This window comes from Astatotilapia calliptera, chromosome 6 (assembly GCF_900246225.1).
Source record: "Astatotilapia calliptera chromosome 6, fAstCal1.2, whole genome shotgun sequence".
NCBI classification, from domain to species: Eukaryota; Metazoa; Chordata; class Actinopteri; order Cichliformes; family Cichlidae; genus Astatotilapia; species Astatotilapia calliptera.
Window position 1 is genome coordinate 12,146,184 of NC_039307.1, and position 128,333 is coordinate 12,274,516.

The window sequence follows — 128,333 nt, forward strand, 5'->3', positions numbered from 1 at the left end:
TGGTCACATCACTCAGAGAATAAGCTGTGGCACTGAAAGTGAGAGGTCATTAGTTTTAGTGGTAAATCTTTCTCGTTTCTTATTCTTGCCATGAGCTAGATTTGTGTTTGTTTGTTTCAATTCTTGTAATAGAAGTAATAGCCACACATTTTTGAATAAAAATGTCCAAATCAAGGATGCTGAGCAGACAGCAATGCAACACAAAGTCAGAACATATGCAAGGTTTTCATGGAACTACAAAGCAATCAAGCTGAGGCTTAGAGGAGCCTCCAGAGAAGACAGTCCACTGTTTTCTCTGAGACAATAAGTGTACAATTTAGTTTTTGGTCTTTCTGTTTTTTTGTCTGACTTTATTGTTAGTAACATTCAGGCGGCAGCTCTGAAGACAAGAAATGCATAGTACAATTACAAGATTCATAGTTTAGTCAATTCACAGATCAGAAAGAAAGAAATGAGACAGCAGAAACCAAACCTTTTACTTTTACAGACCTGCTGTTTTTTCACAATGTTGCCACTTACAAGCTCGGTAATGATCCAACAACAACAGCAACTTAACCGATGGTACAAGCAAGGACAGAAACCTCACCATCTGAAATGATGTTCATACAATAGCTTTTTTAGTGTAGGCTGATATTAGGGAAAACTCTCTTCTTACTATACCAAACTATTAACTATATATAAGTAACCATATAAACTTTCCTTAAAAGGCATTTATGGAAGTCCAGCTATAAACATGTTACTGTCGTAGCCTTCTTCCATTTTTGCAGATTTCATATTAAAGCACTGCATGATATCAGCTAAAGATATTACAAGAACCAACAATTAAAATATGTTCTGATGCCGAAAATATGAAAACATGTCATTGTATCTGTGAGCACCATGTGTACCAACGCAAAAGTGGAACTGAAAGGACCAACACATGTCGACAAGTGTTCTAGTCTATTGCTACATGCTGAGGAAGAAGAAAAAGACTGCTCACAACTATAGGAAAAACTACGTGTGGAAGATGGTGACAAGTGCAGCTGCTGCAAAAGATCTTCCCCAACTTGTTAAACATCTGGCACCACCATGCACCTGATTTAAAACACTTTTTAAAAATAAAATAGGTTCAACTACAAATGATAATGTTGTTTTAGTATCAAATGGTACAGAGAGTTGTGCCATTCTACTATATTAGTAGTAACTACTAATGTGACTACTGACCGATGGTACTGTGGCATCCCTAATATCAGCTCACTCTGAGTATCAGCAGTGTTGAGATCATTTATTGTAGACTGTACATTTATTCTTTTGACATTATGAACCACATTAGCCTCAATTAGATATTGTGATAACGAGTATGGAAGACAGGAGAACATGCGACTGGAGATTTTAAACTGGTACATAAGTATCTTCTCCAAATTCAGCCCCAGGTGTAACTATCATAATTACATAGTAACTACCATATTTACTTGGGCATAAAATTAGTAGCTATTTATTAAAACATCTCTCTATACTACAAGGCAACATTATTATAACGAATATAGGACTACAGATTTTTTTCTGTCTGTCCTTGGGCATCAAAAGCTGGGACACCTAAATGTAAAGAATGAATGATGTATTAAAAAAAGATTTAATAGGAAGAAATCTAATTCTCAAAAAGCAACATTTTGAATGACAGTAAAAACTTTTGCACATAAATATTATTTTATGGAATAATTTTAGGGCATTTTTGACTTAACTTAAAAAAAGAATAGTAGCAGAACAGGAAATGTGCTGAATTTTGTCATATGAATCAGAAAGCCATCGCTATATCCATTTTCATGTATATTGATGCAGTGAGAAGGTGAGCCATAATTTAGCAGAGTGAGATTGCCTCTCATTGGCTGAAGTATATTAAAAAGCAGGATTCAAATCTGGGAACTTTCTATAGCCTCCAGAAGCTGAGAGGTGGGCTGCTTGGCTTTGCTGTCACGCCTTTGTGATTTTAAGAAAAATATTTTTCATGCAGAAAGAAAATAGATTATAGAACCCTGTTTGAGAATATGGTGAGAGATGATTTTGAATAAGATATTATTCACTCACTCCTCACATGGCTTCCACACTTAACAATACACAACCTTTTCCTCTCTGCACATTTGCATAATGATATACAGACGCTAGATGATGTTGCATAAATTTTAAAAGCTCCTCTTTTGCTACAGTGTATTAATCCCAGACCAGTTCAGGATGGCACGATGATTGAGTAAAAACTATTTTACTGCTTTTTTGACAATGTGTCTCTGTCATCTCTTTCAGTTTTCAGAGCTACACCGAAACACTTTGTTTTCAGCTCATGAATGTTTTATTCACCCGTGGTCAGCTTCACTCAGGGGGAAATGTTGACTGAATTATTACGTGCACAAAAGCTGATCATCAGAACAGTTTTTTTTCTGGATCAACCTTGCGAAATTCACGACTTCATGTTCTCACTAAAATGAAGCAGTAATGAGTTACGTGGTAACACTGCGGAAGCCATCTGTTTTCAACAGATGACACCATGGCGCTGCAGTCAATATTCAGATTTTACCTGAGGTCAGATGATTTTCAATTTATTTGCAAAGCATCAGTAAATCAGTGAAAAAAAAACAGTTCCACTGTTTGCATAACACCCTTTTGATAACACGTTCTGTGTTTGGTGAATGGATTGATGAAGCAATACTAACTATTTAGCAAAACATAGTGAACATTATGACCGATGTGCAACATTGATGAAAGATTCTCTCTCATAAAGGCTGTAAAACTCAACTTTGCAGTCCTTGACGTCTTCGTCACTTTGCAATTTTGAAACCTTTCTAAACACAGCTGAATAGTTTTACTCTATTTTGATTTAATATAGTCAGCCAAAAGCTTGCATAATATTTCTTTATTGCAAATTTATTCTTAGGCATCAAAGTTTCCCATTCCTGTATAATCAAGGACCGCATTACTATGGGTGACATTTCATGATTCCTATTTATGAACCCAAAGAGATTTATAAAGACTGCAGCTTCACACAGTGTTATAAGGCATCTTTCAGCTCACAGCTGTGTTTTACAGCCCACAACTTTGCTGTTTACTTGCTGCCTCCAAGAGGCCAAAAGTTTTGCAAATGCTGCTTTAAATTATATAAAGCACTCTGAAAGTTTTCCACCTGTTTTAGGCACATATTTAAACAGTTTTAATTAACCTTCAATCAGGATCTGCGTCCATCATTGAAAGCTTTGATGACTGAATGCTGTTTAGTGTGCAAATATATAACTGAAGCCCACACAAAAAAAGAAAAAACACACATCAGCCACTTCAGGCTTTTGTGATGTGTCTTCTCAGAGGATGATGGTTTATGTTGGTAGTTGTAATTTATAACCATTAGTGAAATGATTTTCCTCAACACCAGATTTATCATTGTTAGGAAGATTTATCCCACCATCATGCCGAGAACAGATGAGCTGGACTCGAAGAGAAATGCTCCTCGCTGTCATCTGGCGTTGCTACACTATAGTATATATGAACATGCATCATGCATGTGGGCGGCACAAAATCTAGTCAGGGACCTGAGAACCCAGACTCTCTGTACACTGTGTATTAAATGCAGCCAAAGTTTGTGTTTGATTGTATTATATCATAAAGGCGTTTCTCAGTACCTGGTTTCCCCCAAACATGGTGGAGGCAATTGTGACCAAAAAGTTCAATTTGTGTTTCATCAGATGAGAAGTCTTCGCTTGTTATGTTCTGAGAGTCTTGAGCTGCCTATTGGCAAATTCCCAGCAGGCTGTCATGTTCCTTTTAGTGAGGAATAGCTCGTGTCTGGCCATTCTGCCATGAAGGCCTGATTTGTGGAGTGCTTCAGTAGTGGCTATCCTTCTGTAAGTATCTCCATATGCGAACTTTGGATCTCAGTCATCGTGACTTGTCTGACCACATCTTTGGAAAACTTTCAGTTTTGTGCCTTGACACACTCCTGTCACTGATGTACAGAGAAATCTCTTAGCTTCAGAGTTTCGTCGTGATGCATCCTCAATCATCCAGGTGTTCATCTGGACACAGCATCGAAAACACTACGTCCAGGCTTCAGAGCTTAGGTTGTACAAAGCATACGCCATTGACAGTGCGGCCTTCTGCTGACAGGTTCATGTTTTTCCTTCATTCAGATTAATTCAGTAGTCACAGGTGGCCTCCATTTAAGGACCACTGATAAAAGTGGGAGCTGTAGCACAAGTGATCATGCGGAAAAAGTGAATCGAGTTGAAATTAAAATGAGTCTGAAAGAGACCTAAAAATCCAAATGTTCTGTAAACATGAGCTTGTCCTGAGGCATGACAATAATTATTTGTCCTTGAGGGAGCACGCGCCTGTGAGCTCTTAGTCAAGTGCCATTAATGCAATGTATTTGCATCCTATTGTACTGTCGTGCTGTCAAGTCCTCATGAAGTTGTACTGTTGGGGCCTTTCTGAGATGTTCTGAGTTTACTGCTATTTATATTCAATACTTTATGATAATCTTAAATGCAATTTAGTAAGTTTTCAGAAACGCAGTTTGACTCTAACCCCAGAGCAGTCTATTCTCATTTTTGGAGCAAAAATATTACAGTTCTTTCAAAGTCCCTGTAATACACTGGACTAGGACAAAAGCCAGGCGGCTCACCTTGATTGATACATATATCGTACATACACACATTATGTATAGATTTCATTTCATTTTGTTTGACTATTGAAAAAGGTTTTACTCCGGTTGGTACAGTTGTTGTTTGGTTAGATCTTAGTTGAACTGCAGCGTGTGGCAATTAAACAACATATTTTAGGAATTAGCAGTGGTTCATGGTCAAAGTAGCCATTCATTTTACCTGAATCCTTGAGTCTCTTCCTTCCCCATTATGTACTTCCATCTATTTTCTTAGCACGTGAATTTCACCTTCCTCTGTCTCATCCTTGCTTCTCCACAGCTGGTGCTAGCAGCAGCCTCCTGTGACTGTGATTATTAGTTGCTGCTGGCAGAAGTCGCAAAAGTACAGAGATTCTGTACTTAAGTAGAAGTACAGATACTTTGTTACAAAATGCTCCAGTAAAAGTATGGATTCAACTTCTTTACTCAAGTAAAAGCAAAAAAGTACCGTACTCTAAGCAAGAAAGTTAAAAGTAGCTCCTTTAAGGACAATTCTACCATCTATTTTTACACAAAAGTAACTGGACCTTTTGCTATACAAATAATACAATAATTCTAGTACATGAGAATAAAAATGAAAGCACTCATCTTCTATCCGCTATTTAGGACACAAGCAGTACAAGAGAACTAAATATATGTGTTTATTTTTTCTCTTGCCTACATTGTAGAATGTGACTTTGTATAAAGTTGGTATAACAATTAAATTCCATCAATGAACCATCATCAGCTTAAATGTAAATGGTGAGCCCCCAGCAAAGGTAGGAAGAGGGACTGGTCGCATTAATTAGTTTGACTGGGCGATCCAGTGTCAGCAATGAAAATGAGCAAATGGGCTGTTTACAGTGCTTGTAAGACTGGTGCACAGCAGCCCTTTAAGTGGAGCACATCTGTGCTTTGACAGGTATCTCACCTCTGTCAGAGAACAGTAGATGTTAAAAACCAGTCAAAAATAGAATCCATGCCATCAAAGATGACACAAATCTACAAATACAAAAAAAGACCATAAGTGGTTGAAATAAAGCCATCTACTTATTAAAATATGTGATAAAATGACAGCAGAACATTTTGTCTCTCTGATTTTGATGTCTAGAAGCAATGAGTGCTCCACCACAGCACGGTGGAGGTCAGCAGTGCAAAAAGAGATCAAAATCACGAGTTCATCAAGCTCCAGTCTGCTCTAAAGACTCTGTTTCTGAGTCGTTTCCTGCCAGAGCCACTAGTAGAAACCCCCCCCCAAAAAAACTGTCCCCCACTAGTAGAAGAGGGGGATATCATTTTTTATATTATCTTACTTGTCATCTTAGACAGTCAGCCTTGGCTGTGACTAGTTCCATGCACTTGTTCAAACCTGTTTTCGAGGGCCACTCGGTAGAAGATGGTTAAACTAAAGTGAAAGTGTCCTCAGATGGAAAGCAGCTGAAATGACATGTAAATTGAACTGATGGGCTGCTTAAATTCACAGTACAAGATGAAAAAGGATTTACTGAACTATGAATAATGCTAAGCTGTTCTAAGAAGTTCAAGTATAAAAATATTAGAAATAAGCGTAGTAGTTCCACTAATTTACATTTTTGTGTTTTGTGTCCCACTTTGTCTTTTTCAAAAATTTGATGAAATCAAATATTTTCAGAATTCTAAAGGAAATAATGTGAATGATAATGTGAAGTTGAGTTCACCATAGGTGGTTTATAATAATGATAAAAAAAAACCCTAAAATGTAAATTAAAAAAAAACATACTACAATATGTATGAGGCAGAAAGGTTTTTTTTCTACATTTTATTCTAAGCACAGATCTTGTGGCGTTCTTGGTTGTGCTCCCACTAATATGGGTTTTGTACATCTGGCTTCACTTCACTGGCTCCTGTAAAATCATAGATTAAAATCCTTTACTTAACACTTCCTGTTTGACGAGGGAATAATATATCTCAGAATTCTCATAGCTATGTAATATCACAACAGTTCAGGCTTACTGTTCCCAGACCTGTGTGAGGCAGAGCCTTCAGCTGTCAGACGCCTCTCCTGTGGAACTTCCCATCATGCCCTGAGCACCTCTCCTCTACTCTTTTTCACTTCTTACCGTTTTTCTGTGTATTTCATGCAGCCCCTGCTTCATGTCATTAAATGTGTGTCTCTCTCTAACATGCTTCATCTTGTGTGGTTGAGCTTGGGATGAGTCTGGTCATGTTGGAGATTTCTTAATGGAACGTAAAAAGTTCCTGGAAATTACTGTTGTTGCAATTTGATGCTATATGAATAAAATGAATGACTTGAGTCGCCGATTTTCTTCTGGCTCCTCCTTATCTGTTATGTCCTGTGGAGATCCATATGGGCCTTTTAAAAATACCAGGAGGTAAGTAACTAGGAAGCAATAACAAGAAACCAGCAGGAAGGCAGCAGTGATTTTAAGCGTTTCTAATCTCTTTTAATCCTCTCTTGTCATTTCCTCTGAAGGCATATTAATGACAGTGATATGTCACACAGCATGCTCACATATTCTGAATAATCCCCATTTATTAGTTCATCAAGCTAAATGTATTGCCATTGCTTGACTTTGATAAAGGTTATCTAAAATATATTTTATTCTTAGATTTTATCACAACCTTCTATTCCTATGCTGCTCACCTATTTTAGCGAACCATCTATTTGCCATACTGATGTTTTAAATGTTAGCGCTAATGTTCTACTTTATGTTTGAAGTTTTGACATGAGCTGTCCTTAACAGAGTTCTGCACAAAGATCATATTAATCTCAGCTGTAAAGTACTGATTAAGCTGCAATGCATAAAATGTATTAATATAAAAAAACGAAAGTATTAGAGCCCCAAATATGTACGTTTTCAAAATGTATTTCTAAGCTTGTCCTTGCCTGCTGTGATGAATGCAAGGTTTTCTAAGCCTCACTTCTAAAACACTTTGAAATAGTACAAAGAGCGTTTGAATGGAGTTAATCAGGCTCTTGTTGCATCAGATCTCTAAATTTAATTGGCCGTTGACAGCGAATCTCAGTACACAGCTTGGTGAGTGACTTTAAAAACAGTAATGAATGGACTAATGGTGAGATCTTCATTGAGTTCCTCACAACCTGAATTTATAAGCATCCTGTGCCTGGATAAGAAAGATTAAAATTAGGATAATTAAATGCATAATACTACCAGACTAAGGTTAGAAATGGTTCATGCAACTTGTGTGACCACATCAAAAATAAAAAGTAATGATTCCACATCTTGCCTGCCACACTCAAAGGCAGCGCAGACTGAAAAGCCACCCATAGTATAAAGCGGGAGAAGCAATTTTGCAAAAATATTATACGCATTTTAGAAAGAGCTCCTGTGTTGTGTATTCATAGTGTTTATTTATTATGTCAACATGAAAGGTGACAGACACAGACAAAGGAGCAGAATTAATGCTCCTGTTCTATGCATGTCTATAGGATTTATTTAGTAAATGTTAAGTCTGCTTTACCCCTGCAGCAATGGTTAAATAACATGCTATGATGTGTGCATCTTGGCTCCTGGTAGCTCCTATTTTTTTATTCTGCCCACTTTCCAACACTTTTATTCTTTGTGTCTCTGCAGCAACTTGCAACATATGCTGTGAATCTGGATCAAAGTGGCATACCAACCAGCAAACCGCCACTGCAATCCTTATAGCCGTATCCACCTACTCAGATATAATACTGAATCCAACGTTGGAATTCTTTCTTTTTGCTCTCTCTTTTGATACAACTTAGAGGGGAACATGTGACCTCTTTGCTATTTTTAGCTTCCATTCACATGTTAAAATAACATCCTGCTCTGGGAATAATAGTGAGAACTTGTGCATGTATGATATGCTGATATATCATAATCATAATGTTCCTTCTCTCATGCACTGGATTTGTCATCATTTTCAGAGCTGCAGTGGTAACATATAAAACATATAACCACCTGGACAGAACATTTTGTGACAGCACAAATGTGTATCAAAGGTTTGTGATATTAGGCTGCAAGTCATTCTTGGTGTTCACACAGAGACAAAACTTTAGACAAAAAGTCATTCAGAAAACTGCTATTACCTCATTATCTTTATGAAAATAAATTATTCTGTAAAGATAACAATGACAACACAACATGACAAGATAACAGAATGTCTACCACTGAATCATTTTGATGTAAAAAGCTAGTGCTGTTAAGATATTTGTGCTCTTTTTGATACAGATGTCAAAATGTGAACTTTTAAAAGAAACCCTAACTGCTTAGCGAGCTTATATAGACACAGTACACACTGTGTATCTATATATAGACTTGCAGATTCTAGGTTAGACCCTCTTTTGCCTTCAGAATTTCCTTAATTCTTTCTGGCATAAATTGAACAAGGATATAATTGGTGGTATAATTGAGTCCATATTGACAAGACTGCACCCTGCATCTGCTGCAGATTTGTCTGCATCACATTCATGATGTGAATGTGAACATTTACTATAGTGAACTCAAGTTCAGGAAAGCAGTTTGAGATTATTTGGTTTGTTTGCTTTGTGTTGCAACACATCACTGAAGATGAGAACACTGTGGTCACAAAGGGATGGACATGGGCAGCAATAATACTCAGGTAGGCTGTGGTGTTTAATAGATGCTCAGTTGGTACTAAGGGACTCAAAGTGTGTCAAGAAAGTTTCCCCTACATCATTACAATACCAGCAGCATGAACCATCGATACAAGCCAGGATCGGTCTATGCTCTCATGTTGTTTTGATGTGTACACAAAATTCTGACCCTGAATCTTGCAGTAGAAATCGAGACTTATCAGACTGGGCAACATTTTTCTATCATCCAGTTTAAGTGAGCCTATGTGAACTGTAGTTTCAGTTTCCTGTTCTTATCTGATAAAAGTGGCACTCATGTGGTCTTCTGCTGCTACAGTCACCTGCTTCAAGGTTCAACATGCTGTGAATTCAGAGATGCTCTTATGTATACCTTGATAATAATTCATTATTATCAGGATGTCCAAAAAACTCACTGAAAAGCCTTCAGCTAATCCAAAATGCTGCAGCAAGAGTACTGACAGGGACTAGAAAGAGAGAGCAGATTTCTCCTGTTTTGGCTTCCCTTCATTGGCTTCCTGTTAAATCCAGAATAGAATTCAAAATCCTGCTCCTCATGTACAAGGTCTTAAATAATCAGGCCCCATCTTATCTTAATGACCTTGTAGTACCATATCACCCTATTAGAGCACTTCGCTCTCGCTCTGCAGGCCTACTTGTTGTTCCTAGAGTATTTAAAAGTATAATGGGAGGGAGAGCCTTCAGTTTTCAGGCCCCTCTTCTGTGGAACAAGATTCCAGTTTGGATTTGGGAGACAGACACTATCTCTACTTTTAAGATTAGGCTTAAAACTTTACTTTTTGCTAAAGCATATAGTCAGGGCTGGATCAGGTGACCCTGAATCCTCCCTTAGTTGTGCTGCAATAGACGTAGGCTGCCGGGGGATTCCCATGATGCATGGAGTTTTTCCTTTCCAGTCACCTTTCTCACCCGTGTTAATAGACCTCGCTGCATTGAATCATATCTGTTATTAATCTCTGTCTTTTCCACAGCATGTCTTTATCCTGTCTTCCTTCTTTCACCCCAACCGGTCGCAGCAGATGGCCCCGCCCCTCCCTGAGTCTGGTCCTGCCGGAGGTTTCTTCCTGTTAAAAGGGAGTTTTTCCTTCCCACTGTCACCAAAGTGCTTGCTCATAGGAGGTCATTTGATTCTTGGGTTTATCTCTGTATCTATTATTGTATGATCTACTGTGCAATATGAAGCACCTTGATTTGGCGCTATATAAGTAAAATTGAATTGAATTAAATCTAATTGGTTGTAAACATGGTTATTTTAGATACCGCTGCTTTGCTATTAGCTTGAAGCAGTCTGACCATGCTCCTCTGACCTCTGCTTTCAGTAAAGCATTTTTATACAGAGAACTGCTGCTCAATGGATATTTTCTCATTTCCAGGCTATTCTCTGTAAAGCCTAGAGATAGATAGTTTTCTTAAACTGGCATCAGACCAAACTGGTACTAACAGCCACTTTATGTTCATAGTCACTTAAGTCACCTTTTGTCTGATGCTTGATTTGAGCTTCAACATGCTGTCTTGACCATTTAGATGCCTAAATAGATTGAATTACTGCCATGTGGCTTTCTAGCTGCCACTGAGATTGGATATATCCTGCAGTGACAAATTACACAGGTGTACCTAACACACTGGGTGGTGAGTGCAGCTTCCTTAACTGCAGAAAGAAAGAGAGAGACCATGACTTCTAAAAACGAAATGTTTAAAAGTTCTGTCCAGAGACAGAAGATGTTCAGCAAAATCCTACAACTATCTTGAAGATGTCTCACCTGTAGTTAAGCGTGAAGCAGTGGAAGGCTGTTTAGTAAGACTGTGGAGTGCTTACCAGTTTGGTAAGTGTCAAAGCTACACATACTTATGTGCAAGACATATACATACACACACATCCTTTGTTATTACAAAATAGGCTCTGAAAAATGTCTTTATGCTTGAGCTTCAATATGCAAGTATGAGGTGCTATAGAGTCAGTCAACCACGGCATCTCATGTCTCCCAGAAGAGGCACAGTTGTAGTGCCTCTTCAGATAATTGGCTGTAAATATGGCATATTGCTGAGATTTTCTTTACCACATCAGTGAGTGCATGCTTACATATATGAGTTCATGCCAAACTTAACATTTTTGTTAATCTCTGGATGCCAAAGCTGAGATCTGCTGAAAAAGAATCCGATCTGAGCAGTTTATCTCAGATGCTTCAATAATAAAATCCTGTCAGGTGCTGAAAACAAATGCATTGCCCAGGCTGTCTCTCCTGCATTTTGTGCTTCCCGTTTAAATGGAATTCAGGTGAGACTGTTCCCTTGCTCACTCTCTCTGCCTAGCTCACACTCAGAAAATTAAATTTGGAGAAATAAAGAATGGCATTAACACTCTGATGGATCAAAGTTAGTCTCAAAGTGTATTTACAAAGAGGTAACTGGAGACTGTTACTGCGCGACTCTGCCTTGAGGAGCCCTTTCATAAGGCTCTAGCTACAATAATGGGAGATGGTTTCCATGACAATGATGCACTTTTGAGGGGTAAATGAGCAGGAGCTTGAATATGAACTTTCAAATACCCCAACCCTCCCACCACCCCTCCCACCTGTAGGCAATGAGCTCCTCTTGATTGCTTTTGTCGCTGTGTGAGGTGGAAAAGAAATGTTTAATTTGCAATCATGATGACATACTGTACCATTAGATGAATCTGTGCACAGAGACACATTTTCAAGATTGCTTTTCATTTGCGTTTACCTTGTATCTCATCACAGTGACTGAGCATATCAGTTTTCTATTCCCATCTTAATCCTCTAATAACATAAAACCAAAGTAGTAATAGTGCAAAACAAAACAATCACACCAATCAATAATTGCATTAATACTTGACTCTATAATGTATGAAGAAAAAATTCAGCCTCATTTTAAGATCTTTGAGCTAATTGTTTTGGCATTCAGTTCAAATATTTATTTATCTGGTTCAGTATCACTGTTCTCTGTAAACTAATACATAGGTCTAGTCAAGGTTATGACTGTACCCAAGCATGAAACTTAGCACCTGCCCACTATCTCCAATCAAAATAGGAAAAAAGGAAGAAAAGTGACTCATCATCAGGCTTAGAAAACAGTTAATGATCCATCCTGTATCCTTTTTTTCAGAGTAGAGATGGAAATGAGCAAGCGGCTGTAAAACAAACCTCTGTAAGCTGTCATTGTTCCCAACATCTACAATATTTTTTAATAAAGAATAAGCGCAATTTAAAAGTTCTAGAGTCACCACTTTACTGGAGTTCTACTATGGGAAAAATGCTTATTAATTAATTAACTAATTTATTGATTGATTTTTGGTGCTTTTATGATGTGAATGCTGCTATATTTGCCACCATTTGCCAAAGACAAATTTCCCACGCAGGATAATAAAGTTTATTCTTATCTTATCTCACCTTGCAATATTTAGTGGGCCAGGAGCAATATTTCTGTTGGTGACCAAAACACATAAAAGAGTGAACAATGAATGTGGATTTGGCAGATGGACAGATACTATCGTGCTTGGGCTCAGATTGGACAAAAAAAGAAGGCAAAAATGAAAGTAAGTGGCTCAGTAGAGAGGTCTCACAACATGAACACGACCAGGAACTGCCAGATGAGAGAAAAGGTGTTAGAGGTGAGTAAAAAATTTGTGATGTAATTTTGAGACCTTACTTGTTAGTTTCTCAGGAGATTTGGAGGGTCAACGATGGCAAACAGCTGGATGGCTCAGGTATGAGTACCTGGCAGCGTTTGTAAAACTCCTCAGGAGAATGGGGATCCAAGATAACAGATTTGTCAAGCAGGCTTTGGACAGCAAACTGGGAAACAGATGGAGAAACAGGGTTACAAGACAAAACGCAGAAGATCTCGCATGTTTCAAAGAGGGCCTGATTATCACCGCACTGGTGATAACATTGACGGAGGAAAGCTGCCCTTAAATATCATGAGCTTGATGAGTTAACTCTGAGCATGTGCGGAAGGATAACCCTTACAGAGAAGCTCCACCCACAGGCGGCCCACAACTCCACCTGAGACTTTGAGAGATGCTGACTTGAGATTAATGTTAATGTTACTCTGTGGCCTCTAAATGAACAAAATAGGAACTTTGCTAAGAGCCATAGCAAAGAGTCGCGGTTAAACAAACTTACCAAGTTAACTTTAGCTACTATGCAGCATCCCCTTTAACAACTTCCTTGCTATTCAACACTTCTTACTTCTGATTCCAGCAAGAAGTGTACTTAGCTACCCATGACTTGCTAACACAATCTCTGGAGAAAGCACGAAGGCCTCTTGAGGACTTAGAGAAATGAAAAACAGGAAAAATGGGTTACTGTTTTTCAGGAAAGCTATCTACCTGGAGGAAGGTGAGTGAAGCAAGACAATGAAAAAGAATTGAAAAGAAACAGTATGAAAAGAGGAGCAAAAGAAAGATGAGCAAGAGAAAAGCATCTTCACTGCATGAAGTAGAATTTCTATACTTCGTGACAAGTGCAGGCAAGATGAATTGTTGTAACCCACGTGTGTAACTGGATAATGGGATTGCCCTGCTTGTACATCAGAAAAGAAAAGCTGCCTGAAGAATAAAAATCTGTACACAAAGGGAAAAGACACACAGAGTCCGAATGTGTGGGAAGAAAAATGAAGAAAAATCCCATGGGCTAATAGTCACAGCATTAGCTGACTGCCATCCACCTTGGCTGACCACAAAAGTCTCTCCACGGGAACTATCATTAAACCCTCCCAACAGGTGTCTGGGTGAGTGATTTTAACTAGAGTAAACAGAACAAGATTAATGGTGCGAAATAACACACAAGGGCCAGAAAGACAGCGATGCAACAGTGACCGTGTCAATGAAACGATTATTAATGTTTGGTAAGGTGCAGACATTGTCTTTGTCACTCTCATGCTTCTCATTGTGTGTTTTCCTGCTGCAATGTTTGGTGCCCTGGATAAACTAAGTATGTGTGTTCATGTGATCAAATGATTAGGAATATATTGTAAATGATTTCCAAAACACGGTGTGTAAACACCTCATTCAAACATGTATTACTCTATAAGTTTTGTCTTGGCATATTAAAGCAGCAGATGAAGTGAATGAGATAATAGTTTTTATAGCAGAGCTAATCAAAATACTTTATCATTGTTCCCTTTGTTGAATCTCTAGATTCAGCTGTTCAGCCCAGGCTGGTATGGACAAATCAATAGCAAATTTAGGATGTCAGCGCTGAGCCGGTAGCTTATTACATGAGCCAGTGTTATTTACTAGCTTTGGGCTGCCTACTCCTCCTTGGCCCTCCCTCCCTCTCTCTCACCTCTTCTCTTCTTCTTCCTCTGCATGTTCCAGGTAGTAGTACAAATAGTCCACCACACAGTAAAACCCACTCCCACTCAATGTCACCAGGAGATGATTCAGAGAGAAACCAACCTGTTACATGCCATTTCCATCACAAAGTTTTAATATTAGTCCTACAGCCCCAAACACAAGGCCTATAGCTACTTGTAGCTGCATTCTCTCTAGTTGCCACAAGGGGGCGCCTCCTCAGGTATCAAAAAGAAGTCGCTGCATAAAGTCTATGGAAAAAAGTTCCCAGCTTGCTTGATTTTTGACCTCTGTGAACATTTTCTGATGAGTTTATGATCTTAGTCACTGGTTTCAGATCTTAGTTAATACAACATGATGTTCTTTTTTGTAAATTATGGCCCCCATAAGAGTCAAAGCACACGATAAAGCAGGGTTTGGAATAGGACTGGCTAATGGCCCTTAGCTTCTCAGTCAGATCCACACCTTGCTCATTGGTTTCATAAAGCTACATGATTATGGCCAAAACAGTTAGCTTGTAGCATCACAAAGGGAAACCAGCGGATCATGGTTGCTATGTCCACCATTTACATTTATTAGATCACCACCACATATAATGTCTATGCCACAGATGCTATTTAAATATAATCATCGCTGCTATCCAAGTATTTAAAATTCACAGTTCTAAAATATTTGTGTGTTCTTGTTTTTATGACAGATTTTATAACAAGTCTAAGATTTGTTATTAGACCATCTGCCCATAGATATATAAGCACTACATGTCAGTAGGTGTGAGAGTTCAGTAGGAGGTCATACACTGTGAACCAGGACATACTGTATATGAGCACATGATGCTACAGTGTGGCCATATGCAGCTCAGATTACCTCTCTTTAGACTCTGATCCATTAGCTCATATTGTGCTCTCGGTATGCATTCACAAAAGATATGTAGTAATGCGGGATCTTACTAGGGTCTATGACCTCAGTCTTTAGACTGGGAATATACAGTACTTTCTGTCTTAGTATCTCTTTATTTTTCAAATAGCCCTTTAGTGCAGAAGAGATAAAAATAAATGATTTGGTAGTAGAAAATGAGACGCAGTTGTTAAAATCACCAATGTCACAAATAAAGGCTCCACAGCACAGTAGATCAACAAAAATACGTTTTTAAAATGAGTCACAGGAAAGAAGAGTACAGCCAGGATTTAGTATTGTCCTTAGAGAAGCAGTTGTCTGAATTCAGTAGGACTGCAAGCCAAGCATCTCTTTTTCTGCTCTCTTTCTTTGCTGAGTTAAAAACTATTATATCCAAATTTATTTCATGGCAATGTACTTTTTAAAATTTACTAAACTTTATGTACTAAACTTCGATATAGCTTTCTATATGTGCACTATGACCTGTTAGTCTTGCATCAAGGAGCACAGGTTCATTGGTCATTGTTAACCAAACATGGACACGCCCATGCACATGGGCAGTGGCTCGTAGTCGAGTGAGTTTCCAGAAACACTGGTTAACTGTGCCAATGAGATGGCAGTAGTTTAAATGATGGATGCAAGTGTGCAATAAAGACATCCTTTGTTGGGATGAATGAAATAGATGGTTTTCACTTTGGTATGTTTTAACTGATGTCTGTTTTTGGATATCACTGGTCAAGCACTGATTGCTATGTCTGTCCCGACTAAATATAGATAGTGATATAAGCTTATAGTATGATATAACACATTAAACTTCACCACAGTACATAAAGAAACTATGATTACCTTCGCCTTAATGAGCTGTAACAACAAACGGCTGCTTTCCCAAGCATCAGTAATATGAATCCAATACTGTAACCTCACAGTGCACTGACAGGAGTGCTTTTGTAACATAGTCAGCATTGTTTTTGAGGTTTTATACACATTTTTAAGATGCATCCCATTTGATTTAAAAAAGCACCTAATTTTTACTCTGCTTTGTAGCATCAGCTGAATGTTGAGAATAACTAGGAAGTAGTTTGTGTTTTCTGTGATTGTTTTCATTTATTATGCCTTTTACTTTGAGTGCAGTCCAGTAATTCAATTAAAAATGCTTAATAACTTAAAAGAAAACTCACAGATAAGAGACCAGAGTAGATCAATGGCAAATTGCAGTCCTAAGGTCTGTTTTATAATACACATATTCAGAAATAAAATGAGTCATCAATTGTTAAAAAAATCGAGAAAGCATGCATGTTTCTTTTGGTTTGGTTACCGAGGCAGCTTGGCCTGCTGTGCACCGATCATCCAAATGTTACTGAACGAGGAGGTGGCTGTGATTCTGCCTCTTCAGTGTTTACACACAGCTGTTTAACCAGGGAACTTTAGCCCACAGAATGGCTTGCCGGCAACATGGCAAAGGTAGGATTATGCCTCTGCCAAATGAGGCAGAACAGGCTAATTCTATTTGAGCTTACTTGAGTCAACTTTACGGCCCAATTAGCCCCATGTAGGAGGGTGATGGTGACAGGAAACAACAATGTTCCCTTTTTGCCAGCACAAAATAAGAGATATTAAATAATTCCTTCTTGTTTATTGTACTGGCTGGCTTTAACTTGGCATGGTGGAAAATTGGTCACTGGCCATATTGGTTTATGCTCATTAAAGAGGAAATAATACCTTAATTTCCCACTGGTTGTTTTGATTTTAGAGTGTCTCTAGAGCAGCTGATTTATTTCATGGTGCCTGTTCACTGTCTCTGTTTGTTTTAATGTCCGGTATTTTTGTCCCATGTATGTTTTTGTCAGACCCTGTTGTCTTTTTTTCTGGTTTTTTTTTCTTTTTGCAGCCTTTCAGCAGTTTAGTCTCTCAGTAATATTACATTTGGTGGTTACATATAAATTCAGATTAAATAAATAAATACATTTGACGACTGAAATTGCTCCAAAAGGCATACAAGCATGGTTATAAGGACAAGGTGAATTCTTGCAGACAATCCACAGCTGCAGCCATATATGTTGGCATCAAAGTCCAACTTTATTGCAGTTGTTGTTAAGGAGTGATTTGGCTATAGAGGCCAAACTGTTGCGAGTAAGCTGATAAATGTGGCTATTTATTTTGTAAATTTTGTAGATAAGCCAGTTCCTTGAAACCTGCTCACAGGCAGCTGCCTATACCAATAAGTACAGAGTTCTCTTCTTCTCTGTTATGTTCTAAAACACAAACTGAATCTGTGATAGGTAACGTTTGGTTTTTGGTTGAAATGGCATATTTCAAACAATAATCTATTCCAGAATATGAGTTAACAGTTAGACATCTACAGCAACAAACATTTCAACAAGATGATAATTGCTAATTACCTGCTTATTCTGTGACATCAAGGTAAATTAATTCTTCAATCAAAACAACAGCTGGTGTCAAATTTACAAATAGCAATAGTTTAAAGTCTGTTTCTAAAAGTTTGGTGTAAAGCTTAAGCTAAAACAGAAATAACATTAACATAAAATAACTAAAACAGCTTAAAAACTACTTTGAGATGGAATTGGAAATTTAAGTTAAAAGGAAAAGTATGGTAGATGACGAGGAATTTGTTTTTATGATTTGAAGTTTTTCATTTTTTATTTTTCAGATCAAATAACTATAGACTGAGAAATTATTTTAATTCGCTTTTCGAATCATTGTATCAGACTGTTTGATTCCTTCGAGTGTAGCAGTGGCTGCAAAAGTCGGGGATTTGCCATACCATTTATTTCGCAGGCATTTCTCAGAGCCAAAAGACCATTTTAGCAGCCAGTTGGAGGGTGTGGGTGACACACTGCTGGCCAGGAAGTCCTGCATCACTCATGATCCTTTTTTTGGTGTTGTCTTGGAAGGCAGTGTGAACAGAACTTTTTGTGCCGGCAATCATCTGAAGCATATCATCACTTGCATTGCTTGGCTAGTGAACAATCCCACCCGACTGCTTTCCAAATAAAATGGCTCAGCAGAGCAAAATTCTCTTTGTTTCACTGCCCAGTTAAACTGATGGGACATGAGGTGACACTGCTAGTCCAAATATCTGTGATGATGCTAAGGGCCCAATTTTCAGGCAGTAGACTGTTGGTGTTTTGTTTTGGTTGTATGAATTAACTAACACAGTGATGACTATTCATTTATACTTGGACTCATATTCTCTGAGAAGGCAGTGAATAATTTCGAAATTAACAGCTTGACCTGAGGTGTATAGTAAAGATTTATTGTGAGAATAAATATTTAATTGAAAGGGTGAAAAAATACCACTGAAAAAAGAAAAACTAAAAGATATTTATGACATATTTAGACGTGAAACTGACATACTGATTTGTAAATGTTTAAGGAACAATCATCTTAGAGCCTCCTCAAGTATATTGTTTTTCATCTCAATATACTTGAGGAGGTAAAAGGCAACAGTGAAAGGATTGTGAAAAGCATACTGTCATGTGGAGAGAGTGCAGAGAGAGTTAATTGAGTATCACATTTCTGTTGTTACTATCTTTAGTAATTTCAGTCTTTATACAAAGAATGAAAAAAAAAGTACACATAATTGGATATCATTTCTATAGATAGCCTACTCCCCGCCAGGCTTTTAATCTGTTATAGAATAATGACTCACAAGTATATAAAATTATCTGCTGTCCAACTGATTCTTTGTGTAGAGATGGTCACAGATTTCTAATTTAATGCCATGTCTTTTAAAAGTCACATAAAGATAATTACAATTGTCTAACCCTTTAAATCGGGAAATAAACTCAGCTATTAATACAAGGAATTTTACCTTGCATCATCCATTGAAACAGCTTCTTTTCACTTAAAAAGGAAAATCAAATTAAAGGGTCATATTTGAGATTATTTGGGACACTCAGTAGGTGACACTAATCATTGTGTATGAAGCATGAGTCTTCATAAATGTGGATCTTAACAGCAAATGAAAGGCTCCCAGAGAAACACGACCACAAGCTGGTAAATCAAGCTTATTGTCATGTACACCGCAAAACACAAGTGGTTACACAGAGCAATGAAATCCTTACTTTGCAGGTTCCCTTCACACAACTAAATAACAACCAACTAAAATAAAGAAGAATAAATTTAAGCCTGAGCATAGAAAATAATAAATAAAGTAAAACAGTGCTTTGTAGCACTTGTAGCTTATGTAGCTTATGTGTGGGTGTAGTCAGGATCTAAAGTGCAAGTAGCTGCAAAACTGTCACAGTGGTAATAAATATAGATGATGCAATATTAAAATGTTATGTTATGGTATATATATTTACAAAATTGCACAAATGTACAAAATAATTTTACCGTAAGTTATTTTAAGTATTACCAAAGTAAGTTTATGCAGTCCACAATATTGAACCATCCATGATGCATGAACATAATGCATAATAAAAAAAATATGAAAAGCCAAGGTTAAGCCACTGTGTAATAGAGCATGTACCCCTAAAGTGTAGCATATTTACATATTTACAGTATAAATTACTTAAATATAATTAGTATATAATTATTTCCTCTAGCTGACCAATGATTTATAATCTAATGGAGTTTTTGTCTCGAGCAAGATTAAAAACCTCTGCAAGTTTGCACATGGTCTGGAGTTGTGACTGTTGTGCATTTGCTGTACATTGGAGTAGTAATTAAGGTAATCTCCTGCAAGTTTCAAGCCGCTGCACAGCGATTTTCACTGCATATCAAGCTAAATGAAATGAAAACAGATCCCTGAAAAGAAATCAATTTGGTATCTACAGTCTGCTCTGGGAAATGTTAGGCAATAATGCAAAATGTGTAAGTTATATTGAAATAGATGTAATTAGGCAAAATCACCACAATAATGAAACAGATTTTTCTGTGAGCTAGATATAAGAAGAGTAATCAGTGAACGCATTTCAATGACTGTGAAGTCTGTTGGATAGAATATAAAACATTTTAAGAGAATATGAGCCATTTACTCTCAGCACGGTTTGGTAAACAGGCATTATTCTTGGAATAAAAAGCCTCATATAATTTCTGCTAATGACACAAGTAAAAATTAGAAGAGGGTAAAGTGTCATGGATAAATAATGGATCAATACATATTATAAAGATTCAGTGTCACAAAATATTACAGTACAATATGAATGCAGTATAGTCCTGTTTGCTGTTAAATCTGAATCCATCTCCCAGTTTATTTTATAGAGGGAAAAAAAATCAATGCTCAAATAGAAAAAAAGGAAGATACAGAAAATTGTATTTACCATCCTGCTTTCTCTGCACTGATACTCCCAGCCCCTACTGTTCACCCTAAGCATTTATGTTTGGAAACTGGGCAGGGCGGGACAGTAAGGAAAATAGTTTTTCTGTAAAAAATAAGTGGTTTACCACATGAATGATAATCATGGTGCTGTTGGTTGCTTGGTTACCATCTCTTGAAATCAGAGGTTGTCGAGGGACAGGAAAGGGTTCTTTGATCCTCTTGGGGTTTGTGTGTTCCAGTGTCTTGAATAGCACGTCAGATAAGGACAGTCATTTTTAGGTTGAGAATTTATTGTACATTTAAAACAAATATTATTTGTATCTATATTATTTAAATATATTAAAATAACATATATTGTTATTTGCTTCAAGTGTTGACTGATAGCTCTGTCTGATCCCATTTCCAGGTAGGAGTAGAGAAAAACAAACATATCACTGAAGTTCTCTGCAAAAATTTCAAACACACTTAACCGATGATTTCACTGTGTGGGAGAAGTTTAAATGGATGTTATGTAGGTCGGTGCGGCAGTTTGGGGCCTGAATAAACACCTAGCAACAACCTCATCATTTAACTAGTCATTAATATTTACATTCCTTCAAAGGCCCAATATGTTCTCTTTTCTAGATGACTGATTACAATTAAATAAAGTTCATTAAGCTTTAATGAAATGCAAGCCTCTGTATATTGCTCTTGCCTCTATAACACAAGAGCAATGTGAGAAATCATGAACCAGCTGTAAAGGGTAAAATCAATCACTGTTTTTCATTTAAATGCCAGGCAAAGAAGCATAAAACCATAGTGAGCGTGTTGATTACACAGCCTTAGACTAACCAGCTTTCCAGAGAAAGAAATAGACCAACCATGGTTCATTTCTCAACACCAATCAAACTTTTCAAGGACTGCAGATTTTCAGTTTCTGTGTTTTGCCCTTGAAGACGCTTCCACCGATTAAGCGTAACAAACCCCTGATGTACGGGCTTCAAGGACAGCCATATAGACATATACACTTTAAGGAGTTTAGTTTGACGGTCTACTGACTGAAAATCCTGCTGTCAGAGCCTAACACTATACATAAATCTTTAAATGTCTAAAGATGCTGTGACGGGCCTGGGGATGAATATGGGGGCAGGAGTTCAAAAAGTTGTACTGTTTTAAGACAAAAAGACATTCTGGTTTCAGTGTGGCATTAGAGCATGCCGGAAAACGCATTTGTAGGACATGTGACAACTGAAGGCAAATGCATTTATAACAACTATGAAGAGCTACACTGAAGTGACGCAGTATGCTGACAGTGTTTTCTGTCTAAAGTCATCAGTGTTGGGACTATTATTAAGTAACGCGTTACAGTAACTACGTTGTTATTGTGGTATCAAGCACGGTAACTAGTTATTATGCCAAAATCAGGAACGCGTTAATCAATACTGGGATTTAGATAGGCTTGTTATTCGTTACTTCGTGTGGTGGCTATCACGGAGCTTCCACAGATTCAGTAACATTAGCAAGTGGTGGAGGCCAGCAGGTGGATGAGGGAAAGGGGAGGCAGGAGGAGAGCCCGAGGCGGCCGCCGGTCCGAGCGTCAGGTGAACTGAACTTCAGGTAAGAAGTTATGACCTGCAGTCTATCTGGGTCAGATATAAACCAAGTTTAGGTGGAGTTTATTTTCGTTATGCTGACTTTTTACAGTCAGTTACAATAACTCGTACTGCGTACTAGCTAGCATGACGGAGTTTCTATACAGCTGGGTGGGTGCTATGATGTTACTGATAGTGAACTTTATTTTGTTCATAAGGTTAATTATTAGAGTGTCCAACCGTCCCCTAACAAACGGAATCGTCTCGTATTCAGAGAAAATATTACGTGTTTCGTATTGAGGTGAAAAGGAACAGTTTGTCCCGTGCTTCAGCTAGAATGAAAAAGACACAAAGCTGGAGTTATTCTGTGTCTTTGCTGCACAGCTGCCTCTTCTTCTCTCATTCTCTCCCCCTCTCCCTCCTGTTTCTACTTCAATCATGAAACTGATCAATGATCAGCTGATTGGCTTTTCTCTCTTGTTTGTTTATCTCTCACTTCGTGCCAGAAGAAACCAGCGGATGTCGCGCTAAACAACAGCAGCACATTTAAGTTTGATCAGCTGTTGTTAGAATTTATTTAATATTACTTTCTAGTATCAGCTGATGTTTGCTGGAGCCACAGCTGTAAAGCTGCTGGTCATGATGTCGGTTTGTATAGCTGGTGAGAGGGAAACATGAAGATGAAACCAGGAGATGTCCTTACTGGATCATCAGAGCTGTGATGGAGAAACAGGTTTACCTTTTAGGTGAGTTGAAGGGAAGTTATGAACTGTTTCTGAGAGACAAATAACACCAGGATCCTTTTTTATGTAGCTGACAGCTGCTAACTGTGGGTGGATCTAGCAAAGTTTTGCCAGGGGGCCAGGTAGGGCATTAACAGGGAAAGGGGGAACAAAGAATACTTTTCTTTCTTATTCTCATTTAAAATGTCTAGCTTTTAAAAAATAATTATCTGAGTCTTACAACAAACGATTGATAGATTGATACATATATACCATCAAGACAGTGTACATCACTGTCACAACAGCGTTTGTTTTCATTCAAAGGCTTTATGATTTTTCCTATAATGGTGGGCTGGTCTCTAGTCAAAACGCCCGGGCCGATTTTCTGTCCCAGTCCAGCCCTGTATGCAGCTCATCTGCAGTCTGGTGTAACCTACATCTTCCTATTCAGAAGGCAGAATTTCTGAGTTCTGAGTACAATCAAAAGCTGTGACGTAGGCTAGAATCATGGCAGCAGTCAATGACGGTCCAGGCGTGGGATTTCTCTCGTGGAAATATGCACATTATTTTTTCCTATCTGTTGGTAGGTGGCACAGTGCACTTGTGGCAAGTAAGCAAGCTAGAAGACTGGCAATCTTGCTGGGTATCCAGTTATGGAAGCAACACGTTAACAAGAGAATTCTGAGTAAAACCAAAGTTACTTTCCCTAGTAACTAGTTACTTTGAAAGTAACGAGTAACTTGAAGTAACTGAGTTACTTTTGATGGAAGTAACTAGTAATGTAACTAAGTTACTAATTAAAAATAACATGGTGTTCTGCCTTTTTGTTCGCATGAAAAGTTATAAAATAGCAATCTCTGTACACTGGGACAGGATCTGGTTAAGGTTTGCATCTCACAAGATGTGGAAACTTAAATTACTTTGTACAGCCTTTTAAATTCAGACACTTTGCAGGGGTGGAGCAATGGAGGGTTGAATGTCGAAGGTTTTGTGAGCCTAAAGAAAGATTTCTTCGAGAGGTGAGAACATTATCAGACCTCTTCCACCGTAACGTTGTTAGATATTACACGTTTTGGCTGGAGGATACTGAATACGAGTGGGACCTTAGAGATGACAGTTAGCTTGTTATGCTAATAAAAACTGGAAAGTTGGAAATTATTTCTGTCTGGTCAACCCTTTAAGTTCATCAACACTTACACAGGGAATGATATAGGGTTGCAGTGAATACACCCCTGGGTATGGGACCTTTTCTGAAGGTGTCCTGGCAGTTTGCTAAGAAACTTTATATAACTTTCCCTGTAACTTACATATATATTTGTGGCCATTCTTTTTTAATTTTGGCTTCAGCAAAAGCAGATGGGCCTGAAGAGATGAACACATAATATCTGTTGCCAAATTTAAAATTCATATCAATTTAATGCTTATCTGAGCTCAGTAAAGCCTTAGCTTAGAAAAGAAAATATTAAATAAAATTTTAATTTAAAGGTTTATGTAATTCTGTGTAAATATCACCAAAACAACCAAAGCTCAGGGTATGGCTATCAGTCTGCCACTACACTTGTAACCTTTGCAGCCAGTATGTGTTAGGCAGTGTTTTTTTCTAACTCGAAACCAGTTTGGCAACGATGAAATAAAACTGACTGGTGCATGCCAGAATCCACTTATCGTGGTACCTGATTGTTGCAAAGTTTTATTGCAATTCAAACTACTTTCATGGTAAGTGCTATTCTTCCACAATTCTCTTTTAGAAATTGAGCTTAGCCTTCAGTGGAAGCAGTCATCTATAGAGTGTACCTGAAAATGAGCAGATTTTTTGTAGCTTCACCCTGTTCCTTGCCTCCATTATATCACTTGAAACACCTTGACAGCAAACAATTCAAAGGCTCTGGTGGCCCTGAGAAGAAAACAGTCTCTGCGGTCCTCTGTCACCTCCGACCGTCTTTTGCCTATGTCTATAAACAAACACAAGGCTGCTGACAAAATTAGTGGTCGCATTCTTTTCTGCTTTCCCTGAACAGAAACTCCGTTTCACCATCTGTGGCTGGATTTTGAGTGCAGGTGGGTGATTTCCCTGTAAATGTTAGTCAGTTGGCTGTAGACCTTCAGCGTTCTGCCAGGTCTCAGTGTAGAGGATTTGGCTGAGTTATAACTTGCATATGTATGCTGCTTTGTGAGGCTGGACACCATCTGCAGAGTGTCAGCTGTCCCTCCGTGTGTGTGTGTGTGTGTGTGTGTGTGTGTGTGTGTGTGTGTGTGTGTGTGTGTGTGTATGTGTGTGTGTACACACAGCAATAAGACTCTGTAAAGGGGCTGGATTTTCATGGGTTGGAAAATGGTATTTAAATCCTAAATGAATGTAATTGTTATTGTCATTTTAAGTAGAGATTTGGTTTTTTACTACACATAGAGGCAATTTTATAGAGGCAAATTAATTTACAAATTTTATTCAGTCTCTTGAAAAATATTTCTGGCTGCATGAGGGTTTTTCTTCTTTTTCTTCTCATCACAAATCATGATGATCACACCTGGTGAGAGAACACACATCTTGTGCTCAGTGCTTTTCAGTTTAATGTCGAGAAGTACAATTAAACCTATCATACTGAGGATTCCCAAAGAACGCGAAGTGAATTTTAGAGGCGGCATGGATGCATGTCAGTGAAGAGACATAATTATATGCAAATACACCCTTGGAATGTTTGTCTAAACTAAAAAGGTTTCTTCATGAGCAAAAATACATGTGAATCCTGTGTTTCAAAAATATACAGAAAATGGAATTAAAAAGAAAAAAAAAAAACTAAACAAAATGGAGGAAAATAAATTGAGGTGGGTTAATCCAGAGGCAAACTGAGTTGAAGTGTCCTTTGCTACCTAGTTTACAACTAGTGTACAGCTGGGATGAATTAACCAGGCGTGAGGAGTCAAAATAGTGTGAGTGATGTGAAGCCAGGGTTTTCTTTTCTTACTTTAAATATGCTTTGATGCTGACAAAAGAAGGACAATGTAACATCAAAACATTTGACTGCAAAGAAATGAGGGGTGCAAAGATTTGAGGTACCCCTCATTTCTTTATTTTGGAGTTAAGACTTTCTTGTAATGTATTAAAAGTGCACCACACTTTCTCAAGTTTCTGAAGTTCAAAGTTTCTTTGCACATTGGCCTATCAGTCATCAACAAATTATTCATTGCTCATTTGTTTGATGGAATCTATGAAAAATGCCAAAGACAACACAATCTGGGATCATCTTGATAGAGAACAGAACAAAAGACAACCAACGTCCAAAGAAGAGCTTTGCAATGCCCTCCAAGAAGCCTGGACAACTTAAATAAACTACAGGAATGGCTCCCTTAGACCAGGGGTTGGCAACCCTAGGCACGCGTGCCATAGCTGGACTGGCCATCGGGCATACTGGGCATTTGCCCAGTGGTCCAGTGACTTTTTTTTTCTTTGTAACGGTATAAACAATGAAAGGTGGTGGATTGGCCAGATGCTGGCCGGTGTGTAAAAATAACTCAGTTGTTTGGTGGTGGCTATGGCGGAGCTTCCACAGATTCAGTAACATTAGCAAGTGGTGGAGGCCAGCAGGTGGATGAGGGAAAGGGGAGGCAGGAGGAGAGCCCCGAGGCGGCCGCCGGTCCGAGTGTCAGGTGAACTGAACTTCAGGTAAGAAGTTATAACCTGCAGTCTATCTGGGTCAGATATAAACCAAGTTTAGGTGGAGTTTATTTTCGTTATGCTGACTTTTTACAGTCAGTTACAATAACTCGTACTGCGTACTAGCTAGCATGACGGGGTTTCTATACAGCTGGTTGGTTGCTGTGATGTTACTGATAGTGAACTTTATGTAATTCATAAGGTTAATTATTAGAGTTGCCAACCGTCCCCTAAAAAGACGGAATCGTCCCGCATTCAGAGAAAATATTACGTGTTTTGTGTTGAGGTGAAAAGGAACAGTTTGTCCCGTACTTCAGCTAGAATGGAAAGAGACACAAAGCTGGAGTTATTCTATCGTTACGCTGCAGCTGCCTCTTCTTCTCTCATTCTTTCCCCCTCCCTCTCCTGTTTCTACTTCAATCATGAAACGGATCAATGATCAGCTGATTGGCTTTTCTCTCTTGTTTGTTTATCGCCCAATTTGTGCCAGAAAGAGGAAACCAGCAGATGTCGCGCTAAACAACAGCAGCAAGTTTAAGCTTGATCAGCTGTTGTTAGAATTTATTTAATAATAATTTCTAGTATCAGCTGATGTTTGCTGGAGCCACAGCTGTAAAGCTGCTGGTCATGATATCAGTTTGTATATCTGGTGAGAGGGAAACATGAAAATGGGACGAGGAGATGTCCTTACTGAATCATCAGAGCTGAACAGGTGATGGAGAAACAGGTTTACCAGAGATCACATTAACATGTGTGTCTCTGTATTAACAGACATGCCATATTGGCCCAGTTTATTTTTCTTATCATTGTTGTGAGGAGATCATAAATAGCATTTGCATGTTCTGTTGTACAGTTCATTTGCTGTTATGGAGTTCTTGTTATGGATAAAAAGTGTCTTTTTTTTGTTTCAAAATAGCTGATAACTATTCGCTAATAGCTGCCAACATCTGCGAACAAATATAATTCTATAAAGTTGTTCTATATAGTGTATAACTGTTAATATAGAGCGTTATTAAATTTATTGCTAATGCAATCATGTGGCACACTGACTTCTGAGGAAATTTTAAATGGCACTCGTCATCAGAAAGGTTGCCTACCCCTGCCTTAGACAGTTCAGGTTGTGTTGAAGAACAAAGCTGGTCATACCGAATCTTGAACTTGAAGCTTGTTAGAATTGTAAAGACACTGTTTTTGCCGAATATACTTCATGATATTTGGCAATCGTCTAAAGGTGTTGTGTGTCGGCTGTGTGCGGACAGGAATAGGACCCAAGGTGCAGACTCCAGAGACAAACTTAAACCAAAACAGCTTTAATGCTGAACTCAAACATAACATAACTGGAAAAAAATCAAAATAAACTAACACCGGTGGATTGACAAAACACACAGCAAAATAAATGGTAGATCGCGACACAGACACAGAGAAACTGGTGTGACCACCATTTGCCTCATGCAGTGCAACACATCGTCGCATGGAGTCTATCAGATTGTCAATTGTGGCCTGTGGAATGTTGGTCCACTCCACTTCAATGGCTGTGCGAGGTTGTTGGATATTCGTGGGAACTGGTACACGCTGTCGTATACGCCGGTCAAGCACATCCCGAACATGCTCAATGGGTGACATGTCCGGTGAGTATGCTGGCCATGCAAGAACTGGGACATTCTCAGCTGCCATCTGCCCTGAACAATGTGAACCATGATTCATCCGTGAAGCGCACACCTCTCCAACGTGCCAGACGCCATCGAATGTGAGCATTTGCCCACACAAGTCTGTTACGGCGACGAGCTGGAGTCAGGTCAAGACCCCGATGAGGACGACGGGCATGCAGTTGAGCGTCCCTGAGACGGTTTCTGACAGTTTGTGCAGAAATTGTTTGGTTGTGCAAACCAATTGTTCCAGCAGCTGTCTGGGTGGCTGGTCTCAGACGATCTTGGAGGTGAACCTGCTGTATGTGGAGGTCCTGGGCTGGTGTGGTTACACGAGGTCTGCGGTTGTGAGGCCGGTTGGATGTGCTGCCATATTCTCTGAAACGCCTGTGGAGACGGCTTATGGTTGAGAAATGAACATTCAATGCACGGGCGACAGATCTGGTTGACATTCCTGCTGTCAGCATGCCAATTGCACGCTCCCTCATTGCTTGTGGCATCTGTGGCATTTTGCTGTGAGACAAAACTGCACATTCCAGGGTGGCCTTTTGTTGTGGGCAGTCTGAGGTACACCTGTGCACTACTCATGATGTCAGATCAGCATCCTGATGTGGCACACCTGTGAGGTGGGATGGATTATCTCAATATAGCAGATGTGCCCACTACCACACATTTGGACTGATTTGTGACCACTGTTTGGGAGGGATGGTTATATTGTGTATCTGGAATGAATTTTAGGTCTCTACGTCCATCCCATGGGGAATGGGAGCAGTAACAAAGGTGTTGCGTTTATATTTTTGTTGAGTGTAGTTTCTCTGTCACTGCTTATGGGTTTGGTTCAGATATCATGTTCTCTTCCATTTTAAATTTCAATATTACATTTTGATGACGCCATCTGAGCAATAGTAAAGACGTACCTGAAGCTACTGATGATGAGAAATGACTTCTGGTGCTTGTCATAAAACAAAGCATTTGAAAGCTTTAATCACAGCATGGGCGACTGCAAGGGTTCAGATGAAGGATGCTCTAACAAATGAAAAATAGAAAACATTCTGGGTACATGACTGTGATTAGTGATTCTATGCTACACAGCATAGATGTTTTCTATCTTGACTCCTCATTGCTTTTACATTCTTAAACATTAAAATAAATGAAAAAATTTGGATATAGATACATCAGAAAATGGAAGCAAGTTGACAGACAGCTGATTTATTCACTGCTCTTTTTTGTGCACTATAACATGTAACTTACATCCACAAAAAATTACATATGCACGATATATTATGATGTAATCATGTTGTCTAACAACAGACTCAAACCACAGGCAAAATAATACCGCAGTATGGGCGTGCACTAGCAAAATAATTGTACAGGATGTAATAAACCCAAATATGAACTACAATACTGAATTGCTGTTTAAATCATTGCATTAATATGAGTTACTTCTGATAACTGAAAAGAAAAAACATGTTGATAATACATTTGCTTTACTTTGATTCATAAATAAAGTCTTGTATTACAAGATTTCATTTTTCTTTACCCCTATTTAGCATCCCCTCTTTTTTCAACAACAGTCTGTAAACACCTGGGATCTGAGGAGGCCAGCTGCTGCACTTTTGGGAGAAGAACTGTTCTCAGATATAGGAGTCTAGCTGCTTAATATTCCTGGGCCTTCTTTATTGCATTTTCCATTTAATTATGTGCCAAATGTTTTCAGCTAGTGAAAGATTTGAACTGCAGGCAGACTAGTTCAGTTCCCAGTCTCTTCTACTATGAATCCATTCTGTTTTAATAGATGCAGTATGCATTTATCAGTGTCTTCAGGAAGATACTGATAAACTAAAAGACCTTCCCTGAAAGCTATATGGAGCAAATGTTGCTTTAAAAATGTTTTCTCAGATGTACTATTGCCATAAAATTCAAAGTGAGCCAATATTTTTCATAGAACAGTAAAATATCTGAATTTAAGCATTTCAACAATTTAAACATTTTAAATATTTAACCCTATTTTCTGTGTTTTATTTTGAATAAAGTATTGGTTTATGAGATTTTTACATCATTGTATTTTGGCTTTTATTTACATTTTACTCAGCATCCCGGCTTTTTTGGGACTGGGGATTGTTTGTTTTTGTTAGAATAGAATAGAATAGAATAGAATAGAATTCAACTTTATTGTCATTGCACATGCACAGGTACAGGGCAACGAAATGCAGTTTGCATCCATCCAGAAGTGCTTTAGTTATATAGATATATTACAATATATATTAGCAATAATATAGATATGTGAGTATATTACAGAAATGGGTCTATTATGGTATGTTATAATGTACACGGTATGAAGTATGTTGTGAATATTCTATAACTATAAGTATGTACAGGCTGTAGTGAGTACAAGCTATGTACAGGATATGAACAGGATATAAATATGAAAAACTATACAGAATATGAAATAAATAAATAAATAAATAAATAAATAAGGTAGGTATAGGTATATTGTGCATAGTGTGACATACTTTTTAGGGATATAGTGATGGTTCATGCAGACTAAAGCACACATGAAATGAACAAAAGTAAACAAACAACACCATTGTTGATGTCACAAACAAACGGTTAAGGAGAAAGGCAGTAAACGCACAACTTCTGCGAACCAGTGTCACTGCTCACCTCCTTTACACACATCACATAATGGCCGTAAACAATGTGTCAGATCAGTGCAGAACATCTGAACAAAGCTGGTTGAGAGCAGAAACAATGCATGTAATGGAGGCCAGCCATTCTTAACCTCAGCTACCCATTACACTCACTGAGCTATTTCTGTAGCTGTAGGTATGGGGACAAACACATACACACAAAAACAGAACTTAAAACAGATATGACTGGATTAACGGGGGGATAATGGCAGGTGTTGATGGGCTGGTTCCATTATTTCTTCCATCAACGGCTGCTTGGTGTTTGTATAACAGTCACAGTAATAGCAGGTGTTTTTACTTAAACCAGAGGCCTTTGGGGTACAGTTTAGTCGGCTGAGATAAAATCCTGATGTGTTTGTGATACTCATTAAAATAACAGCAAAAAGCAAAAAACAATTGTGGTTATTAGGTGCAGAATATCACTTTACAAGCTTTGAAAAACAAACAGCGTTTGTTAAAAAATTCTACAAATGGCAGATGCTTCATATTTCAGTTTTCCGACACAGTTTTCCTCAAACTTTTGCAAAACATGCTGCAGTGATTGATTCTTCAATAAATTCTAATGAGCATAATGATCAGATTAAAAAAAAATATTACGTACATAATATCATGAAAATAGTATTTCCCCCCTCAATGATTTCTTTTCTTTTATGGGTTATTTGTCACATTTAATGTTTAAAATCATTTCATTTATTAAGAAATTAGAAAGGGGGCAAACACGTTCTCTGGCACCTTTCAAAACAAAGAATCATTTTTTACATTATCTACATTTCTCATCTCCACGTTATTTCAACTATTGTGTAAGACTGAAAAAAATTACATTAGAGGAGCAGGAAAATATTTTGTTTTCAAATTTATGCCTGAAGATGTTCGAAGCTAATGGCATCAAGTGATGATCAGAGAATCTTAAACTTCACAGAAATACACCCCCCCCCCCCAAACCCCCACAAAAACAAACAAACAAAAAAACAAAAAAAAAAAGACAAAAAAAAAACAAACAAAGACTGCAACAACAGCTTTACTTTAGGGGTGCAACATTAAAACTGAAACCGTAGTCATTCTTTACTTCATTTTTGTCTTATTGATCAGACTTTGATGGGAATAACCAAATTATTTCTCAAAGAATTTTGATTCAAAAGATCTTGGTGAGCATTTTGCTTAGAAATACAACCTTTTTTGTGAACCCACATCTATTCAGTGATAGACACACTGTAAAAAGCTCTGATAATGAAGTAAATAATAATGAAATTGTTTGACTTTGATAGAAAATGTTTTGTTCTGTTACGGTAAGAAGCTGATTCCAGCTAACGGCTGAAGGCATGTGCAAACGTTTTATTCTTCACAGTTTCTTTTCTCGTCAGACACAAGAAATGTTATTTTCTTCACGTAGGCAGAAAACTGCATTCAGAAAGTCTCTTTGTGAGACATTTAGCAATCTTGTACAATCTTACATGTACAATACACATGTAAGTATTTGAATTTAAAACATAATCTCACTTCATTCTCCGTGAGGCTAAATTTGGTTTACCATGGTAATTTCACAGAGGTTCAAAGATACCACACATGCATAAAATGCTTGATGTAACTATCTAGCAAAACAGTTGAAATTTTATTAAATCTGAACATGCATCTTAACAATGTCACTTTCAGGCCTGACATAAAAGGAATACAGCACTAACGCAGTACTTCTTCATAGCCACATGTTGAGGGCAGACTGGAATCTACACTGACTCTCTGTCGCCTCTTGAAGTACAAACAAGACAGGACTGAGTGAACTAGTTTGCATGCACACTTTTAAGTTCTCACTCCAGGTGAAGAGGAAGATGTCTGTGACTTAATGTCAAATCTGCCCTTTACCTCTAATAAACTAGAAGTGCTCTCGCTCTGTGTGTGTGTGTGTGTGTGTGTGTCTGTGTGTACGTTATTTGCTTTTCTTGATGACCTTTCATTGAATCTGTGTTGACATTAAATACTGTTAAAGTTAAACAATCAGTCATGACTGTTATTACTTTTTCTGACACTGATGTATAGAAATATTTTTCGATATTACTCTAACAGAGATATTAGTATAGCGCTAGATAAGAGTAGGTAAGAGTTTCTATGATATAAAATGAATGTGTTCACTTTTATGACACGTTAATTTTTTCACAGTCTGTTTCAAATAGGTCATCTGACAAATAGGCTCTGTTATTATTACCTATGACATATAACAGCTGTATTGTGGAAATTAGATCGAATGATAAATGTAAGGATGAAATATTTAAACACTAGTTAAAGATATTATTTGTTATATTGATCAAGCATCGATCTATCCAGTTTCTTAACTGCTTTTCTAATTTAGGGAGAGGACTGGAGCCTATTCCAGTTGTCATGGGATAAAGGGGGAGTACAGCTTAGAGTGCCACCAGTCTAGCACAGGGCTAAATATCATCAGAATGATTGACACGTGAATCAACCTAATAACTGCCTAATCAAATGAATTCATTAATTAATGGTTGAAAAAATATTCCCAGACTACTTTCAAAATTGAGCCACATAGTGTGAGGGGTGGGGTTAACATTTCCTTAACTGTGCTGGTTATTCCAAACAGGATGTTACCTATGATCTGTGTGATCTGTCTGAGTGGGAAGACTTAAATATTAAATACAGGTCATTCAAATGTACCTGGCTGATCATTTCTACCTTTCAATATTTTGGACTTCATGAAAAAAAAACAATACTTATTACCTGGTATAAAAAAGTTTTGTGAATTTTTTATTTATTCACAAACCTGGTAATTTGATCTTGCATGGCATTTAACTATCTTCTCACCTGCAAAACTACTGCAGAGACCGTTTTATATTATTATTATTACTATCATTAAAATGTTAAAAGTTGCACTTTTAAAGTTACTGTTAATCTTTCACTGGCGGACTGACTTTGTACATGGTGTAACAGGTTTAAATAGATGCTATCATGAGTATGTTTGTATTGTTAAAATAGAAACCTCATGAACAAACAAGAACAATCATGCTCAAGTACACTCTTCCAATGCAAATATAAAGAGAAACCCAGTTCTGAACATACATGCACGCATAATGAAGGTTGTTATGCAGCACTGACGCAGTGATGGAACTTGGATGACGGATGTTGAAGCGGATCTTCCACCTCCAGTTTGCGATACTACTGTTCATAGAGTGAATGTACATAGAGCAACAGAAGCTCCGCACCGTGTGAACTACAGTGACCGCACAGGTTAAAGACAAGCTGCAGAGAAAAGCATGCAGGATCACAATGTATGTACACTGTTTAACTAACAGGACCATGTAAGGGACAGTCGAAAGTGAGTACCACAACAAATGCTGAGCTGAGCTTCCTTTAAAACTGCTTTGAAATTGAGTTTAAAGTGAGCTCCCTTTATATGATTTTTGGCAGACCAGATTAGAAATTGAAGCCCTTCGGGGTTTTGGGAAAGATACTCACTTTCAGCAGGTTGAAGTGAGTGAGTCGACCTTTTAAATAAACCAGGACTAAAGGTACCAAGGTATTAGCTATTTTTGAGGGGGGAAAATTTTGCTTTTGTGATGACTGAAGTTTAAAAATAATAACCCAAAAGAATTAATAATTAATAGCTCAAGTTTATTTCTGTCTATGTGTAATGATAATGCAGTTTGTTTAATTTAAATCAATTTTATATATTTAAATATATAGCTATATATACAGTTATATACAGCTCCAAGTTGCAGTAGCGGTTACCTCAATGTGCTTTACATTGTAAGGTAAAGATCCTACAATAATAGAGTAATCCCCTTTGATTAAACACTTCGGGAGCTTAGGAAGAAACCCCGGCAGAACCAGGCTCAGGCAGGGGCAGCCATCTCCCACGACCAGTTGAGATGATAAAGATGCACATATTACTTTGCAATTGGTACTAGAATACCTGTTGCTATATTTTGCTAAAAATGTATTTTTGCTAGAATCCATGCACCCAACTAAGCCCTGCTGATCTGTCTGTTACTTTTGTTTTATATGCATAAATTATGTTAGTCACATTTTGTGGATAAGCCTTCCGATCCCACAATTGTGGGTATCTGTATGAAGTTCTATGGATGAAAAATCCTACAAACACTGGTAAAAACACAACTTAAGCTACTATAGGAGTTTCTCAAATGTAGATTAAATCCATTAATCTCACTAATAAAACTTTACAAGCAGGGCTCTCTTCACTGGTGTGATTGCAGGAGGCAGGGTGGAGGGGTGTAATGTAATTCATCTTATTACTTCAAAGAAGAATTACTATCATCTATTGCTCATAATGGTCTAATGATAAAGTTTTAGTACTGTTTACTCTTCAATATAAATAATTAATCATTGTAATTCTAATGATTGATTATTATTTCAGTGTTTTTGTGCACCTTCTGGCACTTAGTGCCCTGAAGACGGTGCGTAATGTGTATGTAGTGCTGGGTATGTTGTTGAATGTGAGTACGCCTTTACAATTAGTGCCAAAAAAGGACTCTACTACAGTTACCTACAGTCATATGAAAAAGAAGGTACACCCTATTTGATTTCAAGGTTTTAGGTGAGAGCAGCTTCAAACTGCTCTCGTGTATCTTGCCGGCTTCTAAAGTTTTTTCTGGATTCACTAAATCTTGAGTAGTTTTGAAATTGTAATTTCTGCTTGGCACTCTTTTCAACTTTAACGGTGCAATCATTGCTGACCAACACACCCTGAAGCTTCCTTACTTGGTTCAATTCCTTACAAGGCTAGCCTGGCTTGCCTTGTTTTTTAGCCTGTCTGTTTGCAGCCCTCAGTCCATGGCTGTCTGTGCTCAACCAGCATACTCACAGTTACAAGAGGATATCCAGTGACTGAAGCTCTACCTTAGGAAGAAGAATGAGCTTATAATACAGTTTGCATCTGTGACCACCACACAAGTGTAGCACCTGGCTTCTTTACACGTTACCTGCTGTGGCAACATTGGCAGCTGCTCCACCACTCAGTGCTCGGTCCCAGCAGCTTGCTGTGATTCCCCACTCCCCTGGTCTGGTTCAATAACCTCTGGAGGAGAGCTCGTCATCTCAGCTGATCTCCTGGGTCTGGCTGATGAGATGTGGCCCATCCTCATGGTGAAGCCAAAGTCCAAAGTCTGCTCCACGTCCTGTACCTCAGAGCCGTAGGCCCTGGAAAGGGCAGCAAGGGTCGTACTAGACACCCACTCCGTCTACACCCAGAGGCTAAACAGCTGATGAACACATTTTTAAAACTGAAAAATGTGAACACACCATGATCTCCCGTGCAGGACCACCTGAGTGACCACTTAAGTTCTAATGGACTATCTGCTCCACAGCGGGATGATGCTTCTGCCTCCATGGCTGCTGGAGACACCGGTGACCATTTAAGCACTGAAGATGGGATTGCTGCCCAATCTGTAGCTTGCCTCCACCAGTGTGTGAATGTGAGAGTGAATGAATAGTGGAATTGTAAAGCGCTTTGAGGGTCTCAAAAAGCACTATATAAAATGCAATCCATTATTATTATTATTATAACAGGGATGCTGCTCCAATTTCATTCCTCAAACTGACCCTTCTTGTGATACCCCAGTCACTGTACCTATCCAGGGACCTGTGTGAAGGATATTACTATTCAGCTGTTGAAAACCCACCATAAACCCTTGGCAATAGTTATCCATGTCAGCACTAATGACTGAAAACATGGTCAGTCAGAGACCCTCAAACAAGACTATTTACCTTGTGGACAGTCTGCTGGACACCGGAAAGCAATACCACTGGTTCAGCCTTGCAGAAAACAAGACTTTCAGTTTTAAAGTTGGCCACCTCATCTTTACCAATTTCAGTGATTATAAGGCATAAACGGAAAAAATCTTATATTGTCCATATTTGTACACCCAAACTCAGTGATCTAATTACTGTGCGACAAAGCCTCTTCCTCTCGAGCCCGTCTCTCCTGCAATTATTGTGCTTTTTAACAATATAGCTTTATCTAATAAACCATTCATACTTAACAATTTTGTCACAGCTCAGAATTTTGATATTTTCTTTGTCATTCAGACTTTGCTTAAACCAGACGACTGTCGTCCTCTTCATAGAACTTTGCCCAAGTTCTTGAATTCCCCGAGGTGCTCAGGCCATGGTGGGGGAATAGCAGTGGTTTATAAGTTTTATCTAATTTGTGTCCCATTTGATGCTTGTTCTTTTGACTCCTTTGACTTAGTATCTTTCAATTATAGCATCACTGATCAAATCCACCACCAAAGAAGAGAAGGCAGAAAAGCTAAATGTAGACAGAAAAAGACTAATTTATCTCCATGTTCACTCCAATATCCATATGAAGGAGTTACTAGTCATACTCAACCAACTCATAAAAGATGTGAGAACATTTTTTTTAGAAGTTTGATTAACAATAACAAACATAGTCCGAAGTTTTTATTTGACACCATCAGCAAACTTCTTAATTCTCCTTAGTCTGATATCACTCCCATGCCTTCCAATGAGTTTGAATTTTTTTAGATTTCTTTACTGGAAAGATCAACAGTATCAGGTCACAGCTCAAGTCTGTACCTCTTCCATCAGTATCAAACAGATATTTCAGAATTCATATTAATCAAAGTATGTCCTCATCTGCACCGTTCATATATGGAGTGCCCTGGGTTAAATCCTTGGACCAGTTATGTTTTCCTTATGTATGTTACCCCTGGGCCAAAGAATTAATATCTTTTAATGGAATCTCTTATCCCTGTTATGCAGATGACAGAGTTCTATTTTCCTGTTAGCTCCAACAACCTGAGCAGCTCCTGCTTCAATGTTTTTCTGCCATTACAAATTGGATGTATTCTAATTTCCTCCATCTCCATTCCGAAAAAATCGAGGTTCTAGTGTTCAGCCCATTCAGTTTCTCTAAGGAAGTATAGCCCCTTTTCCATTGGTACCCACTCAGATCGATTCACAGTGGTCTTTAATGGTTTTCTGGCTTTTCCATTAGGTCATAGTACCTGGTACCAGGTACAAAAATAGTACCTGCTAAGCTGGGGTTCCAAAGCGATCGACCAGGTACTAAAATGTGGCATCGTCAGACTCCATGCCACTGATTGGCTAGTCATTGGTGTCACTTGATGAGTCATTAGAGCTTCTCATTCAAGAAGATCAAAGTTGCCATTTTAGAAACTGGCCATTGGGGGAAATGGCTACAAAAAACAATACTGTGGTCCCTGAGTCTGATGAAAGCCACAGACCGAGCCGCAGGTACGTCATCGCCTCGATGTCTGCCTTTGTTCTGGCGTTCGTGTCACATACTAATTATAAAGCCTCAGATGAACAAGCAAAAGTTGTGACATCTGCTTGATGACATATGATGCCACATCAGCTTTTACTCAACAGAAAAATACCTAAAATGCAGATGCAGTGTTTAAGCATACCCTTACTTGCTTCAGTACAAAGGGTGAGTCGCAGCTAGGTGCAGTTATTAAAATGCATATGATTACTTTATAAGCAGCAAATGCGGCCATCACTATAACAAGAGATGTTTTGGCAATTTGTTGGGGTGGAGCATTCAGGTGTGTGCTCACACAACGCCAAGGAGCAAAGTCATCAGCAATGATCTTAGCGAAGCCATTTCAAAACAATATTGAATGATGTTCATCATTCTACAATGTAAAAGAGTGGAAAAATTTCAAAAACATTCTGGTGGAAAAGTTGATGTTAAATGTCAAATTTCATGACACTACAGTTAGAATAAGACTTAAACGTGGCTTGTTTGCAATGGTTGCCATGAAAAAGCCTTGTCTTCCTTAAAAGGAATGTAATTGATTACTTCAAACTATTTCTGCTAAAGCTGCTTCTGTAAGTTTTTGAATCATGGGCTGGACTTGATTTTCAGGCTCTTCTTCTGTGTTTTTGCTTTAGTTTTGTCAAATAGATAATGACAAAGTGTGATTTGTCATGTTCTGTAGTTCATCCAAGGTGGTATTTACCTAGAACTGGGTAAGGACCAGATTATTTTACTACATTCTGATATGTTTAACCGCAGAATTGAAACAGGGTTTATTTCTTTTCGCATGTGACTTTATTTGATGGTTAAATATCAGTGCATGTGTCAAACAAATGTCACAAAGTTAAAAAATTCTAATGTTTAGGTCAGTAAAGGTAAAAAAAAAAAACTTTGAAGCATACATCATGTGCTGTTTTGTGTTCATGTCAGTACTGATTTTTTTTTTCATTCCCATGGTTACTACACTTACACAATCACAACTTGTGCTACACAAGTGTGAGTGTCAGTAACTACACATATATCATTCTTTTTGCACCTATAGATGATTATAACACTGCTCAAACTTAAAACCACACAAATCAGGTCTCTATCCTTGCTTGTGACTACTGAAGGTGGAGACATGTCCATCTGAGACAAGGTCGTACCAGCAGCCCATAAACAGGTTTAATCAAATTCTGGTTGTGAAGGAGTGTTTAGCCTCACAAACTCCACATGATCTGTTCCCACACTGTGGCTTTCAAATGCTGGTATGAAATTCTTTATGCGAGGGAAATCTCACTGAATGGTTTTATAGTCAGTGGCAGATTAGACTGAAATGAAATGCTTTAAGTCTCATCTGAAAGGCCCTTAATTAGAGAATTTGTACTAAATATTATGCTTATTCACAAAATAACAAACTTAGCCTTTAAGAAAAGAGCTAGTTTCATGATGTCATAAAAACTGAATAGAGTAGCTGTAAGGTGGTTCGGGTTTTTTTTGTTTATTTGAGTGGAAGCGAGCCAGAGATGAATGATATCTCATAATTAAATGCAGAGTGTGTAAACATATAGTGAGTGAAAAAGGGGACTGAAGAAAAAACATTCAATGCATCATGGACATGGACAGGAATTAGTAAGAGTTTAGCAACTGTCCTGGATGCGGTTTTCCACTTTACCATTTATCTGGTCCATTTGTGCAATAAAAATAAAAGTCCATATCCATGCTCAAGACTGTGTCACTATTTTCCTCCTGGGACATGCGAACTGAAATCAGCTAAGAGTAGAGAGGGTGTCTGCCTCCCAAAACCTGAACTGGAAGCCACAGAAGAAGGACCTGAAAGCTGAATGCTCTGGCTCCCTTGCTACTTTAAAATATTCTAGCAACCACAATAAAGTTTAACTTTTGCTTACCTGACTAAAGACTCCATTCCTCCACATAAAGCCTCTCCATTTCAAGTTTGAATGTACTTATTGGTTTGGGTTCACCCCGTTACAGAATTACAGATATTTTTAAGTGGGTGGAAGCAAAAGTACCTAAAGAGAAAATATAAACTCCACACAGAAAAATCCCAGAATGGATTTGAATCTAGACCATCTCTCTGTGAGCCAACAGTGCTAGCAACCACACCCACTGTAGAGCCCATATAGGCAGACAGGTAGGTGCAGGAACCAGATCAAACTCAGAAAACAGTGAGAAGATGCAGCACATGAATGAAAGAACAGTTTATTCCCCTTATTTACTGATTTTTTTGTTAGGCAAGATAAATCCATCTTAGCTGTGAGTAATTATAAATGGCTAATTACAAATGAGTTTATTGGAGTGTGGCCTTATTGTCCCAATAAACAATAATAGCATACAATTTTTTTGAATGCATCTGAAATTTTTTTTTAAAAAAAAAGGGTTATATAGGGTCATCGGTTTAAACTCATGCAATAACATCTATTTAATAAAAAAATGTGCATGATGCTAATTATCATAAAATTAATTAATCAAGAATTGTGAATAAAAATAAAACATAAATAAAAAAGGTGAATACACTATATATTAAAATACCCATAAATCACAAACATGATGAAATTCTATGACCCTTTCCAACAAATAAGTGAGCGCATGCAGTGAACAATCCAATATTTCTACTAATATAATCTGGAAGACAGATACCCATGAAATGGGAATCCCAGTATTGTATTGTGTTTATACACTACAAACTGTGCTATCAGTTTGTAGTGAACAAACACAGAACAGAACTCTGTCTCTGTCACCACCCCATAGGAGGAAGTGCCATTGCCAAACTTTGAAGCTCAAGGGAACAGATAATGGCCAATGGACAAATGAACTGGAACAGCCATCAGTATTTATATTCCTTTCAGAAAACCTGGCTTTCAATTCCAGATTAGTTTTGATTATATATGCTGATTGACATGGATATATCAGCAAATAGACAATATTTTTGATCCCACAAGAAGTTCTTGCTGTAGGCATGACATGCGAAGGAATTCATAAAGTCTATATATCTTCACGAGTTCATGCCTAATACAAGCATGAAAGGCAAAAAAATGTTTTTAAAATAAAAGAAAGGTTTATCAAAAATAATCTGGCATTTTGTGGTGCATTTTTTTTTTAAATCATTTGTTTTAAAATTGAAAGACAGCACCGGAGATGTAAAAGTAGATGTGTTCTGATGACTGCTGATACAAAATCAAGGGTGAGATTGTCATATTTTTTTCCACACACACCTTTTGTAATAGGTGAAAGCTATTTATTTAAAGTTAATAAGCAATAAAACAACAGACATATCAACAACATGAGAAACATGCAACCCTTAGACAACCCTTAGTAGAGTAAAGCAATGCTAAGCTGTGCCGCTGCAGTGACATAATTTGTATTACTACAATATAGTTTCTTATTAGTATGCAAAGCTAGTTTCTTTAGACCAAATACCTCCTCTCAGTTTACATGTTCACTTTGGAAGAGAGACCTCAAAACAGATATGTACTAAGATTAACACCCTCTGTTAACAGACATTGCCAGTGGCTGAATTTAATTCTACACTCTGGGAAAAGCTTTTTTAATCCTGTTTAACTTTGTGCTAAAAGTCACCCTCTGTGAGAAGTCAATGAGCTCAGATGGGGTACACATGTGGGGAGATTTTCCTGGATAATGGTAAAAAAGAAGAACAATATGTTTACTCCTGGGGACTCTTTGGACAATTCTGTGTCAGCCAGTGAGATCAATTCTATTTACTGCAGCAAATCTCAAACAGATTTACAGCATGGTTTCCTCTATTTGTGCCCTCTTCAGCTATGGCTTTCATCCCTTACATCGAATTACTCGTTCTGCAAATAACTTACACATTAAATATCTGTTTCACAGGAACCTGTCAAAGGCTTTATGTCATGCAAACTGAATAACATGACTTTTCTTTCTTTATGATGCCAGATTATTGTATTTGGAAAGGTTGTAGCATATGCCTGGGATCTTGTTTGTGTATATGTATGTATATATATATATATATATATATATATATATATATATATATATATATATATATATATATATATGTGTGTGTGTGTGTGTGTGTGTGTGTGTAAGCATATTCATGACCATATGTTTTGCCTGTATTGTTGAGCCTGTTTAAACAAGCTTGTGTCACAGACCCGCTCAGCAAAGTCATAAAACGCGTTATCACAAATTAACTTCTGCTTTTTCTCTCACTTTGAAAAACTGTTTCATAACATTTAGTGGACTAGCACTCGAGGGCACTTACTCACAATTATAGTGTATTTTAAAATATTATAGCGTGCCCTTACCTTCTCATTATATTAAGTTAAGTTGACATAAAGAAAACCCCATTGCATGCATGGATGAGGCAGATAGAGTCCATGGGCAACCACAAACTCACTGAGGAACACTGGGTTTGTGATTTCAATGTAAAAGAACAAACTAAACAAGTGAATTTGTTGTTGTTGTTAACATGTCTGCATATTTTACACTGCAAATTTTAAATGTTTTCTCTAATATGAACTTAAGAAAAATTTGGATTGAAAACATCAAATAAAAGAATTTAACAGAACTGTAAAACCCTTATATCATACCTATCCAATGATGATGACATGAAACCCCGACTTACAATAATTTAAAGTTATAGTTAAACAACTGCGGGGAATGTGTGTATTTGCTTTCTTGGTGAGTGTTAAGTGATTTTTTACAATGCAGCCCTGAGCTTGTCTTACTCGTCTCAGCTATGTGAGAATGTTAGCGTCTCACTTAGCTGGGATCAGACATTAAAACATCTTTACTCAGCCAGCTCCCTATTATCAAGTCAGGGTAATGTGTCATGTGAGAATTGCCATCCCTTGCCTATCCAAATGTAGTATTTCCAATAGTGAGGACACATCTGAAGCAGACATGTCAGAAAAAGCAACTGGAGAATGTCCTGACCTGATTGTCCAACACTGTCCTAAGCTTTACTTGTTTCCAACACACAGCAGATGTTTTAGCTTAAAAACAGTAGTTTGATTATTTAAAAAAAAAATTTAAAAAAGAAAAATGCTGAAAATTTGCTTTGCTTGACATGGAGGCAGTATTGAGACTTAATTCAAAAAGCAAAATAAAAGACATGTATAAAGAAAATCCCTTTACTTTTGGTTCGAAACAGTAGGCATCTCCCTCTTCAGCACCTCTGCAATCGCCTTAGACTGTCAGGACCCTGGGTCTCCTGACCCAGCGTGTTTAGTTCTTTGTGATTCTTGTATTTTGTACTCGTGTGATTTATTCTATGGTTTCTAGTTTTGATCCCGTGCCCTTCATGTTTCTCTGTGCCCCCTCTATTCTGTGTACGTCTGTGTCTTTGCATGTTTGAGCTTCTTGTTTTCTGTCACTCTGTATTGTGAATCATGTTCTCATGGTTGGTCTTTTGTTACTCCCTCGAGTCTAGTTTCTTGTGTTCCAAGCTTAGTATTTCCCTCTGTGTGTTTTGGTTCTTAGAGTCCTCTGAGAACCAAAATACGCAGAGGTTTATGACATCTAAAAAACTCAGACATGGTTTATGTCTGTGTTTCTTAGTTGCTGTCTCCACCGTGTCAAGTCCGCGTCTCTGTTTTATACTTCCTGTTTTACTTTGAAGGTCCGTGTCTTATGTGAATGTGTCCTGCTTTGCTTCCTTGTCTCGTCAGTTCTGATTTCTCCCAGCTGTGCCCTCCTTCTGTGTCTCATTCCCCTCGTTACTTCCCAGTGTATTTAAACCCTGTGTTTCTCTGAGTCAGTGTTGTGTTGTCCCTCATTCTGTGTGGAGTGCCCTGTGTCTCTAGGTTGCTTTTTGTGTAACTTTCCCCTTCCAGCAAATAAAGCTGAGTTCTTTCCTCGTGCCTGCATTTTGGGTCCAACTCCTGCCTGCCGCACAGCAATTTATGACATAGACAACCACCAGATTCAAACCCAGATCCTTCTTGCTGTGAGGCAACATTGCTAATCACACCATGCCTTTCCAGCATCAGGGAACAATACGTTTTGATTGTTCAGAGGCTTTTCCATTCAAGTAAGCTCAAAATGCAACACACAATGGAGCATAATCATGTGAGGAAATGTAATTTGCATACAGTATGGCATAAACATGTTTTTAAATTTGAAGGAATTCCTTTCCAGTAATACTTATCTGGGTACTTGTCTATGTAGCTGAGATGGACAAGTGTCGCTGTAAAATATCAATGACACTTTGAATTAAAATACAAAAACTTATGTTTGTATTTTTGAAAGAGTAGCTAGGTTGACGTAGATATCTACTTTAAACTAAATTTTAGGGTGTATACCATTTTGGTTACAATGCCCATTCAATTTCATGGTAACCTGCAAAGATGGCTTTTCACCTTCCACTTTTCAAATAAATGTAGATGTAAAGATGAGTGCTAATCAGAAATTACACACAGGTTGAATGAATGCCTTGTGCTTTTTGGGGGGGGGGGAAATATATTGTGTATGTCAGTAAAATCTCCTTTACTATTAAATAAAATGTATATTGCTGCTCGTACAGTTAGCAAATAAACACATGAGGAGGCAGCTAGAAGATTAATGACAAAGAAAGAAAGAAAGAGGAGCAGAGCTAGAGAAGTATGTAGAGGAGGAATTGCCTCTCTCATTTGCGTAAAGAGGATAATTGGTGGCTGACCCTCTGATGTCCATCAACCTCTACTGAATAGTGAGGTGAGAATGACTAACAATGTTCTGCTGCATCACAAGCTATAAAGCACACTGCAGTTCACACTCACACACCCACAAATTCTCATAGACACACATTAAAACCTATAACCTCGCACACAGAGTCTTATTTGTATGTGTAGTACCCACTCACTGGAGTCATCACTCACTAATGCCTGTAATTAGGGCTCTTTGATCAGGCTGGATGAGTACTCAATAAGTACACTGAGTAAGTAATACAAGAGGTTTTGTAGCCATTTGCCGTGTGTGGGGGATGAACGAGATTTCATACATTTATTTACTGATCTATTTTCTTTCTTTTTGGTACATGCTGTGAAAAAAAGGTTAACCTGTAAGAACTTGTAAATTAATGTGCTTCTCTGCAATCAATTTTAATATGCAGTGACTTGATCATCTGGGAGTGTTTGATAATGTGAGGTGATTTTCTAAAGGCATGGAGATGTTACTGCCATATAATTAAATACTATCTGTTTGCATATGAGTCAGAGGGAAAACGTGGCACATTTTGAGTTTAAAAACAAAAACAGCCATCATAGTGCAGCATGTGCTCGTTCTCCCGGATAACTCATCCAACAGGAAGCAATATTATACCAAGGACATGTTTGTATGTGCACTGTGGGTGTTGGCATCAAACAGCAAGAGCTTCTCTGTACACATCATACAGATGACATATAGGCCTGATCAAATATTCTCCAGTGGAAGAAAATGATGCTATAAGGATGCTGTAATTCCAAAGTAAACCAAAAGCTAAACCCAGTGGTTGGCTCTTCTCGGTGTTAACTTGTTTGTCTCATTGAGACAGATAAAATCCTAACAGAGAAAAGGGACTGGCTGCCCTATAAGTCAGCACCAGATCACCAATTTGTATCTGGACATTTGTGATGAAGTATCAGTTGCAGATGGAACTGCTTAACGACACATAACGACATCCTGATTTGAAAGACAAGATAATAAGCCAATTTGTCTAAAAGTCTCGTGTTAGACGTGTTTGAATCAAATGTATGTGTTTTTTTCCACAAATATAATCATTTATCATAATGTTAAAATTTGCCAGCTTTACTTGATATGCTTGAAAAAGATTCCCATCAGCCTCAGCTGTGCTTTGAATTTAGTGCTGATCAGCAATTATTAGCAGGATAACACAGCTACAATAGTGGCAAAGGTAAACATAACCTTCTGTGCCAAATGTCATTATGCTACCAGTCGGGCTGGGAACCGGTTCACTGATGTTAGACTGGCTACTGCTGGAGGGTAGAGCGAACAGCATGAAGCACAGGCAGACACAGCTGCAAATGATTGTCAGAAGTATTACATGTGCTCCTATAGTGCCTCAGTGCATTTTCACAGCTTGGTCAGTTCCTGTCGACATCTTTATTTGGTTTGGTCATATTTTTTGACAGCCAGCCCAAGCGACTGTCACTGCAGGATGAATAGTAGAGTTAAACACGTTGAACATCAAATATTTACCGTTAATGTATTTGTGATTTCAATGTGTTTAGCTTTTTTATTTTTCCATTTCATTTGGGCGTTTTCATTTGCCACTGCTGAGAGTTTTAAGGCAGCAGGGTTTGAAATTGCTTCTACTTTCCAGTGACTTTGTGACTGATGGTCAATCAGGCACAAAATTAACAAATCTGCATACAGCACCTCCTACGTTAACATTTAGGCTCAAGTGAATCTGGCCAATAAATAAATAAATAAATTAAACAAAATAAATGTAATTTCTTATCACAACAGGTACTTTACAGTGAGCCTCCTGCACATTTCTCAGCCTAGGTCGCAGCATGCTTAGAGAATCATTAGACTGATAATTGGGCAGACTTGCAGGGCTATTTTTGCTGCTAATGCTTCCATAGCAGGTTGTCAACTCTTAAATCACAAAGGACAGATGGCTAATTTTTCACACTGGGGTTAGGTAGCTACCTCTGAACAACATAGTGTTGATTATTAGACGATGACTCACAATTCCCTGAGGTGAAATAAGTGTGATGATCCTCTACTAATAAAAATAAATTCTGTTATTATTGACGTTCATTGTGTAGACAGGTATGACTATGAGAGGACATGGAGGAATTATACTGTACCTCAAGAAAAGTAGAAAAGACATATAAAGATACACTCTTTTTATGTGCGAGATACAAACTCATCAGCGCTGGATATTGTGTTCGTGTCACTTTACCTATTTATCTAGAGTACCAGTCATATCTTATATTATGCGTCACAGATAACCTTGACAAAAGGACTAAAGAGTTTATTGATGTACTTGTCAACAAATGCAACTTCTCATGTGAAGCACTGGTAGCGTATATAAAACTGTATGACTGATAATACACCACAGGTGTCGTATACAATGATACTGCACCACACAACCTTTAGAAAAACAATTCTCAAAAACTGCCAGAATTTCAGGCCACATCTAGAGTTGATTTGTAGTTTTTAGATGCATCTCATAAAATATTTGAATGTACAATATTTATGATATAAAACACTGAATGAATAAGACATACTCAAATATGAATGCAGAGTATACTGTAGAAATAAGGCTCTCGGTAAACACACGCAACATTAGGCTGTTGTTCCCTGGGAACATTTATTAAAGCCTTATATAATAATTATTAACAAGGTAATTGAGGTTTACGACACAGATTACTCAAGCGCATACACTACAGCACATTCAGTTGGAAAAGACAAATGAAAGCAGTATCATCTGAGATGATGAGGGATGCTGCCTCCATCTGCTGAAGAATGACTAGTACTGCAGTTTTCTACGTGAGACGTTAAGCACAACAAGTTATCTGAATAATAAATAATTTTCTGAAGGTTCTGATCGATTTTAAAATCTGTTCCCCAGATTCCCCCTGATTTAAACAAGAAAATGAACATGTATGTGACAAATTTGCCCCTCATGATATACACTACTTTCATTTCTGCTCTTTTGCACTCAGTTTAGATGCATCCTGACTTCTTTAGAAGATGCTTGATGGAGAACAGTGCAAACAGCCTCATTTTAAAAATACATTTTCCTACATTACCCCCAAATGACTAATTTTGTGCTAATATACATTGATTATTGATTATTGTTTGATTTGCATTGTATATGTAAAAACTCTACACTCACTTTCTTGAAGCTGTTTTCATTGTTAGAATCTTATGTCATCAGTTGTGGTAATTCATGATTAACTACATTGAAAATGCATTGGAAAAGGAAATATTACTGAAATAAAATTCCTGTTCATCATAACATAAAATGGTTAAGCTATAACCCAAAAGCTATACTTTAATTTTGTGTAATATTAAGATGGCTATTTTATTGTATAATGATTTCATTAATGCAAATCACCTGTTGCACATTCTGAATTTGTTCAATGTATTTGTGTAAGTTTTGCATTAACTGTTTAGGAATTACAACAATTTGTATACCGTTTCAGAGGTTCAAAAGCAGTTGGATAATTGACTAATAAACTGTTTTATGACTATGTGAGATTGGTTCCCTCAATGTCTAATAAAACATGTGACAGATAAAAGATCTGGAGTTGATTCCTAATGTCATTCTTTCATTTGGTATCTGTTTACAGGAACGCTCAATATGAAGTTCAAAGAGACGCTGATGCAATTGCACCAGCAGAAGCACATTATCACAGAGCTTCACTGTTGATACAGGAAGGCTCTTTCACTGATCAGTATCAAAATTTATTAGGTCAGATCCTCTGATATGTAGCTTCATATAGATTATCTGTATGTGTGTTTATAAACAGTTTTCAGTCAGAAGATAAATATAGAGCAGTCTGTGATAAACGTTTTATGATCTTTATCTTTATCAGTTTTCAATGGCAGTTACTTAGAGAAAAAACTCTAACCCTCTGAACATTCAAGTGATGCAGGTTTATCAATCTGACATAACTTTTATTCTTGGGATTACATGGAAATGCAAAGAAAGGATCTTTGACACCAAAGCAAATATATACTTAACTGATCATACTGTTGAATGCAAAGATTATCGTTAAGCTGACAACAGAGCCCAGACACATTTCCTTTCTTCAATTGTTTGCCTGATTTTTCAGTTTGGTTTACCCATGTTTTGAACAAACTAAATGAAAAGGAAATTAAAATGTAAAGGAAATAAAAAGAAAACACATTTATGTAAGATGTTGAAAACGGCAATCTGTTCTGCAGTTCAGATTTTGATGCACACAAAGGTCATCTTCACCATGACATCCTTTTGTTCTTCATAAAACCATATTTTACATGTTGTTTCACACTAATATGGTGACACTAATTTTTCGTGCGTACCCAGTTAATTCCTTTAAAGTCTTTACTTAGGTGTAATCAAACAGCAGGAATGTGCAAATGCAAATGGTAAAAATGGTAAATGGCCTGTATTTGTATAGCGCTTTACTAGTCCCTAAGGACCCCAAAGCGCTTTACACAACCAGTCATCCACCCATTCACACACACACACTGGTGATGGCAAGCTACATTGTAGCCACTGCCACCCTGGGGCGCACTGACAGAGGCGAGGCTGCCGGACACTGGCACTACCGGGCCCTCTGAACACCACCAGTAGGCAACGGGTGAAGTGTCTTGCCCAAGGACACAACGACCGAGACTGTCGGAGCCGGGGCTCGAACCGGCAACCTTCCGATTACAAGGCAAACTCTCAACTCTTGAGCCACGATATTATATTAACATTTTCCACACAAGCATTTAAGTGCAAATAATTTTATTGACATAATGACAAAGACAGAAGACAAACCAAATCTGAAAACTGTTATTTGAAGGTCTCCTTTATGTAGTGTTGACTGCGTATCTGTAGTTCTCACTCTAATATATAGATTTTTTTTATTTACATTTTCTACCTACAATCCAAAGGTAAGGTCTGTGAATTGCAGATGACAACTCTGCTGGATGTCATGTTAATGTAACTTTAAAATGACATGATGATCCAGTGATCATCTCATGATGATGACTGAATCATTCAGGTCAAATATGGATTTCTGCTGAGGGACAGGATTTGTAATTATCTGTAATTATCTTTCTCAAGATGCTCAAGATGTTTACTCTATTCTCTTGCTCTTCATGGCCAGAGACTCCATGACAGTGAAGAAATTATGTGGTGTTTCTGTTTCCTCCAGTTCAGAGTTGGCACAGAAATCAGGAGGCAAGTAGTCCATAGGGTTTGAGGTGCCAATTACCCAGTTGAAGGTGCTGAAATTAAAAAAATACAAGTTTACTTGTATGACTAGGTTACCAACATCAAATTCAAAATTTACAGATGGAAAGCAGAGAATAGAACACCGTAACACTTCAGTGTCTTAACTTTTGCATGGTTCAGGGTCAAAAATCCAAAACAGGTTCTCATACATATGATTCTGTTTTCTACTGTATAATATAATAATATGATATGTGTTTGCATTATATTGTTAGACATACTGTAATAAAAAGAAATTCCCTCTCAAATCTAAAATGGTTGCTGAAGTTGTTTTTAATATCATTAGCACAGTTTTTGTTCCATTTTGTCTGTTTTAGTTTTATATTACTGCGACAAAGTGGGTGGAGCATTTGCACACTTTAACACTCACCATTTGTCTTATGCGTGTTAATTTTACACACAACATTATATTGTTTTGTCTGCTTGTGCTTATTTGCTGTGGTTTGCCAATCCTAAGGTAACATTGCTTCACTTTGTGTGTGTGTTAAATTTGTGGTTAACATCAAAACAGTTGATCAAGTTAAAGGAAATACACACACATACATTTTCAAGTTTCTTTTATAATGTTCAATTTTTAAAAAAATTTTTTCCCCAGGATCCATGCAGGTCAAGTATCTTGTTACTTTTATAGTGCTGGTGATGTCATGGTTGACATCACTGGGCCAAACCAAGTTGGGAAGGGGGGGGGGGGGGGGTCTTTCTGTAGGAAGGCTTGTTTTAAATGGATTTGTTAAGAATATTTGAATTATTATTGAATTTTTAATTATTTATTTATAGGGAACCATTTAGCCATGAAATTGAGCTAGTGATAAATTACTGAGTGTTATGTGTTTCTCAGATGTTCATGTTGCTTTGTAGTTTTACTGGCTTACCAGCTATTGGTATATCTGGACTAACTGGCTGTGTAGGCTTCAGATGGGGAGAGGTGTGCTGTGTGTGTTGTGTGCCTGTCATGTTGGTTAGTATATATTAATTTATGGAATTTCATTTATGTCTAAGTTTCATATGTCATGTAGAATACTGTAAATCTTATCTAATCTACCCTTTTCTCATAACTCAACTTTTTTTGCTGAGTCTGTCTACATACCTTCCCTTTACATTCGAGACAGACTCTCTTACAGTTACCTGACAGTGAGCCACCCAGATTGTGGAGTATAGCTTGTGAAGGACACAGGGATGCAGCCGATCTCAGTAAAGACAGTTGAATAAAAGCCTGAAAACATACAGTATAAGTTATATGTAAACAGGCTACCTGAGTGGCATAAATGAAAAAAAAGTGTTATTTTACATTTACTAAATTCACTACTATTTCTTTTTATTTTGTCATAAATAGGAATTTACACTTCTTGTCACTATGCTCGACATGCATGCACAGGCAAAGGTAATTTGGTCATTTAGTAGTACATTGGCTTAACCTAATAACTAGTAGGATAGAAAGGTTTATTGTAACATACTGCCAATCCTTTACTACAATGTCTACTTGAAATTACCAATCAGTGTGTACATTTACACAAAAATAAATTAAAATTTGTCTTCCAAAATAATGAAAATAGCACATAGCACTAGTGGTAGTATTCATGGCCTTTCAGCCTTAGAATTAGTACAGAACACATTTATTTTTGCTTCTTCTTACCATTTTCTGAAAGACTGCCATACCAGGTGTTGGTTAGCACACCCATTCCCCAAGAGGAGGAGGAGCCCATGAACACCTGACCCATCAGTTTAGCATCAGGGGGAACTTGCATGGGAATGAAGGAGGAATCCAGCTTCATCTTCTTGCAAGAGAGTGTTTTCCAGTTGGACTCGTAATAGACCCCCTGAAAGGATGAACAAAGAGAGTGAATGCTCTTTGCCTGTTCACATCTTGGCTTGTATGCTGCCACTGTAGTATTGTAGCCAGCACGGTCTTATAATATGTTTGCATAAATATCAGTGTGTTTTTGTCATTTTATACTTTCATTTTATTTTTTCAAATGTCACACTACGTTTATTTATTTTTTTATTCTAAAGATTGGAATTCTGTTTATGTGTTAGGTAAGACAGAAGAAATGAGTAATTTGAATGATATTTAGATACTTTTTGAAGTGGGAGGGATCATTATGAAGGAAAAAAAACACAAAACATCAACAGTGTAATGAGGCTTTACTACCTCTCTAAAAAGCATCAGCTGGTCCAGAGCAAAGTCCTGATTGTCACCAATTCCGAAGTTTTTAACTCGCATCCTCTGTCCCAAAGCATCATAGGTTATTATTCCCGTTGAGGAGATGAGTCCATCGCCAGTCATCTGAAAAGGAGAGATAAAAGCCAGTTTTATGAATGACCTAAACATTACTTAATGGTCATTAAATTATATTTAATCTGCTATGTCTTTAGTTCAAAAGTTTGTATGATGTCTGACTGCACTACTGAGAAAAGCACAGAGAACTGTCTAATTGATTCACAGCAAGAAACTGGATATCATGTGTCCATCCAAGCAAAAAAAATCTTTGTCTCAATGAAATGAAGTGTTTCTAGTTGTGAGAACTCATCTGAAGCAAATGATATCATCTTGTGAGGCTTGTGAGCATGTGAGCAAGTGAATGTCTCAAACATATATTCCTGAACTTGTCTCTAGTTAATGTCTAAAACCCAGGTACTAATGTTAAAACATATTTCAGTACAAGTTGAAGTACTTCAACTTCAGCTTATTGATCAGCTGACCTGGTCTTTGTGGATCTACACAGCTGAATTCAACAATACATCAGCAGTTATTTCATAAGTTGTCCTGGCTGGTTTCCATCCTTTATACTGACAGTAAGCTGTTTATGCTGTCTTCATATTATACTGTATACAGCCACAATCAGCTTAATTTCAAATTCATTTCAAAACTTCTGAGTATTTTCATGAAACCTTTAAATAATGCATTCAGATTGTTTTGCAGCATGTTTCACAATATGTAAAAATATAATGCCACACGTACAGACCCAATATTTGATTTACAAAAGTGAGGACTTACATGTAAACTTTGCATTTCCAGTTTATCCAATACCACTGCAATATAGTGTCAACATGAATATAGCTAGCAACACTCTGTGTGACAAACTGCACACACACTCATGTGTTTGGCTAGATGCTGAAGTGCGGGTTAGGCAAACCAAGTGTGCGACAAACCAAAGGTAACAAGCTTTTTTTGAAAATGCGTGAACTAGAAAGTACAGATATTTTTTAAAAATGTAGGGAATAAAAATAAAAAGTTGTCAGAAAAATAAATACTAAAGAAAAGTACAGACACCTGAAAATTCTAGTTAAGTACAGTAATGAAGTATTTAGACTTCATTACTTTCCATCTCTGTTAAAACCTAATCCGTACATATTAAGGCACAAAAAACTGCTCTGTTGCTGCATAATCATACTATTATGTAAGGACATATTACATCCAACAGAAAAGGGTTTAGTTGGCATAAAATGCAAGAGAAGTTTGCTTAACACTGATCAGAGCAATAGAGATATATAGTAAGTTCCTAAAGATTATCTGTGGAGCACATCAGTGAACTCACCACAGTGAGCCCTCCACTCAGCAGCTCTGGAACGACTGTGGAACAGAAAGTCAAAGTCAAGCTTCATTTGTTATAACAATCTAAAATTAAATGCATAAATATACTCATTGGAGAACCTTAGCTTACTATACAAATTAATCTTGGCAGCCTAGTTTGACTATACCTGGTTTTTAAGATAGATTAAAAAATATGTCTGTGTCTCTGAGTAAAAATAACTTTTCTAACATTATGAATTGAGTTTTTTCATATTTCTGTTTCAGGCACATTTAGCAGGTCTCTTAACACAGATATAGACATCAGTTTGAGTATCTTGTTCATCTAAGTCCATACTCACCACAGGGTTTTGGGTATTGGGCGACACCCACTGCCAGCAAGAGGCTCAGGCAGGACAGCACACTAATGAAGTTCATGGTGAGAAAGTTGCAGAGTCGCCGGACCAGGAGAATCTGTGAGCGCTCTGGTTCAGGAAACACTTCCATATAAATCTGCTAACAGGAGGCAGTGCCCACATCATGTGACGTCCTTGTGCGTTTTCTGGACTATCTACTTCACTAAATAATTAACAGTTGTACTTTACAGTTTACAAGACATGGCTGTTTTTAATGTTGAAGCCTAAAGCTCATGACTTAAACTGAAAATAAAATGCAAGTAGGCTATTCTAATATGCCTTATATTTTATCTTAAATTTACATATCTTTTGCAAAAAAAAAAGGGGTGTATAGAATGTCATTAAAGTATTAAAGAAAAGGTCCTTAATCTGAAAGATAAAAATTAATAATAATAAAAATGAACATTAATAGTATAGCCCTTTTTGAAGGTTATTGCAAACAATTAATCCTTAACCTATAATTATTTTGCATTGCATGTGTTGCAAGTCTTCTTACGGTTTGTGCTATTCAAACCTGAAGATTTAGTGCCTTTCTCAAAAACAAATTTACCTGTAAATCATTAGTTAATGGGCTAAATGGCTCCAATCTTTTAACTGCAGATGTAAATATTCCCATGTTATTCTAAATAACTCCACCTGCTTATTTCTCAGCCTTGATGACAAAAGCATATCTGAATGTCACACTGTGGCGAGTTCTTCAGGATCCTTTGGTTATGCACTTCTACCGGGGGAACTAAAAATTAAACAACTGACTCACTTAAAAGCATCAGTTAGTACAGACCAAAGGTCTCACCGGCTTTAAAAACTAACGTTTTTAACTTGCATACTCTAAAAGCATGATAGGTTATCAATCCTGCTGAGGTGATCTGCCCACTGACATTCTAGGTTTTGAATACCACAAGTGGCAACAATGATTAATACATCAACATTAACCAAAATACAAAAAGTAATGCTTACTTTATGTGTTGAGTATTTGTATAAAAACAAATATGATCGCCACCACTTTTCAGTAGCCCAACTGTAGCTGATTAATAATGTCATTATTTCAAATATTCCTCTAATGTTCAGAAATTCTAACGGTCACCTTCTTATTATTCTTCCCTACATAACAAAATCCACAATGACACTTTAATAAATATATTTTTTACTTGTCATTATTATTTATTTTTACCTGTGAGTGAGTGTGATAAATGACCCCCTTTATTCAGGGCATTACAGTTCACACAAGGCCAATTTCCAGTGGAAAGAGATTTGGGAAAAAAATAAAAATGTATATCAGCATATGCATGTTCATCATATATATAAATCTGTCTTTACACAATTGACTCTCAAATTAGCAGAATGCATAGTGGTAAATAAAGAAGGATTATCAAATACTTTACCAAGAGAAATGGGTGAAAAAGCAGAAGCTATTAAATACATTGTGTGCGTTACTGTCAGTGCTAAATTTCATATAAATAACAAGTAGCATTAATATAACAGCATGATTAAATGATCTTAAAATGCCTGTTGAAAAATAAATGAGGAAGATGTCTGGGGAATCTGCTTAAAAATTATGTTCACAAACAGTGAGATCTGTAAAAAGTCTTAAAAGTAATTTTTAAAAATATGATCTATCTATCTATATATATATATATATATATATATCTATATACCTATATCTATATATATACCTATATCTATATATATACCTATATCTATATCTCTATATATATCTATATCTATATCTCTATATAGATATCTCTATATAGATATATATATATATATATATATCTATAGATATATATATATATATATATATCTATATATATATATATCTATTAGGGGTGCAACGATATTCGTATCGATATTGAACCGTTCGATACAGTGCTTTCGGTTCGGTACGCATATGTATCGAACAATACAATTTTTTTCAATTTTTTTTTTTTTTTTTGTGTCCCGTTTGGATCTATAGCCATCAGAATTGTTGTCTTGAGGCCAAGAAAGATGCCAAGAGGATTTATTTTAAGTGGATCATCATATTGGTCCATTTGATTGACCTTTATTATAATTATGAATTTATTTTATTTTCAGTTGCAAACGGGACAGACATGACTGTGGGATAGGACAGGGGGAAAGAATGAAAGAAAGAGGGGGAGAGAAAGAAAGAAAACCAAAGGGGAGAAAAAAAAAGAACAATACAAAATTTGTAATTTATTTTATCAACTTTCCTTCTGACCATGCTGTCTGTGTTGAGTGCTCAGTGAATCTGCGTTCGACTACTCCGCCTAGGCTGCACTCTCGAGCCTAGGCGGAGTAGTCGAACGCAGATTCACTGAGCACTCAACACAGACAGCATCGTCAGAAGGAAGAGCGCAGGGCAAGCTAGCGAGACAGAAGTGGACCTCCCCACCCTCATTCAGATCTGGCGTTTGGAATTATTTTGGTTTTCATGTGACGTATGACCCTGAAGGTAAGCGAGTCATGGACTAAAGTAAAACAGTATGTTGGATGTGCCATGCAATGCTCAATTACATGGGTGGGAGCTAGTGTGTTAGCGCAGTTAGCTCGTTAACGTGTTGGCCGTCTAGCCCCTCTGTATAGGGTAGCTCGTTAACGGAGATTTGCCGTGTTGTGGCGTTAAGGTTATTTCAACGAGATTAACCTGAAAGCACTAGTGGGAACACAACGAATATGACTGCACATTTACACCGACATCATCCTAGTGCAAAGACAAAAACAACAAGCATGCATGCTACAAACTTTAGCCGAGTCATTTAGACAGCTGTTAGCACAGGATTCTCCTTATGGAGACCTGATATGTTTAATATGCTGCTGAGAATATAGCCCAGAAGAAGCGGATAGTATAGCTTTTATTTTGGAAAGAGACATTTCTCTGTAATAAACTCTCTTTTCCAAAGATGAGTGATTCCTCAATCAGATACAGGGCTCGCAATATCGCTAGCCCGACGTCCCGGGGCTATCTCTGCCCTGCCTGTCGGGCTATTGTAGGAAGGAAAAATATATGTCAATGCTTTTGCATTCTTTCAGAAATGTAGCTGGGAAATTATGTCATTGGGTGAGCCACTGTCAATATGTGACATATTGAAATCGTGTTTGAATTTGCGCTTGTTTTTTTGCTTTCACTTTGCAATCGTGCGAACTGTGTATAGAGAGCGACAGCACTGATCTGTGAGTGATGATAATTTGTGCACCAATTCCTCTGACATCGTCTTATTAATTGTTAGCTTACTATGCAAACATGACAAGTGAAATCTCCCGCAGCTTAAACATGTGAGAGGTTGATCGCGCAGAGAATCGCTGAGCTTATGTGAGTGCGGCAGGATATATATTTCACTACGATGACCTGGATGACTGAGAACCTTCACAGACAGATATATATTTTAGTTCTGCTGAGCCTAATAAGACAGGTCAGGGTGAAGAAGTGACAGCCAAAGAAAAGCTTACCACAAAACGGAGAAGTTATGACAAATCAGACTATAAGGCAAAAAGAAAGTGCAGCTTTATGGTTTCATGGACAAAAGAATTTCTGTGGCTGCAATATGACGAGCTAAAAAACAACACGCACAAGGGTTAGGGTTAAATTTAAAAACTGTACTTTTGTGTTAAAATATATATTTATAATTTTAATAAATGACAAATTAAAAAGGCATGAACATTTTTTTTTGTATCGAAAAAATATCGAACCGTGACACCAAAGTATCGAACCGAACCGGACCGTGAATTTTGTGTATCGTTGCACCCCTAATATATATCTATATATCTATATAGGTTCAGGCCTATGCATATATATATATCTATATCTATATATATAGCAGTTGTCAGCCACCTCCTGTACATGGATGACATCAAGCTGTATGCCAAGAGTGAACGAGACATCGATTCACTGATCCACACTACCAGGCTATACAGCAATGACATTGGAATGTCGTTCGGACTGGAGAAGTGTAGTCGGATGGTATCAAAGAGAGGGAAGGTAGTCAGAACTGAGGGGATTGAACTACCAGAAGGCAACATTGCAGAGATAGAGGACAGTTACAAGTACCTGGGGATCCCGCAGGCAAATGCATAGGCCTGACAACTGCTCCGTTCCGTAGTCGGTATCCGTAGCCAGTCTTGTTAATGATCTCACTGAGGGGGTTCAGGCCTATGCAGAACAGCAGTGGGGACAGAGCATCTCCTTGGTAGATCCCGCACTTGATGGTGACTTGTGCTATGGGCTTGGAGTTGGCCTCTAGTGTTGTACGCCACATCCCCATTGAGTTCCTGATGAAGGCTCTTAGGGTCCCATTGATCTTGTACAATTCTAGGCATTCCAGTATCCAGCTGTGGGGCATTGAGTCATAGGCCTTCTTGTAATCAATCCAGGCAGTGCACAGGTTGGTCAGTCTGGTCTTGCAGTCTCGGCTGATTGTTCTGTCTACCAGTAGCTGGTGTTTTGCGCCTCTGGTATTCTTGCCAATTCCTTTCTGTGTCCCGCTCATGTATTGACCCATGTGCCTGTTCATCTTAGCCGATATGATGCCTGACAGGAGCTTCCATGTAGTACTGAGGCAGGTTATTGGTCGGTAGTTGGAGGGGACCGGTCCCTTCTTGGGGTCCTTGGGGATCAGGACCGTCCGGCCTTCGGTTAGCCATTCCGGGTGTCTCTCGTTAACTAGCAGCTGGTTCATTTGTGCTGCCAGACGCTCGTGGAGTGCAGTCAGCCTCTTTAGCCAGTAGGCGTGAACCATGTCAGGCCCTGGTGCTGTCCAACTCTTCATACTGGAGACCCTTTCTTGGATATCTGCCACTGTGATGGTTACTGGACCCTGTTCAGGGAGGTCGCTGTGGTCTGCCCTCAGATCCTCTAGCCACTGAGCATTGCCGTTATGGGTTGCGTCCTTCTCTTCCAGTATGCTCTTCCAGTATTGCGCCGTCTCCAGCCTTGGTGGTGCTGTTCTCTTATTGTTCCCTTGCCACTGAGAGTACACCTTTGCTGGTTCTGTGGAGAACAGCTGGTTTATTCTCCTGCCTTCTATCTCTCTGGTGTACCTCCTCAAGCGGCTGGCCAAGGCTGTGAGTCTTTGCTTGGCAGTTTCCAAGGCCTCAGGTATGGACAGCTTGCTGTATTTCTTAGACACCTTCTTTGTCGCACCTTTCTGCAACTCCGTTAGTTGGCTAACCTCCCTCCGTGCTACTTTGATCTTGCCTCCTTCTCCATGGAGGGTACTGCCCCTTGTCGCTGTTCAACTTGTAGCCAAGCATCTCACTGATCACTGCTGCCGTATTGTAGATCAGCTTGTTAGTGTCGGTAATCGTGGTTGTAGGTATTGCCCGTAGTGCTGCATTAACATCATCTAGCAGACCTTCTGAGGGTACTTCACGTAATCTTGGTAACCGGCTACGGGGGATCCAGGTTTCAAGCTTGGCCATGATCCTATTTTTCAGGTCAGTTCCTCTCGCACTCAACGATCCTTCTCCTATCGCACTTGGGGCTATGTACCCAATCTCGGGTGGGGGTGATGATATCTCCCCCCTGACCTGGCGTCCTGACTCCTCCTTGCCGTAGCATTTGTGTTGTACCTCGTCAATCTCTAGCTGTGAGAGCAGTCCCTTCTTTCGAATGTATATATATATCTATATATCGATATAGATATATAGATATATATCTATATCTATATATAGATATATATAGATATATACAGATATAGATATATATAGATATATATCAGTCACACGTTAAAGAGGACAGGTCAAAATCTAAATTTAAGCTACTCTTGTCTGGGTTTTTTTTTTTTATACTTTTATTATTTATTTTGATATATGGTATAATTGTAGAAAGATTTACTGAGTGTACATATTAAATAAAAGGGAAACCTTCATACAGATAAACGCCCACTACATGACCATTCAGAATATGGGTCAAATGGAAACAGCTGCCACTGACTACTGATAGTGATTAGAAAAAGTTGGAAGGTGCTCCATCTTTATCTTAGGACTGATAGTCGTTTACACCACATAAAAAGGGGCATAATTTACAGGAGGTCACTGTGGATCAAATGTTTTACTTGGTTAATATTAAATGCAAACCAAAGTATTTATTTTATCAACACGCTGGCAGTTTGGTTGTTGATTCAGCACTTTGTTCCAATTTTACTCTCTACAGTTACCAGGGTAACAAACACAAATCACTCAAGCACAAGCCAGCAAGTTTGAGGTAGTTTTACTTTACTTGTTTTTCTACTTCTGCACCACTACAACAGAAGGAAATACTGTACTTGTACTTCCTACATTTATTTCACGACTGCAGTTAAATAAAAGTTAGATAAGAATAATTTAATCTCCCCCACAGATTATAGAAGTAAAACAATAACAATTAAGTGAGTAATGAATAATTAAACTTAGGAATACATGGCTATTATTTTAATAGCCCTTTCTAGATGCAAACTGGCTGCTTTTTTGTTTTTTGTTTTATTAAGCAAACAATTAAGAAATTATTCAAGAAAATATGCATAAATTTGATCCATGGTTAAAATCATTTAAAAGTTACGGCTAGATACAAGATTTCTCAAAATTGCATCCACCTGAACTACTGGAACAGTAATAAGTTATTGTATAAGTAAATAAATATAAATATTTCTAAATATTTAATGATAACTGTCTTTAGACTGTTTAGATACATTTTTGCAACAATACACTTTTAAATTTATGAACATTTTCAGAATTTAGTTTTTATTTGTACCATGGCACTTGTACAAAGTGGTGAATATCCTTAGATTGTACTAAGCTAAGAAGCTATAACTGGTAGTATTTTAAGTAGATTCAATGAGTTTAGAGCTTCATGGACTTATCAACAGGTTTGTTAACTTTCCTTAGTTCTCAACACAGAAAAGCCAAAAAACAACACTGATTGTCATCAGTAGCTTCATGCTGTTATTATTGCTCGCTCCCTACTCTTGACTCGTACATATCAAGTTTGTCGAATTTTTAACAAAACAAGCAAACGAAAAAAAAGTGAACTGCAGGGAAGAAACTTACCTGCATGTGTTCTCGAGCAAGACTGCCTTCAACTAATCTTGACTTGTGACTTTGTTCATGTCACTTAACGTTAAGTTAAAGTAATTCTTTCAGCATATGTTGGAAAAATATGGTTGTTTAAAGTTATTATAAGAAAAAAAGTATTATAATACGAAAGCTCCACATTACAAACTATAATAAATGGACTTTTATTTGTCCTTTTTTGTTTGATTAACTTTTTTATTATTATTTAGTCACTTTAAAAAAAAAAACTTTTAAAGAAAAAACAATAGGATACTACAGATCTGCCAGTTTTCCGCATGAAATGCTCCTCTACCTGATGAAGCAAGCAAACATTTTTGCTGCAAATAAACTTCTGGTGTAGACCAAAATCAGTATCCTTTTAAAATAAGCTGAAAATCACAGCTAGTAGACAGATGTGAGACAAGTAAATCTCATAAAAACAGTTTGATAGACAAAAACAATACAGGTTACACATAATTGGATGCATATTATATTTATTTTTCAATATGCATATTAAATATTAACCTTTTTTTATACCTTAGATTCCCTTGGCATCTCAAGTTTCAGGGCAATCATTAAAACAACCATCTTTAAAGAAAAGGAATAAACTCAAACATTTCAGTGCAAAGTGCTCAAGCCAAGTTCATTAAAACAACATACGATCCTGTCTCCGAGTTTAAAAATGAATTAGTTGACATGTATAAATAAAAGAAAACGAAAACAAGTCTGGCAGCTGTCCATAATAACTGAACTGATGTTACAAGAACAAACCCCTTTTTTTTCCAGTGTAAGTTCCCTTGGTTTGCAGCAAAGCATCAACTTACAAATTCTCACTTCATATACATATATTAATATGAACATTTTGTGTATTTTAATATAATCTTGTTACAGTTTCTACAAGAGGTCCATATGAATTAAATATTATATTAGGTGAACTTCTGTGATTTAGAGGTTTAGGATTACTCGGGATTTCTGCGTATTATCCACATACAATCTGTTGATATTGTCAGGGTTTTATAGATAATGTTGGCTCGTTTTGGAGATTATCATTACTCCAAAATTTGCAATGCACTCACACGTACACCTTGTTATCACCAGAGGACACTATTGGCATAAATGTCAAGTCATACGCAGGAACCCTGAGTACTGTGCGTGTGACCTTGCCTAAGCATAGGCAGACGCAAACTTGTTTGTTGTTTAGTTTCAGTCAAATGATCGCTCCACAGTCATGCTCATTCTGAGTGTGTTGAACTCTGGTAGAAAAGGCATCGTCTTTATCTGGCATCATCTCAAAAAAAACAACTCAAACGGCAGATTTTTAGCACACAGACAAAATGTCGTCCACTCACATTCATCCCTAACTTTCACCGCACACTCCATATTCCTCCCCATCCACCCAGCTTTATCTCAATAATGTATTTTTGAAACCTGTCCACTGCATTAATTCACAAATATTTCTGCTCATTCAACCACTCCACTTTGGTGATAACAATTTGCCATTCTTCCTGTAGCATTCCCTAACTGACTTTCTACATGGTATCTAGGATAAGCTTAACATAATTACATTATTAGTAATTACAGCTCTGTCTATGCTCCCTACTTTTCCTTTTAGTGCCCAGTTACCATTTCAACAATTCACAGCTTTACACATCAGTACCAGTCACTCCAACACACAGGTAACCCACACACACTCATCTGAACAAGCACACATCAGAACTGAGGACTATGTATGTCAAATCATCAATGACACAGTGCAGATAAGGTGTGCTGACATTAAAGATGTACATAAAGATTTAGAGAAACAGAAGGAACATGCAGGTGATTCCAGTTGCTGAAATGGAAGTTTAGAGTCTCAGTTTTTGTTATGGTTGGAATTACAGTAAAGTTGACGTGTCTGAAGAGACAGATTCTGGGTGGGGTAAATTTTCAAAGCCTGTTCTTAAACCGCATAATCAGGAGAAAGTCACTTGATGCAAAGAAGATTCAGCAGTTTAGACAATAAGTGGCTATGCTCCAGAAAGAAAACTTTGAGTTTTTAGTAGATGCAAGGGCTGAGTGTGATGCCCACATCTAACACTGAAAATTTATGGACCCTTAGTCTTATCCTCCTACTCCTTCGTGGCCGACTGTCAGCAGTCTGAGACTTCAGAGGTGTTGGAGTCACTGGCAAGTTTCCGACGTTGCCTCACAGATTTCTCCTCATCCTGTAGAGAAGACAGTGTTTTAACCATTTGGTGTAACTTAAATCTAATGCCAAGAGATCCTCCGTTTCTCGCCTGACAAAATCTCATCTTGGACACAAGATATCAAACATAAAATGTCTTAGGAAGGTTTACAGGACCTTGGTACTAGCATGTTTGACATAATAAAGCGTATGGTGACTGTATGTTTCATTGTATTATTTGTAATGTGGAGTGTAATAAACATTGAAGCATTTTAAGGGTCTGAAGATTTGCTGGAGAGCTTTTCATCTAAAGAGGTGAGTTATTATTGTTTCATTGGAGCAAAGACTGGTTGCTGGAGCTCAGAGAATTAAAACTGTAGTGTTACCGTCTGAAAAACTCCATTCTGTCCCCACTCCCCAGGAGAGTGGTCTTCAGGGTACTCTGCTTCATCCTCCTCTTCCTCCCCTTCTTCCTCTCTTACTGTGTCCATTCCATCTTCCTCATATTCTGTCAGACAGTCCGACTCCTCCGCTGATCAGAAAGATTTAGAGGAGATATTATAGAAAGAAATTATTGAGACTGACCCATCCATTTAAGGTGGCACTCATAAAATATCAGGAACATCCCCTATTATATTCAAGAAAAGAGACAAGGATACAATTCCTTATTTATCAGACTTATTGAATTGTACGTTGTCACAAAGGAGAATGCTGTAAGCTCTGTCTTTACTATTCTACATCAGAAGGAAAATATATTCCAACAAAACATCAAGAGCAACTCTTTCTAGACAATAATGAATTAGTAATTATTTACCTTCTGCAGCAAGGTAGCTTTGGACTGGCTCTATCCTCGATACAATCTCTGCAAGATCAGTGAAGTCAGCTCCTGGACACGTGTAGGACTAATGGACAACATGTTATTATTAGTATTACATATAGAACTTGCAGGTTCACCTTTAAAGACACGAGTTACAGCAGCCATGTAAGATAGGATTAATAGTTTAAGTGTGCGTATGTGCCCTTCTCACATCTGTTCTCTTGCTGTCATTGTAGTCGGCTGAACGATGGTCTTTCAGCATGTTCTCGATGATGTCACCCCGAGCCCAGCCAGTGAACACTAACTTGCCGTGCTGAAAGCCCACATCCTGCAATACACAGTAGTTCAAATGAAAGCTGTAAGTGTTTAGAAACAGACCAACTGATTTAAATTCAGACTGAAACACTGATGGATCCTGTGGTGTATTTAGAGTAATAATAAACATTTATATTTGCACTATGGGATGTTAAACCAACAGTTGACTAATTAAAGCTGTGATAGCTTTTCTTATGTTGCAATATACTATCTAAAGCTAGTAGCTTTACTTAAAAAAAAACATTTAAAAAATTAGCTGTCGATTCCATTTTCAAAGAAGCCCACATTGTTTTCCAGTATAAACAGAAACCAAAGTAGTACTTCTCCCTTTTTTGCCCAAATAATCAGATGATAGACACACGAATTTTAAAGCTGATCCATAATATGAGACTAGGGATTTACACAACTGTACTTGATGGGTTTAGATTTTATTATTGTCATTTGTATTAGGAAATATTTAACCATATATGCTTAGAGGTGTATAATCAATTGTGTAGTGATAGGATGTGTGATCGTACTTGTTTTTCAGATTCTCACCCTTCAAAGAGATTACACCCATTTTGGAAGTAGCCTGATTTCAGGTTCACACAAATAAAGTGTATTTTTGTGCAATTAAAAACCCCATACTGGGTAAGTAACTCACATAGATCTCATCAAACTTGCCAAAGTCCATGGTCTTGAAGCGGTCAATGGGTGGTCTGATGTACTCACAGTAGGCACTCTTCTTAACCACTTCTAACTGTCGCACGCACGACACATAGGCCAACCGTGACTGGATCTCTGCCATGTCCGGCACCTACAGAAGGGAGTATCATAGATCTTTATTCAGACAACACACTACCAGATTTCACAATAAATAAATAAAGATGAATCTGCTGATTCCATAGCAGAATTGGATATGCTACACATTGATCAGATGGACTCAAAAGGTACCACTGCCTCATACTGCCAACCCATAAAAGGCTTTTTCCCAGAAAAATCTTTCATAGAAAAATTTTGGCACCCTCTAAGAAAGTTTTAGCTCGAGCCAAATAGAAACATTTGGAACCAGTATTGTTGGACTCCACTTACTCAGTTACAAAAGACATTTATGTTAGCCCAATCTAAGACAGGAAAACTCCTGCATCCAGTACCTTTACTTTCTCTGCCCAGGGATTGATCCGTTTCCACAGCAACCACCAGCCCGACAGGCAATCGCCATAGTTACACAAGTCAGTCTCATCTTGACTACCCACGTCGATGGCAATGACTGTTCTGGCACCCGTGTTCCTCGCAATGTCCGCTGTTAGACGTTTAACACCAGTTTTTTCACACACAAGCACACAATCACGCAGACGAACGACCATAGCGTCACAAAATCCGGCAGCAGAGATGATAAGACAATAAATACGGTGTTAATAAGTTTGTTTCAGGTTTGCCTCCAGAAACCTTCATTTTTAGAGGCTCAATGTTCTAACAGACGTACACCACAAAAACACAAAACTTTTAAGACATACAAGTTGTAAGCTCACTTCAGAGAATTTACAGCCAATTAAATGAGATGTATATATGTAAACTATACATATTTCCTGGCCAAATAGCGCAGGGCCTTTTTTATCCCCTTATTAAAAGGAGCTTTGCAATAGTAGGCATTTTTGTGGTGTTGAGTCTGTGGAAGACAACCCACAAGCCTGAAACACTGATCCAGCACCCCAAGAACAACTTTAAAAGCAGCTACACAGAAGGCAGAGTGAAACAAACAAACACAGGATGTTAATTTGACAAAGTTCCCTTCCACTGGATCAATCTTTTGGGCCCAGGCAGCACCATATTTCACAAAGCATTAGCCGGGACACAATGAGAAATGATTTAAATGCAGAGCAGAAAACTGCAATAGGCCAGTCTCATTGTGAAATATGGTTCTGTTTCTTCAGTACAGAGGATATTTTTTTATTATAAATACATCAACCCAGACTCAGGGGAATTTTCACCGCCACATCAAAATGAAAACTATGTAGTATGCATCTCAATTGTCATCATCATCGCACAAACATTTCAGGAATATGTACCTTTGGCTCTGTGCAGTTGCTTTTAAGCAATGATCATCCATTTACTAGTCTGCAGACAAAAAAAGTTGTTCCCCTGAGTCTGAACACACACCACTGATTTTTCCTCTTGTTGAAAGCACGTGACAAAAAAAACTTACGTTTTATTCTTACAGCTTAAACAGAAACCTCACCAGGCAGCTTTTTGGGTTTGTTTTAATGTAAACTTGCCTGAAGTAGTTAATTTTGAAAATGTGTGGAACATTTGTATGATTATAATACCAATTAAGATTTTGCTGCAAGCCTGTTAAAAATATTATTGCCAATCATACAACAGTTTCAACATGAGAAGAATCAGAATGTAATCTCAAAGCAGACTGGCGTCTTATGCATGGCGGTTTTGATGTCAGAAGAGGATTTGTTTCCATTTCTTCAAATGTATATTTACTAGAAACTTCTCTCCAACATTTTTAATTCTATCCCTATCTGACACCAGGCTGCTTCACATACAAATACATCCCCACTGTTTAATGCAATATTTCCTAGTTGTAGAAAAAGCCTTGTATTTATATAAAATTTAAATAAACTTTAAACGTTGCATTTCTTCCCCCATCTGGCAAACCAGGTTACTTCAGCGATTGATTTAAAGTATAGTTTGTTTTAATCTGGGCTTTTCAGTCCACTGATTTGAATTTTCTCATTATATAAATTTGAACCGGCTTAATATTCAGATGGGGAAAGCTCAGCAATACCACAGGACTTTCCTCCATTAACATTAAGCATTCATCCACTTACTTAAAAACACAACCTCTTAATATTGCTAACCTAAAAACCACCATTCAAAGCATCCCCCCATCACCATCCCACCTTCCCCCTCCTCTGGGAGACAGGAGTTGGATAGAAATTAAGGACTGGATTGGTTCGGGGTGGGGTGAGGTGGGGAGCAGGGGGTTACCACCTATACTTGCCTGGCAGGTTGTTGATGTAGCCACCATCCATTAGCAAGTTGCCATCTTTGGGGTCGCAGAGAGGCGGCAGGTACCCTGAGAGGGTCATGCTCGCCCGTACATAGCGCCACAGTGAGCCTGGCACACCAAGGAGGGAAGGAGGGAGGAGGAAGGGGGGGATAACATCTCAATAATGTTTGCTATACGTTTCAGATTAGTGTCGACACAGACCGCAATCCAAACACCAGAGCGAGGTCGGACAAAAGAAGGTAGTCGATCCCTGCAAAGGCTAGGACTGTCGTTCTGCCTACCTTTAAACTCTGCTGTAAACCACTGCAAACCTCATTACCTTGCACATAGATCCTGTGTGGCTTGTGCAAAAGGTAAAAAAGTAAATGGCAACCATCACAGAGAATCAAGGTTGTTTCATCTCCAAACTATGTCCCAAAAACAGTGCTTCACTGCATATGATCCTCCTTTATAAGTTCCTCAAAATCTACAGACCTATTGCAACGTTAGTGAATAAACCAAAGCAGTAGAATCCAATTTTACTCCTATTGCCAACTGTGTGTAGGGACGGAGCAGTAGTAGATGTTGATGTGACAATGTTTGGAGATTTTTCAGAGTGAATATTACAGGGAAGCAACCAGCCTACTCTGTCCTGCAGTACAGCTCAGTGTCAGCAGAGGGCAGGAGCAGACAAAGTGCTGCATGGGTTGGAAGGATAAGGAGCACCACAGAGAAAAGTGAGGGGTGCTACTATGCATAGAGAATATGTGAATGCTTGAACAGAATTACATTACTGAAATGTGACTTCTGAAAAAACACCACTTGCAGATTTTCATCCCTGTTGATTGTTTGTCATTTTAAGGGCTTCGTTGACTGTGTATAAGAGGTGCAATGTGCAACAGCAAGATCCAGAACACATATTTTCTAATAATAATAATAATAATAATAATAATAATGATATTTGTCATCAATATATATTTATGAAAGATATATAGATGGGATGGCTTTAACTAACATACTGGCATGCATAAAAAAGCAAGCAAAGCCAGGGGAGAGGACAACAGCTGGATAGGAGGGATTGAACATGCTCCTGTAGGCAGAGATGACTGAAATAAAATAGAAGCAGGGAATCAAATTGCATTTCAGTCCATTTGACATACACATTTAGGTGAATTGGAACACACAGTGATTTACATGTGATGTCAACATCTCATGTAGATTGCAGCCGTTCACCATCTTGTCAGTTCAACACTGAATACTGTCTGTTCTCTATACTTGATCTCGAGCTGATAAATCTGCCAACATCTAAATTAATTGAGGTTGACTTCAATTGAAAATGACAAAGAAGAAAGAAAAAAAGCCAAGTACAGTGGTGCATGAAGACATGCCTCAACCTTAATGTCATAGGAGAAATGTGAGTTTCAGCAAATAGATGTGTTCAGATGAAGCCTGATGATCATGCAGCTCTCTATGACCGACAGATATCCAAACATGCATGGAGAAATCCTGAGACTGAATAAACACAGTGGAGTTCAGTGGGTTTCGTGATTTGTTTTTTTAGGTGACACTAAGCTAAATGGATAAAACGTGTTCTCTGTGTGAATAACAAAGTCAATGGGAGAGACGGTATGATGCAATCTGGGCTTTAAGATATATGTAGGATGTAGTCTTTCCTTCCAAACCATGGGCTCCCAATATCCACCAAGTCAAGGTGGGGTTAGTTACATTGAGAACTTGGGAGGGAGACGAAAGAAGAGGAGGGTAGCTGGGTGGTTGATTGTCGATTTGGGGATGGAGGCGGGAGGGGGGAGGTTTTGGTGAGCGGGTGTTTAAAATCTGACCTGGGACATTGTTAACATAGCAACCATCCACAAGCAAGTGGCCATCCTTGGGGTCGCACAGGGGAGGTAAATAGGGGGTGTAGGAGGCGCTGGCTCTAACATAGCGCCAGACACAACCTGTCAGGAAATGGAGATGGAAAAGGAGCAACACATCAAATATGGGCCAGACTCCACATCACAGATGGGGTAAAAGAAATATGAAGGAGAGTAAAAGAAAGAAAGGAGAAGAATAAAGAGAGAGAGAGAGAGCGAGGAACATGGAGAAAGAAATGCCTGCAAGATAGTGAGGAAACTGAAAGTAGCCGCAAGTAGCTAAAAAGAGAAATGGGAGTATAATCTCATCAAAATTACTTTTATATGCCTGTGATTTTAAGAAAATATTGCAAATTCTAATATGATCCACCTTTTATATAGAGAGCTAAACTGCAGGAGTACTCTATAACCTTTTAAATGTAACTATTTGAGGGAAAAGAGGTTACCTCAGAGCTTTGTTCAGAATACTAACAGGATATCAAAATATTTGTGAAGTAAAATTTAATTCAAGGAACAGAATATGATCTGACATGAACAGTTTATTTTTAGGATAAATATTAAAAGCCAGTGGTGATGTAAATGAAAGAAAATGAAGGAGAAAGAACAAAGTATCAGAGAACAAATTTGAAAAGAAAATAAAGAACAGTGATGCTATCTGATGTGTTCATTAAGCATGTCAGAGAAATAGTATTAGCACTGTTAGATGACTGGTTCATCCAGCAAGGTGCGATAAAGACAAGAAGACAAGGGATAACTGTAAGAGACATGAGATGAACAGACAGAAACAAGGAAAGAGAGACAGACAGAGAGTCTTAGGCCTCCAACTAAAGCTTCTAAAAAATATAAAAAGGGAAAAAAATCCTAGGTAATTTTTCTGTAAAAGATTTGCAATTTCTATTTAGCTTCATATCATTCTTAAATTTGTGCCTTGGCTGTGTTCCTCACTGGATAAAAACCAAAGTAAGTAATTCAAACTCTCTGCCTTACAACAACCATCAAAATGACAGTTATTATTTCCTTTCAGTGACTCAGAGTGACATATTCACAATAGCACCAAGCTAGAAATGCTGGACAAAAGCAAACCAAAAAAACCAAAACCAAAGAAAGCACAGAATGGAGATGAAGGAGTGATGGATGCAACATGGGATGGAAACCACTAAAAGACAATGCGGTAAATGGTAAGTTAAAGTGTTCTGGATCCTACATGTTGACATGGGAGAAGATTCAGTATTCTGAGGTGAGTGACTACACAGGTTATTTTGTCTTTGTTGTAAACTATAAATGAGCATATCTGTAATGTCTCTCCATGCTCAGAAAGACCAGACATAAAGTTATATATGAAGTGAATTCGGGGAGTTTTAAACATAAATTGGATTGACACTAAACAATGAAAAAGCTACAGGTTTGTTTGTTTTTTATATTAGCACATGGCGATAGTAAGAAAGGAAAATCCAGATATAGAAGAGAGAGGAAGAAAGAAAGAATGAAATTTAAGTAGGCACATGATAAGAGGCAAAAGATGGCAACAATGAAACCAAGTAAGAAGGCGTAACTCTAGCAGTTAGTTCATCCACATGCCAAGATGCAAACATAAGCATTCAGCGTGCTTAGCTGCAGGACTGAGACCTGAAAGCTTATGAACTCCTCAAATCCAGCAATCAGCCAGTTAATAATTCAAAACACTGATTTTACATCAAAGACTACAATAACTTCATTTAATGTACAAGACTGAATATTAGAAACGAGCATTAAACAGAAAATGGTAAACTGGATTTGAGGGTTGTTTTTTCCACACACAGTCGTTTTAGATTGCAGAGATTCATTTTGGCTATTGTTAGTGATGGTGCATTTTTAAGCAAGTCAAAAAGAACACACATCTCAGCAAATACACAGACAAGCATCAAAACATACGTCCTTTCTTTTGTACATACTTAGCAAAATCTCTTTCTAACACTTTAATGGAGGCATACTCCAAACAAGGTTGAAACTGGCATGTTTTTTGTAGGAACAAATAAATGGGTTTGCAAACGAAAGGCTACATGTTCCTTTGATAACTGCACTGTAATCACATATTCAAACATTTTTATGTATCCAATCTAGTATTTCTCCCTGTCTCATATATTTTTGATATGAGGAACTTAAACCTGCTTTCAGAATAACTTTAAGTATCCTCCCACGGGTAGTGGACACAGTAAAAGCAGGCCTCTGTTTTGCCCATTTCCAGATGCACGCCTTGGATGCTATTCTAGTAGTTTTGCATAATTTACAGTTCAAAAGAAGAAGTGGCTCACAGGGATGACTTTTACATGTACTGACCTCATTACTGGAAATTATGTCCCTATATATGAGAGAAGGTACAGAGAAGCATCATAGCCTCCCCCCCTTAATCAAATATACAATTTGCCACCTACACATATATCCACCATATTAGTATTTGTCTATGTGGAGATTGCAAACACACCAGTTCAGTTTAGTTTGGTGTACATCCACCTCCAACTTTACATCTGAGACTTCTGAGAACATGCAATCCTGCCACTCTCATAATGCATTAGCCAGCTAAATGCTTGTTTGTGGCATCAGCTTAAGCCTAAACGTACAACATTTACAGATTTGCCATCTAGAGAATACGAGACATTATAATCCCTTTAGTACCTCGTGACACTTGACTGAGTAGAACAACATGCCAGTATATTCACTTAGATAAGAGCTTTGATCACTGTACCATATTATTTCTGACTGACTGCTGCAACCATTTAATTACATATGAAACCAATTTCACACATTAGTTTTCTGTCATTCAGGGCAGTAAAAATGGATTAAGTTGGGTTAAATTTAAAAAGAAGCAACTGTTCATTTCCACTTACATGTATGCATGAATGTGAACTATTCTTAAATCTTAGTAAATGTACTCCATGTAAACATAATGTGAAATACAAACGTACTGTAGTAATCTCGACTAAATTTTAAGCTAATAAAATGCTACAGGGGTAACGACCCCTGCGGTTAGAACAGCGCTCACTTACCATCCTGATGAACACGCATAGCTGAGGCCGTGATGTCAGTGGTGACGTTGAAGTACGGCAGCCACAGGTCCTGAGAAAACATTTTATTTCAAAGTTAATGATAGAAAAAAAACAAAACCCTCTTGTCTTATGGCAATGTTGTTGCAATAGGGAAAAAACATTTTGTACCACAGTCCCACCTCTATTTGCTTGTCCTGAAACACTTTATAGATGCTGGTGTTAAAGGCAGAGCCAGAGAACATGGAGGTGATGGGATAGGTAAGATCCAGAACTGTTTTAAACACCGAATTCATTGCCTGTTAAACAAAGAATTGCAGGGAATTAGTAGATGTTTGTCAGATTTTTGTGAAAAACTAAATTGTCATCAGATATGACCAAAAAAATGATTGCGTTGATAGTCCTAGATGTGTGTGCTCTACCTTAGACCACTCTCTTGCTCTCTGTTTTGTTCTAACAGCACTCCTTTCTTCTGCATAAAGGGCACCGATGAAAGAGCCAATTGAGGTTCCACCCACTATGTCAATAGGAATCCCTGCTTCCTCCATAGCTTTAATTACACCGACATGAGAGCAGCCTCTGTAAGAGGGAGACAATTTGTCTGAAAACAAGCAAGTACGCACGATGCAGAGTACATTTACAACATCAGTATTTGAAATGGCTTTAAGACTAAAAGACAGACACATTTTCCTAATGCTGCTTTACTCTGTATACAGGCACAGCATAGTGTTTCCACATTAGAAATCCTTCCATACATTACCACACAGACATTAACTGCACATTAGTTTAGTACTGCTGAACGTTTGTGAACTTTATTGGTGCAGAAAGTCTCATCGACTTTGCTCACCTAGCACCGCCACCTCCAAGCACGAGAGCAATGCTGTTTCCAGTGAGGACTCGGGCCAGCCGAGAGAAGTCACTATGTCTGTCTGCCGTTTTCTCAAATACCTTCTCATACACCTCCCTCTGCACAAGCACAGGAAGAAAAACACACAAAAATAAATACAGGGGTTACATTTTATTATGTGTAACAATATTATCAAAATATTACAATTGCTGTTATGTTGAACAGTAAATAGGGCTGGATGAGGTTGCTTTAAAAAAAACAACAACACTCAAGCAACATTTTAATGAATGAAATGATGCAAAAAACAACAACCCCCCCCCCAAAAAAACACAAAAAACAAAACAAAACAGTGAGGCCTCCCCAAAGTGACAGGGGAGTGCTTTACCAACTAAACCTTCTATGATGTTTCCAACATGAAGTGCATACTGGCAGCTGTAACCGAGTTACAAAAAGTTTTAGTGTGAGAGCTATCCTAATGGTGTGTCTTGTGGCTGGAGTGCCAGAAAAAGAAATTACTCTTCAAGAGAGTCAGGAGGTCTGGCTAGTATTTAACAATGCGAAAAGCTGCAGATGTGAAAGGGTAATGTGTGTGCACGTGCCCTAATTAGCAAAAAGCAGAGAACTGTGTATTGTTTACTGTTAAAATGTGAGGCTCAAACCCATGTGGACTGTAGTTAATATCAATCTAGCATACTCAATATTCAAAACAAGGCTTTTATATTCTCCTAGAATATTGTACCTTCTAGATATCTCTGCCATTCTGTCCACCCCTAAATGTAAATAAACTGAAAGCATCTAAAAATCCTATAAAAAAATTGACTCTGTACCAGTTTGCTGGGACCTCGTCTGGAGAAGACCCTCCGGGGACACTTGAGGTGAAGATGCCCTGAGCACCAGCTGCGCATGTTGAGCCACTCGACTGTCCTGGAAGGTCCAGGTCCATCTTCTCTGTGCAAAAGGACCAACTGTTTCAAAGCTCGCACTGCTGTGTTTTCCAGCATCTGCTCCAACTGAAGGAAGACGAGACAGTTAAAGTTATCTGTTGCCATTAGATTTCTTCTCTTCCCAGCTCTTTTCCCACACACACACACACACACACACACACACACACACACACACACACACACACACACACACACACACACACACACACACACACACACACACACACACACACACACACACACACTTCTCCTAGTGTAGGTTCCTGGTCCCCAAGACCAACAATGAGGATGCAGTCAGCCTGTCGGATGCAGCGCTGTGTCCATGGGGTCATGCTGTTGTCTGTCTGGTAGAGGACAATCCGATTGATGTCCTCCTGCTGGGCCAGCCAGCCGGAGAGACGATACTCATGGATACTGATGGATAGAGAAGAAAAGCAGAGACACAGACAACGACTTGGAGGTATGAAAAGTAGCAGAAGTAATTTGTTTACATTTTAATACATTATAGGTATGCAACACGAACCACGCCTACAGCATTTATAGTACTTATTTGCAATGCCTGTCTCTACAAAAATACAAAACTCAGTAACATCTAAACAAGTAAGGAAAAAATAACACACACACTAAATGCATAGCTTCAAGTAAAGCCCAAGCAACAAGAAAAAAGGGTTTGTGATACAGACAAGATTCTTTGATTATCAGACTGACCTGTCCAAAGCCGAAGCACCCAGACGTTCTCTAATTATGTCACTGGTTAAAAGTAATGTAGGTCCTACAAGAGTCAAACAAATTGTATATCACAAAAAAGTAAAGAACTTGTGCGTTTGTTTGTCGACCTGCTTTAATTTAAAGACACAGCTACACAGAAGTCAAGCAATCCCACTAAAAAAAGGATTTTTACGAACAAAACTGAAATGTGTGGGTTTACCAATGGCACTAAGTGCATGGCTGAGCTCTAGGTTGAATGCATTGATTGGCACTTCATCACAAACAGGCAGCACTGCGACAGTGGAGAGGTTGCTTGCTGGGTTGGTGACATCAGCACTTGTTGTCATGCTGGGAAGACTGAGGGCTGAACCTAAAAGATTAAAACAGTGAACAAATGGAGTGAATGAGAAACTGAAGGCTGTAAAAGCACAGCTGGCTGGTGAGGAAGCACGCATGTGTGTGTTACTGCCCTCACTAGTCAATACTTGAATCGACAAAATGAACTAGACTATGTCAAGATAAATTAGCATTCAACTACATGACCAGAGTGACGCATAACGCCATCCTGCACAGGCGTGGGGGGCGTTACCCTGAAAAGAATATAACACTCCTAACTTTAGCAACACTAATCAAACTAGCATGACAAACTAAATCTGTATGTGCAACCACATGTCCCAGTGATGACGTGCAATAATAACAGTAGTATATGTGTGTATGTCTCGGCAACATCTGCAATATTTAGAATACCATTTAATTTTTGAATAAAGTGAATAATGGTCTCATGTGGTTCTGCATTAGTTCTCAACCTTGCTCATTAGTGCATGCTCATTTCATTAAATCTGGTCACCTGATCTTTTTTTGGTTTTTTTCTTCTCCTCAATTTACTGGACTTACCAGAGAATGGCCCACGACCCTGCTGCAGATTTCCCAGAATCTTCTGACCCAACAAGTGGATCAACCTTGTCACCACCTAAACACAACAGTAGAGAAAATTGAAAAGAAACTATGTTATTATAGTACATTAATAACATAAAAAGCCACTTAATAGTACTTCAAGGACAAAGTCACAGACCTGTGGATATCGTCGCTTGATGTTGTTAAGGGTTCCCTCGGGCAGTTTAACCAGCTCAGTGTCTCTCACAGCATGGACCGTTGTGGCTCTTGGCTGTTTGGTCAGCGCCTCTACCTGATACATAGTTAGATTGGATTAGTCCCTCACTTAAAACTTAAAAAAAAAAAAAGAAATGAGAAGAAATCTAATCGAAATTTTCCAGATGTGGAAAAATGCAGCACACTGCTCTAGTCCCAATCCTAGCTCAGGACCACAGCTGTTTTTAACTTAATAGTCTTGAGCTTATTTTACTAACTAGTATCTATTCACACATGGGTAGGATGAGACAAAAATGCCTTGTTCTCACCACTCCAATGAGTTCTCCTCTACCGTATTCCCCCACCAGTTCTTTCTTGCCGTTCGCCTTACGGATGACTGAACGCAGACGTCCATTCAGAACAATGTAGGTGCAGTCTGACTTGTCATCCTGTCTGTTGATGCGTAGATTACAGGAAGAAAAAGCATATTTTACATTTACCGTTATAATTATGACTGAATAATAAGAAATGTAACAGGATGACCAAGTATTGTTTTCACATAGATGCAAAGATTGTTTTCATTTCTTTGTCTAAGTAAAGACGAGAGCAGAGTACCTGTAGAGGGCTCTGCCAGCTTCTACAGCCATCCAATCAATGGCAAAGTCCATCTGCCTGACAAAAGGAGACATCCGGATTGCAACCGTGTGGGCTGCACTCAGCACCACGCTGGGCTGCTCCCTCATGATCCTGCAGGGGGAAGCATATAACAGAAAGAGTGAGAACAAATACTGAATAATTCACACTGGAATATGGTCAAAAGTAGAGAGATATAACTCAAAACTGGGAGATTACTTTAGAAAAGAATACTAAAAGTTTACTTTTTTATATTTTAAGCTTTCATATTCTCTGGATGTATGTATGAATTTCACAAGCTGGCTTTTTCTTATTTATTCAGGTGATACAAGCTTTGTGTAAATGTGTATGCATGTTTGTTTTTGTTTTTAACTCAATTTAGCTTCAGTTAGCTTTCAGAGTGGGTTTGCTCATTTCAGTTCTTACTGTTTGAAAATGTTTAGTTTTAGTTTAGTGTTTATTAGTTTCAGTTGTTTTAGTGTTTTTAATTATTAATGTATGGAGCGCAAATGGTAGAGGCAAAATTTAGGAAAATCAGCACACGTATTATAATAATTAAAAAAAGAAAAAGAAGAAGAAAAAAGCAGGCGTTTTTGAAAGCAGGTGAATCGCATTCAAATTCTCAATCAACATGTCCATCGGTGCCTCATCGGCAAGTTGTGATAACAAATTTTATAAAATTAACAGATGCTAAAACTAAGGGTATTTCTCCCATATTTTTATTGTATTTTAATTAGTTTTTATTTGTTTCAGATGGTTTATAAAAATGTCGTTTTTAAATTAACCTCCTGGGACCTGACATCTGCATATGGGGACATCACATTTTGGGTTGTCTAGACCACAATACTAAATTTTGCTCTTTCAAATGGCTTTCAAACGGGCCGTATTGCTCAAAGAGGCACAATTGTTGTTTCTCATTTTGCTTTTGTGTTTTGCTGCTGTGTTCAGACACCAAATAAAGAGTTTTGCACATTATTACTCAATTGTGACTTAATAGTTTTCTATCGAACACTAAAAAGCCAAATAGCAAAGAGAAATTAAAAATGCATGCCATGAAAGAGTTCAGGTCTTAGGAGGTTAATTTATTTTTTAAAATGTAATTTAGAATAACCTTAAATATAAGTGAAAGTGACCTAAAGTTATTTGCATCTCTTGCACTTAAAAGTTTATCCGCACTAAAGCCGTAAGACTCACTCATAGAATTCAGACTTTGAGATCTTCAAATAAGTACAGTCTCGTACAGCCTTGATGGTAAATATAAGGGGTTCTCCAGTGAGTACAGCAAGCTGGCCCACCATCTCTCCCGGATGGGTGACAAACAGACAGACATCCTCCTGCTTGCCGATCATCCGCTGGTAGACGTGCAGACAACCAGACAGGACAAAGTGCAAACTCACGTCCTTTTGAAGTGAAAATAGGAAGGAGGAAAAAAGAAATACAAAGACAAAAATAACTTTTACTGCTGCAGTAATGTACTTTCTTTCTTTACTACATCTAATCTATTTCTGCTTTATTAATGCAATTAAAAGAGTAATTTGTAAGTTTTCAAAAGGTCATAGGGTTTCAGAATGTGTGAAATACCTGGTCTCCCTGTCTTGCTAACACAGCTCCTGCTTTTGCATGGTGCAGAGTCACTCTGCTGTTTAACAGAGATGGGTCCTGCATAACAAAAGGCAGAAAGCAAAGCAAAAGTCAAAAATTTATTGGGCAGTGACAAACGATAAAGCTAAGTGGAAAAAGACAGTAAATGAAATGCTTTTACTCCACTTTGTTGAGCCTCGGAGAAAGATCGTGCTGCAGGCAATGATTTATTTCTTCACTCACACTTTGATCTAGTTACACAAATTTATTTTAAAAGTTTAAATGTAGCAACACCTGCACAGAGGCACAGATTGCATCAAGTGAATTACACAACCCCCTAAAGCACCACTGAACTCTTGCGTTTATTTTTTGTCATCACAGACTCAGTAACTCTTTCTTTTTCTAAAGCAACAGTCAATCATAAGGAAACCTATTTGCTTGCATTATTTGTCAAAACAAATTGTTCGTCGTATTATGATCACAGCCTGTAGGAGTTTAAACCGGCATAGAACAACAGCAAAATACTATCCTTGAACAATCAAAAAAAGTAAAACGAACCTCAATCCTCATAAGCTTTAGGACCTCCTTCTGACCTTCCTCAAAGAGAGCGGCACTGGATCGATTTGACACGGGTGTAAAAATGTTGTCCACAACTGGCTCTTCCTCTGGATACAGATAGATTCCTGAAGGAACTTCATCTACTGTCACCTTCCTCTCACGCTGTTCCTGTGATATGGACTGTAATAATGTAATAGAATAATCATAATGTAATATGCATACTTTGCCAATTTATAATAGGTGTTCCTGCTGTTAAATCAGGAATTCTAATTCTAAAAAACGTTATCAGAGATACAGCACTACTCTTTTTCCACACTTTCTCAAATATCTTATATTTAGCTTATCTTTAAATATTTTTGGCTTATGAATCATATATTAATTACTTCTTTGTTATTCATTAACTGTGGTCTATACTATTCTCCATTCTAAAATACTTCTGTTTTCTTTAAGTAATTAACCAATGTAATGTATACATATAAGGAGGGTTTATATCTTTTCTCATTTTTGTCCTGAGAGTCTGCAGTGTACTGACCCGAGTATAAGTGGGTGGAGTGTTGCTTTCCTCTGCCGAGACAGAAATCCGTCCTCTTTCATACGCCATGTCAAAGTCTGATCTTAGACTTTTCTGTACACCTGTTTAAAAGGTCAACATTTAAGTGGTTTAATTATTCTTAGGTTGATCTATGTTTAAAAAGAACAAATGAAAATGTGATGGCGCAAGCAAAAGGCAAAATATATTGTCATTTTTTTAAAAGGTTTTGCCTGCTTATTTACCTGCACTGTTAAAATACATTTCTTACAAATACAAGTGTTTCTAAAACAGTAACATTAACAACTGGTCATATATGTTAAAGTGGGCAATAGGCAAACTTTTTAATATGAGCAGTATACATTAGGTGTGCATAGCATATTGTAGATGGATGAGCTGAACGGTTTGTGGTATCAGTGTAACACTTCGGCTACCCATTCTCTGCTGGCTTCTCAGTAATCATTCTACATTAAAACATGTTTAAAATATCACACTGCACTGGAAGAAAGTGTCTGACTTTCAGCAAAACTAAAGAACAGTAAGACAATATAATCTGTCAGTACAAGAGAAAGATCCCTCACCAGCAATGTCTACAGGCATTGAGATTGTCCTGCTAAGAGTTGGCACTGTTCCATCCTTCCCTTGTTCTCCTGTTGTGAAAAATAAATACGATTTAAAGCATTTCTAAGTCACCCCAAAGCAAAAATAGCACCGGAGAAGACATATGCAGGGTTCATGCGCATTTTTTGGGGTCAAATTCAAGCACTTTTAAGCACTTTCAAGGTCCATTTTCAAGCTTTTCCAGCACATAGCCAAAAAAACAAAACAATTTATGTTTCACTTTGCATCACCTCAGTAAGAGGTAAAATGTAGGGGCGGGGTCACACATTGAAACAGACTGACATGCAGAGGTGCGAGGCAGCCCAGGCAGGGAAATTTTACTTTGCGACTCCTTTTATTTCTCTATCTGATAAGAAAACTATTCGGTCAGATAGTTATTTGTGGTGAATGAAATACAGTTTCAAGCACGTTTAAGCACCACATCTGAAATTCAAGCACTTTTCGTACCTTGAAAAGGCAATATTAAAATTTATGAATTTTCAAGGATTTCAGCCACCCATACGAACCCTGCATATGAAGCTTTAAAGCAACTCTGTACACCTCAACTAAGATTCAGCTTCTCTAACACTGTGAGTTACTTAATCTGTATGCTGACACCCTACCTGGAGTTTCACCTTTAACGGCTGCTTCTCGGTGCTCCTCAGGTACCGTCAGGCTGCCAAAGCGTTTGCCATGGCGTACAGGACTGGTGCGAGTAGGGTGGGGTGACTGCGGTGGCAGACGTGAGGGATGCATTTCCTGTAAAAACAAGTAATGTATGGATGAGAGTGAGGTAGATGATTAATTTGAGTGTGTGTTCACAAGGTGGAAAGTACACCATGATATTAGTATTTAGGCACTGAAATCATGAAAACAGCAGGATGTGTATGAGGACTATGAGGTCCAGGTCACAAGGGTTACAGCACTTGTGAATCTATGTTACCGGTAACTTTACTGGTTGAGTGATAACTATCAACATACAGGAATTCTGTGGACTATTTTAAAGCATTTGAATGGGCAAACACGCATTACTCCTCGTCTTAAATATTTATATTGGCTTACATTTGATCTCAGGACTAACACCATTCTGAACTCTTTGATGAATATAATTGGGGTTTTTTAAGGCAATTAATCAGTTTAAGACTTTCTTTCAAACTGGTGCCTTGATAAGATGAACTCACATGACTGAAGAGCTCATTGGTCAGCCCCAGATAGTTGTGCAGGGCTAGCACTGTTACTCTTTGGAGACGAACCATGATAATCTGAAATGGCACAACAGAAAGCTAGTCATTTCAAGCATGAAAGGAAAACAATTAGTTTACAGACGTCGAGCCAGAAATACAGTGTGTGGAAAACGAATCCATAAATACGACTCTAATTTTAAGCACATCTACAAAAAACCCCACAAACACTGAGGAATAATAATCATTATACAACTCACCTGTACTACTCGCACTAGACTCTCGGGATATTTCTCAAATATAGACAGGAAGGCTTCTACAGGCAAACGGAGAACAGTGGAAACCTCTGCAGCCCGTGCTGACACTGTTCTATAAGGCTTCTGGTGGCCCTGCACACAAATATCCAAAAGAATACTTTACATTTTCTCAGTCTATCTGTACTTACAGAAGCTCTACAGGTGGGATGTTTCTAATTAGCAGTTTATTTGTTTTTATATGGAACGACCCCAAAACATTACTTAATTTCAATCGACACAGATTGAATTGGTTAAGGAGTTATTTAGAAAATAGGTCGCAATATGTACATTATCTCGGCAATACCTCTGAAAGATTGAAGATTGTATGTGGTGTTCCTCAAGGTTCTATTTTGGGACCTAAACTTTTTAATTTATATATTAATGATATCTGTGATGTATCAAAAAGGTTAAATTTTATTTTATTTGCAGATGACACAAATTTTTATTGCTCAGGAGAGAATGTGAAAGATTTGGTTGAAATTATGATTTATGAGATTTTAAGATTGAAAAAATGGTTTGATGTAAATAAATTATCTTTGAATCTGACAAAAACGAAATTCATGATATTTGGCAATCGTGTAAAGGAGGAAGAAGTCATTATGTCCATTGATGGAGAATTGATTGAAAGAGTTACTGAATTTCGCTTTTTGGGTGTAATAATAGATGAAAATTTGACGTGGAAATCACATATTGAGTATATTAGAAAGAAGATGGTTAAAAGCATTTATATTTTGGGAAATGTAAGAGATTTATTAGACTACAAAACAATGCGCATTTTATATTTTTCATTGTTTTTCTCATACTTTAGTTACTGTGTGGAAGTTTGGGGGAATACATATGAGAATACTATAAAACCTCTAAACTTATTACAGAAGAAAGTCATACGAATGATTCATAACGTTAGAGAACATTCAAATAAATTATTTATAAAATCGAAATTATTAAAATTAGGAGATTTAGTGAAACTACGAACACTATTAATTATGTTTAAGGCTAAAAATAATATTTTGCCTTTTAAGTTACAAAGATTATTTTTAATGTGTTCGGGGGGAGAAGACAGCAGAAGGAAATTTTATTTTAAGCATCAGCTAGCTAGGACTACACAAAGATTAATGAGTCCAACGGTTAGGGGAACTCTCTTCATTATAATTTAAAGAATTGTATAAATTTACATTGTTTTAAAAAGCGTTACATTGTCTGAAAGAACTAACTGTGGAAACTGTTGTACCAAGTGTGAAATAAATAAATAAGTGAAATGAAATGAAATTTAGAAATGGATGAAAAAAAAAAGAAAAAAGAAAAGAAATGAATGCTGGGTTTAAACCAAATAATTACTTTAGAGTGTTGTGTCATCCAGTGAGAAACGGTTAACTGAGTCAGCAGGTGAATGTGCTGTAGTATGTAGGTGTGGGCCAACACAATGACACAAAGTCATGTTATCTTATTTAGCGCTGTGTAAATGACTGTTATGAGAACTGGCAGGGTCTGTATAAGTAGGTGTGGCACAAAGCCTTTATGTGCGGTAAGAAATAGGTGTGACCTACTGTGATGACATCCAGAATGCTCAGGAGGCTATGCACACTGTCTCCTGGGTAAACCTCTTTCACCACATTTTCTTTGCCATCCTGGAAGACAGGAGTAACGCATTCATATCTATGTAAATAATTAAGTTGTTTTCTAAGAACTTATACTCAAGTTCAACTTGAGTGTGTACATAAAGATTCACACAATCAATATACATATAGATGTACACAATCAAGTATCAATATAGATAAAGCCTGCACTAACATCTCCCTCAGGACTTAAAACTTGGTAAATATATCCAAACACTAACACTGGCTAAAGGAGACATGATTAGCTACAATTTTTTTAAAGCCAGTGTTCTTGTGGGTAAGCACCTTGGTAAACCACTTTGCTGCTTGCATAAGTTTGCACAAAGTATTTGTGCAAACTTACAAAACATACAATAAACTATAGTCATAATTAAAAACAACAGTTCATTGCATAAAATTCAGAGGTAAACATGATTAAAGGGACACGGAGCCTGCATACCGTTCCAGTAAGGCACAATTCTAGTTTTCCATCCTGAACAACATAGATGCTGCTGTCGGGTTGACCTGGCCTGAAGACATACTCCCCTTGTTGGAACTGCAAAAACACCATGTGTTTGCACAACTCCAAGAAGAGTGGCTTCTCAAAGTGACCCAGCACCCTGTATGAAAGGACAAAAGGGAAGCTTGGGGGTTAGGAATTACACTCATTGCAAACAGCTGCAAACACTTGGTTTGTACAAAGGGCAATTAAAATGGTCTTTCTGTTTAGTTGTGGATTTATATATTATAAAAAAATATGCAGAGGTGAATTAAATATTATAATACAGTATATGACACGAGAATTTATCAGTTGATGGTTCAATAACAGCAGGTACAAGGCACTTTTTATAGTAATGTAAAGATCCTACAGTATTCTGGAGAAAACCCCAACAAATCAAATTAAGCAACCCCCTATGAGCAAAACTGTGCTTAGGGAGGACCAAGCACCTGGATCTATGTACTCTGGACTACAGAACACAATCACACAGACATTAAACCTACCGGACATTTTTAAGCATGTAGAGCACCTCAGAGGGGAGGTGGGAATTGGCCACATCAAATTCAGTGAGGTCTGCCTCCAGCACTGAGGGAGGGGGCTCCTTAGCCTGAAGGATGGGAACCTCCTTTTTAAAGCGCAGGATCCTACACAAGTCGCATGCAGGAAGATAATAAGAAGGAAATAAGAGGAAAGCAACTGCCACATAAAGAATGTTAGTACAATCAAAATAGCGTATGCTTGATGAAAGTTAGCATTCAGATGTACTTTTTGGCAATGTTGAGCATCTTCTGCTTCTTCTTTAGGCGTGGCCGTGAAGAAGAGGATGTACCCACAAGGGACGAGGTAGACTGGGAGACCTGATGAAACATAGTTTTGTTTAAATATTACTCTTTCCTTAAAAAAAAAAAAAGTACTATACACTGAAACACTACGAGAATGACGTGTTTCTGTGTGTGAGAGCCAGCTAGAGCTTTTATACAGCCTGACTCACTTTACGCATGATCTTTCGCCCATAGAACATCACTTTGTCTCTCTTGCGGAAGCGGTATTTGGGAGCCTCCTGAGCTTCTAAGTCTGTTAAACATAATAAATGACATTACCACAGGTATACACACTACTGACTTCATGACTATCCTTATGCGTTTTAGATGTACAATGAGAAATGCATTTCAGCAACTACTGACTTCGAAGCTTGATCCTCCGCAAGATGAAGAAGATCAGGATGGCGATGAGGACTATGGCGATACCTGCACCAATTACCATCCCCACCATCTGAATAAAGAGGAACCAAAGAGGGAGAACGTCAGTGGTATACATTATAGTATTTACAACAGTAAAGCATTTATTTACTTGGATATTTTAATATTAAAGTAATATTTTAGTTAAAGTATTTGTGTTTTCTAAAAAGAAAAAAAAAACTAAGTTGAGGCCATTAAAAACAAATAATTTTATTTTCAGTTTTTAATTATTTGTTCATTGTCATCAAGGTACATATATTACCAGCAGTAAACATGGTTACACCTACTTGAGATGTATTACCGTAGGTAGTTTCTGTTAGTTTTCCAATTTATTTCCAAGTGTATAAATCTACAGTTCCCTTACCTGTGTGACAAATTGGCTGTTGAATGAGACTTACTAAGACATGAAATCAAACTGGATGCTCACCATGCTCGTTTGTAGTTCCTCCTCCACAAAAGTCTTGATGTTATCAAACCCGTCCTAATGTAACAAGAGAAGACACAAACAGTACAGTCAATCAGAAAATGAAAAACAAAACAAATTAAAAAGTGTTTTAGGTATTGGTCCCAACCAACTACCGGCCAATAACCTGCCTCAGTACCACATGGAAGCTCCTTTTAGGCATCATAGTGGCTAATATGAACAGGCATGTGGCTAAATATATGAGAGGGGCACAGAAAAGAATTGGCAAGAATACCACAGGGGCGAAACACCAGCTACTGGTAGAAAGAGCAGTTGCTTGCGATTGCAAGACCAGACTGACCAACCTGTGGACCACCTGGATTGACTACAAGAAGGCCTATGACTCAATGCCCCACAACTGCATCCTGGAAACCTAGAGCTGTACAAGATCAACAGGTTCCTAAGAGTCTTCCTCGGGAACTAATGGGGGATATGGATACTGACTATGGAACAGGGGAATTGTAAGCCACCTCCTCCTCACCTACATTGATGACATCAAACTGCATACCCACAGGCAAATGGAAGCCATGAGAAGGATGGTAGGAAAACCACAACTAAAAAATACCTGCAGAGAGTAAGGCAGGTCCGGAGGAGTCAGCTGAATGGGAAGAAGAAGATCCAGGCAATCAACACCTACATCCTGCTAGAGATTAGATATCCTGCTGGGATACTAAGCTGGCCAAAAGAGGAGACAGAAGCCATGGACATCAAGATAAGGAAGCTCGTTAGTATGCATGGAGGGTTTCACCCCAAATCCAGCACCCTGAGAGTTTATGCTATGCAAAAAAAAAAAAAAAGGCTGGGGACTAGTGAGCTTCAGAACCACTGTCCAGGATGAGACAACAAACATCCATGATGACTGCGTGCTTAGTAAATACCTCAGTCAGCAGAAACACAAGAAAGAAGAGGAGCAAGGACAAGAACCATGATGGAAGGACAGGCCCCTGGACAGTATATGCCACCGGCAGATAGATGAAGCAGCTGGCATCCAGCAATCCTACCAGTGGCTAGACAGAGCTGGACTGAAAGACAGCATGGAGGCACTAATCATGGCAGCACAGGAACAAGCTCTGAGGACAAGATCCATAAAAGCTGGGGTCTATCACACCAGGTAAGACAACAGGTGCAGGCTGTGTAAAGATGCCCCTGACAATCCAGCATATAACAGCAGGGTGCAAAATGCTAGCAGGTAGGCCATACGTGGAACACCATAACCAAGTGGCGAGATGGGATTTTTTTCATTTTTAATATTTTTTTAATTATCTCCTAGTATGAAGCCCGGGCCTGCAGGCTTCAGTTCTGAAGTGCACTGGAATGTGAGAATGCGGAATTTGTCCTTGAGGAAGGACTGCCTAATGCACATGAAACAACAGTCAAAGGAGATGAGAATGCAGCAACTCATCTGATCCTCTTCACACTTTGCCCTTACCATGTTTCACATAGTTACAAACTGATTACCACACAGAGTTTCACAGTTTTGGATACTATTAATAGACTCAGGATTTCAGATATAAAATTACTGGGCTCACAGGCAATATATTTTGGCTTTTCTTTCAACTAAGGAAATCTTTATTACTTAAATTAAGTAATATCAAACTCAGCACTTACTTTTGAAATAAAGACTGTCAGTTCAAAGAGTTTGAAAAGAGTGCAAAGATCTTGTGGCCAAGACAAGCTTCTTTATGTGTCTTTATGTGTGTGTGTCACTAACAATCCATCAGATACCATATTGCAAGAGTAAGAGTAATAGGTGCTGTCTGACAGCCAGACAGTAAGACTGCATGTCCGTTATCAGTCATTATTGATTACCGTATGTTTAGCTAAGGGTTATTAAGCAGTAAATGTCTTAAGCTGGACACGTCACTTGACACTCACTGATAGTGGAAATTAGAGACAGTAAGTGCATGGACAGCATGTGCACATGGAAATGCACTACACCTGCAGACTTAGAATAAGAGTTCAAAATATAGTTCAGAAATCAGTGAGTTGAGTGTGGAAAGTGTACATGTATGTTAGGGATGGGTATCGAAAACCGGTTCTTGTTGAGAACCGGTTCCCACTGTTTCAATTCCTTGGAGTTGTTTGCCATTTTTGCAAACGATTCCCATATCGATTCCAGTCGCCCCGAATGACGTCATCACGTTGCGGAGCGTCATTTACCTGGCAGGTGTTACACCCCGGCCTAGGCAACCGGGGTGCAACGCAGGAAAATAAAAATAAGGAAAATAAAAATAATCCCAAAACGAGATTTAAAGCAAAATACCACATTTATTTACATCACCAAACACCAGACGTCAAACTATTTACAACGGGGGGAAGATCGCGACCATGACACACTGAAACACAAGGCTTAAATACATAGAAGGGCAATCAGGGAATGGACAACAGGAGGGAAACACAGCTGGGGCAAATTAGACCTGACGAGACAGGGAAACGTAAACTGAAAACACTAAGATAACACAGACTTTCAAAGTAAAACAGGAAACACATAACAGTCACGCCAAAAGCAACACACCGACAACACCAAAACGTAACAGTTCCCCCCACCCAAAAATCAAACATTTAACACCAAGTGAAAAGTTTGATCCAGACAGACGAAGCCGATGAAGGCTGGAGCGGTCCCACTGACCCTCCAGCAGTCGACGAAGGCTGGAGCAGTCCCACGGACCCTCCAGCGAAGGCGGATGAAGGCTGGAGCGGTCCCACGGACCCTCCAGCGACGACAAAGGCTGGGGCGGTCCCACGGACCCTCCCCTCAGCGAAGGCAGACGAAGCTGATGAAGGCTGGAGCGGTCCCACTGACCCTCCAGCAGACGACGAAGGCTGGAGCGGTCCCACGGACCCTCCAGCGAAGGCGGATGAAGGCTGGAGCGGTCCCACGGACCCTCCAGCGACGACAAAGGCTGGGGCGGTCCCACGGACCCTCCCCCCAGCGAAGGCGGATGAAGGCAGACGAAGCTGATGGAGCGGAGCCTCGGACCCTCCAGCGAAGGCGGACGAAGGCTGAAGCGGTCCCTCCTTCGGACCCTCCAGCGATCCCGGACGAGCCCCCATATGTTACACCCCGGCCTAGGCAACCGGGGTGCAACGCAGGAAAATAAAAATAAGGAAAATAAAAATAATCCCAAAACGAGATTTAAAGCAAAATACCACATTTATTTACATCACCAAACACCAGACGTCAAACTATTTACAACGGGGGGAAGATCGCGACCATGACACACTGAAACACAAGGCTTAAATACATAGAAGGGCAATCAGGGAATGGACAACAGGAGGGAAACACAGCTGGGGCAAATTAGACCTGACGAGACAGGGAAACGTAAACTGAAAACACTAAGATAACACAGACTTTCAAAGTAAAACAGGAAACACATAACAGTCACGCCAAAAGCAACACACCGACAACACCAAAACGTAACACAGGAAACATGGCGGCTCAAACGCTCAAAAGTTTGGTTATACTTTACGAGAACGGATGACAACAGGGCAACTTGCAATACTTGCAAAGTAGATATTTCATTTAAGGGAGGAAACACTACGAATATGCAAAAGCATTTGCTCACAAAACACACGATAACCTTAAATGAATGTCGTGTTTTTAATTCCGCTCCAGATTCGTGAATCTCAACCCAGCAGCAGCGGTAACGTTTGCACGTCCTCTCCCGTTAATGCGGCAGGTAAATAATCAACTAACAGTGCATATTATGTTAGCGCGATCTGCCTTATTACAAAACCTGCCATTACTGTGCATTTAGGTGACCATGATGAGAGAGACAGACAGAGTCTGGCTGGCTCAGATGCTGGCAGTTCTCGCTGCAGTCTACCGGTAACGTCTCCTTTCAGGCCAGGATAGACGAATGTCACCGAGCAGTGACTGAGTTTGTGGTCAAAGGCTTGAACCCATTTGCCACAGCAGATGCCCCCGATTTTCAGTAAATGAATGTGTTTAATTGTAGGCAGGGACATTACTGGATATTCTTGTGTAATTGCTACAGAATAATTTATGTTATACTTTGTTATTGCTACAGAAGAATATTTATTTTACTTTTACAATTTTTTCCCCCGGGGACCTTGTGACACCCCATTAAAGAGCCGTAGGCTGGATCTCTTAAGATCTCACTGTTGGGTTTGTAAGGCCATGTTACTCCTAAATCTTGTTCAAAGAGAAGATATAAAAAAAAGTTCTAAGCTAGTCGACCTTAGTGTTCTCCTTTTTAAAAATAAGAATCGATAAGAGAATCGATAAAGAATCGAATTGTTAAACAGAATCGAAAATGGAATCGGAATCGTGAAAATCTTATCAATACCCATCCCTAATGCATGTGCATTTGTCTCAAAATGACAACTAGGACAAATCTGTCACTGTGCATGCATGAAAAACCATATTCAGCTTAGTCTACACACTCTAAAGCTAACTTTGTTTCAAATGAAAGCTCAAATTGTGCACCACTAGGGTGGTCAAGAATGACCAAGCTACAGACAGACAAACTGGTGATGGCTAACCAACGAGACATATTAGTGGTGGACAAGCAGATGGCTCTAGTGATGTAAACGTAGTCTACACACTCTCAAGCTAACTTTGTTTAAAATGAAAGCTCAAATTCTGCACTAGCTGAGAAGTTTTAAATGGACACTTGTTTCAAGGTCTCTTTCTAAAACCTACAAGTCAGCTTTTCATATTTTTGTAAGCACAAAGTTATGTGCTAATACAAGTCACCAGCACACCGTTTTCTACTGGCAGGTTGCTGTGGCTTATGTTAATAACCTTGAAGCCTGTTTCCACATTAGGATTGTGAAAGACTGCCCATCCGCTGGAGCAAGGACACGTATACAAATAAATACTGTAGTCAAAACCAACCTCTTGGCTGTGACCTTCACCCTCTTGTTCGGAGGTACTCTGTCCCATTGTAACCCTGTTTCTTCATAGGGATGGTCCATCAACAGCCACTGAGAACAAAGATAGATATGCATACTCAACAAAAAGCTATTTTGACATGGCACGGTATGAAAAACACAGGTACACACTTTCAAATTATGGAGAGGCAAATTCTATTTAGCTGCTTACTGTGATTTTTCCTGTTAACACAAGTCAAACATATCTTGAGCCAACATGTTTAGCAAAGCAAAGTAACTTGTTGAAAGTCAACATAAAGCGTTCTTTGACATGTTACAGTTTGGTAGTCTATGCTGCCCAGCTGAGTGAGAAAACCACAGTTTGTACTACCAGGAGTATGAGTGGTACTATGGACGTGCATCCACACAAACAAATTAAATAGTTCACAGCTGCAGGAAAAAAAATAGTGGGGCAGAACGAGCAAATGTAGTTCAAAGACAAAGAAGTTGTTAGCACACACAGTTGCATAAGAGAAGAACATTTCTCAGTCCCTAACTAAAGTTTCTGGATTAGCTGTCTAACTGCATCTATTCTTCAAAAATCGCTTCAACTGCACAGAAGAAAAGGGATCCAAAAATTTGCATCCTACAACAGCATATTGCTGACATCACTGATCCAGGCCTTAGTTACACAGAAACACGGCAGGCTTGCTAGATAACAGATAAACGACTATACAGGTAGTAACTCATTACCCCCTTTTCACCTTTTTATCCTTCCCCTTCATCCAAATAGGAATGATTTTCTTGTTGCTCCACTAAATTTGTGCCATTTTTAACGGGACATTACATGATGATGAAATTAAAAAAATTAATTAATTAATTAAAAAGGCAGAAATGCTGGTTGACAACAGCTTTGTGTTCGTTAGGTTTGTATCTTAGTTTTCGTGTGTTTACGAGTGACTGCATAAGTGGAGAGGTTTTTTGTTGTTTTCTGTTTATTCTTTTGCACATACAATTTTCCTTTAACCACTGCCATTGTACACTGTAGTATTTTACCTCCCCAGAGAGATACACACTGAGCAGTAGGAGATGTACAAGTTTATCCAGGCACATACCACCTAACTGCCCACATCTGCCAGAATACAGACAGATTCAGCTGACACAGGCATTTATTCTATAGCAAAAACAACAAGCTCACTGTCTACAGACAAATAAATAGCGAAGCTGACTGAGGACTATGGAACGCCAGGACTGCCATAATGAATTAATTAAATACACCATTAAATAATTAATTAAATGTGGCAATAATTAATTAAAATTGGAATTAATTAATTAAATAAATAGTTATGACACATGTAATTAATTAATTATTGACACATTTAATTAATTATTTATGTATTTCACATTTTAATTAATTATTGACACATTTAATTAATTAATTATTGACACATTTAATTAATTATTTATGTATTTCACATTTTAATTAATTATTGACACATTTCATTAATTATTGACACATTTAATTAATTATTTAATGATATATTTATTTATTTCATTTTGGCAGTCCTGACGCCTGGCTCTCATCATGAAATAATTTTATCTGTCAGCCTCACCCATCAAACTCAGGGGGCGGGGTTAACGCTGATCGAGTCAAAACCATTGCTTTGGCCTGGTGGCCATTGTTTCTAGCACACAACAACCGGCATGTGGAAGCTAACAGAACTGAGCTTTGAAAAACCCTGTTTGTGTGTTACCAAATACCGTTTTAATATTTTTTTAGCCGAGAATGTAGTGGTTTAATCTTCATGTGTCTGGTCGGTTTGTCAAGATACAGCCTCTTTGCAAAAGTGTTTCGATGATTTCGGAGATGTCTGCCCAGTCTCACGGCAAAGCGTGGGATAGACCCGCTCGCCTCGCAAGCAATCCCACCGACAAAGCGCAGGCCCCGGTACACAGCTGTAGTAACCCCCGCTGACTTCTTTTACTGAGGTTATATTTATCGATGTTTTATTTCCTGATGTTCTTATGTGTCCTACGTGTTTCAGTCGCCAATTCTGAATTATAACTAACATTAAAAACATGTTTAAGGAGGAGAGAGAGCAAATAAATCTGTTTAACATCTGATCTTTGGGTTTTTGTTCAGTAATCAGCGTGACCTGTGTATAAACACATAAAAGAGATAACGTTGGTGTTTCCGTCATGTAGTAACTGCTGGCTTTAACTGTACAAAGGTTGTTCGACACTATGAAACACATACAGACTTCATGATGTTCGGCTAATATTTTTATTGTGAATATTAATCATGCTGACCTCGCTCTGTACACCACGCAGCGAGGTCAGCATATCCACGATATCCTCAGCTCCATGAGTTAACACAAAGTTTCCCAGCTGACTATCTAACTGCCAACTATTCCAGAGACGTGAAAATATACAGCATAAAGAAAAGTGTAAGAGACTCAGCAGCAGATTAGAATAACAGTTATACATTTAATAAATCACCAAATGAATCCAAGAAACGAGCAAACCTGTTCCGACAATTTGAATTTGTATTCCCTCAGCTGCAGACTCGCTGCTGTTTAAATGTTTGAAAAGGAAGATTAGATATAAAAAACGTCAAACATAGACTCAGTCTGCCTTCACATTTGATATGAGGCCAGCACGTATAGTGGCCTCAGCAGGCTATTACTGAAATACACGTGCTATATCATAAACTATGATATAAACAGGGAGGTCCTATTAACATGTTTAGTTTTAAAGGACACCTTCCTGCCTTTAGTCTCATTCATGAGCAGTATTCGTTTTCTTCTAACATCCAGAAGTCTGCACAATGTGTTTCATAGTTTGTAACAAGCCTTTGACAGGTAAACATAACATGACCGAAAAAGCAAAAAAAAAGCAAAAAAAAAGAGAGAGAGTGTTGACATAAGAAGAGAAAATTCTCTCAATTATGGAGACAGACAAATGGTTCATTTATGTTTGATGTGTGTTTATTCCTCCCTAAATATCGTCGGTGAAGTTCGCCATGCATGTCAGATTTTCCTGCGCATTTTTATACCTCTGCCAACAGAGAGAGAAAAAAAATCACATTCTAACAGACAGCTGGTGCTTAGAATACAGTTGAATAACTATTAAAAAACAGATGATATTTAGATGATAGTTCAGTCTAACACATGTGCCAGTGAACCATTAAACGTCTGTGAAACTATGCAGTTATGAAACGTAACTTTAACCTCAGCCAAACCGATTTGCTCAGTTGTAAATAAAACAGCGAAGTAAACGTGACCCGACAGACAGAACCTGAGTGAATGAAGTCCAGCGTTTAACCACTGAGAGCTAAAACTCAGCTGAGGTTTGAAAGCTGTGTGCTGGTGATTGGACATCAGCCGCTGATAAAGCTGTTCGCCTATAAAGTGCTCTGTAAGGAAACGAGCTCCAGCAGCTCTGCGCTCGGGGAAAACACTATATTTACTTATCTTGTGCAGAAAAATGCGCTGACGTTGCGTTATATCGAGCACCGGCTGCCCAGTTAAACTGTGACTATCACCAGGTAACTAGGCGTGTTTCTTGAATTAGCAGCAGGTGTTAAACAGCTGACAGATGAGGAGGAGGATGCATGCAGGTAAACTGAGGGTCTGTTGAGCTGATCGCTGGTTTCGTGAGAAAAATGTCAGCTCGTTCTTTATGTTACAGAAGCACAGAAAAAAATAATCCCGTCCACACATAAAGGCAGAAATGAAGGAAAACGCTGCTATGAACATGCCAAAGCAGCAGGTGGCGCTAGATTCCTAACCGTGCAGAAATGTTGGCCAATCAGAAGTCTAGAAGCCTCGGTGGGAAAAAGTAAAAGCTGGGGCATAGAAGCAGAACCGAGTCGTATGTGTGGACGGACAGTAACTGTGTGTTAGAGCTGGGCGATATGAGATTTTTTCATATCACGATATGTTTTTTTCATTTCAGACGATAACGATATCTATCACGATATAAGCCAAATAACTATATTTGTAAGATTTAAATGTGCCGTTGCTCACAAGTAAAATGTGAAATAATCAGCAGCTTGTTTTTATTTAAATATTTATTTCCCATAATAAGTTCAACAGGGTAGATGTACTTAAGGAACATGAGACTTTTTCAGATAAATAAAGGCAAATATTACAAACTACACAAAAGGCAGCCGCTAAAGCGTTTAAGTTTCAAAATGGAACAAACGAAACAGACTAAATTGTCAATTCCACTTAGAAACAAAATATTAATTCTAAAAATAAATCTTAGTTTGTTTTACAGAAGAACAGACAAAACTGACTAACTTTTGTCAATATCAAATAAACTGAGAACTAAAAGGAAATTCTCAATCTGTCCTTGTTGTATAGCTGAGCTTTTCAAACAGTTTTAACAGTTACTTTAGTCTGACAAAAGCCGAATGACGAATTAGCGCTTCCAGTCAGAGACTGAGGCTACGTCCACGCGTACACGGGTATTTTTGAAAACTGAGATTTTCCGTTTTCGTTTTAAAAAATAATCCCGTCCACACATAAAGGCAGAAATGAAGGAAAACGCTGCTATGAACATGCCAAAGCAGCAGGTGGCGCTAGATTCCTAACCGTGCAGAAATGTTGGCCAATCAGAAGTCTAGAAGCCTCGGTGGGAAAAAGTAAAAGCTGGGGCATAGAAGCAGAACCGAGTCGTATGTGTGGACGGACAGTAACTGTGTGTTAGAGCTGGGCGATATGAGATTTTTTCATATCACGATATGTTTTTTTCATTTCAGACGATAACGATATCTATCACGATATAAGCCAAATAACTATATTTGTAAGATTTAAATGTGCCGTTGCTCACAAGTAAAATGTGAAATAATCAGCAGCTTGTTTTTATTTAAATATTTATTTCCCATAATAAGTTCAACAGGGTAGATGTACTTAAGGAACATGAGACTTTTTCAGATAAATAAAGGCAAATATTGCAAACTACACAAAAGGCAGCCGCTAAAGCGTTTAAGTTTCAAAATAGAACAAACGAAACAGACTAAACTGTCAATTCCACTTAGAAACAAAATATTAATTCTAAAAATAAATCTTAGTTTGTTTTACAGAAGAACAGACCAAACTGACTAACTTTTGTCAATATCAAATAAACTGAGAACTAAAAGGAAATTCTCAATCTCTCCTTGTTGTATAGCTGAGCTTTTCAAACAGTTTTAACAGTTACTTTAGTCTGACAAAAGCCGAATGACGAATTAGCGCTTCCAGTCAGAGACTGAGGCTACGTCCACACGTACACGGGTATTTTTGAAAACGGAGATTTTCCGTTTCCGTTTTAAAAAATAATCCCGTCCACACATAAAGGCAGAAATGAAGGAAAACGCTGCTATGAACATGCCAAAGCAGCAGGTGGCGCTAGATTCCTAACCGTGCAGAAATGTTGGCCAATCAGAAGTCTAGAAGCCTCGGTGGGAAAAAGTAAACAAAGCTGGGGCATAGAAGCAGAACCGAGTCGTATGTGTGGACGGACAGTAACTGTGTGTATATGTAAGCATTTAAACACTGCAGAGAGTAGAATTAACAGTATTGTAGAAATTCATTTCACCGAAACAATAACGTGGCGCACAGTGTGACGCATGCACCAGTTTATTGTATTTCCAGACTTGCTTTTGGCACATTTACAGTGCACGCTACTCTGTTTTTTGTCAGACTTGAAATAGCCGAAATACCTTCACACTACGGAACTTCTATGGCTCTTCCGTTCGACAATCTCTCCGGCATTGGAACCATCATCTGGTTTTTCTTCGGTCACGCTCGGTTGAATTTTCTAGTCGGCACACTCATTTCCTCCATTACACGCTGGCTCCATTACCCGCTGGCTGCTTCCCAAACAAATACACGTGCGGCTTGGCACTTGTGCTGTACGTAACAAGTCACGTGACGTGACGCTGCGGCTGTGATTGGTTCGGCTCTGCGCTACTTAGTTTGGATTGGCTGACCTTTTTTTTTTTTTTTTTTTTTTTTTTTTAAGAGGACAAGAGCGGCGAGGTCTATCGCGATAGCTTAATTTCTCTATCGAGTAAAAGTTATATCGCGATACATATCGTTATCGTTCTATCGCCCAGCTCTACTGTGTGTATATGTAAGCATTTAAACACTGCAGAGAGTAGAATTAACAGTAACAGTATTGTAGAAATTCATTTCACCGAAACAATAACGTGGCGCACAGTGTGACGCATGCACCAGTTTATTGTATTTCCAGACTTGCTTTCGGCACAATTTACAGTGCACGCTACTCTGTTTTTTGTCAGACTTGAAATAGCCGAAATACCTTCACACTACGGAACTTCTATGGCTCTTCCGTTCGACAATCTCTCCGGCGTTGGAACCATCATCTGTTTTCTCTTCGGTCACGCTCGGTTGATTTTTCTAGTCGGCACACTCATTTCCTCCATTACGCGCTGGCTCCATTACCCGCTGGCTGCTTCCCAAACAAACACACGTGCGGCTTGGCACTTGTGCTGTACATAACAAGTCACGCGACGTGACGCTGCGGCTGTGATTGGTTCGGCTCTGCGCTACTTAATTTGGATTGGCTGACCTTTTTTTTTCAAGAGGACAAGAGCGGTGAAGTCTATCGCGATAGTTTAATTTCTCTATCGAGTAAAAGTTATATCGCGATACATATCGTTATCGTTCTATCGCCCAGCTCTAGTATACAACATAAACTGCAATCAGCAGCAGCTTTCTCCTGTGCGATTGGTGACTCGGAGAGAGATAGAGAGGCTGGACTGATGCATGGATGAAATTCAATCTGTGAAAAACAGAGTGGAGTGTTGTGTTACATGAAGTGACCCTGTGCATCATAAACAAAACCACAGAACAGCATGCTGCTGCAAAGGACCCACAGAGCTACAACACCGCATAGGAACATCTTTAGCATTTCCTACCAAAAGGCACAAATCTTGGATCCTGGCATTTATCTGGATGTTACTTTTACATATACCAGCCACCGAAACCTTGCTGCAGACCAAGCACACCCCCACGTGCCCTCCATACTGAAAACAACTATTCAAGAACTGGAGGAACACAACAAAGGATGCCATGGTAACCTGGCCTAATTTAAGAATGGACAAATAGGCGAGCTAAGAATGGACTGATAAAGTAGTCCCATGTGTTGCAAAATCTTTTTTCTGCCTCTGTTGAAGCAGCCAGTGTATCAAACCTTGCGTAAATCCAGACAAAATAAAAACTGAAACTTAGAGTTACACTTGACACTTCACTCAGCATAGTTTTAAAGTGTGGCAATAGCACCTTTAAGAAGAGTACAGGATGATAGACCCAAAGGAGATAGTATTCACCCTCTAGCCTCCAAGCAGTGCCCCTCTCCATGCAGCCCTACTCCTATTGTTCTCTAGGAACAATGAAGCCAGTGTTTAACCCACTATACACGATCTGACCTGGACTGACTGTTAACAGAGTACCGACTATACCATGAGATTCATGGTAACAATAACAACAGTTTGGGCTTTCAAGGTCTTGTGATGTGTATGGTTGGAAACTCTGACAGATAAAAAAAAAAGATTCCAAAGTGGACTGAACTATCACTCTGTATCTTAATGGTTAAATGGTGTATTTAAGACAGGTAAAGGGAAACAAAACAGTTCTTTTGTTGTTACTTTCAGCCCAAACTGGGATTTTTTTTTTTTTAATAAAATACAGGCAGCATAGAGCCCTGACACATGCAAACTGCAGCAAAGCAGTGACCAGCTAGTTATATTGTACCGATCTGTCCAGTGTTTTGCCTGTATTTGAGTATTAAAGCCCTTCTCGCACAAAATATACAGTTTAATATATTTAGGAAGTGTTCTGTTAAATTGTGGACATGCCAACCAGGTGCAGGAAAGCTACACGTGACTGTGAATTTTGTTCAAAAACTGTTCATTAGCTGCACGGATTTATGTTCACATTAGCCTTCTTGTGCTCTGTCCAGAGCCTGTAAACATAAATATCATATTAAATTACACTCCTGCTCTTCAGGGGGCGTCTTCTGACTACATCACTGCCCACTGTGTGAGGATGACATTAGCTCGTGTTTCCATCCAGCTAAAACTGCTCTCCATAATTTACGCCCGAAGCGGCGCTGGTTTGCTGACTCTGGTTATTTGGTTGCGTTGTAAACAGACCCTGGTGGTGAGGATTCACCTTCAGTACATTAGAAAAAAGTGGAGTTTTTATAGTAAGCTTTACGACATTTAGGTAGCTAGTACACACCAGCAGATGGTGTTTTTATTTTTTATTTTGTCGCAGTAGTGTACCGTTAGCTAGCAAACACTCACATGAAACCAATCCCGAAGACGACAGTGGCTACATAGATTAGATTATAGTTAGGCCTCGTTTAGTTCTTTCAACTCGGAGAACCGTTTATTATTAGTATTAGTATTAGGACACAGCCGATAAGCTGGAAGTAGAAAAATCTTTGCTACCTTCAAGGCAGAGGGCACCTGACAGATTATTGTCACGGGATGTTAGCTAGCTGTCGTTACCGGTTTTCTCCGGCCATCATTAATGACTTGGGGGTGCAAGAACTTCTAACCATCGTAAATACGATAACGGGCTTGGGTTTACAGTTCGTCTTTTTCTGACCTCCAAAAGAGCAATGTGACAGAGCTATAATATTAATATTAGTGACACAGTTGAAGAGCTATCTCCGGTTTTCACTACTATCATTAAGTAAAAGCCTCGTAAAATTATACAGTCGTCTACTAAAACATATACCAAACTCATCTCTTTAAATAATATATGTATAGAAGGATTTACCTAAGCTGATACACTCCGGTCAATCGTCACGTACAGTCAAGTGAAACACAACGGAAATCATCTTCAATGTAGCCCCTCCTCGTCTAAGTCCGCTAGACCTCCGTCCAATCAACATTGACGATGTTGTCAAGTCGGCCCAATTAAAATACAAGACTGGGCGCTGGCCCAGATCTCCCGCCCACATTTATGTAAATAAAAAAATCTGTGTCCAATGAGAATTTAGAATAACTAACCAGACGACCCGTGATTGGATAATATTTGGAATGATTGACAATAAGACAACCATCACTCGCCTTTGCCGCGGGATACTGCTACACCTTTAAGAATGATAAAAGTGTTAATAAAACAATCAAACCTCAATTAGTTCCTCACATGTCCGTCACTTCCGTTACGTTTAAATCTGTCATTAGCTATATGTTATTTTCGGGAAATCGCTCTGTCTTGACATTAAAATATAGTACCTTGTCGAAACAAGACGGCCGTTATTTTCACCCAATACCTTTTACTGCAAATAAAACTGAACCAACGTTGCCCTCTCGTGGGAAGTGTAACAAAGTGCTACTTTAAGAGAGACAACTAAAATAGACATCTTTTTTTCCACACACTAATAAAACAATGAAGACAACAAAGGTTCGCCCTTAGAATACATAATCTTTATTGTGAGGTCAGTGTCAAGTAATGAAGTTACAGCTCTGCAATGGGCTTATGGGGCCAGTATGGGTGTTTGACTTTGTCCAACTTTGTCTCGGGGAAGACGCTGTTGAGGTCCTCGATGGTCATCTGATCGAAGGGGATCATGTTCTTAAATTTAGCCAGCTGAAAACACACAAAGCAGAAAAGAAGTTTTTAAACACCATAACACACTCATGGTGCATTTGAGCAAATAAGCCAACTACTGTCTCACCTCTTCTTCATACTGAGCAATGCGGGCCTTGGATCCTTCAATGTAGGCTTGTGCACTTTTGTTCTGTTGGAGAAGAGTGAATTATGAATTTGAAAGAGCAAAAAGAAGAAGAGATTTGGGATGCAGCTCCCTCTGTTTTAAATGTCAATTTGTGTTTAAACAATTTTGTGACCTTTGGAAAATTCTTTGCACATTTACAATTCTTATTATTAAAATATGTACACATGGTATGGCTGCCAATTCTTCTTTCATCATTACAGTTTCCAGATAAAAATGTTCTTACTTTTAAGCTAAACATGCAAATACATTAATTTGTTTGATCTCGCCACTTACAGCCTCAGCCTCCTGCGCATTGATGGTGCTTGTCTGTGTGTCAGTGGGCTCAGGAATCTGCAGTGCTTTAAACTGTGTGAAGGAAGAATAAAAAAGTAAAAGATAGAATTTAATAACACAGGGAATTTAAGCTCTACTTTTTGTGTCCCACTCAAAGCTAGTCTGAGACTGTCAGACTACACATAAAAATGGATAAAGCATTAATGCTTCCTCCCATGGTAAAAAAAACTGGGAGTTGGGAGCCCCATGTTATGGCAAAGCATGTGCTAATTTTTATTTTTATTTTTTAATTATAGGCAATACAACTTGGAATCTAAGGTATTTCAATTGCAGGATTATTTTGTGCCTGCAACACGCTTGTTTTTGAGACCGGTTTTGAGTGCTGCAAACAAGGAACATGAGCTTTGGAGAAAAAAACAAAACAAAACACTTTCTAAAAGTAGTGGGTCCTGACTCGTTTTCGTGATCTGTTAACTCACTGTTATATGTAAAAGAAGGTTTTCAAAATAATCTATGCTGTGAAAAACTAAGTACACTATTGATTGAATAGCCTGTAGAGCCACCTTATTAGTAATAAGGTGAAGTAATCATTTTACATTTGTTAATGCATAATTCTCTTAATGTCCCACTGACAGCATTTTGATCATTTTGAGGTCTGTACTTAGACTGGGTCACTCCAAAGCCTGGATTTTTTTTTTTCAGATGGCCTCACGTTTGACTCCAGAATACTTTGGTAAACACTCAGTGACTGTAAGACATTCCGATCCTGTGGCACCAAAGCAAGTCCATATCATTAGCCCTCCACAGTTGGTATGAGGCATTTGTGTTGATATGCTGTGTTTTGTTTTTGGTAAATGTGAAACTGTAAATTATGGCCAAACATCTCCACTTTGGTTTCCTCTGTATAAAAGGACAGGAGTCATGTGGTATGTTACGATGCAACTTTCCAAACTGAACTGTTCTTTTTAGAGAGAAGAGTTTTTCTCCTGGCAGCCTTTCCAAATAAACCATAGTTTTTTGGTCTTTTTCTAACTGTACTGTCATGAACTTTAACATGTAAACATGCTACTGAGGCATGTAGAGTCTGACATGTGGCTGTTGGGTTTTTTGCAGTTTCTCTAAGCACTGCACGCTCTGAACATAGAGTGAATTTGCTGGTCCACTCCTGTGAAGATAGTAGGATTGTGTTAATATGACACTGAAGTTTTAAAACTGTTAAAACTTCTGCTTTAATTGGGGTTTTGAAGATATGTGGCCACCAACCATGTGACTTAACTTGTGACAATGCAGAGTCAAGTAAATAAGGCTCCAATCACACAGATCTAAAGACTGGTCTGCTAACCATTTGGCAAGCACCAGTGCCCTACCAGGAATAAGTGGTTGCTGGAAGTTGATGGCTGTCACCGGGAAAATGACTGTGCATGATGTATGAGAAATCTCAATCGAGGTGGTCACACTTGTTATTTGATTGGTTAATCAAGCGCATTTGATTATACTCTATAAATCTGTCAACAAAATATTTTCAGTGCAATCAAAATTTCTCCTGTGCAATAATTGAATATTTATTTTATTATTGTTTTTAAATATGTACCACTGGCTTTATATTCATTTATTTATTATACTTGACTCTTTTTAATCTTTGTACTGATGTTTTTTATGTCTTTATGTGATCTTGTGCAACGTAATTTTGCAGCGTCTTTGAGGTACTGCTAAGTGAAAGCAAATCTTGAATTAGCAGCACCTGACTGCCACTTACCCTCTTATTTTCAATGGAAGATGTAAGGGTGTACTTAATTTTTCACAGGGATTCATGTAGTTATGTGAAAACTGATTTGATTTTACAGCCACTACAATGGGGCATTACAGGACAATCTTTCATAAAATGAAAACACAATTTTAATTATGTGAAAAATTTTCAGAGCAGCTAGACACAACATTAAAAATGCCACAAACAACTTTTTAAAAATGGCATTCTACACACGCTCTATTTGGTGCTTTAATATTGACTAATAACCTGCTGAGAAAAGCTCACCTTTTTCTCAAACTCATCAACCATCCCGGCTTTGGCCACTGCACTCCTGTAGAAGCTCCAGTCAATAGCCACAGGCTTTTCTGGCAAGGAGGCTAGCCTGGTAGGGAGGAGAAGAGCAAAAGAGAAACCCAAGTAGATGATATTTAAGGTGCAAAGAGCAAATAAAATGGACAACAGAACTGTTCACAAGTTAATACAAATGCAAAATTCAGTGATGATGCTTCTAGGAGACAAATTAATGCAACCGCCCACTTTAATTATTATAATGATGGTATAAATTAAAGTCTGCAAAGAATAATGAGACAGCCGCTTAATTTTCTATTAAATCTCTAACATAAATTTATTCATTAAATTGATGTCATGCAGTTACTAAGGTGATGCTTTTTTTTCTCTGATGTTTTTTATAATCACTGGAAACCAAAATAATAACTGAGATTAAAATGAAATTATTCACCCAGGCCTTAGTCTGCAGGTTATACAAGATGACATGTCAACTTGATCAATCTGTTTTCTACTGGCTGGGTGACCCAGTCACTGTTATCGCTGCTCTCCATGTCATTAAGCCATGTCTTAAAAAGAGTTTCTTGTTCCAACACATTCCAACTCCTTAAGTCTCCCACAAACACGGCTCTCTCTACAACCACAAATAGAATGGAATTATGCAGGAAACATTGCAGTTTAAATAACACATCCCAGTGTACTACAGTCAGTTGTTTTGTACTACTGATACTTCCAGCATCAGTAGCGTACAATGTGTACAAGATGAGCCGTTCAAGCAGCAATAATTAAGATAAATATCTACCATTTGCACTATTTGCTGTGTTCTCTTGAAAGCAGAAAACATCTTCTTTCTACTAAAGCTGCAGCGATTGATTGATTCGATTATAAAAAATTCTCGACAAACATTCGATGCTTCGTTTAACACTCTGTAGCGTGCTACCGTCGCCATGAAAAAGTGATGCATATTTGCCACTAAAAACATATTCAGAAGCTGCATGTGAATAAAAGGTTTGTCAACATTAAGCCCAGGTAGCCTCCAGTTTTAAACAAAAACACTGATAACACAATGGCAGCAGTGATGATGATGCTGGCCCAGCTTAAGGTGGAGCCAGAGTGTTTACGCACAGCTAAGAGGCGGAGCCGTTACCATTATGGTGAGCTCAGGTTTAGTGAAAGAAAACATGTTTTCTAACATCCAAAAGATCTGCACAGTTCCTGTGTTCACCCTTAAATCTTTTACTGGGAAAACCTAGCAGGAGTACTTCATCAAAGCATGTGATCAACAAACTCTGATGTTAAGAAAAGCCAAGTTTGCGGCTGCTCAATCCACAGACGTTTGTTTTACACTGGGAGAAATCTGCAGTAATCCTCCAGAAGTTGAATTAAAACAAACAGATGACCTGTTAACTTAATCTGATTATTGAGAGTTTACTTGATTGGGTAATCGACAGATTAGTCGATTGATAGCTGGAGCCTAATTTCCACACATTGGAGATGATGATGTATAACATAGTGAGAGGTGTATATCATACTTGGCAGAGATGCCATCACTGCGAGTCTTCAGTGCATTGAACATGCCACGCTGGTTGGGTGGAACTCGCTCGGCAAATGCCACCCAGTCAATGGCCTTCAGGGCTACACGACGGCCTGCCATCTCGACTGTCTGAAAACAGAAAGGACACATGTTTTTATTTATTTTAAGTATTGAATTAAAATGTCAACAATCATCTAGACAAATCTTGTCAACATGTGTTTTGGTCAATAATTAGTTTGTTTGTTGAGAAACAAACAGAAAACAGGAAAATCGTCTGTTGATGAGGAGGATACCTGGTTTGAGGCACCACAATGAGAAGACTACTTTTATTTTACAACTGGATTTCAAAACTTACACAAGCATCATACAGAAAAATCATCTGAGAACCTTGCCTTTCACTCCTGCTGCCATCCTTCTGTCAAACATTACCACCAACCCTGCACACTTCTTCGCCTCTCTTGTACACTGTCTGTTGCTTTGGTTGGTTGACCCCAGGTATTTAAGATTCACCAATTCCTTAGACTAAAATCAGAATAAACTTAAATATGTAAGCCTAAAATTTTAATATACATTTCAAATGCATTTGCATAACGTAGGTTAAACATAAGGACAAATGAAAGGCATATTCCTCACTCAATAAATAAAGAATGAATGTATATCATTAAGGAACGAACGGGTATACAGTTATTTTCATGTTTCCTTAATTTATGCTTGCATACTGTGCGTGGCATTCAGTGTATAAAACCCGATTGAATTGAATATATAAAATATAAAATTGAGTGTCTAGTGATTGCAGCATTTGGAAAGACATTTGCGTTTACATAAAACTGACAGATGAGGAGTACCTTAAATTGTTAAATGAAATAACTTTCAGACAGTAAATATATATTACATGTTCACTTTCAAGTTATTGAGAGTGGAGAGATATTTTGCTGTACGCCGAGATATGAATAAAATACTTCAACTCAATGTCCTCATTTCGCTGGACCCAGAGGTCCAGAGTTTCTCCTGGTCCTCTGGGTCACGGTCAGACAATATGAAGCCTGTTGAAGCTAAATAATTGTTGTGTCTTGATGAAATACACCCAAGTTATTCGTAGCGCGTTTTATATTTTTTAAAGATAGTTGCAGTGGCACCGTCCGTGACGTTTTGCTCAATTTAAACACTCAAAACCGGCCAAAGGTAGCTAACTCTGTTAGCTTGCTAGCCAAGGTCAGAGGACTCCGTCTATGACACCGGGACTTTGACAAAACACGAATGTGGCCGGTCAGGCTACTTTTCCATCTTCCATCCACCGACACATGCATGACCCCAACTAACCATTATTTAAGAAATTATTATCAGATATTCTTTCAATCAGTCACCCCTTCTCTGTACTCACCTCGCTGCAGTGTTGTCTGTGACAGGACGGACCAACGGAAGAGCCTTCTTCATCAGCGCCTTGAGCCGCAAATCGGCGCCACCGCCCTCTGCTGGACAGGCTGAGTAATCACAGCCTGTCTTCATGCGTTTCCTTTTCTTTCCTTTTTTTCATTTGCAAACTTTCGCAATTATGCGATCCAGCTTCTAGAAGCCAATTTCTAGAACTGTGGGCTTAAACAGTGAGTAATTATTAAATAAATAAACCCTAAATCTCACTAACTCTAAGCCTTTGGTTTCTGTTTCTTTTTTGTAAAAAAGAAAAGAAAAGAAAGAAAGAAGGGGGGTCTAACTAATTTAATTGAAGGCAGATTAACAAGAACAAATTAAAAATTGAAGAAAAGCGGGAACTTTTGAGGGTTTGGTTCAATTATGGGGGAAATGTGTCTATTAACTCTATATTCCAGGTAATTATATTGGCCTTAAGAGTTTACCAGTGTCCCACAAGTGTAACCAGGCAATAAATGGAAACAATAAAATGCATCAATTCCAAAACCAAAGCCATCATTAAAAATGTGAGATTTTCCCAGAAACGTGGCGCAATTGGTGCAACCTGTAGGTTAGACAGATGAATGTCACTTGGTTACTTGATGTGCGCAGCAAAGATAAAAGGTTTCCTTTATCCTTAAAAATCCACATCCTTTGAGTCGGTCGTGGGAAAAATGTGTTTTTTATATTTAAAAGTAAAATAAAAGTGTACTATCTCCAATAAACTGTATCATCGCGACAAACTGAGATTCAAGTAATCTTTTTAGGATTTACAGACCAAACTGTTTTCGCTTTAAAATGTAAATAAGGAAAACAAAACAATACGCTATGCTCTTTATTTATAAATTACGAAAGGTGCACAATGTGGTAAAAGTAAGCGGATCTGCACTGAAAATCAAACAGCTATGTGGTCATTCCCAAATCAGATAATTAAATGCGTGTGAATGCGATGAGGTTGTCAGGTAAACGTTTTGCACACTTATAAATCACATAATAAAATATCTAAATAAAATTTGAAAAACATTTAACTAACAAAGCTTTTCCGCTGCACTGCACAGTAAAAACCCGCAGAACACACGGAGGCTCCAGAGGTCAATGGCGATATTAACAGAAAAAAAAAGTGAGTCAAGCACTTATCAATTCTTGGATAATGTTTATTTACTAAAATCAGTTTTTACAAGTTACTGCACATTTTGATAGACTCATGTATGTACACAGTACAGATACAAAGATATTCAATAAATACCACTTCTCCTGCCCTTTAAGCGAGACTGCAGGACGTTTAAGAACACTACAAATTTTATTTACATTTACAGCAAAATTCATCAAAGTAAATCTAATATCACTCCCATAAAGGCCACGTTGTGAAGGTTAAAAAAACTAATACATGTATTTTTTTCCTAAAATATAATTCTGTCTCCGTTCTTTAAAAAGAATGATAGAAATCGTGACAATAATACAGATATTAACACAGCAAAAATGGACAACGCTACCCGATAACAGAAAAAATATTCATATCTTGAATGAGGAATTCAAGTGATGATAAAGAGAGTACACTTCGGGGTCCTAAGGCACTGACACCAATTAAGTACTTTTCTGTTGCTTTTATTAATGTCCCCCAGCTTTAGAGGATTATTGCCTTTAGATCCGGACACATTTAATTGCCCAGTTGCTACTGGAGAGCACGGAGGACAGGCTGGGATGAAATATTTAAGGCATGTCATCTACTGTGTGAGTAGATGACATCTGCTTATGGAGTTTTGCTTAAGAAAATTAAGGCCAAGAATCCACGATTCTCAGAAGTGGACACAAAATGAGAGCAAGTGACCGCACTCGGAACGATTACGCACACGTTTATACACCGGTATTCGCCACTTGTCGTATTTGTCTTCGGTTTTGGAGTTTGGGGGGAAAATAGTCTAAACTCCAAAACTTTTTAATTGTGCTGTGGCCAAGAGCACACACGCACACACACAGGAACATTATTAAGACAAATAGTACATCCCATAAGTGACGGGTCCACTGAACAGTCCTGGCACAGGCAGACTGGGTCTCGGGAAGGCGTTTGAAGGGCCCCAGGATGGAGAGCTCATGTGCGCTCCGAGGGGGAAAGGCAGCGCGAATGCAGGCAGGACGGGCTTGGAGGCTAACTTAAACTTTTCCAGCTCGGCCTCCTGAAGTCTCTTGGCTTTGGCCCTCCTGTTCTGAAACCAGATTTTGACCTGAGTCTCCGTCAGGTTGAGAGAGTTGGAGAACTCGGCTCGCTCTGCGATGGAGAGGTACTGCTTCTGGCGAAACTTGCGCTCCAGCGCCAGGAGCTGGGAGGTAGTAAAGGGCGTGCGAGGTTTCCTGTTGTTTTTATGCTTCCTTAAAGTACACTGAGTTGGACTTGAGCTTCCTGTCACAAAGAAATTGCAAAGAGAAAAAGCTGAGGTTAGATTAAATCGGAGTTTAACTGAAGCGGGATTGTCACAGCAGGTGAACATAAGAGCCCTCGCCACTGGATACAAACACCAGCATAACGCAGCTTACACACACTGATAAATACACTGCAGTATATTGATGTTGACAAAATAACCTGCATCACACACTGTCACATCTTTGTGGAATCAAAGGCTTGAGCACATACTCAGATTTTCTGCTTTCATTTATGACTTTTTAAATGTTTAAAAGTTGTTTTATTTATTTATTTATTTATTTATTTTATAGATAACAAGACATATATGGCATCAAATGGTAAAGGGTCGGTGCAGCAGAGAAGCGAGTGTTTCTTGAGCTCAGATGCAAAACATATTTCCATTGTTATGCATTTATTTACCTAACAAATGACCAAATAAAAATAGTATTTACGCATCATACGTGTGTAGGAAACAAAAAGGCGTCTCACAGTTAAACTTGTTATGCAGCTCCTATAGAGAGGTGGATAAATGCAGTTTATTTTTGTTTCTGATAACTGCAGAGGGACGGACTTACGGGGAGGTGTAGAAAAGGAGGACGTCTGGAACCAAGTGCTCTGATCTTTCTCACAAAACTGTGGACTGTCTTCGCTGGAGCTACTGGAAACACCCTGCGAGCTCTCAGCCGATATCTTCCTCTCCGCGTAAAAAGTCCTTGGAGAGAGATGTTCGCCTTGCCCAGCCACGGGCTTCGGAAGGACCAGAGCTAAATCTGAGGACGAGTAAGAAGTCCGACAGGTGGTCTTCTTGGAAATCAATGACTCGACGCTAAACGGGAGGCTGCTCCGCTGGAGTTTGTATCCTTTCTCGGTTGTCATGTCTTTGGGTTGCAGTTCCTCGCTCTCCGTATCCGTCTCCTCTTTTTGATGAAGCTGTTTGGCGTCTTGGGACGGCGACCCCTGCACAGGATTCATCATGATACAAGGGGATGGGGCCATGCACCTCCGTGCGGCCCGTTTAGAGGAATTACGTGGCTGAGGGGTACGGTGTCCAATGTGCGTCTTTGCGCTGTCAGCGGTGCCCAGTAGCTTTTTACGCGCTGGACGGGATCGTCTATAAAAGGACAGGGGCTGTCCCCCTCCCTGCTTCGACCAATCATCTCGTCAAGTTGGCCTCGTGACGTCTCAGAGTGTGGTTTTGATTGGCCTGTAGCCTTCCAAGAGAACATCAAGAAGGCTTTGAAAGGAAGGAGACGTTAATCATACAGACCCCATGCGGTGCGGGACTATTGATGGCTCTCACAAAGTAGCTTAGACCAATTTTAGTGCAATTAACCAGTGGGGAGGACTCTCTTGACCATTTACATCCTTTAGCAGAGCACTTCCATCGGTTGTATTAGTTTAATTACTCTCTTACTGTAAAGCTGAGCAAGGGCTAATGAGTTACGTGTCGATATCAAAGTCGTACTTTTATCAAAGAGATTAAAATATATTTTGTGCCCCAAATTAAATATAATAAAAGCAAATCCATTTGTCAATGAATAACCTGCCCGTAAGTGTATATTATAGAAATAAAAGTAAGTGAAACAGCTTAACAGAAATTCCAATCAGAAAGAGTGCGAAGCCAGGATAGAAATTGATTAGGTATGAGTGTTGGTCACACAGCATTGCAGCAATTTAAGGCCTGTCAGGAGCTCTTCTCCTTAACAATAGCCTCGGTTGAGAAGCAACAGGCGTTTTCTTTCTCCAGGTCATACTATTTAATAAGCCAGACAAGTTGTGTTTTGCAAGGCGCCAGACTCGGCAGGATCAAAAAGGAAGATACCTCGGGGAGAAAAGGCAACGGTTAACTCCACTTAACCAATTGTCCTCCGAATATTTCATAGTCCAGTGCATGGAGCTGGGTGGAAACAGGCGCTGACAGTTAACTGTTTCACGTCTGGGTTCATTTTTCCAGTCATCTGGACATATTTTGTTATGCGAAAAAAAATCTACAGCAAAAAATAAATTAAAAAAGAAAGAAACCTTTTGAAACTATTATAATGTGAAAATGTTCATAAAATGAGAAACATACCCATGATACTGAATGAGTATTCTTAGCTTGGAAGTTTTTACCATTGTAGTTGATAAAGTTAATTTCTGTTCATCACTGAGTTTATAACTGTTTTGTCATAAATCCTTTTTTGAGTGGGGTGCTTTAAATAGGATAAAATAGAATAAATAAATAGAATAAAAAAGCACAGTAAATGTGTAGTGAGGTAGAAGCTGAATAAATATGGAAATACCTATGGCGCGACACCTCATGGTTTGATTTGTCGCTCACAACAATAACTACAGTATAAATCCCTTTAAATTTAACAAAGATTAACATCTAAATTCTTCTCCGCTGACATGTCCAAGCTGATATCACATTAAACATGTCAGCAGCACACTGCAGCCTCCAAGCCAACACAAGACCCCACTGAGAACTCACACAGTCAGCAATGCTATCAAATACACAAGAGGAGGATTAGTGTGAAGATGGACTGAGCTAGTGGTCAGTCCAAGAACTTAAGCCCTCCACTTCCCCATCCTCTTTTACTCCCCCAAATTACTTTAATAGCCCCCCTCCAAGGCTAGTTGCTTAACTGGATAACAGTGGTATGTAAACTGACTTGACCTGCCCTGTGCATAACCATGTATCACAGCTGAACCTCACATAGGATTCAGCATCTGACTTTAAATACAATTCACATGATTGGCAAACATTTCTTTAAAAATTTAACAGAGAACCATTATTTGACTGACAAAAATCTTGATTGAGATCAGTGATGGCTGACCCCCTGAACGCCCTCAGGTGTAAGAATTTACCTCTCATCAGGTAAGAGGCACAACTCCTGCTTAATCATTCAACTTGAGTAAATCCTGATGTTGAGTCTGCTCCTTCATTTCCTATCTGACAAAACTAGTCCTCTGTCTCCTCACACACCCTGGCCCCTTGTCACCCAGCTGGTTTGTGTTTAAATGTGTACCCCTTCCCTCTTGCTCATCGCCATACTGTCGTGCAAGAAGGGGATGAGAGTTGGGCCATGGAGTGCACAGGCTGATTCATCTGATACAGGTACATCCAAAGATAAATCTACATGAGAAGTACACTTACCTCTCCTCCCCTGGTGTTTGGTGCAGTGTATTTAGCTTTGGGCCCCCTCTCCCCTACCTCAAAAGACATTTCTGTAACAGCATGCAGGCGAGTGAACAGTGTCAGAAGGTGTTAGTGAGTTTGAAAGCAGATCTGTTCTTCAAGGTCGATGCAAGCGCAATGGGAAGCACTTTCCCCTCAACTGGCACCAGAAATGAATACTTTTTCACATGTATGTGCAGGGGGGCCGTTTCCAACAATCTCATAGGTGAAACCATTTATCCAGTTCATAAAGTGGTGGTGGCACAATGAACTATGTGAGAAAACAGTTTAGGGCTGTAGACCTTTAAGGTCACTCTCATGTCAAACTTTCTTTTTTTTAATCATAGAGCCAAATAAACCAGTTTTCTTTTTCCTTTCTTTTAACATTTTTTTTTACATATACAGACTTATTGAAGTGTGCAAAAACCTATGGATGCAGATTCTGTGTTATTCCTGTTGAGTTGACATCTGTCTTCCATCAATAATTTGTCTATTCCCCACTGTAGCGAGGCCTTCTAACAAACAGATCATTTATGAGGAGTGAGTGAGCCATGGAACCCAATCCTTGTGAGATGTGTCAACAGTGGCACAAAGACCTGTAGCTACAGGCCTCAGCGAGATGGACACTTTGCTGACATGACAGCGTGTGGAGCAGATGGAGACATGGGAGCATGTTACTCTCAGCAACATCCCAACACGCCAATCTTGCTTTCTCTGGCTTTTCTTGTCTGAAATTAGCTGAAGAAAACCGGAATACTGAGCCGAAGTTTAACAAAGCTACCCTCTTCATGTAATCAAATGGAACATTCTTCGTAATGATGTAGTCATCATCTCTCCATGAAACCAAGAGGTAACTATTTATTATTTAAAAATTTCTACCTCTGCAAACACTTTAATCCGTTCAGCTTCCTCACATACGGCAACCAGCACAGCGCTCTTTGTTTAACAGCAGTTTAAAAAGCAGTTATTTGTGTTGCTCCGTGCTGCGGAAAATATCTTTGACCTTTAATTTGACTTAACAAGTTGATCCAGTCCACATCAGACTGGCTTCAATCCTGCACTTAAACGCTAGTTTGACATTTTCTGCCAAAGCCACTTCCTCTTGTGGCATCAGAGTGCCCTGTGTTTGAATGTCGGGTAATGAGAGAAATATTCTTGCCGTGCTAAAGGAAAGGAAGCAAATTGCCTCCATCATGGCTTCTTTTTTGGACTGTAAAAAAACAATCAGGGGACGGAGTGCCCTGCGGTGTTATAGCTGCTCTTTTTGACTCAAACCAAATAACAGCAGGGTTTATTTCATACATCAGTGGGTATGGGATTTTGCATTTTGAACTCAGCTTTTAAATTAATGCTTGCTCATGAGCTGATACAGGCTAGATTTTTAAGCAACATCTCTAGCACTGCTCACCACTCGTTTGAGCGTCTTCAAAAACAGTTGTGTTCATTGAGAGGGTTCCTCCTGAGCTCTCTTGCCAATAGAGATTGTTAAGGAGAAAAACCTCAAGAGGTGACAATGCAATTGGCAATTTCGTCTGGCTTTCCATCGGCCATAGAAATCCACATTCTTGAGGAAAGTCTAGAGACAATGCAAGTGGGCGAGTTAGGTTGAGCACTGGGGACGAGGAACTTTGTGTGGCTACTCTGCGGTCTCATTCACAAACCGAAGAATGTCACCACAATCTCATATGCTCTTAGCAGCCAAAGCTGCGATGCAGTATATCTGAAGAAGAAGAAGAAAAAAACTAAGGCAGCAGCATCAATTTTCTCTTTTACTGCTGGCTTCAAATCCCAGAGAGGCCAAAACCAGTAACTATTGTATAAATTACAGCAATTTGGTCGATATCATATTTTCTGTTTTACGTAATAAAAAAGTTTCGGCTGATATTTAAGCGGGGCAAGATAAAATATCAATAATTCCTTTCAAATTATTTCCACAAAGTGTAACTGAGAGGATTATTCAATCCTTATGGCTGAATGCAGGTACATTTACAGTACTCATATGGTCCAATTATAGTAAATTAGGAACAATTTGTATGTATAACATTTCGTTGAACTGGAAAATAATCATAATCACAGCAATAAAACAGTAAGTGTTCAAAACAATTTATATCAAAAAGGATGACAATTTTTTTTTCTCACAAAGCTAAATCATAGTCACATTTTCTTTTTGACAATTGCTTCCAGGTGAGAATCTTTAGATTTTTTTTCTCCTGTCAGTGTATGTTTTACAAGCAAATGAACCATCCCCCATAATTGATGTGAAATTCATGTAAATGTAGCTGATTTAAAAATGCCCCATTCATTATTTTATTTAAAATGTCCGTCTCTTTACTAGCTAATCTTGCTTTGAATCTAATTGTAAGTCAAAGATTTTGCAGTCAAAAGCGGTTTCATGCACTGTAGATCCAAGCTGGCAAGGCTTGTTTCATAGTAATAATGTTATTGCAGGCACCAAAGGTCAGAACAAATATGTGTGTTTGAATATCCTGAGATTACAATTTCAAAGTCCTCCCCATGAGAAGTCGAACAAAGGAGAGGGTGGGAAGTTTAAAAAGCGGGGTCTCTTTCAAATAAATAAGCATGCCTCGGTCCTGAATAGGGCTGCTACCCAGCAGCCGGATTGGTTCTCAGAAGACTGAGAGCAGCAACTGTGCACGCTCTCCTTCTTCTTCTCATCCTCCTACACTTAACTCCCAAACACACTCATGTAGTAAACATCAGTAAACCTAATAGAGTCTCACAACTATAATTAACTGCCCCGCTCATTTCTTTATCCCACCTTTTATCACCTCTGTTCACCCCCTTTTCACTCGCTGAACAGACCATGGTCGAGAAAGTAGATGGGGGGTAAGAGCTCCCCCTTTTTGTGCTATTGCTTAATGAGCCTGAAAATACAATTGCACTGTCCTGGCTGTGAAGGTAGCCTGCAGGCTAGTGTAAATTAGCAGTGCAAGGAAGCCTGGAGGGCTGAGTCTTGCTGAGTAGCCAGAATAGAGAGATGTGGTGAGAGGGGAAAATCCTGTTAGGGCAGTGCATATGGAGGAATCACGGTGCATTTTTGACCCAACTGGAGCTCACAGGGCCACTTGTTGAATCCCGCAGTTGTGAATCTCAAATGCAATCACATACAATCTCACTACTGATCTGTGAGATTTATTGAGACTGCACCACAGCCATGTGTAATGGCATCTATTATGTGAGATGTCAGTTGTTCGTCACATTTAAACCTATAATTCCATTTAGTTCTTCACAATGGCTCCTTTTCAGCCACTACTACAATCATCATTCAATTTAATTTTCTATTCTTTTGTAGATTCCAAGGCAGCGAAGGCGAGTCTCCCACATTGCATATGTCCTCTTATGAGCTCGAGATGCTCTTTTGACCGCTCCGCTAGGCATCTGCTGCCCGTAGCTGCATTCTAATGCACATATCCTGCTGGGATGTTAACTTTAGGCCCTCAGTAATTGATGGCTTCCACACTTCAGCCGAGTCCCCCCTTTTTCCTTCTCCCTGCCGATTGTTGGTATATCTCTGTGGTTTGGGGTCTTTCAGTCAACCATTGTTCTTTTATAGAGGAATTATAATAGACTAAAGTAGAAGGAGAAAAGAAAAAGAAAGGAGGGGGAGAGAAGGGGAGGGGATAAAAAGAAAGTCGCTGCTGATATTTAGTGAACTCCGAAGGGGGAGTTTTCATTCTCATTCTGCAAGTTTGGCACATGCCTTCTGTTACTAAGTGGCAGTGGATTGAAAGAGCTTCTTGCATTTCCCATTCTGCAGCTCTGCTAGGTGCCTAGACTTACAACCCTGGCAGCTGTTGGGCCTTCTATGCAGCTATAGACTCCTCTCCACAGGTGAGCTCCCCTACCAAACTCCCAGTCTCCACTTCACTCAATAGGGCCTTTTTCAAGCCTTTTATCAGTGGGGAGAGGCTGCCTTTATGTGTGTGCCCCTCACATAACTGCAATTCATGGTTCTCAAGATTGCAATTAATGTTGCTCATTGTGTAACGCCAGGGTGATTTATATCTTGTTTTAGCATCGTCTTCCCAAGCACACTTGGACTTTTTGAAATTTTGTGTAAATGGCAATTACAACATCCAAGAAAAAACAAACATAAGCATCACGCAAACAAACGCTGTTTCGGTGGCACAGAGAGTGGATCTTTTTCTGAGGCTTACTTCAGATAAACAACGCTCTAAAACAAATGAATGGAAATGCAGCGCAGCTTATTTGAAGGAAAAATAACAATTTTGTATCTAATTTCTCCCAAATTTGCCACATTATGATGCTGCATACAGTATGTGTTTATGTGATATGCTAGCCAAAGTGGCCAGTGGTTGGTCTCTATTTCTGTAAGGCAACAATTACTTTAAGCGCTATCGGCTGGACTGGTGAACCACTCTAAATGATGTTGTTGTTTTGGTTTGGGCAGGTTTCAGCACCTTTTTTCTTCAGATTTCAGTGGCAGAATATTTACTTGTTTATTTTCTTCTTCTCTTTTTTCTCCCTGAGATGCGAGCTGTTACATATTACTCCTAAGGTGTGGTGCCTCTTCCCTCAAAGGGCTCCACTGTTTCCTCCAAACTGCTGCCAAGCTGGGCTATCTATTCATTTGGTTACTTAAGTGTAATTGCTCCCCTTTGAAGCCTCAAAGAGGCAAATCATTTGCTTTGGCCCCGGGGCAGTAATGGTCACCGAACTGGCGACCCCCTCCTGGTCCGAGAGCGTCGAAGAGACCGCGAGAGGCCAGCTCCCATACGGAGAAGAAATAATACGGCCTGGGCCGCTCAATTTCACCTCCCTTTTCATCCCATTCTTTGAAAACTTTTTATTAACAACAGCTTTCTCTCTCATACCAGGGCGCCAGGAGAGGGGAGGAGAGGAGGCAGAGAGGTGGGGAGGGAGGGGTGGTGGTGGTGGTGGTGGCGGCATGAGAGGATATCAGCAGCGGGGGAGGAGATGGGGGTGGTGGAAGGGGTGGCTGTCCCCTGTAGATGTCTGCTGGATTCTCACACACTCACATGCACATGCATATACATACACACATCATCACTAGTGACAGGTCAAGGAGGCATTGAGAAAACAGCCTCCCCCCTTCAGTCTCCCCCATGGCTCACACTGCTAAACAGGGATTCATGTTTCATATGCCACTGGCCACGCACACGCACGCGCGCGCACACACACACACACACACACACACACACACACACACATTCCTAATCCGCAGAAGCTTGCGAGTGCATGTGCATTTTCTAATATAAATCAATAACCTATATGACCCTGTGCTCATACACATGCATCTGTGTACCTGCTCACCTCATTGTAGACATGGGAATGTATTTGACTCGCCTCCTTTCAACCCACGATGGGCCGCGGGAATATGCGGCAACGCAGTACAAAGACCACATTTAACGCTCAAAATTACTCCACCACTTACTGTAATTGTCACAGGTCTGACCACATTGACATTGTAATCTCATAATAAGGTAATGGGAGGACTGAAACTGTGTACAGGAGTGCAATTAGAAGGGTGTAGTTCAGAAAAAAAGGGTTAAAATGTCAGAGGACAACATTTCCTGCCCAGGCGGAGGCATACAGTACTCCACGTTTGTGTTTTTCACGAGGTTTCACCGGTGAAGACAAACCCAAAGCTGATGAAGGTGCTCTGTTTTCTTCCTTATCATCCATGCAGGCTGTAACTAAAAGGATACTGGCAATCACTTTTTAGCACAAAAATAACAAATTTCACAAAGAACAATCCCTCTTTAACGCAGGAATTGCACGTTTCAAATCTTACACTCTATCTGGACTCTGTACCGTTATAGCGATGTGACGAGGCCTACTTTTAGAAAGAAAAATGATTACTTCTAAATAGCGCAAGTTATCTTCAAGACAGTGTGGAGCCAAATCAATGTAGACAGGCATCCATAAAAAGCCAACCTGGTTATGAATGCTGCATTTTACTTGTATCATTTTGACTTTGAGGTTTTTAAGAGAGAAGCATTCCCTGCAGTCAAGCCAGATGGTAACAATTCTTAGACATATTACGAGCTGCTCTCTGCCAAATAGCATACCTTTGGGCTATGTTTTCAGTGGGCTATAAAAGCCAATAATGTAATTTTGATCTATTTTATCAGATATCACCCCAGCTCTGGCTGCGTTTATATAAGACAAAGTTTTAAACAGTACAAGGAGTCTCTCTGTTTTGCTTTTCCCTCTATAAGTGCACAATTTTCAATATCTGACCTGCTGTGTGGCTTTGCTTGTTTGACTTCTGCACTGGACTGAAATTTGGAGTGGGCCGCAACGGAGAGGTTGGCCTCCATGTCGTCAGACATATGGCACTTGGTATATGTAAAAATACACTTAACTATAGGTGCGTGGTTGCCCACAAGATGACTTGTGCTGGCCGGCCCAGAGAGAAAAGGGGATTCTTTGTGGAAGTACTTAAAAAGTCTGACCCTGACATCTCTTAATGTAACAATGACACAGTAGCAAACCATCCCAGCACTACACCACACTCCCCAGTGGCCTGCCATCAGGTCCATGACTCACCACTGACCTTGCAATAACTTTCCAGCGCTCTACCAGCCCCATTTAGAAAATCTTAAGGGACACGGTATTCAGTATGACATGGTGTAACACTAAACACACCTGAAAACAGAGCAAGTTCGCATAAACATACTGAATAACAGAGCCAAGGGATTATATCCCATCTGTGGGTACTTCTCCCTCGTAATGTCTAAAAAGTGTAATTGCCCCAGAAAAAACACAATAAAGTTGGGACGATCGAAGACATTAGCTCAGGTTTTCCATTGTGAAGCATGTTGTTTTCTTCAGGTCCGATCACATCCACAACTGGAAGCCTGCTGTGTGGAATTACTCGCACTAATGGCACTACACACTTTTGTTGCAGGAAATCGGACAGCCAGGCTGTAACTGCTAAAACGGCGATTAAAAACCCCAAATTGCATCATGATGTTGGGCAATTCAGCAGAGGTCTAAAAAGCTCTCCAAATGAAGTGAACGAGATTATTGAGCAGTTATGGGATGTGTAAAATTGTCTCGTGAAGCTATACCTCTGTCTAATGGATTTCTTTGGAAAAGTAAGACTTAAAAATAACAAAATCTAAATCTGAAGGCAGCTAGTAAAGACTAATTAAAGTTTGCAATAATAACTCTGTAATTTGCTTGTCTGTGGGGTCATTAAGTGTCTCCCTGGCTCGGTTTAATGGGATACAAACTGCAGTTAATGAGACAAATAGTTAGCTGTAATTATGCCCGGCTGAGTGTTGGCTATAGATGCTCTGAAGACTGAGCAACTCAATTTGAGATTTCTTTGTACTCAGTAGGTGCTGCTCATTTGCTGAATTGCGTGTATTATGAGTGGTTTAGATGAGTTTGTTTAATAGTAATTGAAGGTTGAGTACAAATACCTGAGCCATGAGGGGAAAAGAATGATTTGCTGATTAAAAAATGAGAACAGGGGAAAAACAGTTTATGATCAAATAGCTCCACCAGCTTTTAATTATATGTGACCTTTTTAAAAATGTGGTCTCAATTTAACATCAGAGGGAGGAAAGTACAGTGTGCATTATTGTGAGGTTTTATCTCCTCATAGTCATATCCCCTTATTGCTTGTGCTGCTTGTTAAAAGCCATTGTCGATAACAAACACAATTTTTCTGTGATAAACTGAGTAAGACAGGAGAGCCTCAATGAGCGGTCTGCACAAAACTGTCTTTGTCTCTCATCTCCAGCAGCCAGTTACAGCAGCCCCCCCCCCCCCCCCCCCAATGACTGAAGTCTGACTTAACTAAACATTTTTTTTTCTTCGTCCCTTTTTCTCTCAGTGAATTTGTGGTCGTGTGCAATCTTTTAATGAGCTCCATCTTTGACCTAGGTTGTATGTTTCCAGAGATGTCATGTCTTGTAAGTCAAGGAAAGACTTTAATGTTCACATGATTTAAACGTAAAGGGACAGATTCCAAAAATGAGGCCCAGTGCCAGAGAGGAAATATTATTCCTGTAAATGAGAAATTGTAAATGCAAAGTACATCCTAGAGATGATGTGAATACACTGGGAGCAACAGACTTTGAAGAGTCTGAACTTTTAAGATGAAAAAATGATTAAAATTTCCAAATCAAGACGTGCTAATGCTACTTTAACGTTTTCATTCCAAAATGAAAGCCACCATATTCTGCGTTTCCAATGTACACTACACATAAATCAGAATCCAAGGGTTTTTTTTCCCCCAATGTAGTTTTTTTTTCTTTACCGTAAATTTGTTGTGCGTGTTTCCTGTTAAAACACATGACTTGTGTCTTTATTCTTAACTTCAGATCATAAGGATGAAAAGAAGGCAAAGAGAAGGAAAAATAAAACAGAGAAGGACTTTGGCTTGTGACCGTAAGTGACATGCTTGCCACGGCATTGTTTGAGGTTTTTGCAGACCTGTAATCAAATTTGGGAAGGTTTGGAAACCTATCGTCATGGTGTGCTCTCCAAGACAGAATGATGTCCAGTGAAACAAAAAAAAAAAAAAAGAAAAGAAAAGAAATGCTCTCGCACACATTCAACATGCTGTGCTAGACTATGAGAAAATGTCTTTCTGAAAAAGAAATATCCCCCACAACAGCAATTTCCATGCACCATGAAAAACGTTCCTATTACAAATACAGTTGTTATGTCCTTAAATCTGTTTGTTTTGTCATATTGCTCCGGGGTTGTTTCTTTTTCAGGAAACCCTGCTTCAATTAAGTGTGATGGAACACATGTGTCCTTTATCGGGGGCCAGAATCTTCTCCTGTTGGCCTTTGAAACGACACCGGCTCCACGGGATAATTGGGTTTTAAAGGGGTATTCTCCCGGGTTGCCACTTCTTGTGCCTGTCTGCGTGGATCAGCTGATGTCTGTAGACTTTTTATAAGTAATCATAAATTGGTTATGTATGTAGCTACAGGGATGATAGAAATCCTAGGACCCAACTCTCTTTTGTGTTGGGCCCCTGACAGACACACAGACTGACATCCCCCTCATAGGTGCGTGACTAAATCTGATCCAATTATATGATTCACCTTTGAAGTTTTACACTTTCTGCAAAATTGATGATTGTGCTGATTTAATGTGGACCTCACAGTAAACAAAAGCAGCTATACAGGTGTGGGGTTTTTTTTATGCTTTTGTTAGTAATAAAAGAAGAATTACAGAACAAGAGCTCGGCACTACTTAGTAATATCCTCTCTCAGATCATTCAGCTCATGACTCAGCTGATGACCTTCCTGCCCTTCACAGAGATGCTCCATCAGTGGAGGCTTTAGTGATCTCCAAACCTCCACTGACAACAAACCAGTGTTTACTGTTACGCTCCGCTTGCGTCACGTCACCAAAACAACAGCCTGTATGCGAACAAAAGACTTCATATTAAAAGCTTGTGACAGAGAGCACTTTTTTCACTCAGAAGCAAAGGGAAGAAGATTAAAAAGTTTATCCTCCTCGTTGCAGAAGATAGGTTTGCTCTCAGAGGAGATTGTGACAAAGACAGACTGAGCAGAGTGGAAAACTGATTCCCTGCAATCATCTCCTGTCATCCTTTGCAGCACTTTGGCCTCCACTCCAATCATCTGTCTACGAAATGCTCCTTTGAACAGCTGAACTTCTTGTAACCCTATTTGATTTTGTTTATTTCTTTATATGCTGTGTTTATCTTTATGTATACCCTTCCAGTGACTTAAAGGAACAAAATAAAGCAACTCAATCACTGATTTGCATTGTATGGAAGTCTCTCACAAACACACATGCTTTAACTTTATCAAAGTAATTTCAGCTAACTATAGAGATCTCCTGAAGCGCTGTCTTAATGGTACTGGACTTAGTGTAAAGTTTTACACTGGCTGCCAGGGGCTCAGAATAACTGCGTGAGTCGTCAACAGGAAGAGTGTGCTTCATGACTACAGGCCAACAACTTTAATTGGCTTTCTGCAGGAATTTCTGCTTTGACAAACTAATTGACCCACAACTCCCTGGTGCTTTATCAACACAGGGAAACGCCACTGGGCCGATAACCAGCCAGCCTTGTAAACCAATCTATAACCAATGGCCAATTTGAAACATGTGTTATTGGCTATTTTACAACGGGTCCCCACTTTTCCTTGACTTGGATGTTTTGATGTATGCACAGGACCTTTTCATGTCGAGTCTGTCACTCTTTGATTGACAGACGCGACAGAGCCAAGCCAGCATAAGTAAGTGTTATTGTATCTCACCTCAGAAAAATCTTGGGAAAACTCACTTTGGTTGGTTCACCAAAATGACAGTGTGCATATGAGCCTGGTTTTTGTTGTTTTTTTTAACTTACCTCTTGTGGTGCCGTATGAAACTGTCGAGATTGTCCAAGTTTTGTCGTGTTGAGCTTTCTTCTGTCACCTTTGTGCAGCAGAAGATAATAAAATTTAGCTGGTTACGCTCACAGCACTGCAAAATTTAAATCTGTCTGTTGTTTTCTTTTTTCTATAAACATCTAAGTACAAAACAAGCCTTATTTAAGAAACTGTATAAAAAAAATAAACAAAAAAATACATTTCATCTAAGGACTGCTGTAGGTCTTGAAAGACATGATCTCTCAGATTTGCTCATGAAACTGGCCCCTTTTGCATCTTTCGTATGTGTTTACTTCAGTCGTAAACCATGTATGAGTAAACCACTGTAGGAGACCTTTAAGTGTAATGAGGGAAACCATTGCCTTGTTCCTTTATTAACCCTCGCGTGACAAAGCTATGTTAGTGATCAAAATAAATGACTGGGATGTTTATGTTTATGATATGCATGCTATTTTTCAAATAACTATATTATTTTTATTGAATCCTTTATTTAACCAATAAAAACAAATCTTTTTCAATAGAGACCTGTGTAAACAAACATTCGGATAGACACATAAGGACACATTATGCAGGTTCATAAATTAAGAAAATTATGTACAAGAGTAATTGCAGATAGTAGTTACTAGTAGTAGTTTTTGTATTTTGTGCCAATTTTAAGAAACTAAGTATTGGATTTAAGAGGAAACTATGAAGTAGAGCGAGTCGTCAACCCAACGCACGGTTGACGAATCGACACCCCGGCAATTCTAGTCTGCATGCCAAAGCATCCTTGGCAAAATACTGAATCCCGAGTTGCCCCCAGTGCATCCATCAGAGTCTGAGTGTGTGAGTGAACTTTAAAAAAGTGTTTAGATACAGAAAAACATCCTTGAGTGAATGTCTGTGTAATTAAGAGGGTGAATGAGGTTTGTAGTAAAAAGAGTGCTCAGTTAGAGGATAAAAGCTCTATATAATTACTATTCCTTTAACAGGTATTGTTAAAAAGTCCTACGAACTTATGTTGTAAGTAAATGGTAAATGGCCTGTATTTGTATAGCGCTTTACTAGTCCCTAAGGACCCAAAAGCGCTTTACACAACCAGTCATCCACCCATTCACACACACACATTCACACACTGGTGATGGCAAGCTACATTGTAGCCACAGCCGCCCTGGGGCGCACTGACTGACTGTGTTTAAATCGAGTAAAAGAGAAGAGATAAGCAGGCAGTCTTTGAGGTAGAGCCTTGAAAATGAACAGCATACAATGCTGCTCTCTTCTGTTAGCTAAGGAGGACAATGGTGATAAAGTGGTGAGTAAGAAAACAATCACCTGTAGTGCAGTGAGATACAGCATATAAATAATGTCACCATAAACTGTGTATATTATACTTATGTTGTCCCTTTATCTATGAAAGATATTCTATCTTCAAATCAAATAAACTTTTTTAAAATTTTCATCAAACATCAGCAGTATGTACAATATTTATCATGTTAGCCATACTGCAAGTTTTAAAATGTAGTGATTAGAAGTGTGAAACTGCAAAAAATAAATAAATAAATAATAATAATAAAAGCCTCATTTTAATAAAAGTCCACACATATTTCTGGGGTAATAAATAACCCTATATAACTTTCCATTATTGTTGGTGCACCAATGGGCCAAATCCTTTTTGAAGAAGTAGCTTGACAAATTAATAGTAGGAAACATTTTTATGACTAAAAATGTCACAATGGCGCATATAAATATATGACTGGGGTCATATATGATGTAGCTCGCTCGCTTAAAGGTTGTATGTTAAGAACGGCAGATTTTGTTTTTCGTTCTTAAAAATGCTCCTACTCATTCTTTCTATATTCCTCCAGTGATGCAGTGTAGTTCACTGTTCACTGCAAGGATGCTTTTTGCCAAAAGGATGCAGAAAGGTGATTATAAAAACCACTTCATTCATGGCTTTGGTTTTTCATGGTGCTTACTGACAATGAGACAAATATCCTCAGACCTGCCGAGTAAAGGGTTTTGCACTGTCTTGTATTTTTTTTTTATTAAACAAAGAATTAACTGCATTGTATTTAGAAACAGTTAACCAGTGCAACATATGGAACAAATCTGAAAATTTCAGCAGTTAATAAAAATTTGAAATCGTCTTCACCTGGACCCCAGTTGGTGAAAACATGCTTCTGTGTTACCTTTGCTTCGGTAGTGACACTTTGGCACAACACATGCTGTTAACACTAAGTGATGAAAAGACCCAAGTGAAAGGTATGGTCTTCCCTCGTGGATGTGGTATTTGTTGCAAGATTGAACTTTTCCAATTGGCTACAAAAATTAAGCCATAAAATCTTTCAGTGAGTGTGACAGGTCATGATCAAAACCAGCTGCCAATGAACTTAATGACTGAAGCTATCACATTCAATTAGAGCCAGTGTATCGACTGTCAATCCACCTCTTGGCTTGATCGCTAAACAAAAACACAGGCGGAGAATGATCACTTTAGGAGGCATGTCTCTTTTTTTTGTGATCCTTATCTGACGAGCCCTGGATCATATTTGAACCAGTCGGCCCTGACAGGTCCCACGGATAAACTGCTGTATGAGAGGGGTCACCTCAACCTCTGGAATCCATCGTCAGCTTTCTGTCTTGCACAGCTGACAAATGGTTTCAAATAGCATTCAGGGGGCTTTACAGAAGTATTCCCTGATGTGTGTCTGCGGAAAGAACAATCTAAAAGTAAAAAGACACAAGAGGCGGAGAGTGGTAAGAGAATGAGATGAAGGGAGAGATCCAAGTGAGATAAATAAACCAAAACAAAACAAGAATGAGAAGCACTTTCTCTCAGTTAGACCTTTACTCTGGCAAAGAGCCTACTGTAATCCCCCAGAGGAGCAGCTATCAGGCAGAAGTTTGCTCTGTGGTCAGTGTCTTTAACCCCAGATGATAACACTTAGCCTGGCCATAAAGCATAGGCCCCTTTAACTGATCCATTAGTGTCCGATTCCTGAGAGTGGACCCGCTGGTGTCTACTGAAACTTACCAGGAAGCCTTGAAGGAAAATAGCATTGCAGACATGCACTGAGATCAAAGACAACAACCCCCTCCTCCTGACTACCTTTGCTCCCTCTGCTTCTTCACATCCAACTCTGTCTTTCTCTCCTTTTCTCACTGTGTCCTCTAAAATATTGTCCAGCTTTTAAAGTTTAAACAATTAAAGATAACCCAAAATGAGATATTCATGTTTTATCCATTTTTCATTCAGTAGGATCTGAAATTTGGGTGCAGGCCAATGAACTAGAACAGCAATGAACCTCTGTTATGAAGGAAATAAATCAATAATAAAGAAAGAAAACTAATTAATGTTGCGTTTTCTTGTTTTTTGGTCTAGAAAGCAAGCTACATGTAGTTTGTGTGGTTACCAAACACCACCACCACATGATCACATGATCGTCACAATCATGAATGACTGTGACAGTTATACCTGTTGTGAAAGGAGTCCGATTTGAGTAGATGAGTCAGTGAAGCTCACTTCTGTCTGATGACGGCGATACAGAGGTGAGGTGTTGAAGATATCCTGAACATTTCTGCCAGCAAGCACTGCTGTATTACTGCTGTTAGCTGCTATCAGTAGAACTTTCTTTTAAAAGGATCTATCATTATTGGACAGACACTTAGTGAATAAATTCTCATTAAATACTGGAATGTAATATAACTGCTCATCAGAGGGAGAGTGCGATATTTAGGCTGCTCAAAGCTATCATTAGTCGACAGAATGTTGTTACCTTGTAACTGAACTGAAGAAGCTTCTCGGATGAGAGGTGAAACGTCTTCAAGCGACTTAAAGAAGTCCAGACGCTTTTCTTTGCAAGCTCCTTTGACTACGATGACCTGGATGACTGAGAACCTTCACAGACATGTTACCTTGTAACCAGCTGCTGCTGCTGTTGTTTTTGTCACCTATCCAAATCAGATCCAGTCCTGATCTTTCCCAGATCTGTGATCCTAATTCATTTCTGATCCATTTTACCATGCAAGCAGACTGAACCCAGTTTGTGAATCTGTTATGGAGCCAGTAGAATATCCAGGGTGGATCCGGTCCTGAGCCACTTTGCCATTTGGAAAGGAAATCCCCATGGACCCCCATGTTAAAAAGCCCAGAAATTAACATGTTTATGAACTAATAGGCGGACAAAATTACAATAACAAAACAATGATGCAAGATTAATAGTTAAAAACTTAGCAACCTTTACTGCTGAGTCCTTACCCAGTGTTGTTTGTAATGTAATGGATAGATGACATGAAACTAAGTTCCTGTTTTGTTTGATTTCAAAAGCTTAACATGGACATAATATAAATATTTTCCACATATCTTCCTGATGTCTTTCTCTTGTCCTCCACCTCCTCCTCTGTATCTCTGTAGCTATTCACCTTTCCTTCTCTCTCTTTTAATGTCTTCTTCCTTGGTAGACCTCCCTACCGTTCTCCCTTCAACATATTTGTTATCTGTTATATTTTCTTTCTTCTCCTCATATAAATCCTTTCTGTCCCTTGTTAATATTTCCGCTGTACTCTTTCTCTCTCCTCACAAGCCTTTCCTCCCTCCCTTTACCACCAGCATCCCCCTGTCTTCCTCCCCTTGTGTTTTCAATTTAGTGCCACTATGAACCAGTTCAGATTGTAACGCTATCAATTAGTTAGCGACTCCAGCACATTTATTTAATGGGGCCAAGAGCGGTGATTTACAGGCTGCAAGGGAGATGTAAGGGAGAGATGTGCAGACATGTGCTGATATGGGTCTTTAAGGTCTGTGGGAACAGAATCTATGCAATGTGTACCTTGAGGATTTGGTCTTGCGGTTTAAGGTCTCTGTAGTAATGCGGTGAAACCTCCATAAGATGAAAAGGTTTGCAGAGGAAGAGAAGAAATGCAAAGAAAAGAGAAAATGTTTGAGATTTTCTGGACAGCTAAATGCTTCTTTTCATATGTATTGGATTTCAACCACAGTCTTTTCTTCTGCAAGAGCTGCAGCCTTAATATATGTTTTGGAGATACTTTAAGATAAAAAGCAGAAGGTAAAAATGTATACTTGATTTTAGATGTTTGCTTTCAAAGGAAAATGCTCTTTTGACTGTTGCTGTCACTGACAATGTTAAAAAAAAAGGCTTGCAGTGATATACTTTTGTATATCATTATGGTGTTAAGTTTCTTTCTCCTTAAGTTGCAGTAGATCTTACAAAGAAACAATGTTCTTTGATTTAGGACCACAGCACTGCGGAGCTGAGGGTTGTCACAAATCATTCTGGTCATCTTTTGAAGTTTCAGACTGCTTTTTCATGATTTTGACAAAATTTCATCTAGTGAAAGACAGTCCTTATTAAAGTCTATTTCCTACAACAGAAAGGGGCATAATTTAAGATAATAATAATAAATCAGTATAGCAAAAATGACTCCCTTATTTGATTTTCATTAATATTTTGTTTCTTCTGCGTGTTTTTAGGTAAACTGGGTTTCTGATTAAATGGTGAGTTTCTGAACTCGCCTTCTATACTGTGTTTTTTCACTTCATTAGTCTCAATCAGTTGGTGAGCCCATGTAACTTGTTGCCTCAGTTTCATGTTTTTAGCTGGCAGTAAATGCACCTGGTGTGGTCTTCTGCTGCTGTGCCCACCTATTTGAGTTACTCTCTTGTTCATACCAGCTTGATGAAGTCTGGCCTTTCTCCTCTGACCTCTGGCATCAATAACACATTTTCAGAAGGGGAATTGGTTATTTTCTCTGTACACTATAGAGAACATTGTGGGGGCAAATTCCCAGTAGATTCGCAGTTTCTGAAATACACAGCCCATTTGGCACCAACAACCATGGCGCCTTCAAAGTCACTTAAGCCACCTTTCTCTCCCATTCCTATCGCTCAGTTTGTACTTCTGAAGGATGTCTTGACCATGTCTTTATGCATAAATGCAATGAGCTGCTGCCGCGTGATTGTTAGATTAGATATATGAAAAGGTGTACTTAATAAAGTAGCCAGTGAATGCAGATAGCTGTTGCTGTTTGTCTTTTTATGTTAACAACGTGCGCATGCACATGACTGCCTCTGCTGTTATCATCTTCATCAAAATCCCCACAAAAGCCTCATTTTAAAGAAAGAAGAAAATGTGTAGTTTCATGTACATAAGTACAATAAATTCATCTAATTAGGGCTCAATTTAATTCATTGTTTGAAAAGAAAACATTAAATATACCTGGCAACTTTAAAGAGTGGGGAAAATTAATAAAGTAATCTAAGAGAAAATAAATACAGTTCAATTAGAACAAAACATGATGCAGAAAAAGAAACTTGGATATGAAAAAAATATTTAAATCTATTTACAACATTTATAAAATAAACTGTACTTTTATTTTTGGAAGCAGCATCTATTCCAGGGCCTACAATTTGGCTTATTTTATCTTGTCATATCATATGTTACTCCAGTGGCTGATTGAGGTTGATCATAAAACAAAGACTATATATAAACATGAATGACATGACATCACCCATTGCTATGTGACATCCCATTGTGAAGCCCCACCAACGTGATCTTAGCTTTTTGAAGCCTAACATCACGAGCAGTGTTAATTCGCGGACTGATAATTTTGTTTTGTTTTTTACGAAAACAAGATAATAACTATATAAAGCCTAAAGGATGAACACTATTAAGAAATGTACTGACACTTTCATCAACAAATCAAAATGAGATGAAAATGTTCTGGGGAGACCAGATCCGATCAGGACTAATTAAGATGTGTTAAATGCAGGATGAGTTTGGAAGTTACCTATTGAGAGGTAATTTCCTTGTGCAGTAAAGTTTCATCTTCCCCTGACAAACAGGAGCTAGTGTTCCCTGTTGCTCATGAAGATGAGACTGAAGGCTCGGGAGTAGAGGTATTGACACCTTTCACATTTGACATCAAGGAAAATAAGACCGCAAACTGTGTGGAGCAACTCTCTTTATGACTACAGCTAAAAAACTTTTTTTTCCCAGCATGACTAAGACTAAATCCAAATTTACCGTCAAAATTAACGTTCATGAGTGAGTAGTAGATATGACTGCGGAAGAAGACGCCACTGCAGTCAGTGGGTTAATGACTCATGACTGACAAAATGGTTTATCATCCTTTCCAACCATAATTTACAAAATGATCTTCATGTTTTGTTTTGTATGACCTGAAACTAAGTGGCTGATGCCATAAACTCATCAGTAAAGTGTTTATTGAGGTCACAGAGGTGAGGAAAAGAGGACTGTTTTCCTATAGACTTATATACAACTGAAAGTCTTTTTGCTCTCCGCTTCCCAGTACAACAAGCGAAGCTTTACTTTTCCTACCTGGTCTTAATGTTAAAAGGTGGACATAGCAAAGGTGTTAAAATCTCAGCAATCAATTTACAGCCTTGTCCAGCAAATAGTTTAGTTATCTATAGATAATTTCCTCATTTATAATAACTATAAAGGTGGTGATTTTTTTAA

At 38.7% G+C, this 128,333-nt stretch overlaps 4 protein-coding genes across 7 annotated transcripts; all 4 read right to left on the minus strand.

Annotated features, from left to right (window-relative positions):
- Nucleotides 1-49,696: 49,696 nt before the first annotated feature.
- LOC113023249 (ependymin-like) lies at nucleotides 49,697-54,255 on the minus strand. Its single transcript, XM_026169273.1, has 6 exons — nucleotides 54,073-54,255; nucleotides 53,739-53,773; nucleotides 52,352-52,486; nucleotides 51,836-52,019; nucleotides 51,328-51,415; nucleotides 49,697-50,198 (listed from the first exon to the last, which is right to left on the minus strand). The coding sequence occupies exons 1-6, from the start codon at nucleotides 54,215-54,217 to the stop codon at nucleotides 50,048-50,050; spliced, it is 738 nt and encodes a 245-aa protein (XP_026025058.1). The 5' UTR covers nucleotides 54,218-54,255; the 3' UTR covers nucleotides 49,697-50,047.
- A 7,742-nt stretch (nucleotides 54,256-61,997) lies between these two features.
- On the minus strand, nucleotides 61,998-98,830 carry pnpla6 (patatin-like phospholipase domain containing 6). Of its 4 annotated transcripts, none has more exons than XM_026170345.1 (36): nucleotides 98,712-98,830; nucleotides 89,939-90,027; nucleotides 85,042-85,095; nucleotides 84,561-84,648; nucleotides 84,368-84,450; nucleotides 84,142-84,233; nucleotides 83,880-84,020; nucleotides 83,338-83,497; nucleotides 82,830-82,910; nucleotides 81,250-81,378; nucleotides 80,990-81,070; nucleotides 80,432-80,567; nucleotides 79,790-79,858; nucleotides 79,212-79,312; nucleotides 78,680-78,847; nucleotides 78,122-78,199; nucleotides 77,735-77,940; nucleotides 76,523-76,654; nucleotides 76,237-76,360; nucleotides 75,891-76,004; nucleotides 75,713-75,788; nucleotides 75,039-75,188; nucleotides 74,819-74,882; nucleotides 74,356-74,524; nucleotides 73,994-74,176; nucleotides 73,167-73,285; nucleotides 72,742-72,898; nucleotides 72,502-72,618; nucleotides 72,323-72,392; nucleotides 69,267-69,383; nucleotides 65,579-65,727; nucleotides 65,089-65,241; nucleotides 64,342-64,458; nucleotides 64,128-64,215; nucleotides 63,700-63,845; nucleotides 61,998-63,353 (listed from the first exon to the last, which is right to left on the minus strand). In XM_026170345.1, exons 2-36 carry the CDS (start codon nucleotides 89,984-89,986, stop codon nucleotides 63,279-63,281), a joined length of 4,035 nt encoding a protein of 1,344 aa, XP_026026130.1. In that variant the 5' UTR covers nucleotides 89,987-90,027; nucleotides 98,712-98,830; the 3' UTR covers nucleotides 61,998-63,278. The 4 variants fall into 4 exon arrangements, with proteins under 4 accessions (XP_026026130.1, XP_026026128.1, XP_026026129.1 ...); XM_026170343.1 differs by lacking the exon at nucleotides 69,267-69,383 and adding an exon at nucleotides 67,438-67,554 and having other exon boundaries at nucleotides 78,680-78,859; nucleotides 98,712-98,829; XM_026170344.1 differs by having other exon boundaries at nucleotides 78,680-78,859; nucleotides 98,712-98,829.
- Nucleotides 98,831-99,342: 512 nt separating this feature from the next.
- Nucleotides 99,343-104,976, minus strand: LOC113023899 (ATP synthase subunit d, mitochondrial-like). Its single transcript, XM_026170347.1, has 6 exons — nucleotides 104,896-104,976; nucleotides 103,513-103,643; nucleotides 101,981-102,077; nucleotides 99,949-100,020; nucleotides 99,616-99,678; nucleotides 99,343-99,527 (listed from the first exon to the last, which is right to left on the minus strand). The coding sequence occupies exons 2-6, from the start codon at nucleotides 103,632-103,634 to the stop codon at nucleotides 99,396-99,398; spliced, it is 486 nt and encodes a 161-aa protein (XP_026026132.1). The 5' UTR covers nucleotides 103,635-103,643; nucleotides 104,896-104,976; the 3' UTR covers nucleotides 99,343-99,395.
- Nucleotides 104,977-106,057: 1,081 nt separating this feature from the next.
- LOC113023250 (homeobox protein MSH-C-like) lies at nucleotides 106,058-108,414 on the minus strand. Its single transcript, XM_026169274.1, has 2 exons — nucleotides 107,895-108,414; nucleotides 106,058-107,319 (listed from the first exon to the last, which is right to left on the minus strand). The coding sequence occupies exons 1-2, from the start codon at nucleotides 108,313-108,315 to the stop codon at nucleotides 106,907-106,909; spliced, it is 834 nt and encodes a 277-aa protein (XP_026025059.1). The 5' UTR covers nucleotides 108,316-108,414; the 3' UTR covers nucleotides 106,058-106,906.
- Between the last annotated feature and the right edge of the window lie 19,919 nt (nucleotides 108,415-128,333).

Bases quoted from the DNA above. Each gene is read 5' to 3' on its own strand.
- LOC113023249 (XM_026169273.1), bottom strand. From the start codon at position 54,217: ATGGAAGTGTTTCCTGAACCAGAGCGCTCACAGATTCTCCTGGTCCGG. The intron at 51,416-51,835 runs GTAAGAAGAAGC...GTATGTTTTCAG, and splicing joins TGGCAGTCTTTCAGAAAATG to GCTTTTATTCAACTGTCTTT. The intron at 50,199-51,327 runs GTAACTGTAAGA...TTTTAATTTCAG, and splicing joins TCTGGGTGGCTCACTGTCAG to CACCTTCAACTGGGTAATTG.
- pnpla6 (XM_026170343.1), bottom strand. From the start codon at position 89,986: ATGGGACAGAGTACCTCCGAACAAGAGGGTGAAGGTCACAGCCAAGAG. The intron at 82,911-83,337 runs GTATGCAGGCTC...CCTGTCTTCCAG, and splicing joins AATTGTGCCTTACTGGAACG to GATGGCAAAGAAAATGTGGT. The intron at 81,071-81,249 runs GTGAGTTGTATA...GTGCCATTTCAG, and splicing joins GTCTAGTGCGAGTAGTACAG to ATTATCATGGTTCGTCTCCA.
- LOC113023899 (XM_026170347.1), bottom strand. From the start codon at position 103,634: ATGGCAGGCCGTCGTGTAGCCCTGAAGGCCATTGACTGGGTGGCATTT. The intron at 99,679-99,948 runs GTAAGTGGCGAG...CTTCTCCAACAG, and splicing joins ATGCGCAGGAGGCTGAGGCT to AACAAAAGTGCACAAGCCTA. The intron at 99,528-99,615 runs GTGAGACAGTAG...GTGTGTTTTCAG, and splicing joins TTGCTCAGTATGAAGAAGAG to CTGGCTAAATTTAAGAACAT.
- LOC113023250 (XM_026169274.1), bottom strand. From the start codon at position 108,315: ATGGCCCCATCCCCTTGTATCATGATGAATCCTGTGCAGGGGTCGCCG. The intron at 107,320-107,894 runs GTAAGTCCGTCC...TCTTTGTGACAG, and splicing joins CTCCTTTTCTACACCTCCCC to GAAGCTCAAGTCCAACTCAG.